The sequence below is a fragment of the Apodemus sylvaticus genome, chromosome 1 (assembly GCF_947179515.1).
Source record: "Apodemus sylvaticus chromosome 1, mApoSyl1.1, whole genome shotgun sequence".
Classification (NCBI taxonomy): Eukaryota; Metazoa; Chordata; class Mammalia; order Rodentia; family Muridae; genus Apodemus; species Apodemus sylvaticus.
This window is the reverse complement of record NC_067472.1, coordinates 161658326-161802504: the sequence shown is the minus strand read 5'-3', so window position 1 is coordinate 161802504 and position 144179 is coordinate 161658326. Positions and strand designations below refer to the sequence as shown.

Here is a 144179-nt window from a genome sequence, read left to right as displayed (position 1 = left end):
AGTCTGCATTCAAGCATGTCATCCATTCTAAGAATTTAGATGTCACCACTCCTTTTTATACCTCTCACACACCAACCCAGTATTCACTCTGCTCTAAAAGTCCCCAGGACTGGGTTTTAAACAGCAACAGATGCTCCATGCCACACAATGCAAAGTTCCTGGGAGGTTTTCCAGTGAGCCCCACACTGTTCACACTGCTGATACCTGTCTTCTGGCAGAAATCCTACTACATACTGTAACTGCAAGGTTTTCTGTACTACATTTTCCACAATGACTTTTTGCCATGATATTCCTCCCATTCTAAGGAAGCATCTGAGAATGTGAGGCTTTCTTAGACAAAATGAGGCTGTCCAGGAAGAGTCCAAAGATAGGATTGCTTATACTATGATCCAGGGTCAAGTAATAAGAAGCATAGGGGAGTTATAGTAAGGATTCACCCCTCTGGAAAGCTATGTTTCTTCTAAGGACTTGGGTTTGTATGTTAAAAAAAAATTAACTTTACAAACCATGTTTTTTTTATTTCTCTAGTTACCAAGTCAAATCTACAACTTTACTTAAAGGATCAGATAGTAAGTATCTTGGTTTCTCATATTTACAGCCTCTGTTTCAGTTACTCAGTAACACTCTAGAAAGAAGTTGTCTGTACACAACCTAGAAATCATCAAGCCACATTCCTGAACAAAAATACACACAGAATATGGGTGGCTAGCTAACTTTGTTCATCAGTGGGACGTATGATGTTAGATCTTACAGAAATTTAAATTCTATGTTTTGACAATCTACTCAAATATACCTACAGATAATACTCACATGTTTATACAAGTGACTAAATCTTCTCATTTCTTTCATTACATTGATAATAAACCATTTTATTGACCAACATTTAAAATTTTACTCGCATATCTGCTCATCTCATTCTTTTCTTATACTTCCAATATGTTGTTTCTATACATAAAATTACATGTCTTTTGTAAACCATAAAATACATTTAAATGCAATAGGATCAGACATTCTTTATATTTGAAGCAGTAGAAAATATGTTCCATTAACGTTTATATAAGAACAGAAGTTTGCATTTAGCATCTCTAATAAACAGATAACCAAGACTTAGCACAGGCAATACTCTCCAAAGATTTGGCAACATTGATAAAATTTGTTCTAAAGCATTTCAGATACTGAAAGATCATATTTTTATACTTAACAATGGAAATCTATATTGCATCCTCTTGTGTCTGAGATGCTCTATGAAAGTATACACAGAAGTGGTCCTGAAGAGGCACCAAGAAGTTAATTTTCCTCCAGCTTCACCAAACAATACAGCAAGTGCTCAGAGGGAAGCAGGTAAGCAAGCTTTAGTCATCACAAAATACTTGATCATACCCTGAAATAGCAGGACTCTCAGATCACATGCTGATGAGATAAGCATGGGACCAAATATCTTTATTACCACATGAAAATATTTTCAGCCATGGCAGTTCTTAGACTCAAACTAAAATGGATATTCAATGATAAAGGTATTAAAATGATCTATGTCTAAGTATAGCCACAGAGGTTACTCACATTTGTAAGTTGTAAGGTTGGGGATATAAACATAGATGACCGACCATTCATGCCTATGTAGCAGTCTGAGAAAATATCTGATGTTTTGCTCTACCATTCTCCACCTTATTGGTTTTGAGATATAATCTCTGACTGAACATGGAGTTTACCTTCTCACCTATAATTGTCTAACAAGATGCCAGATTCCACTGGTCTGTGCTCCCCTAGAGCTGGTGATACAAATGGATGCATCAGAACTCAGCTTTTCTGCTTTCTGTGAGTTCTAGGGATCAGAAATCAGTTTCTCCCCACCTCCTCTCTCTCGATACAGATGGTTCCAGTGTCTAGGTCTTAGTGAATGGGCTTGAAAGTCAATGTGCATAGTTTTGAAACATTAAAATCATTAATTTTCTAACATCTAACACATTGCTAATATTAAAATATTATCAGTTATCTTTATCTTTGTATGTAAAATATTTCATCTGATTTATAAAGTCGGCCACCAGATTAAAGTATTAATAAAACAATTTAATTATATAGATATTTTTATTTTTGAAAAATGTGATAGTGTCACATTTTGGTTCTTCAGTCCAAAGTTCAGTTGAAAGTTCTGATAGTTCTACTGTGCCTAATTACTCCTCAGCTAAAGGAAGCTTTGAGACTGGAAGCACATTCTGTTCTCATTTTTCACAGTATCTCACAAGTTTTGGGAATTTGCTTTCAAGAAAAGAGACTTGGTAATCCTTATATGTTCTCCAACCTTCTCACTTACAATTGGCTACACTTCTGAGCAACTCCAGTTCCTTTCATATATACTGACATCAGTAAATCAATGCTTAAGGTTAAAGTTGCTGGGGAATATAGGAGTCACCATTTTCTGCAGTTATAGATTAAGAGATACTAGATATTTACATATCTGGTTCATTTTTAGGATTTAATCTTAATTTTCTTTCCCTGGTATGATAAAACTGTCCAATCAAAAGCAACTTAAGAGAGAAAAGGATTTATTTGGATTACAGGTTAAAGTCCTTAACCTGGGGAAGACATAGACAGAATTTAAGGCACGAGCCTGGAGGCAGGAACTGAGGAAGAAACAGTAAAGGGGTGACATTTACTGGCTTCTTCTCTGTAGTTTGCTCAACTACTTTCTTTTTTAAAAAATTTATCTTAGTTTAATTTAATTTGATTTAAGAAGCAGATGTGCAGCTTGGTCTTCATGTGGGTCCCGACAACTGGAGTAGGGTACTATCCCCAAAACTGTTGCCTGTTTACGATCAGTCACACATAGACAACTCTGAGCCCAACAAACTCCAGGGAAGGATGTTTCTAAAGGAATGTCTGATGTTCTTGATAACAATATTATAGGATGAACTTAAAGTATTCTTCAAAATCAAGCAAGACCTTTTGAAACCACTTGGATATCTTTGCCTTTCCCCTCTACACTGCAGATACTCAATACATTTCTGCAGTGTTCAGGGCTCTTTGAATGTTGGATCTAAAGATGACTCATGACAAGCTATATGTTATGATCCCACTCTCTCAGCTGCAAGAATGTTCAAGGCCTCCTGTAGCCAGTGCCGCCACTGACCCAACTGGTGCTTACATGGAAAGGATGAGAGAGACACGGGGGGGGGGGGAGGAGAGAGAGAGAGAGGGAAAGAGGGAGGGAGGGAGGAGGGAGGAATGGAGAAAGAAAGGGGAAGGGGTGGAAAGGGGAAGGGGAGAAGGAGGAGGGGAGGGAGTTAATTAAATAGCAAATAGCTTGTTGAGTGGCTACTATCAAATTAGACATAAGATTTTCCTAGGTCTAAAGGCCAGGAGAAATGATGAGATAAGATGGGTGCATTGATTTCGTAGGATGATGAATCTCAGACATGGGCAAACATAGTGGGAATCTAAGTGACTGGAAGGGAACTTTCGGGGATGCTTCTTCATAATGAACACTTCTATGTGTCCACATTCCTTACGTATAGAACTGGTCCTTCAAATCCCATCAGCTCCCAGTATCCATCTCCTCTGCACATAAAATCATGTCCATGCTGGCTTGTCTGGCTCCACCAGCAACTAATTCATATCCTTTATATAAAGAAAAAAAAAAAAACCAGTGTACCTGCCCACTAATTGTTTTATTCACTTTTTTTTTTGGTTCTTTTTTTTTTTTTGTTGCCATTTCAGACTTTATATAACAAATTTTAGTTTCTACCACCATTGCCCCCACCCTCTCTTGTTGAAACCACTATCCCTCCTACTTTGATGTCTTCTGAAGTGTGTGACTTGATGAGTTAGAGTTTTTACCCAAGCATAAGTAGGAAATTATTTATTGGGAGGGAATGTTATTAGGGGCTGCACTATTAAAGTAAGTGATACCCATTCCTGAGCAACCATTAAAATCCTCAAGGAAGGGTGGGCCTCATGGGACTTACCCTATCAATGATGAGGTTGACAAGCCCAGTCCTGTGCAGGTCTTGTACAGGCCATGTCACACTTGCAAGTATTCATGTGTACATGAATATAACCTGTCCATAATTATTTATTGTTACTGATGATCTCTACAGTCTTAGCTCATACATACTTCCTAACCTCTTTGCTGCAATGATTTCTGAATCTCATTTAGAGACATCTGTTTCACTGAGGGTCCAGTTCTCTACCATCAATGAATTTGCATACATTGGATTGTACATTAATCACCACCCACTAGTTTCCTTTTGTGCTGTCTGTATACTGTTAGCCAAATGAATCTATCTTCCTTTTCAGTTTCTTTAGCCATCTGTTTCGTGACAGCAGGGATAAAAAGAGTTAACATACTTGCTTTCCTTTAACCAAGCAACTCCTATTCTACCCTGGTATCAGAGGACTCTCCTTCCACTGAGACCCCTTGATCAAAGGAGGCAGCTTCCACTGAGAAGTACTGGAAGTAAAATTTTCATAGGGGAACACCAAAGTAATAAAATAAGTTTCCATTGAATTATGAAACACATTAAAGTGTTTTTCAGCATTTGAAGCCGCTGTCATTCGTACTTTCTAGTTTTCAAAAATTAATTGTATTTCATTAAAATTGATATATTTAGTTTAAACACAACTTTCAACACAAATGTTCAATGATTGTCTTTAATAGAAAGTGTCATTGTGTCAATACATATTTTGTGGTACTTAATACCTGCAAGACTGAGATGCCTAAGTACAGCTATGGAGAGAGGGTTTTGATTTGGAAAGAAAATGTTGATTAAAAAATTAATTTAGCTCTAATCATAAATCAGTTGATAGCCACTGAGTGGCCGTGTAATAATCTAAATATGAAAAAAATGATGAGAAGGATGTAATTTGCAATTAGAACCTATATCTGAATCTTAACTGTCAAAATATTCAATGTTCTTAATGTATGTACAACTTATGTTTATGTTCGTATTGGATGATACCAGATCAGTTTTCCAAAACCTATCTTTTATTCTATAAAATTACTCTTTCTATGTAATAAGTTAAAATGACTCACACAGTACATAATGATATGGCATAATACCATAATGATCTTTTGTGCTTTAATATTCCTTATAATTATATTTACATTTTTGTAACTCCCATGCAACCCATGGAACAACAGGTGTATTGAAGATGAGATAGAGTTCATCTACTGCTCTAAAGCTTCAAATTACAGTATCTATGTGTTAATCATGGCTTTATTTGATAACAGATATGATAGCAGACCCAGTACTGGTTAACTGTCCATTTGTTCACACTGGAAATCATATTCTCATGGGAAAAAATTCAGCTATGGAAAGATAGTCAATATCAGGTGCCAGATTTCACATTTTTCTCTTATGTCTTAATTTTGTCAGTAATAACTCTCATGCCTACAGTGACAAGCTTAGAGAGGGCAAATGAATCTATGTTTTATTGGAATACTGACTAACGCCAGGGTAGAGTTTTCAGATAATCCATTTTATTAACAGGTTAGGAGGAATGATAACAAGATCAATATACAACCAAAGACTGAATCAAGTTTCAAGTTGGAAAAATTTAAATTTAAAATTGATCTTGTATGGAATATTTACAAACTGTTCATCCTCAGGGCTTGGAAATATTTCAATGGTTTGGAGCAGATAGTGCTCTTGCATAGGGACCTGAGTTCAATTCCCTGAACCTATATTGAGCAACTCACAATTGCCTGTAACTCCAGATCCAAGAGATACATGACCTTCAAAGGCAACATGCAAGACACATAACTAGGAAATAAATCTTTTAAAATATTAAGAACAATTACAGTTACATTTCTTTTTAAAAGATTTACTTATTTATTATATTAAGTACATTGTAGATGTCTTCAGACACTCCAGAAGGGGGAGTAGATCTCCTTACAAATGGTTGTAAGCTTGCCCACCATGTGGTTACTGGTATTTTAACTCAGGACCTTCAGAAGAGCAGTCAATGCTCTTAACCACTGAGCCATCTCTCCAGTTCCTAAAGTTATATTTCTTAATCATAAAGAAAAACCCAATTTTAATGAAGTCATCTGCTTTCTGTGATACTAAGAAAATGTTCCTATATCTGTGCAAGCATCACATTGAGTTGGATAATTACAAAATTCATGGCTTTTTGAAGTCCTAAAAACTGACAAAACACAGTGTACAGAGAATAATTATATACTGAGTGAGAGTAATTGCTAGCATATGATAATAAATCAGAATATATCATAAATTAAGTATAATCAGAAGCACATATAAGTATTTAACTTCAGGTTTCCATGATTACAAAAGAACCAAAGAATACTTTGGTAAGAAGAGGTTTTGGTTCACCCAATAACTTTTTCAGCTGAGTTTCAGCCATAGAAGCTCATTTCTACAGTGAATATCAACAGCTGGTAGTGGGGAATTTGGTCTTACACTTTAGGAAGCTGTTAAATTCATGGACTATTGTCTCTCTTCAGTCAGGTAAGCACTTAGGAAAGAGTGGAGCATAGACACAATAGGCAGTGAACACTGGCAGGTAGTTGAGAACCTGAGTGAACCCATGTGAACAGACAAATTCCCATCTCTCATCCACGATTTTATGGCAGAGTTGTCTCTCAGTAGAAGGTTATATGATCAGCCACAGGGAAAGTGCACCAGCTTCATAGTGTGCAACAGAAATTAGGACTACTGTAGTCTTCTAAGGCTACTGTATTCAGGAACAAAGGGAGCTAGAATGTAAGATGGTACCTGAAAGCTGTGTCAGATCTTGGGTCCTACTTTGAGTTCATGTCCATAGAAAATATGTGGGAAGAGTTTGACTGAGGCCCTTCAGTGTTTGCAAAAACAGTATCTGCTTATGTCTACAGGAATTGTACTAGCAAATAGTTTTCATGGAATGAATTTTATATTTGCAAGTGGACACAAACTGTCCAAGTACAACTCCCTGCTTGCCAATTTCACATTTATGTATATTTTGTACATTAAAACTAATATAATTCTGAAATTGAACTAAAAATGAATTGTAGGGGAGTACCAGGACAGAGAAAAAGGAGGGAGGTGGATTGGAGAATGGGTGGAGAGAAGAAGGCTTATGGGGAGGGGGGAACTGGGAAAGGGGAAATCATTTGGAATGTAAACAAAGAATATAGAAAATAAAAAAGGTGAAATGTAAAATAACTATGACTTGGAGCAACCTTGCTTCCAAAATAAGATTTAACTTCTATCTATCCAATCATCCATACTTCTGAACAAACATATGACCATGAACCCACCCATCTACCCATCTCTGTTTTCCCACCCATTTATATATTCCCATCAATCCACCTATTTAACAATCCACTCAAACCTTTGACCTGACCCTTAGTCAATACACCCATCAAGCTATCTACCAATTACCCAACAACCCATCCCCCCATTCACCCACCCATCCATCTATGCATACACTCATGCACCATCCATTCTTCTATTCACCCATACATAGTCATCCATCCATCCATCCATTCAACCTTCTATTCAACAACTCACCTACTCATCCACCTGTCTAATCACCCATCCAACCACCCACTATCTCATAAAGCCAATAATATAAAACAGTATTTACTGGTGTTAATACTTAGAATGAGTGAAGATAGACAATGCAAGAATGAAAGAAAGCTACTAATCATATGAACAAATGTATATGTCTCAAGGTAAGGAAATATTCTCATAATTATTTCCATGTTCAGTTCTGGAACTGATTAAAGGGTCATCTTTGTATTCATACATCTTTCAAGCTACGCTCTATTTTTCAGCAAACAGTTTGAAAAGCCCAGGATGGTTTCCCCTGTAAGATCACTTTCCTTCCTTCCTTTCTTCCTTCCTTCCTTCCTTCCTTCCTTCCTTCCTTCCTTCCTTCCTTCCTTCCTTCCTTCCTTCCTTCCTTCCTGTGTTATCTTTCATTTCTTTTCTTTTTTGTTTGTTTGTTTCTGTCTGTTTGTCTGTCTTTCATTCTTTCTTTCTTTTCAAGATTACATTAACTACTTTTTTTCTTCATTAATCTTTTTATACAGTCTTCTTCCTGGTCCACACTCTGACCATTCCAAATCTTATACCTCCTTCCCCTGTTTCCAAGAGAATGTGGCCACCCACCACCTCCACCACATCAGATGTCCCTAGGTGCATCGTCTCTGAGTCCAGACTTGACAGTCCTCTCCTGTGTATACTGGAGCCTCATATCAGCTGGTGTATGCTGCCTGGTTGGTGGTCAGTGTCTGAGAGATCTCCGGGGGTGGGGTTCTTTCATTATTTCTTTCTTTTGTTCTTTCTTTCTTTCTTTCTTCTTTCTTTCTTTCTTACATTTTCTATTTCTTTTAGTTAACAGGTGGAAAGACGAAGAAATTCTAAGTGATCAACCATGTTTCTGTGTTCTTTTAAAAACACATTAAAATACAGGTTCCATACATGAGAAAAAACATGGCATTTGTCTTTCTGAATCTAGCTTCTTTTGCTTAACACAATGGGCACCAGAGGCATCTGTTTTCCTGCAAATATTATGATTCCATTTTTTTCTGCTGTATATCATTGGATATGATGATATTCTCAGTATGTATTTATAAATTTATTGACTCCTGGCTTTTCCTCATATTCTGGCTTTTATAAATATCAATAAGTACATATGTATAAAAGTGGTTTTTTTTCCTATAGGACATAGATTCTTTTGGACTGTGACCTCCTCCTTCCCACTGTTCTACAAGAAGAGCAGCCAGCAACCTGCTCTGCCCGCCTCATTGAAGAACAAGAAGAACCAGTTTCCAGCCTTCAGGGGAGGGCCTTGGTCTGCCTTTGTTGCTTGAGAAAGAAAGCATTAAAGATGGAGACTTGAATCAGAAGCCATGTGTTTTTGTGTCTCTCCATGTGTTTTCTCTTGCCCCCTTTCCAATACCCATCTCTCCTTTCAGAGAACCCACTGTTAGAATGTATGAGCTGGACTCTACATATGGCACCCAATGTGGATTATAACTGGAAACAGAGAGGCAAAATGAGGTATGTTGTCTGATTGGAGCTCCATGGAAAAAGGAAAAAAAGTTTATGTAACTGGCACGGTAAGCAACAGGGTATTAATTAAGCGCTAACAATGTCATTTATTTCTAATGGCTGTTGCTAAAGGAGTGTGTACAGATACAGGCTAGACTGATTTAGTGCAGGCCTGGCACTAAGATCAGCTAGGATGTGACAATGATATGGAACAGGGAATTAATTTATTTAGGCATTTGTCCGCAATATAAAAACTCCATCAGGCAAAAGAAATAAGCCATAAATTATATAAAACAAAATAAAAAGAGTAAAAAACAAAAAACAAACAAACAATTTCTAAAAACATGAAGGAAAAGGAAGAGAAGGAAAATGGATTTAATTACATTGCAGCTCGCTTCAATTTCTATGTCTTTGGTACACCAATTGTCTGTCCACGTGTACGTTTATTTGTCTGGGTTTTGTGTGAATGACTGTTTGTTTCATGCTGAAAAAATAAAAATCATTGAAAATTTCGTTTGCTGGCACCTCTTGAGCAGGCCGCAGGCTAATTTAAAGCAGTGCACAGCAGGGAAGCATGCTAAACTTTTTTTTCTTAAAAGGCCTCTAGCCTCCAGTTTGGGAAAACTTTGGTTTAACTTATAAGATTTGTGTAATTGCTTTGTTCTTGTTTTTAATTGGTCTTAACGGTATAATGTTTTACATGTCTTGACTATGGAGTTATAGATATAGAGGCTCGTTTTGGCTGATGGCTTAGAGTTGCAGCCATTTAGAACATGTAGTGACCCGCTAAGTTTGAGCGTTCACTCAAATGAGCAGGGAAGAGGCCGGAGTCGAGTCCCTGCCAAGCGGACCTGGTCCCTTTGATTCAGCACAACGTGATGTGGGGCGCAGGCCAATGGCGGCCCCGGCTGGTGGCCCTGGCTAAAGGGAGCCTGGAACTCTGAGGGCCACTAGCCAGGTGGGTAGCCCAGGTGAGCAGCTGGAGGCAGAGCTCGCGCACCACAAGTTACTTTGTTACTTTGACAATTTGATTCTTTATTATCCTCAAAGACGAGATAATATAAACACTTTTTAAAAGACAAATCAATATCTTCTTAAAAAAGAAAAAGAAAGGGGAAATGGTATCCCCATACATATAATTTGAATTATGCTTATATATTTTTAAATTCACTTATTGGCATGGCTGTTTTCAACAAGACAGATTAATGGTGTTTTTTAGATATGCATGAGGTTGTATTTCCTAATATGATCTTTAGAGCTTCTGCATAATAATACTCTTGATTTTCATAGATGGTTCTTCTGAAGGAAGAGCTTGATATCTTATTTATAATCAACAAGTGGTTATAGAAACACCTGGGGTCAGCTCAGTTAGCAGAGCTGACAGTGGTATTAATTATTTTCAACCTATAAATAATACTTTTAATCCTTTTACAATTAGCTTGTATGTTGCAGAATTTGTCCTTTTATTAGAAACCTATGGCACATTTAATTATAATATGCCATTAGGATCTTTGTTTTCACTATTGTAAAACAATGCCCTAACTGCCTTTCCTTATCTCTAGCTACTCATTTTGGGCTGATCCATGCTGCCTTATGCCCAATCATTTTCACAAATGGATGTAACTCACTATACAAAATTGGAAAATTAAATTTTATACATGTTTGCATTGATACTTGTTCAAGATTTCTTTTCCCTTCTCTACATTTGGGAGAAGCCTCTAAATGTAATCAATCATTGTTCACAAGCTTTTTATACCATGGGATTACCCAAAGTCATTAGGATGGATAATGGACCAGCCTACACTGGCAATAACTTTATCTCGTTTTATAAAGAATTTGGTTTTAAACATAAAATTGGAATTCCTTATAACCCAATGGGTCAAGGAATTGTCAAGCGTGCACATCGCACTCTTAAAAATTGGCTTTTTAAAACAAAGAAGGGGAAATTATACCCCCCCCCCCCCCCGGTCACTCAAAGCACAACTTGCTTTTGTTTTATTCATTTTAAATTTCCTTCAAACTGACGTCAAAGGCCAGTCTGCAGCAGGCTGGCACTGGCACCCTACCACTTCTAATTCTTATGCCATGGTTAAATGACATGACCCTTTAACTAATACATGGAACAGTCCAGATCCTGTTTTAATCTGGCACAGGGGGTCGGTTTGTATCTTTTCTTAAAGAGAAGATGGAGCCTGATGGCTGCTAGAAAGATTGATTTGATAGGTAAATAGAGACCCTGAATCAGCTGGTAAGTATGACTAATTCAATAATGTTCTTAAAGTTGCTTCTCCCATATTGGGAAGGTAGGCTGCTTTCCCCTAACCATTAATTTGCAAGCCAGGTTTTATTCCTGAGCTATTAATTTACAACCAAATTAAATACCATGGGCTCTCCAGAGAAACAGTCCAAACAATTTTTCCTTTTAATCTCTTATTTTGTGTTTCAAGCAGGTATCTTTCAGATACAGCACTCGAAGGTGGGCTGCTACAGCAATGGCTTCCAGGACTTGAAGGTGGGCTGCTATGAAAGCCAGCCAGCTCATATTCATAAGACATTTACTTTACCAGTGGATCTCCACAAATGGAGCTGCATACAACCCAGATCTATGCATGTTTGTTAATTAAACAAACATGGGCACCAGTTATGAGGTGCGAGGCAAGGAACTGCAAGGGAAAAAGGAAATGTCCTGCTTCTGAGTTTCCCTGAAAGTAAGCCTGACTGCATAGGGGTCGACGTTGAGAGACTGTCTTTTAAAATAATAAGGCAGTCTATTTCCCCTTCTCTGAAAAGGACGTCAATATTTTGGTAGCCGAGGCCTATACTTTTCTCTCTGGTCAATGCCCATCATCTTTTGACAAATATACTTATCCACTGGTTTTTCTTAAAATTAATAAAAAGGGAGGAGTTGTGACCACCTCCTGCCCACTGTTCTAAAAAAATAGCAGCCAGCAACCTGATCTGCCTGCCTCTTTGAAGAACAAGAAGAACCAGTTTCCAGCCTTCAGGGGAGGGGCTTGACCTGCCTTTGTTGCTTGAGAAAGAAAGCATTAAAGATGGAGACTTGAACCAGAAGCCATGTGTTTTTGTGTCTCTCCATGTGTTTTCTCTTGCCCCCTTTCCAATACCCATCTCTCCTTTCAGAGAACCCGCTGTTAGAATGTATGAGCTTGAATCTACATTGGACATACACTTAAGAGTATTACAGTGGGTTTTCTTCAGTTTTTAAAATAACCTACATAGTGATTTTCATAACTGCTGTACTGGTTTATATACCCACCTACCAGCAGTGCATAATGTTCCTGTCAAAATCCTTGTCAACATTTAATGTTGTCCCTTTTCTTCATAAGAGTTTTGCTATTGTCAAATATAAATACATACTTTTATCACTCCTGTTTTAGCCCATTACACATCTTGAGAATGTACCTTCCTATGTGACATAGGTAACTTGTGAACTCAAAAAATTCTCTTAATATAGTCTTCTGGAGAACCTAATCTACAGTCATGCATTATGGTACCTGGCTACATACATCACAATCTACATATCTGCGTTAGAACACACAAGTAGATACTATATTTCTTTAAATTTTTCTCTTTTTCCATTAGAATAATAATGTCCTAGAGGTGTGGGATCCTGGTTTATGGCAAATTCTTTGTCTAATATTAAGATATTAATGTGGCTAGAAGTGTGATTAGCATTGAATTTATATGTTACAATCTTCCACTTTACATTTGCTACTCAAGTATTGAATGTTTCTCATCTCTACATTTAAAATTCCCCCTTACACTTCAGTAGAGGCATAAAAACATAAGTAACATAGAATGTTTTTCCTCATTCTACTAAATTATTAGACATGAAACTCCAATCTTTGGAAAACAGCTTATGCAAAATAACTTTGATAAACATTTTATTATACTTCTAGCTACTTTTGTCATGACAACACACTTTTATGTTGAATGGAAATATTCTATGAGGGCTAATTTGAATTAATAATTTGAAGTTATTTTATTTCTAGGAGGGATAGCTTTGTATGGCTAATAAGGAACCAGTGGTACTGATTAACTAGATTTCTCATGAAATTTACACACATATATGTTTTTTGTAAGGACAAATGAGCAATCTGTGATAATTATTGCTAAACAGCTGACAGGTCATAAAATAATATATGTTACATAAAATTTTAATAAAATTTCTACTTGAGTTCCAGAGATCTATTCTCAAGTAGAATGTGTCTGATAAATTGACAGTGTTTGTCATTTAAAAGATTGTATCATCCTGTTCATTTTCAATTTTATGATTAACTCTTGGGAAAGTCTTCTCACAGACATTAAAACTTCATTTGTCTGACATATGGACACCATTATAGATACCGAATCCAAGCAGAAACTCCTTGGTATGTTTCCTGACTTTCTCACACTTAGAATCCAAAGAATATGTGATAGCTGTGACAAACAAGAGATGTAACTAACCCTGAGAACTATTAGAAAACTGGAAGAGTGGACTAATGCCCACTGAAGGATGAAAGCCCTTCTGACTCATTTCAAAACTTGAAAATTTCTCTTTGGGTATATATATATATCCCAAGAAATCATACCTGTCTATGTGGTATCCTGTGATTTGGTACAATTCAAAATAATGTTAATCAAGTCTATATCATTTTTTCTTTTTTAATATATTAAGGTTTACATTCTTTACATTATTTGTGTTATATTTTGTTCTCACATATATTCTGTATGTAAACTGTGTATGTGCTTGTTGTCTGTGAAGTTCAGAAGAGAAATCAGTTCCTCAGACCTTCTAGAACTGGACTCCAAGACATGATCTACCACCCATGTGTATGCTAGGAACTGAATCCTTTCCTCTGTCAAAGCAACAAATGTCTTAACTATGGAGCCATCTCTCCACCCCAGATTTTCTTTTAGTCCATTGAGACACTGTTTGTCATAAAAAAGAGCTTTCAGAAGTAACATCCTAAGATCAAAGCCTCAATCTTCCATTAATGGCAGTGCTCTTGGGTAAGTTACTACTGTCTATTTCCCTTGGGTATATGGCTATTAAGAGGAGGCTGATTACAGTTTGTGGACACACAAATACATGTTATTTAAGTTTTTAAAGGCTCATGTGTTACACTTACTATTCACTGTCACATGGGTATGATATTGTAAATGGTGCTTTCCTTTAATGTTTAATCTCCATCATATGTCAAGGGCCCATTAGACAGGCCTTTCCAATGTGAATTGACGCTCTGATCTAGAAAACATTTTACTAGAATTTTATTTACTGAACTCTGGCTTGCTCAACTTTTCCTACAATGATAATTACCCCCATATTCCATTTATTAAATAAGTTTACATTAATTTCTGTAGTTTTAGTCATCATGGATGTAAGTTTCCCTCTATATGCTTCTGTGTTTTATTATGTTTGTGAATTTTTGTTTCCCCAAAATTCTTTTGGAAACTGTTAGAAAATATCTTGATATTAAATTCCTTCACAAAGTATTCATGTTTCTCTCTAGTAGATAAATTAAATGTTGGGTGTTTGATAATCACTCCTTCAAGATAGTAAATTAAAGAATGTTTGTAGCCTTTAATTTTCATTATTTGCACTAATAAGTCAGCCCATTTAAGCCCAGTTCCTCTAAGAGAGTCTCCACATACTTAATATTATTTAGGAATGATGGAATAGTTTTGAGGATGTAGCTGTTGTTGTAGTGTTTGTTTACTCTACACAAAGACTGAGTTTCTATTGTCAATTAACTACAGTCCTTGTGTTGTCATACATAACTAGAATCTTAGTCCTTGGAAACTGGAAGTGTTTGGTATAGATGACACCATGTCTGTGACAAAAAATTGTTAAAATTTCACTGAGTTTTAATGAAATAATCGGGACTTTTAGTGTCCATATACATGGTACCATGTGTAATCAAGTGTCTTGAGAATGACCTGAGCAGAATTTTCTGAAGACATTTCGGTAAACAACTTGTTGGAAAACAGGTTTCTAAATTTAGTTTGCTTATTTTTCACTTTCACATTATTAAAAAATTACTGCCAGGTACATATGCAATTACATGCAATCCTAATCTACTCAAGAAAACAAAGTAGATACATCAGAATTTTGAGGCCAAACAGGACTTTTTCTTGATGCTGCATATCAACAATAACAAACAAGAATTCTTAGTAAAGACAACAGAATCACAGGTGTTTTCATCATTTGGAGTCTGACTAGTAAACAAAAAGTCTTACATATACTGTGCAAGAACTAATACTAAGCTACATACTAAACTTTATCTTTTATTTCAGAAAAAAGCCCAGAATTATACAGGATGCAATGTGCCAAGGGGACCACAGTGAATATACTATTAACATAAAATGGTAAGAATGAGATTCAAAAAAAAATGATAGTATCCTGCTGTTAAATTATGCTGCAAAGCTGTAATATCAGGAGAGAAAATATCAACTCATAAACCATAATAATACAAAGCTTTGGAAGTTTTATTTCCAAAAGTATATTTATTTATATGGAGCTAAAGATTAATAGCATATTTTCATTTATATAGAGTTCAGGAACTTTGAATTAACCTAAGAATCCATTTTCATAATCATATAGAGAATACCTTTGAAATTGTATGAAAATAAAATGCGGAAAGTACCTGCAGATGGTTTTATAAATTTAAGAAAAATCAATTGCACAATGCAAGATAGCTTAATATTCACTTGATGCATATAAAAGGAATATAAATTACAATTTAAAGGAACATCACAAAAATAACATACAGATGGTTCTCTAATAAGATAAATGTAATGATTTTTATGATTTAAAAGATTTGCTTTTATTCTTATTAATGTGTGTGTGTGTGTGTGTGTGTGTGTGTGTGTGTGTGTAAAGTTCCCCAGAAGCTAGAAGTTGGTGTGGGATTTTCTAGAGCTGGAAAAACATGGTTGTGAGCTACCATGTGGGTGCTGGGAACTGAACTCAGGTTCTCTGCAAGAAAAACAAGTACTTTTAATTTCTGAGAGATCTCTCCAGCCAATACTTAATGCTTTTTCTATTTTTACATCATTCATATTCTCTCTCTCTCATATGTTGATATTGAATTTACTCCATGATTTTCATGATTTTTTTATTTTATGTATATGAGTAGACTGTCACTGTCTTCAGACATACCAGAATAGGGCTTCAGATCCCATTACAGATGGTTGCAAGCCACTGTGTGAATGCTGGGAATTGAACTCAGGACCTATGGAAGAACAGTCCGTGCTCTTTACCACTTAGCTATTTCTCTAGCCTAATAATGAATATTTTTGAAGAAAGAATAATGAGAACAGATTATTTCCTTATGATGTACAGCTAGAGTTTGGCTACTTATAAAAGAGGAGTGCTCAAGTAAAGAAAGTTACTTGGCGTTTAGGGCTTTGTAAAGAGCATTCAAACATACTTTCAGAATTTCACACCAATTGCTAACCTGTTTTCTTCTCTGTGGTGCTGGAGAAGGAGGACAACTCCTCCATTGCTGGTGGGTTTGCAAGCTGGTACAATCACTCTGGAAATCATTCTGGCAGTTCCTCAGAAAACGAGGCATGATATTACCAGAGGACCCCATTATACCACTCCTGGGCATATACCCAGAGGATTCACCAGCGTGTAATAAGGATGCATGCTCCACTATGTTCATAGCAGCCCTATTTATAATAGCAAGAAGCTGGAAAGAACCCAGATGTCCCTCAATGGAGGAATGTGCCACAGTGGCCCAGTGAAATCTGTAAAACAAAATTTTACAGGCTGAGGTGAGAAATGTTTCCTGGGAATTTTCAGAACACCGAAAATCTCAGCTGGCAATTTACTATACTTCTGAAACTCTCCTCCTTCCTAGTAGCCGGGACTAAGAAAATCTGAGCAAAATAAGAAGTAAAAGAATCCATCTTGTAGGCAAAAGATTCTGCAACACTTTGCTTCAATCGTTTATGTAATTAAATTTACCACCCAACAGGATATATATATATATAGTATGGCTCCAAATATGGTAGAAAAATCATTTTTAGCAAGCTGTGGGATTTCCCAGGAATCCTAAAATCACAGGTTCCTTTTGTTATTTGGCCCTCACATTATGTCCTTGCTGAACAGGTGGATGTTGGGCAAATTAGAAAGAATTCACTTTTGAGTTGGTGCAAAGATCAAAGCTACCTCCCCATCCCAGAGGCAAGGATTTCTGTCTTTTGAGTTGCTAATTTACAACTGAATTGGATACCTCAGGGCCATCTACAGACAAGTTAATCCTGTTCCACCTTTAACTATTCACCTTGTTTGTTAAGCAGATAGGTTGTCTCCACACAGGCTCACTTGGATAAAAAGATCCTGTGTCTGTTAAAGACACTTGCAGACTTAGGGAATCTTTAGCCAAACAACATTCCTAACTTATCTAGGTATTATTTGCCACAATGGAAGCTTGTGGGGAACTGCTTTTCTTTTGCAGACTCCACCTAGGGAGTCTTTGACCAAAACAACCTTCTTAGCTTATCCAGATGTGATTCAGGATACAGTTCATACTTAATACTCAAGAAGACTTATTTTTTTAGACTCAGAGAGTTTGGCACAGGGTCTTGCTGATTAGTTCACTGGGCTGGGACTAGGGGCTGCAGCTGGAGCTAATCACCAGGTGCCTAGGGTGGCCAGGGCAAGGCACAGAGAAGAATGCAGCAGGCAGACTAGGCAGAGGTACTCTTGGAGGACAGCGAGGGCCATGCTGCTCTTCAAGCTCTGCAATGCCACCATCATTGCCAAGAAGCTAGGCTCAGGAGCTGTTCTTCCCTAGCTCCCTGGATAGTGTGACAGCGGGGCCAAGATGAAGAAGCAGTATAACCACATGCACCCTGGATGATGGGTACACACCCTGTACTGCCTGAGGAAACTGAAGCTTTGACAAATGAATGTGATGCTTAATTTGAGATGTTAACTTGACTGGACTAGGGGATACCCAGAAAAATACATTCAGATTCAAACTGCCTCTATATGTGGTTGTGTCTGTTTGTCACTCGCTGGAACCTGTTCGTCTCCTGATATCCAGAATTCCCCCTCAGATTTAGTTCCCTGCTGAGACTGTCTGTGGCAGGAATGGATACAGAAAAAGTGGAATATTTACACTATGGAATACTACTCAGCTATTAAAAACAATGAAGTAATGAAATTCTTAGGCAAATGAGTGGAACTGGAGAGTCATCTTGAGTGAAGTGACCCAATCACAAAATAACACACATTGTACACACTCACTGATAAGTAGATATTAGCCCAGAAGCTCAGAATACCCAAGAAACAATTCACATATCAAATGATGCCCAAGAAGAAGGAAGGAGAGGCCCCTGGTCATGGATAGGCTAAATGCAGCATTGTAGAGGAAAACCAGGACAGAGAAGTGGGAAGGGACTGATTGGGGAACAGGGTGAAGAAGAGGGCTTATGGGACTTTTGGAGGGGGGGGGATCCAGGAAAGGGGAAATCATTTGAAATGTAAATAAAGAATGTATCAAAAAATTGAAAATCTACCATTCATGTCTTGTTACAGTAAACAGACAAACATTTTAAGTTTAAGGTGAACACATAGAGTCATTTCAATACATAGTTGTTATGATTTTTTTTTTTAGAACTTGGGTTAAAACTATTATTTAAGTAAACTAAATTTGAAAGGGTAATTAATAAAAATCTCACTTGAAATCATGTAAGGCTAAGAGCATACCAGGCTGAATAAAAGAAAGATCATGGGTCAAACTGTTCCATTCATATGCAGAAGTGATTCACATCTTCCAAATCTGTTCATGATTTACCATAGTAATTCTCATGTCCTTGTCTTCACAGTACTCCATAACTGTGCAACAATCACTCCAGAACACAAAAATATGTGAAGATATGGGCCTTGGAGAATATTATAGAATAATGAGAATAAAGTATATGATGTATTACCTACTGTTTTAACACATAAATGTTTAATAGATTTCTTAGAAACCCATGACTTGTGGGCTGCAGGATTTTTGATCACATTGTGAACACTGAGAGTGTGTTGTTTACTGGAAAAACCTGTTTCTAGTTGTGGTGTGACTTATCCTTATCACATTTATTTAATCCCAAACAACAAAGTTAAGAATTAGTAGCATTAAAAAGGAAACAATTTCAAGCAATTGTAAGACATGAGCTATATGTATATTATTATTAATATATAAATCAAAAGTTTGATTTTTAACATTTTAAGAAGAACAGTAACAGCACCCAATTCAATTATCTGTGCTGAAGCAAGGGGACACTCAAAAGAATAAACATGTGATCTAATTATGAGCTTTACTCCCATAGTAGATGTATTTTTATAAGATGCATGCATAAATCTATAACGATAATTAATATGTATAGAGGCATATCTTTAACAATTTATCTTTTAGATAACAATTATTAATTTAGCCAAAAAAAGCTTGCCATGTAATAAATAAACCATCAATGTTTTGTAATAACCAATTTGATTGCTGTTTGAAGCAAGGAACAAACGGTTTTTTCCCTTGAGAACAGAGGTTTAGGTCTTCCACGGGCAAGCTTAAGATGAGGTTAATATAAGGTAAAGCCAATTAATATATCCTAACAACCTTTAAAAATCATCTATGTAAAAATTCTAAAAGTCCATAGTTAGGAGAAAAGGCCTGTAATGAACATTTCGTGAACATTATACACTGAAGAATTTAAAATCCTAGCTTCTTGTATTGAGATAGAGACAAAATATCTTTTCTCACTTAAGGTAGGGCTACTCGCCATTCCTTAAAGAAAAAACCTTCTAATGAAATTGTTTTATTGCTTCTTTAAAGTTAGAAGCGAATGCTTTTATAATTGTCAGAATGTAAAGCAAAAAACACTCTATACATTTTGTATGGAGTAGACAGGCCAAATGTTAATGCCTTATTGACCTTTTATAAATTTTAACTGCATTTTAAACCACACCTGGATAAGGATGTAAGGAATATCCTTTTAGCCAAACTTTCCCTAGTTGAGGCCTGTAAGGCAAAAATAGTTTTTCACAAGCTTCCACTGAGGCAGCCTCAAGCCTGTCATTAATTCAAATGTAAATTCCTTTTTTTTTTTTTTTTTTTTTTTTTTTTTTTTTTTTTTTGTAGCCCAAGGACCCACCTTGAGTCCTTGGCAAGGACCTTACAAGCAGTTCCTCAGGCTTAACCATCTTCTAATCTGAGCTTTTTATCTAAGACCAGACCCAAACCCACCTGTCCAGTCCAGCAAGGACAATTTGAGGATTGACTAACAAAAGGAACCTGTAATTCCAGGATTCCAGGAAAGATCCCAGTTTCATAGTAGTCAAAGGAGCCTGTTTGATATCAAATATAAATTTCCACTGAGATCTCCCTTTTAATTTGAGGGTTAAATTCTGCTTCTACCATTGTAGCCTATAAACTTGTGGAAAAGTAGCAATAGGTCCATAATGGCCCCAGCAGTATCATTCTTAAAATTATCTTAATTACAAAATATGTTAAGAATCATGAGCCTTTAACCAGGCTGTAAACTTAAAACTGCAGCCAATGACACACTGGCAATTTTTATTGTAACTCAATTTTTTCTTGCAATATTAGAGCACAACTGCAACTTTGGAAGCAAATTCCAATTTTAAACAATCTATTTTCTTTAAAATCAAAGGCAAACGTATTATCTTTACAGCACAAGGTTTGTCTGCCTGTTCTTATGTTCAAGTGTATGACAGTGTAACTTATTAAAGAGACATTATTTTAAATCATATTTCTTATAAATCCAATTTCCAGGCCAAGATTCACATGAAACACCATGCCAATTTAGAAGCATCTTAGAGGCCTGTCTTTCCTAGGTTGCGTCATGCCACGTGTAGCTAGTTAAGACTGTTCTGACACTGAATCACCAGTTTTTAACTAACCTTTTCTTAATAACACTATACCTTTTAAATCATAACCAATTAATTTATAACTCTATAGTCAAGATATGTAAAACCCTATACCATTAAGACCTAATTAAAAACAAGAATAAAGCGATTACACGCATCTTATGAGTTAAACCAGAGTTTTCCCAAACTGGAGGTTATTAGTCCTTTAAGAGAAAAAGTTGAGCAAGTTGCTGCTGCTGGGTCTACCGGCTCGTGGCCCGCAGAGTTCCGGGGTCCCTCCGAGCCGGAGCAAGGCCAAGTAACTTTGAGGCACTAGCACTCAGCCTTTAACCACTCGCCAGGGCCTATTGCCTGTGGCCCTCAGAGTTCCGGGCTCTCTCTGGCGGCCGCCATTATTGCCTGTGCCCTGCGCGCCATGTGCTGTCCTGTGCTCTGCCTCCCAAGTGCTGGGATTAAAGGCGTGTGCCACCATTGCCTGCTGCTGCACATGGCTCTTTTTTTTTTTTTTTTTTTTTGCTTTGTTTTATTCCTACTTATGAATGTGAGGCACCTCAAATTAGCCTCCTCTGTGTAAACTGCAATTGGCAGGACTGCCAGCAAGATAAAGCTTTTTTACCATTTTTTTTCTTTTTAACATAAAACATAAAAACGACCAATCATTCAGCCAAACAAAATAATAGACAACACAAATTGACACACATATAGACAAGTTTTGGTGCACCAAAAGACAAACAACAGACAGCGAGGAAACTTGATGTCCCAAAGAGATCCAAACATCTTAACCTGAACTAAAGAGCTATCCAGTAGGTTTCAGAGAGAAAACAGGACATCTCCCGCTTTCCTGTCCTCACCAGGGGAGTTTTGAAATAGCTTCCAAACATTCTTTTTTTTTTATACCATGTCCTACACATGGAAAAACTGCTTTTCTGAAACCTGCTTTTTCTCTTGTTTAAGATTTAACAAGGTGGAAGGAGGATGCCTAATCGAACACAGACACCTGTGGAGAGGGAAGGAGAGCCCAGGAATTTCTCCAGGTCTTACATTCTGCCTGTGAAAGTCTTTTCTCCGGCTGCCTCATCAGCAGTTTCTGGCTTCTACCTGCATGGGTCTCCCCTGTCCATTTTTGCCTAGTCCCTGTCCAGGGAGATAGCCCTGGGAGAGCATTTGTTGAGCAACAACCTCATTGGGACTACACATAAGGACTTTCATTTGAGAGAGAATGTCTCTTCCCCAGAGGTTAACAGGCAGACCAGGGACCACGAAGGGCTGAGTGGAGCCAGTATTTCCCTCACTGTCCTCCCAAGTCAGCAACTGTGAGCTCTGGAGAGTATTTTTTGATTGTCCAATCCCCTGCAGATGGGTCAGACACTGGTTTACTGGTTTTCAGAATCTTATTAATTTCCTTACCAACCTTATCTCAAGTTAGCGGGTGAATATCAGGCCCACTTAAAACCAACCAAGGGCGTTTTTCATGACAAAACAAAACAACTTAATTAAATCTTTTTTCTTAACTCTTACTCCTCTCTCCCTGAATGATTGCTTGATTTCTCCTATGAAACAAACCTCTTTAGTCTCTTTAGCCTCTTTTTTTTCCCCCAATGACAATCGGATGACAATGTTTGGCCACTTACCTGCCCCTCCAGCGATGCACGAGTGATGCGGTCTGTGGGGTCCTTCAGTCCTTTTCCCGGGTTTCTCCTCCGTCGTCCAGTAGTTGACCGTACTTCAGGTCCCTGGTTCGGGCACCACTATGACCTGTCCAGAAGGTCCAGTTATTCCCGGGTCCTGAAGGGGCACTACCTGAGGGTCAAAAATGGGGGGGGGGGGGAGAGAGAAAGGAAGCCAAGCATGCTAAGAAAGACAAGTCAGTCTGGGTTGTGTCATGGCTTCATTTAAGGTCGTGGAGGTAAGTGGGTTTTAAGACTTACAGAGAAGGAATTAACCTTCACACCAGACAAAGGAGGGAAGGACAGAGACACCCCTAGGGGGTTGAAGCAGGAAGCAAGCGAGGAGGCCATCTGGTCATCTGGAGAGGACACCCGAAGGTAACACCAGCAGGTACATTCCGTGGTTAAGGCAGGAACATCTTGTGGTATTTTCGGAATCTTCTCACACTGATAGCTCAAGGAGAAGGCTCTAGTTAATTGTTCTTTTATTTTAGCAGCCACCACCTTAGGGCCATGAGTAAGCATTATTCCGAATAGCTCAGGATGGCTTCCCACACATAAGAATTTAATAAATTCATTGTTTTTCATTGATGAGTAGCATTCCATTGTGTAAATATACCACATTTTCTGTAGCTATTCCTCCATTGAGGGACAATCTGGGTTCTTTCCAGCTTTGGACTATTATAAGTAAGGCTGCTATGAACATAGTGGAGCATGTGACCTTATTGCATGATGGGGAATCCTCTGGGTATATGACCAGGAGTGGTATAACAGGGTCCTCAGGAAGTGTCATGCCCAGTTTTCTGAGGAACTGCCAGACTGATTTCCAGAGTGATTGTACCAACTTGCATTCCCACCAGCAGTGGAGGAGTGTTCCTCTTTCTCCACATCCTTTCCAAAACCTGCTGTCTCTTGTGTTTTTAATCTTAGCCATTCTGAATGGTGTGAGGTGAAATCTCAGGGTTGATTTGATTTGCATTTCCTTAATGACTAATGATGTTGAACATTTCTTAAGGTGCTTCTCAGCCATTCGAAGTTCTTTGGGTGAAAATTCCTTGTTTAGCTCTGTACCCAATTTTTAATAGGGTTATTTGCTTCTCTGTAGTCTCAGTTCTTGAGTTCTTTGTATATATTGGATATTAGCCCTCTGTTGGATGTAGGGTTGGTGAAGATCTTTTCCCAATTTGTATAGAGACAGGTTTAAGAGAGTCCAAGGTTGACACAGATGAAGACAGACTGTGGTATAATATGAGGAGTCAGAATATTAAAACAGATTGCCAGAATATTAAAACAGATTGCATTGAGACCAAGAAAAACAAGAGGTCAGAGGTTGAGAAAGATTTAATCAGTCAGCTTGGAGAGAATTTTGAGCTAGTACAGCTAAGTTGACAAGCCAGCTAGAGTTCAGAAGGAGCTAGATAGGATAAGCTTATTCTGACGCAAGTTTCTGAGACTGAAAATATTATAGGCTTGAATTAGATTTTATGGAGGTGCGAGGCTTCCAGAACTAGGTCTAGGTTAGCAGACTGAAGCAGTAAGCATCTGAGATGATAATTACATCAGGCAAATAAAAGATTATTTTAAAGATGGGCATTCTTTTTTAAAGATACTTTCCTTATTTACATTTCAAATATTCCCTTTCCTCATCTCCCCTCAAAAAACCCCCTATTTCATCCCCCCTTCCCCTACTCACCAACCCACCCACTCCTGCTTCCCTCTTCTGGCATTCCCCTACACTGGGTCATCTAGCCTTCACAGTACCAAGGCCTTCTCCTCTAACTGATGTCTGACATGGACATCCTCTGCTATATATGTGACTGGAGCCATGGGTTCCTCCATGTGTACTCTTTGATTGGGAGTTTAGTCCTTGGGAGCTCTGGGGGTACTGGTTGGTTCTTGTCATTGTTCTTCCTATGGGAGTGCAAACCCCTTCAGCTCCTTGGGGCCTTTCTCTAGCTCCTCCATTGGGGACCCTGTGCTGTGTCCAATGGTTGTCTGAGAGCATCCACCTCTGTATTTGTCAGGTGTTGGCAGAGCCTCTCAGGAGACAGCTATATCAGGCTCCTGTCAGCAAGCACTTGTTTGCGTCCACAGTACATTATTTTTTCTTCTTCTTCTTCTTTTTTCTTTTTTTAGATATTTTCTTTATTTGCATTTCAAATGTTATCTCCTTTCTTGGTTTCTCCTCCAAAAACCCCCTATCCCATTCCCCCTCCCTCTGCACAATACATTCTTAAGTATCCTTTCCTTCTTTGCTTCCTGAAATGGTGCTCAAATGAATCTCAGTTTATTTTAAAACAAGAGATAAGACTTTCTTCCCATGGACATCTTGCAATAGTAAAGCTCAAAACAGGTTCTCTGTGTCAGTTCCACTTTTACAAAGATCCAATTTCATTTCATACAGGTAAATCTAAAGTCATGGATTCAAAATCTTATATCATGGTTAGCAGCAAAAAACAAATTTATTTGGCCCTATATGAAAGCTCATAAGGAAGCTGGGATCACTTTTTGCTTCCTTTTAATTATGTAGACAAAGATCATTTGCAGGAGAAATCCCCCGGTTTATAGTCTACATGCCCATGCTCACATCTCTGTTTGTGCCAGGAACAGCCATGTGCTTGGATTTATATGTGCCACATTTACACCAGCTTCAGAACTCTATCCCTGTGACAGAGGAAGAATTTTCTCTGTCACTTTTACCCTCTTCCAAATTTACTCTGGCTTTCCCCAATTTGCAAGACATAGAAAATGAACACTTGTTCAATATCAGATAACTCATCCAGAACACTGTGTGACAAGGTTACTTTGGGCATTAAATACAATAAATGTCCTGGCTTGGCCTCTTAACACAGGTTTATTTGCTTCTGTTAACACTCATCACTGTGTAATTAAATGTTTTCTGTGTGTGACTCTTTCATAATTTTTGACTAAAGCATGCAATAAAATAATTAATGCTAAGTTTTATTGACTGCATTTAAATATTTAACATAGTTTCTGGCATGTAAGAAGAGCTCATTGCATGATTTATGAGTATATTTGTCCCTTCATAAATGCATGCATTAGTTAAAAATTGCTTCCAAAAACAATGGCTAGCAATAGTGTAAAGAGTTGTTATCTAAAGATTTATTTACTTTGCATTGTTTCTTCGAACTTTTGGCTGTGCAGATTGAAGGTCTGACATCTTCTTTATTCTAGCTTTGTATTTTCCAGATAAAGACAAACATGCTTTATATGTTTCATGATTTCCTTCTCCACAAAGAAAGGAATAAATCTGCAAGAAATGCCATTTTACCACGTGATCCTGACTGCACTTGTCATGAGGTGATTGACAGGGTAGGTGGACAACTGACCCTTCAACCAAATAGTACATTTTTAAAAATATTTTTATTTTCTATATTCTTTGTTGAGATAATTACTTAGTCTTTGCAGACTACTTGATGAATCTAGCAAATCATAATACCATTTTTTAAAATTATTTTAGGGAAAGCTAGTTCTTAAAGTAATGAACTCAGATGAGATATGAGGGAGAAATAGAAGCTTACAACAGACTGTTGTTAACAAGAGGTTGTTGATAACAGACTCCCAATTTGTGCTTCTTTTTTTTTTTTTTATTTTCTATGTTCTTTGTTTACATTCTGAATGCTTTCCCCTTTCCCGGTCCCCCCTGCCCATCAGTCTCATAAGCCCACTTCCCTCTGTCCATTTCCAAATCACCCCCCCTCCCATTTCCCTGTCCTGGTACTGCCCTACAATGCTGGATCAACCCTTTTTAGAACCAGGGCCCTCTCTTTCCCTCTTCTTGGGTATTATTTGATATGCTAATTGTGTCTTGTGAATTCAGAGCTTCTGGGCTAATTAATATCCACTTATCAGTGATTACATTCCATGTGTATTCTTTTGTGATTGGGTTACCTCACTTAGGATGATATTTTCCAGTTCCACCCATTTGCCTAAGAATTTCATGAATTCATTGTTTTTAATTGCTGAGTAGTATTCCATTGTGTAAATATACCACATTTTCTGTATCCATCCCTCCATTGAGGGACATCTGGATTCTTTCCAGCTTCTAGCTATTATAAATAAGGCTGCTATGAACATAGTGGAGCATGTGTTCTTATTGCATGCCGGGGAGAAAATTTTAACTCTTATGCTCCATGATATTCCTTACATTCTTTAAAAACTATGATAGATCCCTATTCCATCTAGTCTATGTTAAGACTCTGTTTCTAGTCGAAACTAAAACATGTTTACCCTCATTGATTCATCTTCAAAACAATGTATTATATCTGTAAGGGTGATACCACTGCCTCTCAACTCTCACAGTTGAGAGTCTCTCAACTCTGTCAAAACACCAAACAACCATGTGCTTTAATGACATGAATAGAAAACTATCTTCCACAGGATTCTGCATTTTCACCTCTTTGTGATGCTATTTTGGACAGCTATGGAAACTTTATCAACAAGCATTTTTTTGCTGTAAGAACTGGTTGAATGAAGGTAAACATGAAGTTTATAAACACACTGCTGCCTATTCAGTCTGCTTTTTTGTTCCAAAAATGTGCAGCATCTGACATACTCTCATCAAAAACATGGGGTTACAGCTGCTATGCTTTCCTTCCATTATATACCCTCAATGAGCAATAATAAACCTCTGTAAATCGATACTTAGTAGGTTGTAATGAAAGTAGTGAAAAAATAAGAGGTATGTCTATATTTTTGACATTAATGAATAAATGCGCTCTTAAAACACCAAAGATAATTTTCAGCTCTATAGTTCTATCTTGAAATATTATTCATATATGTCATTGACTTAATTAAGACCAATCTAGATAATTTTATTGAATGTAATGAGATTTTTTAAAATTAATACTAATGATATTAATGCTTTCATTATATAAATGACATAAGAAAGTTTAGAAAGCAACTCTTTTAATTTATTCTAAATAGGCAGATGTGAAAGCATGGAGGGATACAGACATTCCATCAACATCATATGCTTTCCACATCATTATTTATATGCCCAGTCTACAAGATCCCCAAGAGTCCACCTGGGATCACAACTCTAATGCTAGCAAACAAAAGTCTTTTATTTGAGTTTGGACTCAGGCCATAACTATCACTGTGGAGTGTGTCACTTAGGTCTAGGTGCTTGGGACTTATATAGGGAAAATTAATAAGTTGGGGCTTTCAAGCCTTGATGATATATGATTGAAAAAAAGGCATAAAGGATTATTAACCTTCAAAGTGATAACATTTTTTCAGACAGCAAGGAGACCATACATGTGGAAAGGGCCATGTTTGACCTGGGATGTTATCACTCATCCTGTTATTGAGACCAGTATTTTTCTGTTAGTGCAAGCTGGCTGGAGCTTTTATGTCTATTTTTGGCTACTGGAAATGCTTGGGACATTTCTTTTCTGGCTCCGAAGGGTAGAGACTTTATCATTCTAAGTACCTTAATTTTCTGCTTCCTCCAAGAACAGGATTCAGCCTCCTTCAGGATATAGGTTAGGAGCTTAAAATAATTTTTAAGACAGGATAGAATCTGTCCTGTTATTGCATTTTCTTTTTACATTATGATTACTTTTTACTTTCTTTGCTGTGTGAATGTTTTTGATATTTATTTTAATGTATTTTGATCAATAATTCTCACAGAAGCTTCTAAAATTCAAGAATAAATGAAAAGCTCTGGAACATGAAGTTGTTGCATTTGACATAAAAATTAATTAAATTTCTCATTATGCAATTGTAGTATTAAATTTCTATCATTAATTTTTATTGTTAAATTGTATTATTAAATTTCTTACTAGATTTTTCAACTAGAATGAAGTCATGGGATCAGAAAGTAGACAGATAATATATAACACAATATTCTCCTGAAGATTCAGATACTAATTATATTTGATGGCTTATTAAGTATCTTCAGGAAGGAAGGTTGCAGGGTATATGCTAAGGACCATCCTCAGATTGAAAAGGGGTTGTGAGGAAGGGGTGTCTGGAAGCAGCTAAAGGAAATGACTCTATGTCAAATCGTTGGTCCAAACTGGTGGCTTAGGTTCTGCTGAGAAGATTTCTAGACTGGTCTCTCTATCTCTGTTTTTCTCTGCTCTAGACAACCTTTTTTTTCTATTTTAAAAACTATCTGATTGAGACAGCTTTCTCTGCCAGTAAAAATTCTAAAATCTTTCTGGATAGCTCATTTTTTTCAAACCAAAGTCAGAAAAGCTGCTATAAAAAATTTCTTTAAAGTTCCAACCATGTCAGAAACATTGTTAGAAAAAAATCATAAAGAGCTACTTTTGCTTTCCAGAGATCTCTCTGGGCAGCAAGCACACATTTCTTCAAACATTGCAAAAGAATTTAGAGTTCTACCTACCTCTGTTAAGCACAGGTACTAAGCTCTCTTGTTGGGACCCCATCCTGAAATTACCATTTCTACTACAGCCTGTCCTGGATTCACTGTGTTCAGGACTGACCTTGAACTCAGGAATCTGCCTGCCTTTCTGTCTGCTGGCTTTGTGTTTGCCAGGTTTCTGACAACCTGGCTCATTGATGCAGTTGCCTTTGTTCCTTTAGATTCACAAGGCTCCTTATACAATTCATATTGCATCCTTATATTTTGGCATAGTTGAGAAATTATATTTTTGAACTTATATTTTTAAAACTTCCTTTCCATAGCCTTACGGGCTATCCTGAAGGTTCCATGTTTAACGTTTTGCTAAGATATTAACCACACCTTTGTCTCTTGGACTCTTGCTTTCTCTGATTATCATGGAGTTGTTAATGTTAACAGGGAGGGCATTCCTTAAAGGAGGAATTTAAAATATGTACATTTTTATACAATGAGGCCTTATGCCCATGTTAGCCATCAACACTCTTGTAGCCATCTGCTGGTCTTGTCCAGGGACAGGAACCTTGTCATTCTGTCCCTACAAAGGCTGTGCTTGACTTGGCAGATACAGTTGGTGGAAAGTTCATGATCAATGAGCTAAGGAAGCTATGATAATCTCTTACAGCACTGAAATGTGAGGAGGAATGACTTGAGGAAGTACTCAGTATTGTATACCTTTGACAAAGTAACAAAAGAAAATTTCCAAGGACCTTGCATAGCCCAAACTTTGTTCATCACTTTAAAATTGTACAGTTTCATTACTTGAGATCCTGTCCTTATTTTTACTCCCAGCAATTATATGTTCACTGAAGCAACATTAAAGTAAAACAAGTGGATAAGTGGATCTTTTATTCACAATTAGTGCAATAATACACCACAATTAAACACTGACACTTTGCCAGTGTGGTTTAGTCTGCTCATTCTTCAGTGTTGACACATCTGTACTTTACCTGGCAGAAGTTTCCTTCCAGAACACCTCTAACTGGAGCAATTGATGTTTAACTTTAAATTCAATTTAGTTTGCACAAGCAGGACTAAAGTAATATAATGTTAATTTCTTTGGGTTTGTATAGTTTCCTTTTACTTAATTAAAGAGTTCAGGCTACTTTGAATGAAATAGCTATAAAATAATTATACTTGTTAAAATTTCACTTATGCAGTTAGACTAAGTTACTTCAGAGACACAATATATTCTATGAGCTGATCGGTTTATACTGAGTTACTATAGATTTTTACTATCTATATAAAAATCACATGAAGCCCTAATTCCAATGACATAAAATTTTGTTAGAAAGCAAAATTGGGTATTCACACAAGATAATATTTTCACATATTATCAGTGTCTTTAGTTTCTCCGAAAACAAAGAAAATAATTGAATAATTTAACTATTTAACCAGGATCAAAATTATAAAATTCCTTTCCCCACAAATATGAGGACCTATGAAGAAGTCCAATTTCCCATGATGGAAGGAGAAAAGTCAATAATCAAAATGTTATCCTCCACATATATACTTCCACATAGTATATATAGGAATACCTGCCCAATGTTTCAAATAATTTTTTGCAGGAAAATTAGACAGTTCAATTAAGTGATAGTGATCTAGTCTCAGTACCCAACACAAAAAACAATGTGTACATGTGTGTCTGTGTGTGTGTGTGTGTGTTTGTGAAACACAGACAAATGAAATTCTTTAAAATATAAAATACTACAGTATTTTCAAGGATCTTCAAGGATCAGGGTGACCATAGCACAATATTTTATACTCAAGCATATTATCTTTCTAATTTACTTCAGTATTATGTGACCCTGGGAATGTATATTAATGTAAAGAAAAAATAATGTGTGTAGAGGGGTATAGTGTAGGTGGGGATGAAGAGAAGGAAATGTGGGATGATCTATGTAAGCAGATACTGGGAAGAGCTGGGGAACTGATATTGGATGCAAAGTGAATATATAATTTTTAAAATATTACATGCAAAATATTTGTCCTTTTAGTTACTATTTCTTAAATTGCAAATTAGAGTATTTAACTACATCAGATACTTTAGGAGATTGTGGTTGTTTTATAATTGATATGTATTTATTGTTCATTTACATATGTATGTGCATGATAAATATGTGTGTATAGGTGTACACATATGTGCATACATTTGTGTGTAACTGGGAATACCTTGGATTTTTACTATTTGACAGAAAAAGTAAATGGCTTAAATTATGCCATTATATGGGATTCTTAACCCTGAACCAATATGAACTGCAGATTTTACTTATTTCCCCTGTCTATCACGTATGATCTATATTTGGAAAATGAAGTACAACTGTAAAGCAAACACACTCTGATAAACATAATGAACTTTGTTACCTTTCTCTGCAAACAAAGCATTTCCCATTAGTAACATTTCCCAACATTTGTATCACAGAAAATATCAAATAATTTATTCCACAGAGATATATATTTATTAATTCCCTATTAGTGTAACTAAAAAAATATATATTGTGGGAATGGAAATGTGTGTATAGAAATATTTTTCCATCCTTCTTTCCTTCCTTCCTTCCTTCCTCCCTTCCTTCCTCCCTCCCTCCCTCCCTCCTTCCCTCCTTCCTCCCTCACTCCTTCCTTCCCTCCCTCCCTCCCTCCCTCCTTCCTTCCTTCCTTCCTTCCTTCCTTCCTTCCTTCCTTTATTTCTTTTTTCTTTTTGACTAGGGAAAACAGTCTTTAGCATCACAATATGATTTTAACCATTTCCTATTTAGCCTCAATTGAAGCTTTTTTAATCACGTAAATGCTCTTTTAGCCACATTTAAGGTATGTAACTATAAGCTGAATATGAGGATTCTGCATAAGATTCAGTGAAAGAACCTCAGGTATGTTATATGAAGACCAACATAAGATACATTTGTAATATACATTGTAAACTTTAAATGATATTGAAGAAGTAGAAGGAATACTACAGGAAACTAGATATGAGAAATTACCCTTAGAGTGGCTTCAGTATGGCTTATGGTATCTACTAAATGTGGCCTACATAACTAATACCTATGACATATTGCCATTGATGGACTTGATTAGAAATGCAAACTGCAAATTTTATGCAGTTCAACCTTAAGTAATAAAAATGAATGTAAAGGTTATGAATGTATTTTCAGAGACTCAAACCTGAACAGTTCATCTTTGCTATATTCAGTTCAATATCAAATCAACTCAATGGTCACTAGAGATAAAAACATTATCACCAATCCTCTTTACACACTAGAATGCCAAAAAAGGGAAATAGACTAAGAATATTACAAGACTTAAAATGAGAACCTCCCTCAATGTACTGCCAAAGCCCACACCACTGGATAAGCTTCCTTCCATAAAGTCTACCAAGATATAGATTCAATATCACAAGTCCCACAGAACTTCAAATAAAGAACGTAAATCAAATGAGGTATTAAAGTCACAATTGGTAACTGTTAGTTTGGTCATCAAAGGTAACCTTAAATACTCATATGTTGACATAAGCATGACAAGAACAAGATCAACATGTAAAAATAAGGAATTAACTCTTCTGTATCACAAGGTCCCCAAAATAGATGTCTGACATACTTCAGGAACATGGAAAGTATCTGCTTCTCTGGAGCAAATTGACAAGTCACAGACTTTAAAACAGGTAAAGATGAAAAGAAGAAGCTTGGCCTTAAAGATTAAAATGAAAACTATCCCTTCATTCTATGTAGTTCTTCTCACTATTTGAGATTGAATAGAATACTGATATGGTAGACTCTGCCACTAGTCTGCATCTCCAGCCCTCTTTTCTTTTGTATTTTGAGGTAGGTCCTACAAAGTTGCCCAGGCTGGCCTTGAACTCACTCTGTATTCTAGAAAGTCTTTGAATTTGCAATCCTCCAGCATCAGCGTCCTTAGTGGTTCTGAAATCATAGGTTTGGGTCTAAATATATCTTTTTTAAAATGCTATAACAGAAACAAAGAAGAAATAGAGAGAGCAGTTACAGTCAGTCACTGAGAATGACGGTACCCAGTGTGTTATACAGTGGAGATAGAAAAATAAAAAAAAGGCATTGGAATCTATTGTCAATATCTGATATGCTGCATACTAGAAATAAGAAGCAGAATGTATAGCAGTCAAGACATATTGAGGATTTAACTTGATCAAAGATCAACATGATTAACTGAAATTCTGAGGGATAATATGTGATTGGACAGAGAATATATTGTTAAAATAAGTTGAAAATGCTAGCTATATATAGCATTTTGCATGTATCTATTGTCTTTTTCAGTTGGTTCTACTTTATTCTGTACATGTTCAAAAATATTCCAACTCAGATAATGTTGCATGCCCTCCCCACACTGTCCATCAGAAGTCCTCCTAAACAACTCTAAATGTGTAGAATTTCATTATCAATGGGCCCAAAAGGTGAAATAGAATGTGAATCCAATAAGACACAGAAGCAAATTGAAAATGTTTTGAAGCACTTTTGTAGGTGTTCAAATAGTATCACAAAGGTGTCTTCTAACTAAGCATATCCCACTGTGCGATTACCTTGTCTGAGTAATTGCAATAAGGACCCGTGACCTAGTGTACATGAATAGAATGGGTGTTTTATTTTGTTCTAACCAGAATATCCAGATAAACATTTTAAGCTCAGTGGAGAGCTCAGGTCTGCAATGAGGCAGAGAAGATGTTAGTTTTTAAAGGATGTGAGGAGAGGGTGAGAATCTAAGATCTAAATGTCCAGTGACAGCAACAAGGATGGTGGAGTGTTCAGGATCAGGAAAAGAGAGAACCCAATGATCTGCCTAAAAGGAGGGGAGAGGTTAGAATATCTCAGAAAAACCTACATTTTTTGAGTATGGGATAAAGTGGATCCAATGTGGGCTTGCTGTGAAACAACCCCAAGAGGAATGCAAGCATGAGTGTCCTGCTTAGAATTCCATTCCCCCTTTGAGCTGCAATGTACTTTAATCTTTATATAAAAATATAAAATATTCTCTTGTTTAGTTTTCCTTGCTTTGTTTTGATGTTTTTTGAAGGAGGCTCTTCTATGTTGGCTAGGACGATATATTAAAATCATGTGATCCTCCTTCCTTAGCATCTTGAGCATGTGCACAGATAAGTGCATGCTTCTGTATACAAAAAATGACATTTTAAAAATGTCCTCCATTTTTCAGAAAAAAAAAATAGAACTAGTGACCCTCACAGTTAACGTTTTCTTTTAAACTTAGAAATATTCTTATTCTTAATTCTCCTTGGAAACTTGTTGAACTTGGTGGTATGGTTAAAATATTAGCCTGACAGAATTTGTCTATGAATTTTAGCTAGTACATGAAAGCAAAGCAAATTGAAAGTAACCTAGAACAGAAATTAAAAGTAATTAGTCTGTTTGATGCTTATTCATTGTAAGGGCTCTCTGTGTTTGACTTAACATCAAATGCCATTAAATAAAAACAGATAACCTTAAAATAATTGATTTACATGGAAGATTGGCCCTATAATTTACCTGAAAAGCTAGGCTAAAATAAATTACTTTGGCTTTCAGTCAGCACTGATATAAATGCGAAGTAGGTATCTTAAATCTTGATTGACCTCAATATCTATCACTAAATGTTGAGGTAGCAATTGTCCTTACCTTTATTCCTCTTGCCTAGGGGATATGGTATTAAATTTTTACTATGTCATTTTTCATATTTATATACTTAGATTTTACATTTTCTCCTGCATGTATATTTAATACAAATGTGCTTTGAGTGTAAACTTTATGACATTTTAAAATATATTTCAAAAAGTTCCTAAAATTAAATACATATTTGGGAACAATCAAAAGAAATTTTCCTAAGTATTGCCAATTTTTTCCAAAGTACTATGACTGTTCCTAACCACACCTCCTGTTATTTGTCTTTTGCTCACCCAAAGATTTTGTCTGTTCTTTACCATAGCTTCCATTATACACTTATGCTCATTCTGTGAACCTCCCCAAGCCACCCAGGAACCAGCTCTGATACAATCACACTACGGTCTCTTTATTTTCATTTTGACCTTAGGCTTACTCACTGCCTCCACTGACATGCAGGACAAGATGGTGAAGCAGTTCTGACCATCAACTGGACAAGGATTTTTAGGAAAGTAATCATGAAAGGGGATTTCCAGCCTAAAGCATCTAATTGCATGACTATTGTAAGCTGACAGGTGGGTGAATAATGAATAATCACAAACATCTGAAAGTACATCTGAAACCAACAATCAGACTAGTATTTGATTTACTGTTGCTATGAAGTAGCTCGGAATTAACTCTGGGTTATGGGTCAAGGAAAAGCTATGGGCTCCTTCCTGGTACTTAGGTGCTGCTTGGGATCAGCTCCAGGTCAAGTTTTCAGGCTTTTTTTTCTTTTAAAATGGAGCTAGGTCACAAGGTGGCACAGGTTTGGCTGCTCAGTCAATCCCTTGCTCCCTAAAACACAATAACTAGACCTATCTACAAAAGAAATTGATTTGATTGGTTGGACTGTAAAAACTACATTCTGCAATGGTTGACATAAATTAGCAACATAAGGAAAACCCTTATCCATAAATCCTGATTGGTGGGAAAATGTAACAATAACTTGACACAGGCATTTGTGATTTGGAAACTTAAATATTCTGTGATATTCTGCCTTGGGATAGCAGTTTAGTTCCTGAATCTTTTCTGGTGCCCTCATTGGTCAGTAGTGGCTTGATTACAATAAATTCTTGTCATCTGCATTAACTTGATATTTGAGTTGTTCTAGATCTAAACAGACTCCATAAGAATAAATTTTAATTGCTACACAACAGCGGTGACATGTGTCGGCAATAGAAAGGGCAATATGTAATTGGAGAAATAAATATAGAGGCAAGTTGAAGCTGCAGAACATAAGCAGGAGGGTACACTTCATATTTTCCTGTTCTCTGGTTATGCTTGTGTGTTCATGCCTAATTCAAGATCAACAAATGATTTTTCTTAATTATTGATGCTTTTACCTTTATTGTTTTCTTCTTCAGAAAAATAAATAAGGCATCAGAATTGCCCTTGATATACCCAAAATGTGAAAAAATATCACCAAGCATTAATAGCTTTTTTTAAATTAATCTACATTCCATCACAGAGGGAATCTCATTAAATCTTAAGATGTTCTGAGAGGAGCTGAAACATCCAATTCCTGCATCGAAGCTCATTGAATTCAGGAAACAAACAGCTCAAAGCTCTTGAAAGTTCTTTAAACTCACCAACTTCCCCAGGACTCTCCGTCCACAATGATACATAAGCAGAGAGGATAGAGAGCTGAGAGTGCCTGTCTATCCAGGCTTGTGGCCTGGAAGAGGCAAAGATCAGTCAAGCTACCTGGTAGATGCTCATAAGACTCACAGCCCAGTTGCCAGGAATATACTCTACAACCTGTAGACCTGTTTTAAGTTGTGCAGTATGCTACAGATGCCCAGTTTTGTGAGCTGTCATCTAGTTGAATTGGGCTTTTGTCATCTAGTTGTCATATCTGCTCCCAAGACCCCCCATGCCTGTTATCTTTTTTTTTTACTAGATATATTCCTTATTTACACTTCAAATGTTGTAAGATTTCCTGATTTCCCCCTGAAAATCACCTAGCCCATCGCTCCTACTACTGTTCACCAATCCTCCCATTCCTGCTTCCCTGTCCTGGTATTCCCCAATACTGCAGCATAGAGCCTTCTCAGCACTTAGGGCCTCCCCTACCTTTGATGTCCAACAAGGTCATCTTCTGCTGCATATGCATTTGGAGCCATGGGTCCCTCCATGTCTACTCTTTGGTTGATGTTTAGTCCCTGGGAGCTTTGGGGGTACTGGGTGGCTCACTGCAAACCCGTTCAGCTCCCTGGGTTCTTTCTCTAGCTCCTCCTTTGGGGACCCAGTGCTCAGTTCAATGGCTGGCTGAGAGTGTCCCCCTCTGTATTTGTCATGCACTGGCAGAGCATCCCAAGTGACAGCTATCTCAGTCTCCTGTCAGCAAGCTCTTGATGGCATCCAGAATAGAGCTGGGTTTTGTAACTGTTTATGGAATGGATCTCTAGATGGGGCAGTCTCTGATGGAAAGACAGGTGGTCTTTCCCTCAGGCTCTGCTCCACACTTTGTCTCTGTATTTCCTCCTGTGGGTATTGCATTTCCCTTCTAAGAAGGACCAGAGTATCCTGCTTTGTTCTTTCTTCTTCTTGAACTTTATTTGATCTGTGAATTGTGTCTTGACTATTCCACACTTCTGGGTTAATAGACACTTATCAGTAATCACATACTATGTGTGTTTTTTTGTGATTGGGTTACCTCATTCAGGATGATATTTTCTAGTTCCATGCATTTGCCTAAGAATTTCATGAATTCATTGTTTTTAATAGCTGAGTAGTAATCTATTGTATAAATGTATCACATTTTCTGTATCCATTCCTCTGTCAAGGGACAGCTGGATTCTTTCCAGCCTCTGGCTATTATAAATAAGGTTGCTATGAACATAGTGGAGCAATTTTCTGAGGAACCACCAAACTGATTTGATGACTGATTCCAGAGTCATTGTACCAGCTTGCAGTCACTCCAGCAGTGGAGGAGTGTTCCTCTTTCTCCACATCCTTGTCAGCACCTCCTGTCACCTGAGTTTTTCTGTCAGTCCCTGTTGTGGTCTAAGTAAGAAGTTTCCCCTCCAAAATATCCAAATGTGAGAGGCTTGGAGATCAGAAATGGTGCTGTGAAAAGTGGTGATTAAACCATGCTGGCATTAATTCATCAATGGTTAATTAATCCATTGATGAAATCATAATGATTTGTTTTTAAGGGTTCTTGTTTTAAGTAAGGTTTGAGAACCTATATGCAAAGAATTTATCTTGTTGCAGTCCCTTTCCTATATCTTTGTTTCTTAACCACTACAAAATGAGCAGTTTGACTGTCACATGCCTCAGACCATGGTCTTCTGCTCACAATGACCAAGTAACAGCAAAACCATGCAATCACTTACTGACACTCTGAATCATTGAGCCAAAAAATTCAGCTCTCCTCCTTGAAGCTATTCCTTAGGAGACATTTTGTCAGAATAATGCATATCTGACTATCACAATGACCTTCACTGTCCAAAACTACTTTACAGTACTATTGCTTATTCTCAAACATGAGTTACTGATCTCACAGCTTCCTATACTTCCTTCTCTTCTTGATGGCTTTTGCACATTGGAGGAAGACAAGAATTTTGCTAAAAAACCCCAAAACAAACAAACAAACAAACAAACAAACACTCTTCAAATTAGAAATATATGAACCAGGTATATGTGTTTGGAGAAAGATCAATTAAGAGTGCTATTCCTTAGGGTAACTGTTACAGGACACATTATTACCACATATATTACCCATGATATTAACCATTTCCACTTAGCTAAATTGTGTTCACCCAGTTTATTCACAATAAAGGGTTTTTAATATAATTATCAATGTACATAGTGAACACATTAGTGTGTGTGTATGTGTATGCATGTGTACATATATGTGTGCTTGTGTGTGTGTGTGTGTGTGTGTGTGTGTGTGTGTGTGCATATGTGCATGTTGGCCTACGGAAGTCAGAGAATGTTGAGTGCCTTCCTCTATAGCGCTCCATCTAATTTTTGAAATAACCTTTCTCATTAAAACTAGAATTTACTGATTCAAATAAATAGCCTGTCTATTAAACACATGGGACCCTCCTGTTTCCACTGACCTCCAGTGATGGGTACTCACAGTTATATACTACCATGCCTGGCTTGGATAGCAAGTACTTTACAAACTGAGCCATCTTTCAGCCCTGAACCAATTACTTTTTAGTATTTTCTTGTAATCATTTTGTTGGGTTATTGAGTGGAAATATGTATGAATGTGAAATTCCGTATTTTATATCACCTTTCCCATCTAACAGTGATTCAAGGTAAGAGGATACTAAGAATTCTCATGAAACTGCAAAATATTGTGAGCTATATCCTACAAATATACTCTATATTCAGAGTGAGCAAATATTAGAACCTAGGCTTGTTCTCTTTTCATGCAATATTCATATTTTCAGAATTGCAAATCACAATATTTAAGTAAAAATGCATGCTAAATGCATTCCCTTTAATTAGAGAGTGTAAAAGCATTTTTAAAAGTGATACTTTTTCTTTCCCCCAGCTAACTCTAAAAAAAATTGAGACTGAGACTACAAGATTTATTGAAATTGGTTTTACACAGTAGTTAAGCAATCACTGATCTATTCTAATCCTCTAAAGCTAATCTGGCTCCATCCCAGCCAGAACACCCATTTTTCTGCTTCAGATGAGTTCTCCCATGGTGTCTCACTTGATTCCTCCTTTGTAGCAAATTCTCTCTCTCTCTCTCTCTCTCTCTCTCTCTCTCTCTCTCTCTCCCATTCCCTCCCTCCTTCACCTCTACTGGCTGACAGAAGCTCTTCCCTATTCTCTCTTTTACCCAGCCACTGGCTGTTCAGCTTTTATTGTCAAATTGCAGAATAAATGGGAAACAGTGTTGAGATGGGAGATACTTAGAATAAGCATCAAAATGTCATGTCTAGATTGCAATAAGATATGGGATCAGTGAAATTAGCATTTGAAAAACATAAGTATAATCTTCATAAGATGCGCAAAAACATTATGCCTACAAGACAGCTTTACTCACAAATATGACTTTGCGTTAGACAACATCCTTCTATTTTAGCCATAGAAATATCAAAGAACAACATTTGTTGTCTAGCCATGAGTAACTTTGTGATGTCTTCAGTATTTGTAAGACTTTCATACTGTATTTTATTTTCTGAGTAAAGAAAACCCACAGAGGCTTTATTCAGTCTTTTCTTTAGTTTCCAAGTTGTAAGAATGTGTAATGGAAATGAAATAGGTTAAAAAGATTCCACTAAAACCAGAGAGGCAAATATGAGGAAGATTTATTTAAACTAAAAGGATTCAAGGATCTCAGTGAAATTTTTGTTGAGAGTAGAATTTAATCAATACATTGTCAGAAGCAAGCAAGGATAGGTTTTTACAACACAACAGAAAAGATGTGATGTACTATTCAGAATTTACTATTGATTAAAAATATCTATTGCCCAAGCTGTGGAAAACCAATGTTGGGCAAAAATCAATGAAAACAAGATAATTGTTTATTTTTAGCAATGCAAACTGTAGTCTAAATGAGAAAAGTATCCCTGAAAAACAATGTACTTTGAGAATCAGAATGTACTTCAAATTGGTCTCTTGGATTTAACTTGGTGCATTCAATAGTTTGTGCAGTCAGGGCTCCAGATCCCTGATACTTTGTGATTAGAAAATATTCATAAAAAATAGAAATCAGTGTGCTCAATCTTGGGTGAACATTATTCCCTTTTTTCTTTTTAGTTTTGTTTTTATTTTATTTTTGGGTTAACATTAATTTACAAACATCTCAATTTTCTTTTCTTTTAAATTAGATATTGTACATATTTACATTTTCAAATGTTCCCAGTTTCCCTTCTGCAAACCCGCTATCCCATGCCCCTGCTTCTATGAGGGTTCTCCCTCACTTACCACACACTCCCGTCCTCCCTGCATTGGCAGTCCTCTACACTGAGGCATCAAGCCTTTATACTACCAAGAGGCTCCCCTCCTATTAATACCAGATAAGGCCCCCTTCAACTCCTTCAGGACTTCCCCTAACTCCTACATTGGGGTCCCTATGCAGTGTGATGGTTGGCTGTGAGCCTCCGCATCTGTATTGGTCAGGATGTACCAAGCCTCTCAGGAGACAGCTGTATCAAGCTCCTGTCAGCAAGCACTTCTTGGCATCCACAATAGTGTCTGGGTTTGATGTCTGCATGTGGGATAGATCTCCAGGTGGGGCAATCTCTGGATGGCCTTTCCTTCAGTCTATGCTCTACTATTTGTCCCTATATTTAATTTAGATAGAAATTCTGGGTTAAAATTTTAGAGACAGGTGGGTGGACCACATTTCTGAACCTGGCAGCCATGCCTAACCTCTGGATATGATCTTGACAAGTTTATCCTCCCCTTTGTGGGGAATTTTAGTTAATGTCATCCTCATGGGGACATTGGGAGGCTCTTGCCTTCCTGGCATCTGGGACTTTCTAGTTGCTACCCCCAGTTCCCTATCCTCTGTTGCTACATACCTCAATTTCCCCACCCTCTGTAAAGCTCCATCTCCCATACCTGATTCTTCCCCTCTTTTTCATCTCCACCTCTTCTCTTCCTTCCCAGTTCCTCCCACCCTCTACTTCCCTTGATTACATTGCTCCCCCTTCTAGGTAGAACTGAAGCATCCACTCTTTGGTCTTCCTTCCTCTTGAGCTTCATGTGGTCCAGGAGTTGTATTGTGGGTATTCCACACTCTTTGCTTAATATCTACTTATCAGTGAGTACATACCATGTGTGGTCTTTCGTGACTAAATTACCTCATTTAGGATATTTTCTAGATCCATCCATTTGTCTGCAAAGTTCATGAAGTCATTATTTTTAATAGCTTAGTAGTATTCATTTGTATAAATGTACCACATTTTCTGTATCCATTCCTCTCGTGAGGGACATCTTGATTTTTTTCAGCTTCTGCCTATTATAAATATGGCTGCTATGACCATAGTGGAGTAGGTGTCCTTATTACATGGAGGAGCAACTTCTGGGTATATGCCCAAGAGTGGTATAGTTGGATCCTCAGGTAGTACTATATCCAATACTCTGAGGAACCAACAGACTGATTTCCAGAATGGTTGAACCAGTTTACAATCCCACCAGCAACAGAGAAAAGTAGCTCTTTCACCACATCCTCACCAGCATCTGCTGCCACCTGAGCTTTTGATCTTAGCCATTCTCACTGATTGAGGTGGATTCTCAGGGTTGTTTTGATTTGCATTTCCCTGTTGACTAAGGATGTTGACTGAACATTTCTGTAGATGTTTCTGGGCCATTTCAGATTCCTCAGTTGAGAATTCTCTTTTGGGGCTGTGTTCCCTAATTTTAATAGGGTTATTTTATTCTTTAGAGTATACCTTCTTGAGTTCTTTGTATATATTGGATTTTAGCCTTCTGGAAGATAAAGGATTTGTAAAGGTCTTTTCCTAATCTGTTGGTAGCTGTTTTGTCCTATTGACAGTGCCCTTCGCCTTATAGAAATTTTGCAATTTTGGAGGTCCCATTTGTCTTTTGTTAATCTTAGAGCATAAGTGTTCTATTGAGGAAATTTTCCCCTCTGCCCATGTGTCGGAAGCTTTTCCTCACTTTATCTTCTATTAGATTCAGTGTATCTGGTTTAATGTGGAGGTCCTTGATCCCCTTACACTTGAACTTTGTACAGGGAGATACCAAAGGATCAATTTGCATTCTTCTACATGTTGACCTCCAGTCAAACAAGCACCATTCATTGAAAATGTTGTCTTTTTCCCACTGGATGGTTTTTAACATCCTTTTCAAATATCAGTTGACCTTGGTGTGTGAGTTAATTTCAGGGTCTTCAATTCTATTTCATTGACCTACCTGCCTGTGACTGTACCAATCCCATGCAGTTTTAATCACTATTGCGCTGTAGTACAGCTCAATGTTAGGGATGGTGATTTCCCTAGATGTTCTTTCATTGTGAGAATAGGTTTTGCTATACTGGGTTTTTGTTATTCCAAAGGAATATATGAACTGCTCTTTCTAACTATAAAGAATTGAGTTGGAATTTTGGTGCGGATTGCATTAAACCTGTAGATTACTCTCAGAAAGATGGTCATGTTTACAATATCAATCCTGCCAATCAGTGGGCACTGGAGTTATTTCCATCTGCTGAGGTCTTCGAATTTTTCTTCAGAGACTTGAAGTTCTTGTCATAGAGATCTTTCACTTGTTTTGGTTAGTTTCACTTGGTTGGTTAGTTTCACTGGTTTTGGTTAAGTTGCACCTAACCTTTGAATATAGGAAAGCTACTGATTTGTTTGAATTAATTTTATATCTAGCCACTTTGCTGAATTTGTTTATCAAGTTTGGGAGGTATCTGGTGGAATTTTTGGGCTCACTAAATCTACTAACATATCATCTGCAAATAGTGATAATTTGACTTCTTCCTTTCCAGTTTGTATCCCTATGACCTCCCTTTTTTCTCTATTTGCTAGCTAGAACTTCAAGTACTATATTGAATAGATAGGGAGAGAGGGGCAGCCTGGTCTAGTCCCTGATTTTGTGGGATTGCTTCAAGTTTCTCTCCATTTATTGGCTAGTGATTTGTTGTATATTCCTTTTGCTATGTTTACGTATGGTCGTTGATTTCCTTATCTTTCTAAGACTTTTACAATGAAGGGGCATTGAATTTTGTCAAATGTCTTTTCAGCTACTAATGAAATAATCATGTGGGTTTATTCTTTGTTTTTGTAGTGGATTTTGTTGATGGATTTCCATATATTGAACCATTCCTGCATCCCTGGGATGAAACCTACTTGATTGTTGTGAATGTTAGTTTTGATGTGTTCTTGGATTTGGTTTGTGATAATTTTATTGAGTATTTTCACATCAATAATCATAAGGGAATTTGGTCGGCAGTTCTCTTTGTTTTTTTTTTTTTTCCTTTGTTTTGCTTTGTTTTGTTTTGTTTGTGGTTTTGCTATCAGCATAACTGTTCCTTCATAGACCAAGTTTGGTAGCATTCCTTCTGTTTCTATTTTATGAAATAGTTTGAAGAGGTTTGGTATTAGGTCTTCTTTGAAGGTCTGATAGAATTCTGCACTAAACCCATCTGATCCTGATCTTTTTGGTTGGGAACATTTAAATGACTGCATCTATTTCTTTAGGGGTTATGGGACTCTTTAGATGGTTTATTTTATCCTGATTTAACTTTGGGTTTTGGTATCTGTCTAGAAAATTGTGCATTTCATCCAGACATTCCAGTTTTGTTTACTATAGACTTTTTTTTAGTAGGATCTTATGATTATTTGAATTTCCTCAGTTTCTGTTGTGATATCTCCCTTTACATTTCTGATTTTATTAATTTGGATACTGCCACCCTGCACTCTGTTTGTATATTATGTGTTTTGATTATTATGTGATGGGAGGAATTTCATTTCTGGTCTAATTTATTTGGCATTCTATAGGCTTCTTGTATGCTCATAGGCATCTCTTTCTTTAGGTTAGGGAAGTTTTCTTCTATAATTTTGTTGAAGATATTTCCTTGCCCTTTAAGTTGGGAATCTTCACTCTCTTCTATACCAATTATCCTTGGGTTTGGTCTTCTTATTGTGTCCTGGATTTCCTGGATGTTTTCAATTAGGAGCTTTTTGCATTTTGTGTTTTCTGTGACCAGTTGTCATTGTTTTTTATAGTAATTTTTGCACCTGAGATTGCATACTGAGATCGAATCCTGATCTCTTTCCTAGGTTTTCTATATCCAGGGTTCTCTCTCTCTCTCTCTCTCTCTCTCTCTCTCTCTCTCAATCCAAATACTTTAATTTTTCTTCTGCAACTGTTACTGATTTTTCTTTCATTTTGCTAATCTTTTTAACAATTACAATTGATTTTATATTGTTTCTATTTCCATTTTTCAGTCCTGGATGCTTTTGTTTAATTCCTTCACTTGTTTGGATGTGGGTTTTTTTGTATTTCTTTATGGAAGTTATTTATGTCCTTCTTAAAGTCCTTTATTGCTATCACAAGATGTTTTTTAAGTCAGAGACTTGATTTTTCCAGTGTGTTGTTGTATGTAGGGCTTGATCTGGAGGGAGAACTGGATTCTGATGATGCTAAGTAGCCTTTTTTTCTATTGCCTATATCCATGTGCTTGACTTTCAACATCTGGATATCTCTGGTGTTATCTGGTCTTGCTGTCACTGACTTTTGATTATCCCTCCTGTTAGCCTGTGTGTCAGTTCTCCTGGGATACCAGTTCTTTCTGGGAGGAATTTTGGTATGGACAGCTATAACATAGGGTCAGTTCCAGGCACAGATGGAAACTAAAAGATCCTGTCCTAGGCTGTTCCTAGTTCTTGTGTCCTGAGAGCTCCAGGCAGGTTCCTCTTGGGTCAGGAATCTGAGTGTAAGTGGTGGTCTTACTTTTGTTCACACGTGTGTTAGCACTCCTGGGAGACCAGCTTTTTCCTGGTGGGATTTGTGTATGTCAACATTATTCCTATGGACAAGATATGAGTCCATATGTTTGTTTATGAAAATGTCATTTTATCAATAATGTATTGTACGAAATACAATGGGATGAAACTACTAATTTTAAGAACTTTGTACCTAATAGCATCTGACTCAAGGTCTAGAAGAAGAGAAGAAGTACAGATATCATTTGATCTCCAGGTTTATTCACTACAATGACAAGCATCAATTCATAACACACATGTTGCACCTGACTCAGAAGCAAGCACCAGAGATGATCGCAGTGAAGGCTCATGATCTGTCCATCACTTAGCATTTTCTGTGGTGGCTCCTTTCTCTGGGACATGTAATCCCAGAGGAATGTGGTAACAGTTCTATGTTTCTGGTCTCTGGATAAGATTTTTGGTGTTTGAAGATGCCTCAATCTCAGTCTTCCTTCAGATGGGTTTCCCCAGTCACTTGGCTTTCTAGCCCCCTTCACAAATGCTACTGTTAATTGGTTTAAAAAGTAACTACTGGTGGTAAATCTAATAGATCATATGTATGGAGATTTGCTCACAACTTCCAGATAGTAATGAGAAATCAGGCTTAATATACAGAAGAGCTCATCATTTCATTGTGTTTAAGACAAAACTGTGATGTGTTTCTTCTTAAGTCTATACAAGCTGAATTCATAAAAATACATAACAAGATGTGTTTATGTAGAATTATATAGGCTATAGAATTTTACGTACTTTCTACATAGAATTTCTATCAAAAGAGAAGACACAGAAAACTAGCATATATTAAATGAAGAATAAAAGTGTGAAGAATCAATTAACTCAATTTTGATTCTGTCTATGTATGAATGATAATAAAATATGGTACTAACAAACAGAGAAACAGACAGGGAAATAGAGTGAAATATACAAATCAGAAGTGAACTCATACAAATGAATAAACATGACTTGACACAGGTGCAAAAGATATTCAGAATGAATTTAGTAAATAGCGCTCTAGCAAGCAAGCATGTAGAAATTGAGTAACGAATACATAAATGAGAATTAGGTCTTATCTATATATTTCACAGACATAAGAAATTGATAGGCTCTCAGGTCCAATCCCTAATGTGTTATCCTCTATAGATCAAGTCCCCATCCTTCCTTTCAAACAATAGAACTTCTTCCTTATGCTCTTACTCTTATCACAGGGGCAACAGTACTCAGGTATGGAGTGTTGTCATTCTGTCTCCAAGAACAAACATTTATGAGGATCTGATAGAAGGAATCTTTTAAAACACAAGGAGGATTTCACAAAAACACTGCTGAGCAAATGAAAATAATTGTATCTTCCAATCTATTTAGAAAATACCCCCTCTGTAGAAGGAAGCAGACTGATTCATCTGTCCATCTGTGCAGATCCCTGCACACTACAATCTTACTCTTCATACCAGTGTTTTTAAGGTGACTCCATTACCCAAAGCTTCCAGACTGTGCCTCTTTTCATTTCATCCTTCACGTATAACTTACATGTCTGGTATCAAATACCACTGGCATATATAATCCACTTCAAAAATAAATGGACACCCAAGGCTCTTCCTTCTATGCAAAATAAAACCCAGAATAGTTTTTATCTTAGACAATAAAAGGCAAAACCACTATTAGGTCTGGACAGGCAGTAGAGGTGAGAGAAAGGAAGCAAAACAATTAAATCCAGTCATGTTGTACTGGCTGAAACCAACATTCATAAGCAGAACCTTAAAAGCAAAAAGCTGTCTTGATTGACAAAGAAACCTTTTTTTTTATTCGATATATTTTTTATTTACATTTCAAATGATTTCCCCCTTTCTAGCCCGCCACTCCCCGAAAGTCCTGCAAGCCCCCTTCTCTCCCCCGTCCTCCCACCCACCCTTTCCCACTTCCCCGTTCTGGTTTTGCCGAATACTGCTTCACTGAGTCTTTCCAGAACAGGGGGCCACTCTTCCTTTTTTCTTGTACCTCATTTGATGTGTGGATTATGTTTTCGGTATTCCAGTTTTCTAGGTTAATATCCACTTATTAGTGAGTGCATAACATGATTCACCTTTTGAGTCTGGGTTACCTCACTTAGTATGATGTTCTCTAGCTCCATCCATTTGCCTAAGAATTTCATGAATTCATTGTTTCTAATGGCTGAATAGTACTCCATTGTGTAGATATACCACATTTTTTGCATCCACTCTTCTATTGAGGGATACCTGGGTTCTTTCCAGCATCTGGCAATTATAAATAGGGCTGCTATGAACATAGTAGAGCATGTATCCTTATTACATGGTGGGGAATCCTCTGGGTATATGCCCAGGAGTGGTATAGCAGGATCTTCTGGAAGTGAGGTGCCCAGTTTTCAGAGGAACCGCCAGACTGCTTTCCAGAGTGGTTGTACCAATTTGCAACCCCACCAACAGTGAAGGAGTGTTCCTCTTTCTCCACACCCTCTCCAACACCTGCTGTCTCCTGAATTTTTAATCTTAGCCATTCTGACTGGTGTAAGGTGAAATCTCAGGGTTGTTTTGATTTGCATTTCCCTAATGACTAATGAAGTTGAGCATTTTTTAAGATGCTTCTCCGCCATCTGAAGTTCTTCAGGTGAGAATTCTTTGTTTAACTCTGTACCCCATTTTTTAATAGGGTTGTTCGGTTTTCTGGAGTCTAACTTCTTGAGTTCTTTATATATATTGGATATTAGCCCTCTATCTGATGTAGGATTGGTGAAGATCTTTTCCCAATTTGTTGGTTGCCGATCTGTCCTCTTGATGGTGTCCTTTGCCTTACAGAAACTCTGTAACCTTATGAGGTCCCATTTGTCAATTCTTGCTCTTAGAGCATACGCTATTGGTGTTCTGTTCAGAAACTTTCTCCCTGTACCGATGTCCTCAAGGGTCTTCCCCAGTTTCTTTTCTATTAGCTTCAGAGTGTCTGGCTTTATGTGGAGGTCCTTGATCCATTTGGATTTGAGCTTAGTACAAGGAGACAAGAATGGATTAATTCCCATTCTTCTGCATGCTGACCTCCAGTTGAACCAGCACCCTTTGTTGAAAAGGCTATCTTTTTTCCATTGGATGTTTTCAGCCTCTTTGTCGAGGATCAAGTGGCCATAGGTGTGTGGGTTCATTTCTGGATCTTCAATCCTGTTCCATTGATCCTCCTGCCTGTCACTGTACCAATACCATGCAGTTTTTAACACTATTGCTCTGTAGTATTGCTTGAGGTCAGGGATACTGATTCCCCCAGATTTTCTTTTGTTGCTGAGAATAGTTTTAGCTATCCTGGGTTTTTTGTTATTCCAGATGAATTTGATAATTGCTCTTTCTATGTCTGTGAAGAATTGAGTTGGGATTTTGATGGGTATTGCATTGAATCTGTATATTGCTTTTGGCAAAATGGCTATTTTAACTATATTGATCCTGCTGATCCATGAGCATGGGAGGTTTTCCCCTTTTTTGAGGTCTTCTTCCATTTCCTTCTTCAGAGTCTTGAAGTTCTTGTCATACAGGTCTTTCACATGTTTTGTAAGAGTCACCCCAAGCTACTTTATACTGTTTGTGGCTATTGTAAAGGGGGTCATTTCCCTAATTTCTTTCTCAGCCTGCTTATCCTTTGAGTATAGGAAGGCCACTGATTTGCTTGAGTTGATTTTATAACCTGCCACTTTGCTGAAGTTGTTTATCAGCTGTAGGAGCTCTCTAGTGGAGTTTTTTGGGTCACTTAGGTAGACTATCATGTCATCTGCAAATAATGATAGTTTGACTTCTTCCTTTCCCATTTTTATCCCTTTGACCTCCTTATGTTATCTAATTGCCCGAGCTAGTACCTCAAGTAAAATATTGAAAAGGTAAGGAGAAAGTGGGCAGCCCTGTCTAGTCCCTGATTTTAGTGGAATTGCTTCAAGTTTCTCTCCATTTAGTTTGATGCTGGCTACCGGTTTGCTGTATATTGCTTTAATGATGTTTAGGTATGGGCCTTGAAATCCTGTTCTTTCCAAGACTTTAAGCATGAAAGGATGCTGAATTTTGTCAAATGCTTTTTCAGCATCCAATGAAATGACCATGTGGTTTTTTTTCATTGAGTTTTTTATGTAGTGGATTGCATTGATGGATTTCCATATATTGAACCAACCGTGCATCCCTGGGATAAAGACTACTTGTTCATGGTGGATGATCGTTTTGATGTGTTCTTGGATTCAGTTGGCAAGAATTTTATTGAGTATTTTTGCATTGATGTTCATAAGGGAGAGTGGTCTGAAGTTTTCTTTCTTTGTTGGATCTTTGTGTGGTTTAGGTATCAGCGTAATTGTGGCTTCGTAGAAGGAATTGGGTAGGGTTCCTTCTGTTTCTATTTTGTGGAATAGTTTGAAGAGTATTGGTGTTATGTCTTCTTTGAAGGTCTGATAGAATTCTGCACTGAAACCATCTGGTCCTGTGCTTTTTTTGGTTGGAAGACTTTCTATGACCCCGTCTATTTCTTTAGGGGTTATTGGACTGTTTAGATGATCTATTTGGTCCTGATTTAATTTTGGTATTTGGTATCTGTCTAGGAAATTGTCCATTTCCTCCAGATTCTCCAGTTGTGTTGAGTATAGGCTTTTGTAGTAGGATCTGATGATTTTTTGGATTTCCTCAGTTTCTGTTGTAATATCTCCCTTTTCATTTCTAATTTTGTTAATTTGGATACTTTCTCTGTGCCCTTCGGTCAGTCTGGCTAAGGGTTTATCTAGTTGATTTTCTCAAAGAAACAGCTCCTGGACTTGTTGATTCTTTGTATGGTTCTCTTTGTTTCCACTTGATTGATTTCAGCCCTGAGTTTGGTGATTTCCTGCCTTCTATTCCTCCTGGGTGAAATAGCCTCTTTTTGTTCCAGGCCTTTCAGGTGTGTCATTAAGCTGCTAGTATATGCTCTCTCCATTTTCTTTTTGGAGGCACTCAGGGCTATGAGTTTTCCGCTTAGCACTGCTTTCATTGTACCAAAGAATTGGGTATGTTGTGCCTTCATTTTCATTAAATTCTAAAAAGTCTCTGATTTCTTTCTTTATTTCTTCTTTGGTCAAGGTGTCATTGAGTAGAGTATTGTTCAGCCTCCATGTGTATGTGGGCTTTCTGTTGTTTTTGTTGCTATTGAAAACCACTTTTACACCATAGTGATCTGATCGGAGGCATGGGATTAGTTCGATCTTCTTGTATTTGTTGAGGTCTGTCTTGTGACCAATTATATGGTCGATTTTGGAGAAGGTACCATGAGGTGCTGAGAAAAAGGTATATTCTTTTGTTTTAGGGTGAAATATTCTATAAATATCAGTCAAATCCAATTGGTCCAAAGCTTCAGTTAGTTTTACTGTGTCCCTGTTTAGTTTCTGTTTTCCTGATCGGTCCATTGAAGAGAGTGGAGTGTTGACGTCCTCCACAATTATTGTGTTAGGTGCAATGTGTGCTTTGAGCTTTAGTAAAGTTTCTTTCACGAATGAGGGTGCCCTTGCATTTGGCGCATAGATGTTCAGAATTGAAAGTTCTTCTTGGTGGATTTTTCCTTTGACCAGCAAGAAGTGTCCCTCAGTGTCTCTTTTGATGACTTTAGGTTGAAAGTCAATTTTATCTGATATTAGACTGGCTACTCCGGCTCGTTTCCTGAGACCATTGTTTTGTAAAATTGTCTTCCAGCCTTTTACTCTATGGTAGTTTTTGTCTTTGACATTTAGGTGTGTTTCCTGTATGCAGCAAAATGTAGGGTCCTGTTTCCTTATCCAGTCTGTTAGTTTATGTGTTTTTATTGGGGAATTGAGTCCATTGATGTTAAGAGATATTAAGGAATATAGATTATTACTTCCTGTCATTTTTGATTTTTTTTTTTTTTTTATATTTGAGTGAGTATCTTCTTTTGGGTTTGATGAAGGAAGGTTACTATCTTACTTTTTCCAAGGTGTAGTTTCCCTCCTTGTTTTGGAGTTTTCCTCCTATTATTCTTTGTAAAGCTGGGTTTGTGGAAAGATATTGTGTAAATTTGGTTTTGTCATGGAATGTCTTGGTTTCTCCATCTATTGTGATTGAGAGTTTTGCTGGTTATAGTAGTCTTGGCTGACATTTGTGTTCTCTTAGAGTCTGCATGAGGTCTGCCCAGGATCTTCTAGCTTTCATGGTCTCTGGTGAAAAGTTTGGTGTGATTCTGATAGGTCTTCCTTTATATGTTACTTGGCCTTTTTCTCTTACTGCCTTTAATATTCTTTGTTTAGTGCATTTGGGGTTTTAATTATTATGTGGTGAGAGGTATTTCTGCTCAGATCCAGTCTGTTTGGAGTTCTGTAGGCTTCTTGTATATTCATAGGCATCTCTCTCTTTAAGTTGGGAAAGATTTCTTCCATAATTTTGTTGAAGATATTTGCTGGCCCTTTTAATTGTAAATCTTCACTCTTATCTATACCTATAATCCTTAGGTTTGGTCTTCTCATTGTATCCTGGATTTCCTGGATGTTCTGGGATACAAGCTTTTTGCATTTTGCATTTTCTTTGACTGTTGAGTCAATGGTTTCTATGGTATCTTCGGAATCTGAAATTCTTTCTTCCATCTCTTTTATTCTGTTGATTATATTTGCTTCTATGGCTCCTGATTTCTTCTCAAGGCTTTCTATCTCCAAAGTTGTCTCCCTTTGTGATTTCTTAGTTGTTTCTACTTCTGTTTTTAGATCCTGGATGGTTTTGCTCAGTTTCATCTTTTGTTTGTTTGTGTTTTCCTGTAATTCTTTAAGAGATTTTTCTGTTTCCTCTTTCATGACTTCTGCCTCTTGACTCAAGTTCTCCTCCATTTCTTTAAGTTTTTTTGGCGTTTCTTCTTTATTGACTTCTATCTCTTGAGCCTTATTCTCCTGCATTTCTTTAAGTGATTTTTGTGTTTCCATTATACGGGTTTCTAGCTTATTCATGTTCCCCTGTATTTCTTTAAGAGATTCATTCATGTCCTTTTTGTGTTCTTCTAGCAGCATCATGAACAGTGATTTTAAATCCAAATCTTGTTTCTCTGGTGTGTTGGCATAACCATGACTTGCTGATGTTGGAAAGTTTGGTTCAGATGCTGCCATATTGCCTAGATTTCTGTTAGTAGCATTCCTGCGTTTGCCCTTTGCCATCTTGTTCTCTGGAGTTAGTTGGTCTTGTCCCTGGCTGGTGTTTGGGCCTCCTGAGTGGCTCTGGGGTTATTACTGCAACACTATATGGCTGGGTTTCCCCTATAGCAGATTGCTGATGTGCTGTCCTCCTCTTGGGTGCCCTTTCAGCTCTAGTGTGCTTTGCCCCAGATTGTGTCTGTGAACCAGATGGAGCCCGTTTGCACCTTCAGGGAGTGCTGATGGTGTATGCTGCTGGGACCTTTTCTGCATGCTGATTACTGTGCTGGGCAGCCGATCTCCCAACCGGGTTGGTGCACACAAGGCTAGCCTGGCTGCTCAGGCTCTGGGTCCAGGTAAAAGCCTGGGAGGCCAAGGTCTGAGCAAAGTTCCCTTGGGGCTATGACTGCTAATTGGGTCTGTCAGGTGGCTAGGATGGGGGGCGTGTGCGCTCGTGCTCCCTGAAAGTGCCAGGAGAGTCTGCTGGGCTAACAACCTCTCGGGCGGGTTGACACACAGATGGCCCACCAAGCAGCCCAGTTCTTGGGGTCAGTCCAGGTCCTGTTGGGGCCTAGATCCCCGCTTTGTTAGCCTCAGGCTATGCCTGTTAGCCGGCTTTGCCTGCTAGAGCTTTCTGGCGTCCTGTAGGCAAAATGGCGGCGCATGCGCAGGCCCAGGCAAAAAAACCTCCTGGCTGGGTTGGCACCCCGATGGCCCCCGAACAGCCGAGGGCCTGGGTACAGGCCAATACCCGTTGGGTTTAGACCCCCCGCTATGTTGGCCTCGGGTTATTTTTGTGTACCTCAGTCTGTCAGATCTCTCTGGAGTCCGAAACCAAGATGGAGGTGAGTCTCTCATGACTGGCAGGAGGCAGAGTTCTGAAGTGGCTTCTGTGCGGTGAAAGGTACCGTAAATCTGCCGCTGCTTGCAGCCTGGCTAGCCAGCAAAGGTCAGTGGTCGTGGGTGCAGGGCCTAACTGGACCCTGTGTCGCCTTGGTTCCACTGCTGATGGCCCTTCAGCTGGACCAGCCACTGCTGCACTGCTGCCACCGCCACTGACACCTGTATTTCCTATTATTATTATTATTATTATTATTATAAATTCCAGATTTTATTTCCCTCCTGGTCTACCCTCTGACTTTTCCACATCCCATATGTCCTCTCTGCCCCCTGTCTTCACAAGGATGTCCCCACCCCTGACCCCACCTGAACTATAAATTCTCTGGGGTCTCCAATTTCTTGGGGGTTAGGTGCATCATCTCTAACTAAACCCAGACCTAATAGTCCTCTGCTGTATATGTGTTGTGGGCCTCATAGCAGATGGTATATGTTGGCTAGCTGGTTGGTGTTCCAGTGTCTGAGAGATCTCAGGGATTTAGATTAATTGAGACTGCTGGTTCTCCTACAGGGATGCCCTCCTCTTTAGCTTCTTCCAGCTTTTCTCTATTTTAACCACAGGGGTCAGGAGCTTCTGTCCATTGGTTGGGTGCAAATATCTGCATCTGACTCTTTCAGCTGCTTGTGGGGTCTTTCAGATGGCAGTTGTAAACCTTTTCTATACCGTTAAATATTTATCTCCCTGCTTACCAATAATTTTATTTTTTAAAACGATCTGAATGGAGGATGCACTAGCTATTAGGTTTCTCAAAACTCAGATGAGAAATTTCTGTGTTTAGTTGCCTGAAATATCTTAACAACTGTGAAATATCTTATACTGTGCCCCAATTCATTACCTTTATGCATAAGATGTAGCACCTTTTAGGATTTTAGCATAGGGATGAATGCAAATTCTTAATCTCTTATCTCTGTGGAAATAGAATTAGCTATTTTAGAATACTCAGACTATTATCATCATCTTCTCATTAAATTTCTGAGATCCTCCAGAAATAAATCTGCACTTGACTGAGCACTTTGTACATTTTACGTTAATAGTCATTTTATTTCTGTGTGACAGTCTTTAACAGCTTGAAGCTCTCTAATGAGAATAGTACAGACTGAAGCACTTACAGGGTAAACATATTCCGACATCTGAAGAAGGCGGGAAGCCTAAGCTGTCCCTGCTGGCACTTCTGCTTTCACAGGACAGTTGCCATCTTAGAGCTTCAAAGCAACATGAGAGAAAGTGTGCACCAAACGGAGGGAACTCTTTCTGTGAATACTTTTCCCATAATAATTCCACCACCATGACCTGGTGATTCAACTCCATATGTCTCTACTCCTAGGATTGTGATGCAATATTTATTATGTAATAGTAGAATTAGAGAAATGCAGACAGTACTCTCCTAGTAGGGCTAAGAGACCTGAAGAAGCACAGGGCCTCAGGTCATTGCAAGACTGGTTCCACCTCCTGAGGATCTAAAACCGCATTTTATTTGTCTTCTTAATGATCTAAAATCTAGACATGTGTCCTCTATTTACACAAGTCACGTCTTCAAACTTATACAGGTGTCAGAAATATCAACTTAATTTTATATTATTTTGCCTCAACAATTATATTTTGTGCATTTTCATCTATAATCTCTGTAATGTTATGGATAATATCTTGAAGGAGTTTTGCAGGCATGTGAGTACTTATGGAGGACAAATATCGACCTCAGCTGAGCTCCTCTCTACTTCTATACCTTGTATTTTGAGACAAGGTCTCTCAGTGGGCCTGGAATTCTTCATTTCAGCTGCTGTGGCTGGCAGGGGTCATTGTGAACATCTTGTTTCCACCCCATAACATTATAGGTACAGACATATACTGCCACCTGACTTTATATGATATTCTTTGAATCTGAACTCAGGTCCTCAGACTTTTGCTACAAATGGTTTATTCACAAAGCCAGTCTTCTGTCCCTGCCATGTCCTATTTCTTTCTTACTTAATATAAATTTCACTTCATATGCTTAATATTCATTAAAATTTCTAATTTCCATGATCAAGATCTCTCATCAATTACAATAAGTTGTAAACATTTTCTATGAGTAGAAATCCTTCATAATAAATGTGGTCTACATAAAAGAGTTCATAAAGTTAATAAAGGTAATAAGAGTTCAAAGGTAATGAAGTTTTTGGGACCCATAGAGAAGGCTTGCTCATGTCTCTTGTGGTTTATATTTCATTTCTCTTAATTCTTATTCATTACTAGGTTTGTGAAAATTGAGTATGTAATCAGTTTCTTCTTTTTTATTAGATATATTCTTTATTTACATTTCAAATGTTATCCCCTTTCTTGGTTACCTCCCCTGAAAACCCCCTAATCTATTTTCCCTCCCCCTGCTCACCAATCTACCCATTCCTGCTTATCTGTCCTGACTTATCTATACTGGGGTATCTAACCTTTTCAGGAACAAGGGCCTCTTCTCCCTTTGATGTCCAATGAGGCCATCCTCTGCTGAATATGCACCTAGAGATATGGGTCTCTCCAATGTACCCTTTGGTTGGTGATTTAGTCCCTGGGAGGCCTGGGGGTACTGGGTAGTTCATATTGTTGTTCTTCCTATGGCACTGCAAACCCCTTCAGCTCCTTGCTGTTCTATCTTAGACAACAGCATAATCTCAGATGAAAGTTAAAATTCGTTGGAAGTCACATAATGAACATGTGCCATGATCATGTAATCTGTTATATTTTTTGATGCTCTTTAAGCCCCTTCCCTTTGAGGGGCTGTTAAAATATTAGGGAAAGAGTGAATTCCAGGCTTCTATTCAAGTGAGATAGCATGTCTTTTTATATTGTTGAACTTAACTTCATATTAAAATATGATAATATTCCATCATGGTTTGAAGAAGGCATTGTCCACCACCATATTGGTTGCTGGACAGCTGACTCAACTGTCATGCATATGCTCCTGCAGAGAACCTGTTTTCCGTTCCCATCCACATGGTGGCTCACTCATAGCCATCTGTAACTACAGATTCAGAAGATACAGTACTGACACGCGTGTTTGTTTCCTGTGAGCATTGCACCCAAATAATGCAAATACACGCAGGCTAAACATATAACAGAAAAATAAATCATTTTAAATGTTTTTTTAAAAATATGTAAGCACATACAAAGGGGCACTTGGGTAGTCAAGTATAGATCTATGATACTACTGAAGCCAGGAAAAGAAAGGTCAAGATTTTCACCGATTAGAGATTCTTCTTTTGTTATAAAAGGTCACAGCTGGGATTTCTGGTTGCAGACACATAAGAAAAGCTGGTGGTCTGTCACTTAGATGTTTGCAAGTAGAAACAAAGGAAAATTAAAAGTACATGACTTTTCCTGAACCAGGAGAGCACTGAGTTCACAGCACAAACTCCCACACTGAGGACCAGGGAGATGAAGAACAAGAGTTAAACTCTGCTTTTGCAACAGGAGCCCTGGGGAGCAATACAATTGAGACCAGGACCTGATCAATGATGAGTTCAGCACAGCTGAGAGTGAAAGGCTTCTGGGTCACAATTAGGAACTCCTAGCTGTAGCATTTACCTATCACTGCATAGGGTTCTCTAAATGAGAATATAGGAAAAGTCTTTTTAAGATTTAATAATGAGAGAAAGAGAGTTTGGTCCTCTTGACACATGCTCAGAATGCTGACATGGTGAAGACAGCCATGTCTTCATCAAAAGGATGTACACATCAAAAGGATTGCATCATGATCAAGAGTTATAATCAGTTTCAAAGGGTAAAGCTTTAAGAAAGAAATCAGATAAGGGAATTCTCTAAGACTTACAGCAACTATTAAGAATTGTTTATCTGTTAGCCTGCTTAATAGAAATCTGGGAGCTGTAGTGGCTGAAACTCTGATTGTTCACTCCTTTCCACATAAAATGCTCGTAAGACCTACAGACATTGACAGGACATGGAGGAAGGAGAGGAGAAGATTTGGAAGTATAAGCATATAAAGAGGAACAGCTAAGGAGGAATGGAAGGAACAAGAGGAGGTGAAGGAAGAAGAGATAAAAGCACAAACAAGGAAAATGAGAAGGTAGATGGAAAGAAGAGAGAGAAAAACAATGAAGTGGCTGGGTGCCATCAAAATGTACTTTACTAGACATGTAGATCACTGGCATTCTAGGTGGAGCAAACAGCTTCATCAAGGAAAAAGAGCTAGAGATGTCGAAGGAGAGTTGTAAGTCTTTAATGATTTCATTGTAGAAAGCAGAGCTGGAGGCACAGAATGATGGAGAACAGATTGAGTTTCTGATCTCCACCATTTGTCCAGAGGTTTCTCTTGTCTGTTTTTGAAAACCCAGCGAGATAACATAAAGCAGGCATTTTAATTACCTGAAAGGTGTTGCATTGTATCAGATAGTTATTATTGACTAGAACCTCCAAACCCAGAATTGCATGAGAAGAAACTGATCAAGAATTCACACTGTTGTTAAATCTGAATTTGCTCAGTGAAAATCTCTGAGAAGTCAGATTGTGACAGAAATATCATTAAAACATCCTTCATGGAACGAGTCTTTTAATACAAAAATTTGTGTTCCCCTTGCCCTCCAAGAGCCACAACTCAGAATGACCTTGAGAGGACATCTAATAAAAACATACACGTAAAAATATTCAGGAACAGTTGTATATTTCTTGATCTTTTCTCCCTTTCTCCTTTTAGTATTTTAGTTTTAAACAATTTCATCTCTGAATGAACAACTTCAATTAATTCAAAACTCATTTCTCTTTGTAGTGTCTCGATCCTGATTGACTTCCAGTGGGTGAAAGCAACTATATCTAGAAGAGAAACACAGGACACCTTCTAAAACACAGTGACCTAGCAAATGTGTTCCCTCCTTTATTATAAAATTGGCAGAGAGACAGACAGAAAGATGATAGATGGAAGATAGACAGAAGATAAAAGGTGAAACATGACAGGAAAAAATAGATGACAAAGGGATAGATGATAAGCACAAATTGATGATAGTTGCCTAATGACAAATTTAAGTTAGTTGATAAAGAGAAAGATGATGGTGATGATGAAGATATACATAGATATATAAGTTATATATAAATAGGTAATTAATACATGGTATTTATAGTGTATCCCAGACTCAAACTCACAGCAATCTTCCTATCTCCACCTCTGAGCACAGAGATAACAAACATGAAAAAGCACATGAAGGTAGACTAAGAGATTTAAATGTCACGTCTAAGAGGTCAGATGAATTTTGTGTCCTGTAGCACTATTGAAGACTATCTTGTGGTTATTACAAAGATAATCCTATACTGATTCATATATTCTAAGTGAGTGTGAGGTACAGATAGACAAACTTTCTTCTTAAGGGAGTGAAAAGGCCTAGATAAGCTTGTAATAATCTTGGAAAGACCTCACATTATTAGGGAATAGCCTAATCAATAGAGTTGGCAAGTGGTAAATCCTATTTAACAGTTTTATACTTTCTTATTTAAAAACACTCTTTTTATCTTGATTTTTTTAATTAGGTATTTTCTTTATTTACATTTCAAATGTTTTCCCCTTTCCTGGTTTCCCCTCCAAACACCCTATCCCATCCACCCTCCCCCTTCTCACCAACCCACCCACCCCCACTGCTTCCCTCTCCTAGTATTCTTCTATTCTGGGGAATCAAGTCTTCTCAGGACTAAGGGTCTCTCCAGTCTTTGATGAATAAAAAGAAACCTCTGCAACACATGTAGCTGGAGCCATGGGTCCCTCCATGTGTACCCTTTGGTTGGTAGTTTAGTCCCTGGAAGCTCTGGGGGTACTGGTTGGTTCATATTGTTGTTCCTTCTATGGGGCTGCAAGGTCTTTTAGCTCCTTGGGTCCTTTCTCTAGCTCCTTCATTGTGGACCTTGTGCTCAGTCCAATGATTGGCTGAGAGCACCCAGTTCAGTATTTGTCAGATACTGGCAGAACCTCTCAGGAGACAGTTATATCAGGCTCCTGTCAGCAAGTTCTTGTTGGCATCCACAATAGTGTATGGGTTTGGTGAATGTATATTGGATGGATCCCCAGGTGGGGCAGTCACTAGATGGTCTTTCCTTCAGTCTCTGCTCCACATTTTGTATCTCCTCCCATGGTTATTTTGTTCCCCCTTCTAAGAAGGTCCAAAGTATCCATTCTTTGGTTTTCTTTTTCTTGAGCTTTGGTTGGTTTGTGAATTGTATTTTGGGTATGCCAAGCTTCTGGGCTAATATCCACTTATCAGTGAGTGCATACCATGTGAGTTCTTTCATGATTGGATTACCTCACTAAGAATGATGTATTCTAGTTCAATCCATTTGCCTAAGAATTTTATGAATTCATTGTTTTTAACAGCTGAGTAGTGTTCCATTGTGTAAATGTACCACATTTTCTGTATCCATTCGTTTGTTAAGGGACATCTGGTTCTTTCCAGCATCTGGCTATTATAAATAAGACTGCTGCGAACATAGTGGAGCATATGTCCTTATTACATGTTGGAGAGTATTCTGGGTATATGCCTAGGAGTGGTATAGCTGGGTCCTCAGGTAGTAATATGCCTAATTTTCTGAGAAATTGCTAAACTGATTTCTAGAGTGGTTGTATCAGCTTTCAATCCAACCAGTAGTGGAGGAGTGTTTCTCTTTCTCTACATTCTTGCCAGAACCTGCTGTCCCCTGAGTATTTGATCTTAATCATTCTGACTGGTGTGAGGGGGAAGCTCAGGGTTGTTTTGGTTTACATTTCCCTGATGACCAAGGATGTTGAACATTTTTTTAGGTGCTTCTCAACCATTCAGTATTCCTCAGCTAAGAATTCTTTGTTTAGCTCTGTACCCCATTTTTAATATGGTTATTTGGTTCTCTGGAGTTTAACTTTAAAAGTACTCCTGGTGGCAATATATGACTGTAGAATTAATAACTACTGTGTTTATGCTGAACAATGGAGTTAGAACTTTCTGCAGAAAAGAAGTGTAAATGTCAAGACTGGGTTCCAGACAGATCCAGAGAAAGGATGTATTGAGATGAAGACAAAATATGCACACTTAAGAGTTGAGTCCAACAGGCTTCTTCACAGACATGTCAATCTAATGTTCCTTTATTTCTCATTTGTGCAAATTAAGACTATCTAGAAACTCTGGAAATTCTTTTGTTCAAAATTAAAAGGCATGAAAGAGTGCTTCTGAGATGTAGAAAGTACCAGAAAGAGCCCAAAGCACTGAAATAAAAGGCTTCCATCTTTAGCCTCTTTGGAATGGAAAGGCTTTCACCACAGCCTAGAGTAGAGACAGAATCTTTCTTTGAGAATTTATTTTTTAAATAATTAGTCTGCCAGTATCATGTGCCCTTTACAGAAGAAGACAAACATTTTTACACAGGTTGAGTCTGCGGATGTCACTGCATGGCGGGCATTCTCCACATCAAAACTGCCTCTGCACAGTCCAGATGTACAGTATACGCAGTCCTGTCTCCAATACTTCCACTGCAATGAGATGATTTTACACAAAACCATTAAAATTCTCCACACATATTTTGTCTCAAAATTTGCTTCCAGAGGAAACACCAGAAACACACACACAACTCATTACCTTGGTAAAATCTTATGTCAAGAAACAAGGGGTAAGCTCAAATTTAAAGATTGTGTGAGAAGCCAGTATCTTCACCTGGTCCATCACACTACAGTTTTGTAGTTAATTCTTTAGAGATTTCTTGATTCTAGACCAAAAGGCTGTTATTCTTCTGCTCTCTTAGACAGCCCCATGAGAAATAGTGTTTATAAGTGCTGTCTATTCCTGTGTTACCTATGATATCTTTATGAAGTCTGTGCAGCTCCTTGGGACAATCCAGGATTGTTTCTTTAACACACTATCGTAAATCAAATATCAAAGAAGCTAGCACACCTGTCTCCTTGTCCTCAGACTTGACACCTAAACTTGCTCAGATCTCTATCCACCTGCTTGTCATGAAGATGCTGAAGTTTTACCATCATCAACTAAAAGCACTTAGCTAGTCCAGGTGGCTTCCTTTCTTTCCAGGATAATACGGGGCAAATGCAGCACAGTAAGCCAAACTGTCATGCCTCCTTCCAAGAAGGGAAGCTTTCTAGGTCTCTCTTTAATTGAAACATAGCACATGGTGTTTATTGAGTACATTTCTTAGCCAAATACCCAGGTGTATCAGGTACATGGGTTAAGCATCCCAACTTTATAGGTACTCAGGATTTTATGTTTTGGAAATCCTACATGCTTCTACTTATTTTAAGATACATAATATGTTGGTTGATAAAGTGGTTGCCCTATGGTGCTGTAGAAAACTGGAAATCACTCTTCACATGCTTCTTACCTAACCATCCCCAGCCTTCTTCCTCAGGATCCTTCCCTGTCTCAACTGACCATTCCTCAATTCCACTCTTATGTGGCACTAATGTTTGCATTCAGAATCTGTCTTGTGTGGTCAGCTTATATAATCCTCCAAAGTACCATTGTTATTTTTGCAAATGACAGAAATCATTCTTTATGACTGAATAGTATTCCAGTGTGTATGTGACTCAAACTTTTAATTCATTTATGAGCTTTTAGGATTTTTTTTTAATCTTAAAATTGTAATTAATAAAGAAACAACCTCTGGAATCAATTATTTCTGCTTCTCTCCTGACATTTCTTACTATTTTAGTAATTGAGATAAGAGTGATCTGACTTGCTGAAGTGTTATCTTTAAGAAAAATATTTCCCATAAAAATAGTTAAAGCTGGAACTTGAAAATATCATCCTGAGTGAGGCAACTAAGACCCAAAAGGACATGAATGGTATGTACTCACTAATTAGTGGATCTTAGTCAAAAAATACAGAATACCCAGGACACAATCCACAACTCAAGACAGTTAAAAAGCCAAAGGGTAGAAGAGAGAATGTGTCAATCCCACTTGGGAGGGAGAAGAAAGCAATGATGTTGGGCAGAGGGAGGGAGGGAGGGACCTGTGTGGGAGAGAGGACAGAGGAGGGAAATGGGTGACATGGTCAGGTATTGGGGTGGGGGCAGGAATGACACCCTGAAGGTCAGCAGAAAGGATGGAACAAGGCAACCTCGGAAGATAGGAGTTAAGAGTACCCGCTAGAATGTACTAGAGACCTGGGAGGTTAGAGACTCTCAGGACTCAAAGGGAGGGACCTTGGATGAAATGCTCTACAGTGGAGATGGGGAACTTGTACAGTAAACCTCCAGTAGAGGGACAGAACATCAATAGGTGGGATGGGCTTACCATCTTAGTCAAAAGCTCTGACCCAGAGTTGTTCTTGTCTGAAGGAACTGCAGGGATAAAAGGGAGAAGGGCATGAGAGAAAGGAGGTCCAGTGACAGGCCCAAATTGGGATTCAGCTCAAGGGGAGGCCCTGGGGCCTGGACACTATTTCTGATGCTATGCTGTGCTTACAAACAAAAGCCTAGCGTGGTTGCTCTTTGAGAAGCCCAACAAGCAGCTGAAAGAGTCAGATACAGACACTAGTACCAAACCAGTGGACAGAAGCTGGGGTCCCTTTGGTTGAAATGGGGAAAAGCTGGAAGAAGCTGAGGAGGAGGGAGACTCTGTGCAGTCTCAACTAACTCGGATACCTGAAATCTCTCAGATATTGAGCCACCAACCAGACAGCACACACTATCTGATATGAAGCCCCTTACACATATAAAGCAAAAGACTACCTGGTCTGGCCCCAGTGGGAGAAGATGCACCTAACCCTGGAGAGAGTGGAAGCCCCAGGGAGTGGGGAGTTCTGGAAAGGTATTGGGTGGTGGGGGCATCATCTTGTAGACTGGGGGTAAGAGATATGGGATAGCGAGTGGTCACAGGGATAACAGATTGTGAGGTACCCCTGAAGACTAGACAGTAAAAAAGGATTAAAGAATAAAAAAAAAATACAAATGATGGCATAACGGGAGGGTCTTGCAAGGTTGGGTTGGGGAGGAAATGAGTGACAGGGTCCTTTGATGAGTATGTAAAGTAAATAAATAAAATTTTTAAAGCTAGTTTGGTGGCTCTAAATTCTTGTCTTGGATTCATCAGGACTTAAGTTCCCAAACTAAGACACATGTACAATTTTGCCTGGCACCACAGTATGCATTTGTAATCACAGCACCAAGGAAACAGGTGCTGGCAGATCTATGGGGCTCACTGACCACCCAATCTTACCTCTTTGGTGATCAACACGTCATTAAGAGGCCCAATGTCAGAAGAAAAGATGGATGACATCTAAGGGATGATGGCTTAGATCATCACTCTGATCCCCACTGGCATGTTTACTGATCTTCAAACAGACACATATAAGCATATGTGAAAATCTGTACTTTCACAGATAAAATGACTGATGTTACTGTAATGCAATTGTACTGAAAATGAAAATTTATATTTCTCATTTTATAATTTATGAATTATGTGAAAATTCACAAAATGAGTGAAGGTAGCTACAGGCTTTCTTTTGAACTTTCACTTCATTTCCATTATAGGCCCTGAAAGGGGTGTGTGGAATTGTCTTTCTTTTGTGGGATGTCCTAGGGAATTACAACTATAAATCCTGCTCTTCTCAGCAGTAAAAACTAAACCATTGCCCAAGTAGCCAAGGTTGATTTATTATAGGGAAACACAATTTGTACCTTTTTCTTCTTCTTCGATGAATTCAATTTGTTAGATTGATGCTCTAGAAAGGAAGCCATTCATATTTAGTTTTTATTTTTACCTGTAGATAAAAGTTTAATGACCTTTATTTCATTGTATGGTTGTAGGTTGTAGAATGCCTCACAGACCTTCTCTTTTATGTTGTTACTTTTATGACTTCCAGGAAGTGTTTGTAATTGCCTTGAAAGAATTAGATTTTGTTACAGTGTCTGACCATTATTTTATTATACTTATTGAATTTAATCTTACATTACCTGTCTATCACATTTAGAAACTTTTTTCCTATGTACATTTATGAACATTATACTTGCTGCTATAGATTTTATTAAAATTCTGTCTTCCCAAACACCCTTTGGGTCTACTTAGACTTTAATGTTTCAGTCTTTCCTGATACAGCAGCACCGAGTTATGCCACATGAGACACAACATGGGTTACTTTCTGTGCATGTTGACACAGTGTCATTCAGAGAACCTCATCATCTCTCCAGAAGCAGGATTCTTCCTTGAACTTCGGGTGTTTCCTATGGTATAGGAATTGGCCATGTTTTATATCTGCCTTAAAGACCATACAGGAAGTTTCACAATGTATCTAAAGATGTTTTAACTTTGGGGTCCCTCACATTCTAAGTCTTCTTCTCTCTTCTGCTCTGAACACTCTCAGTTTCTGACAAGGAGAAGGTAAGGCATGGGCAAAGGCTGAAGAATAAGGAATTACCCCAGACAGGGTCCTTCATTGCTGTTATGCAAATTCTGGTGCCACACAAAATGATAGCCATGAACCTTTTCATACACTTTACATGCCCCTACACACACAGAAATGTCCTTCTTCCTTCTTGTTACATCTAGACTCTTTGTTCCCAAAGGAACTGAATGAGGGAGTCTTCTCTTTACCCATGAGTATGCAAACAGCATTGCATCAAGTCAGTGGGTTTGAAACAAGAATGTTTTAAATTTGAAAAGAGCCCACACATCTCAAAATTTTTAACCCAAAATGTTACTGTCCAAAGGAAATACAGGGACAAAAATGGAACAGAGACTGAAGGAAAGACCATTCAGAGACTACCCCACCTAGGCATCCTTCCCATCTGGCGGCACCAAACCCTAACACTATGGCTGATGCCAAGAAGAGCTTGCTGACAGTAGCCTGATACGGCTATTGCCTGAGAGGTTCTACTAGCACCTGGCCAATACAGATGCAGACACTCAAATCCAGCCATTGGGCTGAGCTTGGGGACTCAAAGAGCTCAGGAAGAGCTAGGGGAAGGACTGAAGGAGCTAAAGGAGGTTGCAATCCCATAAGAAGAACAATAGCACTAACTGGACCAACTAGAGCTCCCAGAGACTAAACCACCAACTAAAGAGTACACATGGAAGGACTCATGGCTCCAGAAACACATGTAACAGAGGATGGACTTATCTGACATCAGTGGGAGGGGAGGTAAAGAAAAATAAAGAGGTAAAATACATAAAGAAGAATTGGAATAGAGGAAATGAAAAGTACTTTTGATCAAAACACACCATGTGTATGAACAAAATAAACAATAATATAAAAGTATTATTGAAAAACAAAATAAAAGTAAGTTGACACAAAGAGGTTTGGTATTTCAAGGAAAAATGTCCAAAGTGAAGTGGAAGCACACCATGCTGGTGAGGTCAGCGTGGCATAGAAGTTCATGACAATGTCTTCTAAAGATATCGTCTCTATGCAAATCTTGGAGAGCAAGTACAACATGCTTTTGCTGATCACACATACTTGAAAAGGAACAAAAGTTCTAAAAGCAGTCCTACAAATACATTGTTGGATTACCTCAGAGCAAAGGAGTGGAGTTGAGGCCCTTTCAAAACTCACCTTTTCATCACAGGGAATTTAATGAACAGGAGTGAAGGCATCATTGATTTTCTGAGACAACCTTGGATTTGCATTTAACTCGTACTTTCCAGAAAGCTATTCTTTCCTTTAAAAATATTTTTATTATTTGCAATGAAAACAACATCTGCAGTTTCTTAATAACACAGCATATGACTTCTATAGAGCGTTATTGCTTAGTGTTATCACTTTGTTTTCTCACCTGGACAGAGGATTCCCTTTCCCCTTTGTCTCTGTTTCAGTATCACAGTTCCATGATTTCAGTCTTGTGTACATTGTTCGAACATACATATTATTCAGTTATGAAATGTTGTCTTTCCCATAGCTGTGAACCATCTTGGACATTACTTGATGAGAGTGGAAGGTTAGAGGTATAAGCTTGAAGTCTTATGCTCTCACCTGCCAGTCTTGTAATGTGAAGATAAAGATCATTGTCAGCAAATATACAAGTCTATAGCACACATGTCAGTTTTTCTTTTGAAAACATCACCATCCCCTTAAATTTCCATAGAAAATTACTGAAGATAATGTATATTCAGTACCTGAGAAATAGTCATCACAAAAATAAAAATATTTTCTTCTCTGTCTTATCATACCTCCATTTTAAATCTCTCCCTGAGATTGCTTAAGTTGGTAAAGATGAATATTTGATGAACAGCAGCTATTTAAGGCAGGAAACTGTCAGAAAGGTTTCTCTGAAGCTTGAGTCCAAATGGGACAATGGAATCTGCACAAAAGACATAAGCAGGTTTGTTAAATACAGGGGTGCAGGGTTAACAAGCTTTGATTGAAGGCAGACAGGAACTTCAATGAGAGAATCCAGCAGAAAAGCCAACTGTATGAATGGCGACAGTTGTTGGGTGGTAATTTTGTTTATTGATTTGGTTTTCTACATTTTTCTGTTGAAAATCTTCTTCTTTAATATAGATTGGAAGTTTCTTAGCCTCACAGAAAGGTATAGAATCATTTAAATGCAAAATCTAACAATATTAGAAAAAGAAAAGAAAACGGTGCTGAGTAAATTTTTAGTGAAAGAGTAAATGCTTGCAGAACATCCAGCAAGGGCTGAGATTTTCCTTGCTAATAGCCAATTATCTCAATCTCATTAAGCAATACCAAGCCTTGAGTACAAAATCCAAATTGTACCTAGAATTACTTTAGCAATATTTGGAAGGCCTGCATCTCTTTATTTTAACTAATCATAATTCCATCTCCTAGAGTGTTACTAAGCCAGACAAATGAGTGGTGTGGATTTTTCAGTATTTTCATCAATAAGGCAATGTGGTGGGGTGGGTAAAAGAAAAAAAAGAACAAAAACTAAAAATGTGGGCAGATAATAGGATATTATTAAAAGAAATTTAAAAAGATGTCTTCAGCCGGGCGGTGCTGGCACACGCCTGTAACCCCAGCACTCTGGGTGGCAGAGGCAGGCAGATTTCTGAGTTTGAGGGCAGCCTGGTCTACAGAGTGAGTTCTAGGACAGCCAGGGCTATACAGAGAAACTCTGTCTCGAAAAAACAAATAAAAAAAAATTAATGTGTTAGGGAGATTGCCTTTCTCAATAAAAACAAAAATAATGGGATGATGAAAGCAATACTGTATTTTACTTTGGGAATTTGCTCTTAATTTTTTTCTGGGTGATGTGAATGATTTGATGGTCTCTGATTTGCTGCTTTGGACTTTTTTTTGAATAAAGGGAAATATTATTAATGCCAAGTTATTGTGAAATAGATTGTAGCTTTCACGATAATAGAAATACGTCCTGCAGAGAAATTATGTGAGAACAGGTGAAAATATATCTGAATGCGCACTTCCTCCAAAGTCTGATTAAGTGATAATTGGTACTCTGTGTTTTTCTAACTTTTTTTTATAGGAAAACTATATAAAATGTTATTTTGCCCAAATAATAACTTTGCATAAGAGAACACAACATATGAATTTTGTTTATTGAAATCCAGAATGAAAGCAGTGTATATAGAGGAAGAGTCAGTGGGACAAGGAGAGAAGTGAGCTGTCAAGAGTGTTTGCTGACTCTAGCGCCAGTGGATCAGATCCCTTGTCTAGCTACCATGGACATCTATACATGCACACACACAAATACACAAACACACACACACACACACCACTCATGCACACATACACAAACTGAAAACATAGAGCATTCAGTATAGGTGAAACTACACACTAAAAAAAATAATAAAATAAATGTGAAAACAGGAAGAAATGGACCTTGGGGCATCAGGAATCCACCCAGCACCTGTTGCTGAGGAAGACTGATGGACAAATATTGCAAGATATTTTAAATGTGAGATTGTGTTACTTACAGAAAGGAAGAAAAAAAAATTTCAAGTAGTGATGTTGCTTGGCATTAGAACATTCTTAGTACACATCTTTCATCCCAAACAAGGAAGGTAAAGTTTGTAAAAGGAAGTACCCATTTATGAAAGTGATATCCCATTGAACAGCAGACAAAGTGAAAACTCAGAGAAAGATTTGACACAAGAGGGTATGCCCAACTCCCAGAGGAAGAAAGAAGAAAGGGACTCTCCCTAGGAGAAATGGACAGTCAAAGAATTGGGGAGGTTGCTTTTCTGGGACCAATGTAGAGACACATCACTGAGAGAGAACAAGCTAGACAAGGGGAAGACAGAACAAACAAGAGAATGAGAAGGATCCAGAAGCTTAGTCCAGATTTCCAGAGTTATTTTGAGACCAAGCTGATGGAAATGTCAGAGGTCAAGAGAGAAGCCAAACTGAATCAGTCTGCTTGAAGAGTTTTGGCCATACAGCTGAGTAGAACCAGCCTGCCAGAGATCAGAAAGAATTAGGAAGGGATGATTTATTAAGCAGTAAGTCTCAGAGACTGAAAGCATTCTAGGCATAGATAAGATTGAACATAGTGAGAAGCCTCCAGAAATTGGTTGGCAGAGGGAGGCAATAAACCTCTCAGATGACAATTGCATCTGTGAATGAAAGATACTTTTAAAGCCAAGATTAGTACTGCTGGGTCTTTTAAGTACTTCCACCTATTGGGTGTGATTTAATATGTATCCTCAAAGATTAAATCTGCTAATATAAGAAGACTGATACTCTGATGCCTAAGAAAACATTAGCTATTGCTGCCATATGGACATTGTAGTCTAGGGTTAAATCATTTTCTAAAAATGAAAATGTATCACTCTAGTGTTTTGGTCTGTGACCATGGTAATAACACCTTCAGTCAGATGTCTTTATTTTCTCTGCATTATTTTATACAGTGTCTTCACTGGACCATGTGTGTGGGAGGCAGGCGCCATTATGTATTAAGTCATCCATCCTGTTACTCTGGTTGCTAATGTATAGGACGTCTTACTTAGACTTAATAGTACAACTTCTCTCTTATTTTGCTTTTGATATTTTTCTTCTATGTCCCTTGAGTATCAGTGTTAAGTATCTCTATCATCTATTTTCTGAGGATTTGATCAAATATTAAGGTAGTAATTTGCCACAATCTTATGAACTTATATACTCCTATGAATCAAATAAATATTCCCCACAAATCTTTGCTAAACACCTAATTTTTTTGTTTCCACTCAAATAATATGCATTCCAAGCACATGCATTGATTAAAATTATACAGAGATTTACAGATTCATTGGTGAATTCTTGTTATTGCATTATATCTACTGTTCACAATTTTCTAGGCTCTGGAAAAAGACAATATATCGACTCTCAAATTTTCTTTTTGAAAAAAAGTAGAGCTAGAATAGAAAAAATAGATTTTATTCCCAAGTAAATGCCTGAGTTTCAAAAGGGTGGTTGAAGAAGAATGGCTTCTCTAGAAAGTCTGGATAGTCATGAGTTTCCTATGAGGAATTTACAGTGAAACATTTCAGTAGAATAATAATTGAATTATCATGCAGGAGTTCTGAATTTGCTTTTGTTTTGTTTGTTCTTTGACAACAGCACACTTATTCAGATACACAAACTGGAAGTTCTGAAGAGGAGCACACCCTACAGGTGGTTTTATGTCTGCTCAGGACATAAGTTAAGTTCTTAAAACTATAAAAGAGAAATCTTTCAAGCATAAGTGTAACAGGTTGGTTAATTTATTAGATGTCAATAATATGTGTAATTTTACATGACTGAATTGATTAGAGAGCCTTAAATTGCAATTTTTTACTCACTTAAAAAGTTTCCATTAAAAAGCTAAAACTAACTGGGCAGCGGTGACATATACCTTTAATCCCAGCACTAGGGAAGCAAACGCAGTCATATCTCTCATGTTTGAGTCTAGCCAGGTTGACACAGCAAGTTCCAAGGACAGCCAAGTTTACATAGAGAAACTCTGTCTTGAAAATCCACAAATTCACAAAAATAATTAAAACCACTTTGTTTTTTCTTTTTTGTTATGGACAGCAAAGCAGAGACAGGCATACCACAGAGGATCCTTTCTGAAGAACATACCTACTGAAGTGCCTATTCAAGGAGCTTAATGACCTGCTCAGATTGATTTCCTCTGTAAGCAAAAGGGTTTGGTATGGATGGATCAATTTCAGAACTCTTTCAGCTGCCTGGCTTTGTGTTGCTTAAAAATGCATGAAATTGCTTAGTGAGAATTGATCTCTTTCCACTCTGTATTAGAATATTTGGTGTGTTAGTGTTATGTAAAAGTGAAGTTTTCAAATCAGAGTGTGAGAGAAAGAATGCAGGAGATTTTTCTTAGCTATTTCAAATACCTCAAAGAATTATATAATTCTTTTTTGGTAGTGTCATGTTGGGAACACCTAAGCAGAACATTTATGCATCTATTTATGTGTATGTATACATATGTGTTCATGCTTATATATGTTTGTATGTATATGAGCATAAAGCATGTATCTGCAGTCATGTATATGTGTATGAATATGTGGGCATGTATATGTGGATGTATTTGCATGTATATAAGTGATATTTTTAATGTTCAGTAGAAAAGATACAATAAACCTTTCTCAGAATCACTGTCTTACTTTGTCTTATTTGTGATTATGCTGCAAAACTCTTTTCTACAATACATCTTGATTATAAAGAGAAGTTATTGCTTTTCTGAGTCTCCTTGATATTCTCCATCCTGAACTGGGGAGCTGATGATTTTCATGTGACTTTCTCTTTACCCAGTCACTCCATACACCACTTTATCCTCAGTGTAAAGTGAAAGCCACAACTTAGGCACATCATATGTACAAATGACAAAAGCTGATATTGGGATCCAACTAATCATCTTTGATTCAGAGGTGCAACTATACATAAGAACAGGACTGTGAAAGGTCACGGCATTTATTTTTGTCATAAAAAAAATTTATTTAGCTGTTAGCTTCCGGGGTTATGTAACAGTATAAACTTTTCATTGAGCTGTCAGAAATATCTAATGAACTGCTATTATCTGAAATTTGAGAGCATATTTTCTGGCAATATGCAAAGTGTGAACTTACTTAATCAATATCTTGGGCAGTAGGCAAAATCCTGACTGGATAAATATGCACTAATTAAGACCCTGCCCAAGTCATATACAACAGACTGTAAGCCTCCCTTTAACTGTTTTTATATTTTTTAAAAAATGCATGAAAGAAGCAGTATCTGCAGATCTCTAGCTTCAGAGGAAATGATGCTGGAATCCTTGATAGACATTACCAGTGATCCCATAATTTCCCCTGCCATTCTATCCTGGCATTGTAATGCAATTCTTTAATTAATAAAATGAATTCAAAAGAAAGGCATCTCATTAGGCAAATGGAATATGGAAGCTGTGTGAAGAAACCTGAGACAATGTGATGCTCTCCAGGGGAAACTGAGGAATAGGGCATGGGAAAAATCCACTCTTGATCTTAATGTTGTTTGGCTGAGAGATTTGTAATGAGCTCTCTGCCTAATTTGATAGTTTCCTTGTGGAAAGGTGCCTCCTGGATCATGGATTCAGGTATTCCACTCAGAGAGAATTAACATTGTATGGACAGCAATGTGAAGTTAAGGTTCATGTGTATCTCCTATGCTTGTAAACTTGCATCCAGGAGATAGAGAACTCCAGAGGGATAAAAGAGGCCCTGTGTGAGTGGCTAAGGTTGACTTTAAACCTGTAGTCCTTCTCCTTCTCAAGTGCTGGGATTACAGATAAGTGTCACTCTTTCACAACTGAGATGTCATTCATTCACAACTGAGGTAACTTGAATTTGAGTTGCAAGGTCACTGTGCTGATAGGAGTTATGATACAACTTTACTGGTATTTCTCAAAAACAAGATACTGAGATTGGGAAAAACTGCTTTGATTCAGAAAAACTACTTTTTTCATTAAAAAGCCACATAACAGCCAGTGAACCACACAGCAGGAACCCTCAGAATCATAGGCCTAAAATTCTTTGATTTTAATATTGTTATTTCAGTTTATCCACTATTGAGTAAAAAGTAAAAGCTCAATTATAGCCACAAACGTAATGGTTATTTTGATTCACTAATTTGTTTTCCTCCTATATCCTGAGTAGCCAACTATAGGAAGGAAAATATGGAAACTGACACTGCTTTTAACTCTTCAAAACTACTTCATACTATTTAAAACAGCTTTCTAGCAGTAGAGAAAAAAAAAAACAGGGTACAATGGCAATTTGGGAATTTGAATTCCTTTAGAAAAACATAGAAATATTATAAGAATACATTTTCCTTTAAACCCCAGGTGTAGGCTATAGGGCTGCTTCAGATTGTCCACAGCGGCTGATTATGATTTGCATTTTCCTTGCTACCCAATATGACACTAAAAGTGGTGTGATGAGATACAGTGGTTCCAAAAGGAGGTTAAAAGAACTCAGAGAGAAGCTACAAGAAAGGTGGTTTCCTATGGTTTTCCCACCTAAGAGTGAATCATCTGAAAGATTAGAAGAGAAAACATAATGTGTCACCTCTGGGCATTCTCATTTGGTCACTTTATCTGTGATATGTTGTCCTATAACTTGTGAGCATCACAAAAGCGATCATTGCTTCTTTACCTATTTTGAACTTTGATGGAATTGAACACCTTTTTTAAAAAAAAAAAGAAATACATTTCTTAATAGGTAAAATTTTGATATTTTTGTAACTCCTGTTTATTTTCATAGTTCAGATAAAGAGTTAAATCTTCTTAAAGGAAGTCAGAAGTCCTAGTATGAACTAACCAGACAAGGAAATGGAAAAGAATAGCAGTTTTGAAGAAATTTCACTACAAAATGTTGGAACTGTCAGTGAAGATTTCTTTCTTTCTGGTTTCATGAATAACAATGCACATTCACATTATCTAGTCAGGTGTCTAGTGCATGAATGAAGGAAATGAAAGGCATTCAAAAGTCAAATATGTGAGATACAGTCACAAACTTCAGAATATTCAGGATATTTATTTTGGAAATATATTGGTTTTCTTTCATTGTGTAACTGACAAAAGACTCACTCTGTTATGTTTGAAGCACAGAAGTAGATGCAGTGTGAAACATTTCATATTTTTGTTCATAATTGCTAATGAAGCATGAGTGAGAAGCCACAGGCTTGGATGTATCCTGTAGAAACCAAAATGCATTCTCACCATTACCTCAGAACAACTGAAGGCTTAATTAATAATCTTATTGTGGTCATACGATTCTAGGTTCTACTGCCATATCTATATATCTACCACTCTATCATTTATGTATCTGTCATAGTCTGAATAAAAATGGAGCCCACACACCCATAGGTGGGTTCCACTATTAGGAAGTGTGACCTTGTTGAGGTAGGTATGGCTTTGTTGGAAGAGGTGCACTACTAGAGTAGAGTTTGAGGTCTCAGAATCTCATGTCAGTTAACTTCCTGCTCTCTGCTGATCTAGACATAGAAGTCTCAGCTCCTTCTCAAACACTATGTCTGCCATCATGCCACCATGACAATAATGGACTACACTTCTGAAACTGTAAGCCAGCCCCAAATAAATATAAATGTCTTCCTTTCTAAGAGTTTTCATGGTCATGGTGTCTCTTCAAGGACAATAGAAAACTTTACTAAAATAGTATCTATCTATCTCTCTATCTATCTATCATCTATCTATCTATCATCTATTTATCTATCTATCTATCTATCATCTATCTACCTAATAATTTTTAGTCTAAATATTATGTATTTTATCTATAGTCAATATATCATCTATTGTCTGTCCTATATCTCTGTCAAAAATCATCATTATCTGTCTGTATCTATGTCTCTTTGTCTTTCTACTGTCAAACATCATTATTATCTGTCTGTATTCATGTCTCTCTTTGTCTATCTAATCTGTCATCTATCAGTCTGCATTTATCTATCTCTATCTATCTATCTATCTATCTATCTCCATCTTCACCTCCATCTCTATCTCTATCTCTATCTATATATCACATTTCTATCATCTATCTGACATCTATATCTACCATTTATGTATCTATTATTATTACTATCATTCTTTTCGGACTCAAAGTGAATTTGGCAGGTTCTGTAACTAAGTTGAATTTTTATGCTTTTGAAATGGAAAGAAAAAGTAAAGGATCAGAGTTCCCAATGATAATTAATGACTATTTTCACTGTCTATTTTAGGATTGGTTCATGACTATCTGAGTGGAAAATCAGAGAATTGAAGGCATCTTCCCCTATCTTCATCATCTCACTGGGGGATAGTGACCCAGCTGACTAAAGTCTCAGATCCATCACCACTTCCTAATGCTTTGTGCCAGTGACTCAGTCATTCCCACAATGCCACAGCTCCTGCTTTGCATGTCTGGAAACTTTAAGGAGCATGATGCTGAAGACACAGTCACAGGAGCCATAGATTAAGGGTGTTTCATTGTCACCTGCAGCAATGACTGGCAAGGAGAAGAAAACAACAGTTGAGCTGGCTCACCTGTGGTATTGACACTACTCAGATGTTCCTTGTGAAGCTGTACAGATATTTAATAGGCTTTCAACCTTCTGTATTTTATGCTTTGTTTTTCAGAAAACTCAGGTGAATGTTGGCTATTATATTTTACTTCTGTCTATAAAAAAGTACACCCAAAAGTTTTAGAAAGCACAAATTTTCTGTATCTCTTGTATTTTTTTTAAAAAAATTCTAAAGTCTAGATTAAATTAGTTAACATTTCTTTTCTAATATGTAGCCAATATATCATAGAGGTACTTTTCTAATTGGTAGTGGGGGATAAGATTGTTTGTATGATTAATTCTTTACAGATACTCTTTGTCTTCACTTTTTTATTTTTCTATTAATCTTAAGCTAATATCATACTGATTTTTCTAATAATGTTGACTTTAACATGTAGATGCACCTTTCAAATCAAATGATGAATTCATTTTTAATAATAAGAGATTATGGATTATTATTATATAACATATAAACATATAATACAATGTTGTATTAAAGGAAATGCATATAAAGGATGTCAAAAATCCCAGATCTAAAACTTATAATTTAAAGTGCAAATAAGAAATAGTAAGATAGCTTATTAAGAATTTAGAAGTTTCTTTGTTGCTATGATGCAGTTTATGCTGATCCAGCGTTCTTATCAATTACCAGATTTTGTTCTCAGTGACAAATAAAAAATCAAAACAAAAATCAGAGATTTTAACATCAAGGATCTTCTTCCATAAGCAAGGAAACCCATGTCAGTCAGCAGCCACAACACGTACAGGTAGAGACACAGTCACAGCACTTGAGCTAGTGATGCTGTAGGAATCTCAGGATGCTCCCCAGAACCCCCTAATTCTCCAACGTGAATCAATTGCTCTTGAATCACCTGCTACCACAACTGCATTTGTGCATTACTTCATTGGACTGCCAGGGTCTTCCTTCTTCAGGGAGAAAGTACAATAATCCTTCAATGTATTTACAACATCTCCCTCATCATTCCTAGGAAGTACACTGTGCCAGTGAAGTGGACTGAAGCTAGAGTCAATATTCTGGACCCTCTTAACTGAAACCCTCAGAATTAATTCCAGTTTTACTATGTTCTTTCTATTCATACTGGAACCATCTCCAAGAGTATCATATATTCTTTAAGTACAGTAGCCACAGTCACTTCTCTTCTTGTTGGACTTGGTGTTTTCCTAGATGAACTGAACCTTTGAGGTAGTTTATGCCTGTAGGTCAAACATAGTATGTGTAGCACATGGTTTGTGAGTCCACTCCATCATGGGGTACTAAAAGTAGAGTTCTCTGTAGAGCAGAACAAAAGAAATTCAAATAATATTTCCATAGAAATGCTTCTTCACTAGAGTTTTTCAAGAGTATTTTAATATTTTTGTATGAACATTAGAGAACATTATTTTGATATTAATTTCTATGTACCATAGAACATTGAATTTCAACTTTCTAGATGTGTTCATTAGGATAATTTATATATTTGTGGTTTTCCATTTGAGAAGGAGAAAAAATGAAAAGTGGATTAAAATTACTGATGACAAGAAAATGAACTGTATGTTGGCATTCCAAAGATAATTTTAAATTATTTTAACAAAACTAATAATGCCTACTACGAATAAGTTAAAAAATACATCTTGAGATTTAAAATTTCTTTAAAACTTTACTGTGTGAGACAACATAAACTGTCGCCTTTTCTTTCTTTTTTTTTTTTTATTATTCGATATAATTTATTTACATTTCAAATGATTTCCCCTTTTCTAGCCCCCCCCACTCCCCGAAAGTCCCGCAAGCCCCCTTCTCTTCCCCTGTCCTCCCACCCACCCCTTCCCACTTCCCCGTTCTGGTTTTGCTGAATACTGTTTCACTGAGTCTTTCCAGAACCAGGGACCACTCCTCCTTTCTTCTTGTACCTCATTTGATGTGTGGATTATGTTTTGGGTATTCCAGTTTTCTAGGTTAATATCCACTTATTAGTGAGTGCATACCATCATTCACCTTTTGAGTCTGGGTTACCTCACTTAGTATGATATTCTCTAGCTCCATCCATTTGCCTAAGAATTTCATGAATTCATTGTTTCTAATGGCTGAATAGTACTCCATTGTGTAGATATACCACATTTTTTGCATCCACTCTTCTGTTGAGGGATACCTGGGTTCTTTCCAGCATCTGGCAATTACAAATAGGGCTGCTATGAACATAGTAGAACATGTATCCTTATTACATGGTGGGGAGTCTTCTGGGTATATGCCCAGGAGTGGTATAGCAGGATCTTCTGGAAGTAAGGTGCCCAGTTTTCGGAGGAACCGCCAGACTGATTTCCAGAGTGGTTGTACCAATTTGCAACCCCACCAGCAGCTTTTGTAAACTAAGCCTTTGCTTTTCAGGCTCTCAATAAGAGCAGAAATAAAATATACACCATGAAACGAAACACTACAAACTGCATTATAGCTACAGATTTATTTGCTGGATCTAATTTGTTCCTTAAATAGTTTTGAATTTGTAACACATGCTCAAATACTTGTGATTCAAGCTAACTAGTGAAATGATTCCATACTGTGACTGATAAGCATAGTTCTTGATGATTCTGAACAAGGTGTTTGGAAGCAGTTGAGCAGCTGCTGGCCTCCTTCACAGCTCACTTGACCAGTGAGCCTGCGAAGCTTAATGGCCTAGAAGCAGAAAGAATGACTGATGAAGCTTCTACATTGCTCCTAGCTTATAAAATAATAGAGTTTTCTCAGAGCTACTGACCTTCTGAAGTAAGGTAGACCAAATATTCTAAACAACCACTAACCAAAGATGCAGAAACTACATTGCTCAAAGCCATTTACAGATGTCAGAGAAGTACAACAGGTGGGACCTCATTAGGAAAACAGCCATGACAATTTGAAAAATAACATTTTCATTATTTTTAAATTGCTAGAAACAGTATGTTCACAAGCAATTATAAACCTGTCATCTCAGTAGAAAACCAGTAAAAAGTATTTATTCCTCTTGCAGCTTCCATACCTTTCATGTGTATTTCTATTTGTCAGTTTTGATATTACATATATATTTTATAAAAATATGTTATAAATACATGTAATATATGCACATATATGTATAGTATATGCCTACATGTAAATATATACATAATATATGTGTGTATGCATATATATATATATATATATATATATATGTGTGTGTGTGTGTGTGTGTGTGTGTGTGTGTGTGTGTCTGTCTGTATGCAGATTAGTACATGTTAGAAGAGGATATTGATTTCCTGGAGCCAGAGTTGTAGGCATCTATAAGTGTTGGAAAATGAGTTTGGGTCTTTTGCAAGAGTAGACAAGTTCTCAAAAGTATTGAGGCCTTCTTAGCTCTTTGGTTCATACCTGCGTGCTGGGTTACCTCCCTCTTAGTCCATCTCCCTTATCTTTCACAATAACTTGTTCACTATCCCTGCTCCTGTGAGAACTTTCCCTTCCTAAACCAAAGTCTTCCCTTGTTTCTGGCTTCCATGTACTTCCAATTAAATGCAGCAATCTAAGGCTTCAATGCTGCATCCCACATATGAGTAAGAATATAAGTTTTTTTTTTGGTCACATTTGGGTTACCTCACTTAGTATAATGTTTTTCAGTTCTAATCATTTACCTCTGAATTTTCTAATTTCCTTTTTGTTTTCCAGCTGAACAAAATTTCATGATATCACATTTTTTTATCCATTTTCTGTTGATGGCCATCTTGGCTGTTCCCATGCCCTAGCCATTGTAGAGTAGATATGAACATGAATAAGCATGTGTTTTTCTGGTTGAAAACAGATTCCTTGGGTATATTCAGGAAGGCCACAACTGGGTCCTATGCTAGGGAAAGCTATGTCTAGTTTACTCTAGAACTACTGTATTGACTTTGACCTGCTGTCCCAATGCTTTCTCCCAACCATATGTATATGAAGAGCTTCACTTCCCACAGCTTCTCCAACAAATCATAGGGAAAGAGACCAGAATAGCAACCACTGTATAGTGGTTATATAGCTGGATCTAAGAAACAATTACATGTTGGCTGCCTATGCTGCTAAGGACAAATTTGAAGGTATGAAGGGAACCAAACACAAGATTCTGTCCCATTGAAAAGATAACAATTTTTACTTAAAGGTTTGTGGATATGCGTTAAGTGCATGGGGAATAGGTCCATCTTGCTAGGGAGAGTGTGAATGCTCTGATATGAGTCCAAGAATTTGTAGATAAACACTTCCCTCAGTAATCTCTTTTCCAGAACACTTACCTATCTTCTGTATTTGAAACTGTATTTTGATGAAAACTGCCTGGATTTAAAGAGTCACAGATATGTTGGTGATAAAATTTAAAATTTTTGGTGTGTGCCTGAATTTTCAATATGGTCTTAAAATAGAGAAAACCTCTACCTATTCCTTATAGGACCAGAATATTAAAAAAGAACTGCTCACAATGTGAGTAGTTAACAGTTTTTCTTGATTTGGAATAGTTGTGCTGGATATAAAACATACCTGCACATGCTTCCTGCTTAAGAACAGCATGAAAATTAGGGAGGCAGCATGGTGGGGACAAAGCACAGCTTTGCTTTTCAACCATCTTGGATCTGGGAAGCAACATATTCTCTTTGCTTCTTTATTATTCTGGCCCTATAAGGAATGCGTAGAGTTTGTCTCTATTTTAAGACTGTATAAAAATACAGGCATACATCCTACACAACAAACAATTTTAAATTTCATCACCAACATATCTATGACTCTCTAAATCAAGGTAGTCTTATGTTCTTTTTTCTCCTTCTGTGAATGATCATGTTCACTGGATTAACTCAGGACTATAAATCTCTCTCTCTCTCTCTCTCTCTCTCTCTCTCTCTCTCTCTCTCTCTCTCTGCAAATTCATTTGGGAATAAAAAACAGAATAATGAAAACTATTCTCAGCAATAAAAGAACTTCTGGAGAAATCACCAGCCCTGATCTCAAGCTGTATTATAATTATAGATCAATAGTGATAAAAACTGCATGATATTGGTATAGAGACTAACATTTTGATCAATGGAATAGAATTGAAGACCCAGAAATGAACACACAGACCTATTTCTACTTGATCTTTGATAAAGGAGCTAGAACTATCCAGTGAAAAAAAGACAGCATTTTCAAAAAATGGTCCTGGTTCAACTGGAGCGAAGCATGTTCAAGAATGCAAATCCATCAATTCTTATCCCCTTGTAGAAAGCTTAAGTCCATATGGATCAAGAACCTTCACTGACCCTTATTCTTGTTTTCCCTTTATAGTCATTTTTAACAGAAGCAATGACTTTGAATTCTCCTAACACAACAATATTGAAAAGAAGGATGTAGCATTTCTTTGCAAAACCACATTCTTCACTTTATATTTTTCTAACAGGGCAAAGATGGCAATTGATTAGGCATCAGGCTCTGTGACAGAAATAGAGACACTCATGTGAGTGGTGTCCAATGTGGTCTAAGTTTTCCATAAAGCTTTTCAGAGACTTGTTCTATCCTGTATATAGAAGCTTTACTAGAGTGATATTATCATGAGAATTTAGAGCTTTAGAAGCAGGATAATAAGAAATTAATGTTAATATCCAGAAAATAGCAGAGCAGGGTTTGAATTCAAGCAATTGGTGTCACTGAATGTAGGCACTGACCAGCAACTCCAGGAGAGTGGTCCATGAGGAATTCTTACACATTGCATGCCTGGAGTGTATGATGTGTTAGGCATACTCTTGCCCTCTGACAGATCACAGTAAACAAGGAAAATTGACATTTAATAAGAAAAATAAAGTAAAAATAAATGATTGTCTCTACAAAAAATATTGTTACTTTTTAAAAGGTAAACCGTGTCATAGAAAGATTTTTTTTTGTATTTCTCATGTTGTTTTTTTCACATCAAAGTACACTTGAGTAATGGCTATAGCACAGTTGTGACATTCGTTAGAGAGAGAAAATGTGCTGTCTGAAAGTTATAGAGACAGAAACAAGCAGTGCATGATAAATGAGTCAGTAATGCAAAAAGATATGATGGTTCTCCCTGTGTATACACCAAATAGGTCAGCACCAACATTCATGAGTCAGACACTGCCAGAAACCCATGAGATGCATAGGCACTCCTGTTAATGCTGGAGACTTGACCACCACTCCAATAAGGATGACAGGTCCTTCAGCTAGAAAACAGTGACTTCTTAGTTAATCTCAAAAGTGTTCCCAGGGCCTGCATCCAAGCAGCAGCTGTGGACAATTTCTACAGCAGCATTCTCATGAGCAAGAGTGGTTTCACAGTTTGCCAACTCATATTTTACAAATTGAAATATGAGAAATCACACAATAGCTGCCGTAGCCTCTATGGACACTAAAGTAGAAATGACATCTGGAAAGACAAGCAGAAATCTGAAATTACTGGGGAGTCAACAGCACAATGTATGCATACACCAAATGATACACACACCTGGGAGTACTTAATACTGATATAACTAATGGAAGGGAAAGACAACCTGTCATCATTTTGGTTAACTTTGTAGATGCATTAGTAAGCACGAGATATGGTGTTATCTCCTATATGTTTAGGATAAAAAAGAAAAAATACATTTATTTTATTGTTATCATTTTTTATTTTCATCTTCAGCTATTGCATCTAATTTTAATCTTTCAATTTTTTGTTTTCTCAATGTCTGGTGAGCAACGGACCCTGCTGTAGATTTGGAAATTATGTTAGGAAGAATTTCCTAGTGTGACTGTTAAGATACTTTGTAAAAAATAAAAAAAAAAAAAGAAATTAAGAAAGAACTTAAGTCATTGGGGAGAATAATTAGTGTTTCACAGTGGGAAGCTTCTTTAGAGGACGGACCATGTGATTGAGCAATATTATTACTTTTTTAATTATACTGAAACCTGACAGTGAAATTCGAGAAAAGGCATAAAAGGAGCAATGGCACTTTTCTCTTAAAGACTTATTCTTATTTTTAATTATGTGTATGTGGTGTGTGTGTGCATGTATGTTTGCATGCCTGTGTTGGTATGTGCATACAGATACCTGGGTGCAGGTGCTCACTCAGTCCAGAAGAGGGCATCAGATGAATTACAAGAAACTTGAGAACTCCTGAAAGTAGGGACTGGCAACCTCTGGAATAGTACTGCAAATTCTGAAACCCAGAGACATGTACAGCTTGCCAATGATGATGATTCCTATAGACCATGATTCCTATAGAAATGAATTACAGAAAAATATCAGGTGTGCAGGAAAGGGCCCGTCACAATTTGTTGCAGATATTAAGGTGCATGCTGCCTGTACCCCATTTTTAATAGGGTTATTTGGTTCCCTGGGGTATAACTTCTTGAGTTTTTGTATATATTGGATATTAGCCCTCTATTGGATGTAAGATTGGTGAAGATCTTTTCCCAATTTGTTGGTTGCGTTTTGTCCTTTTGACGGTTTCCTTTGCCTTACAGAAACTTTGTAATTTTATGAGATCCCATTTGTCAATTCTTGATCTTAGAGCATAAGCTATTGGTGTTCTGTTCAGGAACTTTGCCCATGTGCCTATGTCCTCAAGGGTTTTCTCCAGTTTCTTTTCTATTGGTTTCAGTGTGACTGGTAAATGGGGTACAGACCTAAACAAAGAACTTTCACCTGAAGAAATCTGGATGGCCGAGAAGCACCTTAAGAAATGCTCAACATCATTAGCTATTAGGGAAATGCAAATCAAAACACCCCGAGATTTCACCTCACACCAGTCAGAATGGCTAAGGTAAAAAACTCAGGAGATAGCAGGTGTTGGCAAGGATGTGGAGAAAGAGGAACACTTCTTCACTGCTGGTGGGATTGTAAGATGGTACAACCACTATGGAAATCAGTCTGGCGGTTCCTAAGAAAACTGGCCATGACACTTCTGGAGGACCCTGCTATACCTCTCCTGGACATATACCCAGAGGATTCCCCAGCATGCAATAAAGACACATGCTCCACTATGTTCATAGCAGCCTTATTTATAATAGCCAGAAGCTGGAAAGAACCCAGATATCCCTCAATGGAGGAATGGATACAGAAAATGTGGTATATATACACAATGGAGTACTACTCAGCAATTAAAAACAATGAATTCATGAAATTTTTTAGGCAAGTGGATGGAACTGGAAAATATCATCATAAGAGAGGTAACACAATCAAAAAAGCATACACATGGAATGCAATAATTGATAAGTGGATATTAATTAGCTCTGAAGCTCTGATAAGTGGATATTAATTAGCCCTGAAGCTCTGAATACTGAAGATACAATTAGCATATCAAATGATTCCCATGAAGAAGGAAAAAGAGGGCCCTAATCCTGGAAAGGCTTGATCCAGCATTGTAGGGGAGTACCAGGACAGAGAAAAGGGAGGGGGAAAGATAGGAGAATGGATGGAGAGAAGAGGAATTATGGGACATATGGGGAGGGAGGAAATGGGAAAGAGGAAAGCTTTTGGATTGTAAACAAAGAATATAAAAAATAAAAATATATATTAAAAGAAAAGGTGCGTGCTGCCAAGTGAGGCCATGGAGATACCAGGGTCTGTACTGCCACTGACCCATGACTGGGCCCATGGCCCTGTCTCCTCTCTTTCTGTCCTCTGCTGGGTTTATGTGCATAGATCTATGCTTTCTTAGTTTCATTAAAAAGAGGATAATGGGGAGACCAGCACAGGGAGAGAATCCCCACGGCCATATTCTCTGCCTGCCAGAGCAAAAGAGCTTCATTAGGTACTGTATCACTCTGAGCTTTAGATCTCTGGGGGTGCAAGCCACCAGGGGTCTGCCTGCACTCAGGAACTGAGCACATAGGTGGTTCATCTGCCAGTCCGCCGGGCGTGGGGCCTGTGTCCTGCCTGGAGACCAGCAGAGGGAGAGAATTCCTGCGGCCATATTCTCTGCCTGTTGGAGCAGAAGAGCCTCACTAGGTACTATATCACCCCAAACTTTAAATCTCTGGGGGTGCAAACAGCCAGAGTTCTGCCTGCGCCCAGGATCTGAGCACACAGGTGGTTCATCTCCCAGCTGGTAGGTCATGGGGCCTGTATCCTTTGCAGAGAACACCAGAGGGGGCTACTTCCGTGGCCATCTTTGTGGCCTGCCAGGACAGAAAAACACTAGGTACTGTATTATCCTGAGCTTAAGATCTCTGGGGGTGCAAATCTCCAGGGGTCTGCCTGCGCTCAGGATCTGAGAACATAGGCGGTTTATCTGCCTGTATCCTACGTGAGAATCAACAGAGGGAGTGACCCCACACACACCTTCTTTGCTCCATAACAGAGCAGTCTGATAACACCTGGTTCACCTTGACAACCCAAGTATAACATTCTTGAGGCAAGACTGAGCAGGGCTCCAAAGGCACAAAAGAGAAAGGCAGCATATCAGTAATCTGTGCCAGACGAAACCCAGTCATCCAGCACCCTAAAGGTCCACAATAGGTTGTGGCACCAGCCAGTGACAAAAAGATCATCTAATACAAGTGAGAACTAGATGGCTAAAGGCAAGCGTAGGACCATTGCTAACAGAAACCAAGGCATTATGGGAGCATCTGAACCCAATTCTCTAACAATAGCAAGTCCTGGATACTCCAACACACCGGAAAAACAAGAGTTGGATTTAAAAGCACTGGTAAGGATGCTGTTAGAGGAACACATGAAGGACATAAATAAATCTCTTAAAGAAATTCAGGAGAAAAATGATCAAAAGCTAGAAGCCCTTACAAGGGAAACACAAAAATCACTTAAAGAAATACAGGACAATATGGGTCAGAAATTTGTAGCCAATAAGGAGGAAATGCAAAATTCACTTAAAAAAATACAGGAGAAGTTTGATCAACAGGCAGAAGTCATGAAAGAGGAAACACAAAAATCTCTTAAAGTATTAGAGGAAAACACAAACAAGCAAATGACGGAACTGAGCAAAAACTTCCAGGATCTGAAAACAGAAGTTGAAACAACTAAGAAAGCACAAAGGGAGACATCTTTGGAGATAGAAAACCTTGGGAAGAAATCAGGGACCATAGATGCAAATAACAACAGAATACAAGAGATAGAAGAAAGAATCTCAGATGCTGAAGATACCATAGAAACCATGGACTCAACAGTCAAAGAAAATGCAAAATGCAAAAAGCTTGTAACCCAAAACATCCAGGATATCCAGGACACAATGAGAAAGCCAAACCTAAGGGTTATAGGCATTGATGAGAGTGAAGATTTACAACTGAAAGGGGCAGCAAATATCTCAACAAAATTATGGAAGAAAACTTCCCTAACCTAAAGTGAGAGATGCCCATGTATACACAAGAAGCCTACAGAACTCCAAAAAGACTGGCCCAGAACAGAAATACCTCCTGTCACATAATAATCAAAACCCCATATGTACTAAACAAAGAGAGAATACTTAGGGCAGTAAGAGAAAAAGGGCAAGTAACCTATAAAGGAAGACCTATCAGAATCACACCAGACTTCTCACCAGAGACCATGAAAGCTAAAAGATCCTGAGCAGATCTCATGCAGACTCTATGAGAACACAAATGTCAGCCAAGACTACTATGCCCAGCAAAACTCTCAATCACTATAGATGGAGAAACCAAGATATTCCATGACAAAAGCAAATTTATACAATATCTTTCCACAAACCAAGCCCTACAAAGGATAATAGGGGGAAAACACCATTACAACAAGGGAAACTATACCCTGGGAAAAGCAGGATATTAAGCTTCTTTCATCAAACCCAGAAGAAGATAACCACACTAGTATAAAATTAACATCAAAAATGATGGGAAGCAATAACCACTACTCCTTAATATCTCTTAACATCAATGGACTCAATTCCCCAATAAAAAGACATAGACAAACAGACTTGTTACTTAAACAGGACCCTGCATTTTGCTGCATACAGGAAACACACCTCAGTGTCAAAGACAAAAACTACCTTAGAGTAAAAGGCTGGAAGACAATTCTACAAGCAAATGGTCTCAGGAAACAAGCCGGAGTTGCCATTCTAATATCAGATAAAATTGACTTTCAACCTAATGTCATCAAAAGAGACATGGAAGGTCACTTTTTGCTGGTCAAAGGAAAAATCCAACCAGAAGAACTCTCAGTCCTGAACATCTATGCTCCAAATACAAGGGCACCCTCATTCATAAAAGAAACTTTACTAAAGCTCAAAGCACACATTGCACCTAACACAATAATTGTGGGTGACTTCAACACTCCACTATCATCAATGGACCGATCAGGAAAACAGAAACTAAACAGGGAGACAGTGAACCTAATTGTAGCTTTGGACCAATTGGATTTAACAGATATATATAGAACTTTTCATCCCAAAGCAAAAGAATATACCTTTTTCTCAGCACCTCATGGTATCTTCTCCAAAATCGATCATATAGTTGGTCACAAGACAGACCTCAACAAATATAAGAAGATTGAAATAATCCCATGCCTCCTATCTGATCACTATGGAGGAAAAGTGGTATTTAATAACAATAAAAACAACAGAAAGCCCACATACACATGGAAACTGAACAATACTCTACTAAATGATACCTTGGTCAAGGAAGAAATAAAGAAAGAAATCAAAGATTTCTTAGAATTTAATGAAAATCAAGGCACAACATACACAAATCTATGGGACACAAATGAAAGCAGTGCTAAGAGGAAAACTCATAGCTTTGAGTGCCTCCAAAAAGAAATTCGAGAGAGCATACACTAGAAGATTAACAGAACAACTGAAAGCCCTTGAACAAGAAGAAGCTAATTCACCCAGGAGGAGAAGAAGACAGGAAATCATCAAACTCAGGGCTGAAATCAATCAAGTAGAAACCAAGAGAACCATACACAGAATCAACAAGACCAAAAGCTGGTTCTTTGAAAAAATCAACAAGATAGATAAACCCTTAGCCAGACTAATCAAAGGGCACAGAGAAAGTATCCAAATTAACAAAATTAAAAATGAAAAAGGAGACATTACAACAGAAACTGAGGAAATTCAAATAATCATCAGATCCTACTACAAAAGCCTGTACTCAACACAACTGGAGAATCTGGAGGAAATGGACAATTTCTTAGACAGATACCAAATACCAAGATTAGACCAGGATCAAATAGATCATCTAAACAGACCCATAACTCTTAAAGAAATTGAAGGGGTCATAGATAGCCTTCCGACCAAAAAAAGCACAGGACCAGATGGTTTCAGTGCAGAATTCTATCAGACCTTCAAAGAAGACTTAACACCAATACTCTTCAAACTATTCCACCAAATAGAAACAGAAGGGACACTACCCAACTCCTTCTATGAAGCCACAATTGTGCTGATACCAAAATGACACAAAGATCCAACTAAGAAAGAGAATTTCAGACCAATTTCCCTTATGAATAACGATGCAAAATTACTCAATAAAATTCTTGCCCACCGAATCCAAGAACACATCAAAACGATCATCCACCAGGATCAAGTAGGCTTCATCCCAGGGATGCAGGGATGGTTCAATATAAGGAAATCCATCAATGCAACCCACTACATAAACAAATTCAAAGAAACAAACCACATGATCATTTCATTAGATGCTGAAAAGGCATTTGACAAAATTCAGCATCCTTTCATGCTAAAAGTCTTGGAAAGGACAGGAATTCAAGGCGGATATGTAAACATAGTAAAAGCAATATACAGCAAACCAGTAGCCAACATCAAACTAAATGGTGAGAAACTTGAAGCAATCCCACTAAAATCAGGGACTAGACAAGGCTGCCCCCTCTCTCCATATCTTTTCAATATAGTTCTTGAAGTCCTAGCTAGAGCAATTAGACAACATAAGGAGGTCAAAGGGATATAAATTGGAAAGGAAGAAGTCAAACTATCACTATTTGCAGATGATATGATAGTATACTTAAGTGACCCAAAAAACTCTACTAGAGAACTCCTACAGCTGATAAACAACTACAGCAAAGTGGCTGGCTACAAAATCAACTCACGCAAATCAGTTGCCTTTATATACTCAAAGGATAAACAGACTGAGAAAGAAATTAGGGAAATGATACCCTTCACAATAGCCACAAACAGCATAAAGTATCTTGGGGTGACTCTAACCAAACAAGTGAAAGACCTATATGACAAGGACTTCAGATCTCTGAAGAAGGAATTCGAAGAAGATCTCAGAAAATGGAAAAATCTTCCATGCTCATGGACTGGCAGGATTAATATAGTTAAAATGGCCATATTGCCAAAGGCAATCTACAGATTCAATGCAATCCCCATCAAAATCCCAAGCCAGTTCTTCAAAGAGCTAGAAAGAGCAATGCTCAAATTCATCTGGAATAACAAAAAACCAAGGATAGCTAAAACTATTCTCAACAGTAAAAGAACTTCAGGGGGATTCAGTATCCCAGACCTCAAACTTTACTACAGAGCAATAGTGATAAAAACTGCATGGTATTGGTACAATGTCAGGCAAGCCAATCAATGGAATAGGATTGAAGACCCAGAAATGAACCCACTCACCTATGGTCACTTGATCTTTGACAAAGGAGCTGAAAGCATCCGGTGGAAAAAACATACTCTTTTCAACAAATGGTGCTGGTTCAATTGGAGGTCAGCATGCAGAAGAATGCGAATCAATCCATTCTTATCTCCTTGTACTAAGCTCAACTCCAAATGGATCAAGGACCTCCACATAAAACCTGACACACTGAAAGTAATAGAAAAGAGACTGGGGAAGACCCTTGAGGACATAGGAACAGGGGAAAACTTCCTGAATAGAACACCAATAGCTTATGCTCTAAGATAAAGAATTGACAAATGGGACCTCATAAAACTACAAAGTTTCTGTAAGGCAAAGGACAATGTCAATAGGACAAAACATCAACCAACAGATTCGGAAAGGATATTCATCAACCCTAAATCTGACAGAGGGCTAATATCTAATATATACAGAGAACTCAAGAAGGGGGAACCTAGAGAACCAAATAACCCCATTAAAAAGTGGGGTACCGAACTAAACAAAGAATTTTCACATGAAGAACTTCAGAGGGCTGAGAAACACCTTAAGAAATGTTCAACATCATTAATCATCAGGGAAATGCAAATCAAAACAACCCTGAGATTTCACCTCACACCAGTCAGAATGGCTAAGTTCAAAAATTCAGGAGACAGCAGGTGCTGGCCAGGATGTGGAGAAAGAGGAACACTCCTCCACTGCTGGTGGAATTGCAAGATGGTGCAACCACTTTGGAAATCAGTCTGGGGGCTCCTCACAAAACTGGGCAGGGCACTTCTGGAGGACCCTGTTATACCACTCCTGGGCATATACCCAGAGGATTCCCCAGCATGTAATAAGTACACATGCTCCACTATGTTCATAGCAGCACTATTTTTAGTAGCCAGGAGCTGGAAACAACCCAGGTGTCCCTCAACAGAGGAATGGATACAAAAGATGTGGTATAATTACACAATGGAGTACTATTCAGCCATTAGAAACAATGAATTCATGAAATTCGTAGACAAATCGATGGAGCTGGAGAACATCATACTACGTGAGGTAACCCAGTCTCAAAAGATCAGTCATGGTATGCATTCACTGATAAGTGGATAATAACCTAGAAACTTGGAATCCCAAGAAATAATCCACATATTAAATGATACCCAAAAAGAACAGAGGAGTGGCCCCTGGTTCTGGAAAGACTCAATGCAACAGTATAGGGGAATACCAGAACAGGGAAGTGGGAAGGAGTTGATGGAGGAACAGGGGGAGGGAAGAGGGCTTATGGGACTTGCAGGGAGTGGAGACCCAGAAAATGGGAAATCATTTGAAATGTAAATAAAGAATACATCAAAGAAAAAAAGAAGAGGATAATGTGGGAACTTCAGGCGATTCTGCTGCTGTGTCAAAACACTTGACAAGAAATGAGTAATCTAAAGAAGTGTTTACTTTCATAGGGAGTCAGAGCAGTAGGAGGCTGAAGCAGCTGCTTACATTACATGAACAGTTTGGATGTTGTTGTTGTGAGTGAGATGGCCATAGCCAGTGTGAACACAGATGTTAAAAAATATGCTCCAGAAACACAGAGTAAATCCCTGGTATGAAATCCCAGAGCGCATAAGGGATAAAGTAATATTAAATTGCAAAGGGGGTCCATTTTACAGTCACATTGTGTTGGCTGATTTAGTCATCAATTTGACTGATCTAAAATCACTTAAGAGGAAGCCTTTGGGCACACCTGTGAAGGATTATCTTAACAATTAGATTAAATTGTTATGGGAAGTCCAGGAACTGTGGGCAGTACCATTTCATGGGCTGATTGCCAGACTTAAAAAAATAAAAGAAATTCCTACTTTGCACAAGAATTAATCTCTCTCTGCTTCCTGACCGTGGATATTCTCTTCTAATAAAAGATCTAATGAAACTGAGATAGAGTATAGATCTATATACATCAACCCAGAAAAAGTCAGCCAGAGAGACTACTGGGGCACAGACCCAGATGTGGCCTCATTGGCAGCAGAACCTAACATGTCCATGGCTTCACCCATCAGGCTGTTCTTCACCACCATCCCACCTTCCCCTTCTACCTCTCCTCACAGCACACAAACTACATCTCTTCTCTCTTATCTCTCTACCACACCCTTGCTCTTCATAGTGATACCACAAGGCAGCTGGTGGGCTTTTTTCTAAGCATTAAATTCTGAACTAATCAATGTTAATGTTTTGAGGTATAAAGTGACTCAGAAGTGCTGTGGCTGTGTGGAGAAGAAGCCCTGTTTGAGAGATTTTCTAATACTTTCAATCACTATGGAAATCTTGATGACTCAGCATCATAGTGATAAGGAATAGCTGAACAAATTGCTAGGGAATCACATATCTTCCCACACTCTTAACTCCTTAACATTGCACAATATTTACAATTTTCTTTACTAATAATAGCAATTCTAGTATAAATGTAAAAGCATATAATTAGATAAGGAAGAATGATAAAACGGCTAGTTTACATACCTCAAAGATAGTCAACAATGAATTTTAAAATTGTATAGTGTGAAACATAGTTTTATATAGCCATACTTGATTCTTTGAAAAATAATGTGTAATTTCTTCAAAAGAGACAACCAGTCATTAATTTATTGATGACATGAAAATTGGAAATTTCTGTAATTTAAAAAATATTGGAATTAAAATATTTATAGAATAAGTAAAGCAGACAGAATGTTCAAAACAAGTGCTTCCTTAAATAACTACATAGGTAATTAAAATTAACAATATATTTGTTTAAAAATTTAGTATTATGTTAAATATCAATTCATCTCATGGCTCTCTGGATGAATATGTCCAGAATAGCTACTCAGTGGAAAGGGTTTGAAGTGGAATGCAGTTATCCACATAGAGATATTTTACCTACCATAGGAGAAAATCAACGTTTTTGGTTCTTTGCCTCCAGTCACTTAGCAATGTGCTATTAAATTCACAGAGTAGGACACAATATGTGCCTGCTCTGTGTTTTTATATTAAGAGTAAAAACTACAGTTCCTCCTCTAAAACAGACCCTACTTGGTCAATGGGTAGTTAAACAATTAATGTTTAGTCTAGCATCACATCCAGGATGGGTTAATGTGACCTAATCTTGTTTCTTTGTTCATTTCATTTTGCTGGGCAATTGTTCTTTTCATAGAAGATCTAGAGGGATCTCACAGTCCCTAGAGACCCCATATTCCATGAATCTCCACTCTAGAATTCAATGACTGCATACAAGTGTGTGCTGAACTCTAGGTACCAATGTGGATGTGATCTTACTGTATATAGGAGTATCACTGTTTTTAACAGCTGAATAGTACTCAACTGTGTAAATGTGTAAGCATATTCTTTATCCACTCCTTGGCTAAGGGACATCTGCGTTGCTTCCACATTCTGGTTGTTATGAATAAAGCCTCTATGAACATAGTTGAGCAAGTGTTCTTGTTATAGCATAGACTATCTTTTGGATATATGCCCAGAAGTGCTATAGCTGAGTTTTGAGGTAGATTAATTTCCAGTTTTCTGTGAGGCCACCATATTGATTTTCAAAGTGACTGTAAAAGTTTGTATGCCTATTAGCAATAGAGTATTGTTTGCCATGCTTCATATCCTCACTATCATAAATTATCACTTCTTGATTTTATCTAGATGTGAGATGGAATATCAAAGTCATTTTGATATGCATTCCCCTGATGGCTAAGTATGTTGACCATTTCTTTTTTCTCAGCCAGTTGAGATTCTTCGCTTGAGAATTGTTTAGATCTGTACACCAGTTATAATTGTATTATTTAGTTTGTTGATATCTAGTTTCTTGAGTTCTCTATGTATTTTGGATATTAGCCCTGTGTCAAATGTGGAATTATGGTACATGTTTTTAATCCCAGCAGTTACATAGGCAGATCTCTGGTTTTTAGGCCTGTCTGGTCTACATAGGTTTTTCCAGAAACCCTGCCTCAAATAGCAAACAAGCAAAAGGACAGTTTTGTAAAAAAATATTTTTAGTCTTGATTTTCTGTCTTGTGAAATTCTTGTAGTTGAAGTCCTTAGACCAATAAAACAGCCTAAATGCCAATTTCTGAAGATAGGTCTTTTGCATATATGATACCTTTCTTTGTAGGTGAAGGATTTATTCTAATCAAGTCTGTGTCCATGTGATTAGTGATGCAGCTACTAGCTTTTCTGTTGTATTTTATGTCATTTCACACACACCCCAACTCCAGGAGTGAATAAGGATTTCTCCACTCCATTTGTACTACAGAGCTCATAATACCCTCCTCTATTCCCTTACAAACATCTTCAGATGTGAAAAATCCAGAAAATATGCTTACATTTCATTAAGATGAATTAATGGAAGTACTGAACTAGCACCAGGGAATTCATACTGCTTGTGTCCAGGAAGGTGGGAAGTGTGTGTTATATGGATAGAGCTCAGACACAGATTAGTTTGATGATGCTCAGGGACAGTTGAGCTCCTGTCTATGCAAATGTGTCACCCTTTGCTCCTGTTTATTTTATTATTGAAAACATCTTTATATCCCAAGTCATTGAATTACTTTACTTTTTTGAGCACAAAAACATGCAGTCCTGAGTATAAAAATCATCTTAAAAATGAGACAATGTAGTGTGTCAATCAGTTGAAGGAAAAACATCTGGGCTACATAAGACACTCAGCAACTTCTCTTCATTGTTTGAATAAGAAACTCATGATACCTGGACTCCATTTTTCCCCCACATGCTACAACCCTGATGGATTCATGCTCCATTAGCAAATCAGTTGTTAGAAAGAAACTTGTTTGTTTACTGCCTTTAGCAACACACCATACCCTTGATTAAAAAATTAATCTAGATGAGTAATTTCCAAATGCCTGTGTACCAGGCATATCAGAATCCTAAGGGGAAGGTTATAGCCTCCCATTAGAGTTTTCTCCCATTATAAGGTACCTAGGTATAATCATAATTTGTGACATTCCAAGAAACCTTTTTTTAAAGAAATGAAGATATTTTTTGCATATTACTTTAAATGGAATTTTGGAAGGTATTTATCCACTTATTACAAATTTGATATTGTAATTTATTTCAACAGTTCACTACAGCAATTTTGTATCTATTCAAAATATGTTTGTTAACTCAGAAACTAGAAGATATTGTTTTAGTTGAAAGTAATGTTTAGTTTATGGTTTTAAAAATCAGTAAATTGTACAGGACAAGTTTTTCTCTCTCTCTTGCTTTCTCTGTTATATTACTTTGACTACAAATTGTTTTTAAAACTCAGTTTGTATGATCTAATCAGACGGACAGTTTTCTCCGTCTCACTTAGCAGGTAGCAGCAGCAGGTGAGAAGCTCAGAAGAAGCTCAGATACATTTTCTGAATCAGTGTCTGAACAGACAAAATAAGTTCTAAGTCACACTGGTGTTCATTTCCTCACAGTATTTGTGAATTTCTTTACTCTGTTTGCATTTTGCAAATGTATTATACTGTTTAACTCCCTAATTAACCTGCATATGTGCAGTGGTAGTTTGAACTTTCAATCTTCATCAAAGGATGGATATGCTAACTTTATGAGACTGAAGTTTTAAACATAGTTTAAGTACTGGATGTACATTTTATGTTGTATTAAAAATGTGTCCTCTAATGAACAAAGATATTCATGAAAATCACACATCAATAAGGAAAAAAATTAAAATGGAGCAATTCACTGATTTTCTTAGTCCCATGACTGAATTTTTTTTAAAAAAATAAATAGGGTCTTGTGTGGTGTCAAATTGATTATAAAAGCTGAGGATGAGTTTAAACTTCTGAGTTTTTCTACTTCATCCTCCCTAGTGTGCTGCCATGCTGGATATGTGCCATATTGGTGACCAAGACCATGACTTTGTAAATGTTTGGCCAAAACTCTACCAACAGTGCCACATTCTCAGCTTATAGATACAGTTTTTAAAAGAATTTTTTTTAACCAAATCATTAATTCCAAGTATTCTCACAAATATGTTACAAATGACAACATGAAAATAAAATTGCACAGTAACCAAAAAGTTCAGCTCTACAATGTAGCTTTAAACTGATAGGGCACTGTTAGTTGTCTGAGTTTTACATTTCCAAATAAAGATGCTATAGCCTCTCTGCATCCACATACAGGAACCAGGAAGGAGCCTCTTTGAAAACCTTCCTAGTCTGGTTCCTACCCTTTCCCTGTTGCCTTGTTTTACAGCAGCTTTTTTTTTCTGTAGTTAAATTAAAAAATTAATTAAATTCAACAAATCCAAGCATCTTAATAATCCTTTCAAGAGAGCAATGTTTGAAGATGGCTTTTATTTATTTTATTTTTTATTAGATATTTGCTTTATTTACATTTCAAATGTGTTTCCTTTCCTTGTTACCCCTCTGAAAACCTCCTATTGCATACCCCCTCCCCCTGCTTACCAACCTCCCTCCCACTTTCCTGATCTTGTATCCCCCTACACTGGGAAGTCTTCACAGGACCAGCTTTTAAAGACTGTTCATCATTTCACCTCAGTGCCACACTGTGTCTCAGCTACTGGATGAACTACAGCTTTAATCAGTCTCCTCCAGAAGTTTCTACATCATTAGGACATCACTTTTTTTTTAATTAAGTGAATGACTAAAACTTAAATTTTATTTTAAATTAATTTTGCTTTTTTCTTGGATATTTTCTTTATTTACATTTCAAATGTTATCCCCTTTCCAAGTTCACCCACCCAGACCTTTCCAATGCCCCTCCCCCTGATTCTATGAGCATGTTCCCCCACCCACTCCTGCCTTCCCACCATGGCATTCTCCTATACTGGGGGACTGAGTCTTCAAAGGACGAAGGGCCTCTCCTCCCATTGATATACAACAAGGTCATCCTCTGCTACATATGTGGCTGGAGCCCTGTGTCCCTCTGTGTGTGCACCCTTGGTAGTTGGTGGTTTAGTCCTTGGGAGCTCTAGGGGGTCTTGTTGCTTGATATTGTTGTTCTTCCTATGAGCTTTCTTATTGCACACTAACTGCTCAGGATCTAGGTTTATTTCAGTCATCAAACACTAAATTCAAATAAAATTCAATCTTACTTAAAAGACATTATAAAGTAACAATTCTGGATGGCACATGCCTCATATGATCCATTTGAAAGCATAGAGAATTATATTGTTTTGTGTGTCACTGTTTCAAGAGACAAAACAAATTAGAGCAGCAAAAACAACAGCTAAAAGTTTTTAAAATGCATAAAGCTTGTGAAGTCTCAAATAAAACCTTAATTTCCTGTATAAATGAAGTTATTTCCTGTATACCACTTTTGCAAACTGGTCTTTTTTCCTTTCATCAGACCTAGATGGTCAATGAGCCCTAGAGAAGGATCAAGATGACTTGTGATTTCTCTCATGAGACAGAGAGGTTTCTCTTCTCCTATTTCTAGAAAATGATTTGCTCTGGATTTGAGGGATGCTTCCTTTTGGGAATCTGTGGCGAGGTGGAGGACTCCTCCTGAGGTAATCATTTGGAGGACGAAAGCACCATGAGAGAGGCAGGCCCCTATTTCAACTTCTTTTTTCGCCATTTGACAGTTCCACTCTTTTTTTTTTTTAATTTTTTTTATTCGATATAATTTATTTACATTTCAAATGATTTCCCCTTTTCTAGCCCCCCCCCACTCCCCGAAAGTCCCGTAAGCCCCCTTCTCTTCCCCTGTCCTCCCTCCCACCCCTTCCCACTTCCCCGTTCTGGTTTTGCCGAATACGGCAGCCACATAATGTTCTTCCATCTAACCTGTAGACAGCATCGGCAGCATCTTGTGGATCCTCAAACTCAACGAAAGCAAAGCCAAGAACATTTCAAGCAGCCCACACACTGTGGAGTGATCCATAACAGCCAAAAGCCCATTCTAATCCAGTCTTGTTCCCATTGTTTCCAAGATTATCTACATAAACCTTACAGTCCAAGGAACAGGAATCCTGATGCATTTTGATATCCTGAGTTCAAAAGGCCCAAGCTCAAATCCTAAGGCTCTGGACAGGCCCACCTGCTCTCCTCTAGCTCTGTTCCCACAGATGCTCTCCCTCCGGCAATTTGTTGTTATCATGTATAAAGTATGTGTATATGTATGGTCTGTGTGGAAATATGTGCATTTGAGTGCAGTGCGCATAGAGTTCAAAGACGGGCATCAGATTCCAGTGGATCTGCATGATGTGGACACTAGGCATAAAAGAAGAATCAGCCCTGAATCATGAAGCCCTCTCTCCAGCCGAGGGCTGCCCCTTTCAGTGCTGAATTTAGACATGTAAGTGATACTAAGGCATGTGAGAGCTATGATTCACAGAGTTCAAGGGTGCCCTGGATTTTATTTCTCCAGGAAATGTGAGTGAGCCTTTGATGTCGGAAAGGAAATATTTTGCAAGCTATCATCTTTTTACTTGAAGTTAGATTAACTTTACAAATTCATTCCCTTGACCTAAATATTTCAAAATTTCTGTGCATTTTTCCTATTCATGCTGACTCAATGGGTTTCATTAAATGAACAAGTCTGTTTGAATCCAGATAAAAATCTATTATATCCCTTTAGTGCAAATTCACATTTCATTCGAGTTCTGGAGATGATTAGATTTTTTTAAAAAAAATCTATTCCAGTTTTTTCGAGAAGTTGAAAAAAATGAAGAAGCCCAACATTCTTGAATCAGAAATTAAAATGAAATGCTTAGTGGATTGTACAACCCTTCCATAGACATTTATAAACCAGAAATACATCCATTTTGTCATGTAATGAATAAACACTAGCTTGGTAATGTTTTATAATTGTTTAAAAACACTAGTTGTTACAGGAAATACCAGAGCAATTGTACCACAATCCTCCTCTTTAAATATTGTTTGAAATCTGTATGCTATTGTTACATAATAAGTAGAAGATTGTTTTCATTCTAGAATGACTATAAAGAAGAAATTAAATGCTTCAAATAAGTGCACGGAAGATATTGTTTCTATTTCTCTTCATCACTCACAATACTTTCAATATTAGACAATGAGCCCATGAGAGAAGTTACCAGTCTGAGTATTCAGCTTCACTGCACACTGTTCACTCAGATGCTGTGTCCATGCTGAGGCATTGGCTGTCATCAGTGAGAGGACACTCAGAGGTAATGGCTCCAAACTAAGGCATTTTGTTGTTCTTGTCAAATACTAATCTAGTTTTCCTTAGGCACATACTCTCAGACTGTTATAACCATCTGACAGGGTACAGCATGATAGTATTATGATGATAGGAGTTGGATATTATTTATATATAAGGAAGTAGAGATTTAAATAAGAATCTCAGAACATCAGAAGTGAGAAGGACCTGTCTACAAGCTTCCCTTTTATGCCTTATCGTCCAGGCCACACTGGCAATGCTCCTGTCTCACATGGATCTGCTTCTTTTGTGTTAAATTTAGTTTTCGTATTGCTTCTGCTTTTTTCCCTTTGTAAAAATTTTATGGGATATTTTTCTTATTTATATTTCAATATCCCATAAAATTTCCAGTTCCCTCACACATATCTGCAAACTCCCCCCATCCCATTCCCCCCACCTGCTTCTATGAGGGTGTTCCCCCACCTACCCATCAACCCACTCCATCCTCCCTGCACTCAAATTCCCCTACAGTGGGTCATTAAGTCTTCACAGGACCAATTGATGCCCAACAAGGCCATCTTCTGCTACATATGAGGATGGAGCCATGGGTCCCTCCATTTGTATGCCTTGCTTGGTGGTTTAGTCCCTGGGGTCTCTGTAGTGTTTTATTGGTTGATATTGTTGGTCTTTCTATGGGGTTGCAAACCACTTCAGTTCCTTCAGACCTTTACCTAACACCTTCATTGGGGACCCCATTGGAGACCCAGTGCTCAGTCCAACAGTTGGCTGTGAGCATCTGCTTCTATTTTTGTCAGGCTCTGGCAGAGCCTCTTATGAGGCAGCTATAGCAGGCTCCTGTCAGAATGCTCTTCTTGGCAACCACAATAGTGTCTGGGTTTGGTGACTCTATATGGGATGTATCCCTAGGTGGGGCAGTCTCTAAATCACATTTACTTCAGTCTCTGCTGCACACTTTGTCTTCGTATTTACTCCCATGAGTATTCTGTTCCCCTTTCTAAGAAAGACCAAAACACCCCCACTTTGGTTTTCATTTTTCTTGAGCTTCATGTGGTCTGTGAATTATATCTCGGGTATTCCTATCATTTGGGCTAATATCCACTTATCAGTTAGTGCATATCCTGTGTGTGTGTGTGTGTGTTCTTTTGTGATTGGCTTACCTCATCACTCAGGATGATATTTTCTAGTTTCATATATTTGCCTAAGAATTTCATGTGTTCATTGATTTTAGTAGCTGAGAAATACTCCATTGTGTAAATGTACAGCATTTTGTGTATCCAATCCTCTGTTGAAGGACATTTGGGTTCTGTCAAGCTTTAAAGATTTTTGGGTTTTCTTGCCTTATTTACCATCTTTAGAAAAGTGCATTTATCCCATAGGAATTTTTTGCTGTAGGAAGAAGAAGGTGTGTTTACTAGTAGTATGGCACAAGGGCAACCCATACCCTAGGGACCACAGTCTTACTGTGACTTTCATGGGTTTTCTCCAGTACTTTAAAGTGCTCTTATGGGAAACACATTTTCAAAGATTCTCAAATGGAGAATAGAAATATCTGAGTTTTAGAAAAGTCATTCTGAATGTATATTTGTTTAATAAATAAAGGGAATTATCTGGAGATGAAAGAAAAAGGAAATTAATAAATTACAGTATATTAATCAAGTGTGATTATTAACATCTTGTAACCAATCATGATTTTTAACATGCATGGTCTGGAAAATGACAGTTTGCTTCCAATGTGTATTCATTTTAATACATCATAAAATAGTTTCTAATATTTCAGGGACACAAATATCACAAAGTTACAAAGAAGATAAATGGAATAAATTGAACTTAAGGGATATTATTTATGCAAGACAAGAAAAATGATTTTAAATGTTTTTTTCCTCTAGAATGTCAATAGTAGAAGTGAGATAAACCATTTTTTTTATTTCTATCCACATCTCTGACTAGAAAAAACACTAACGTCTTTGATGTGCAAAATTAATCTTCCCAAAATGTATGCTCAGAAAACAAATGTGGATGTGGTATAGAATCTGACCTTGGGGCAGTCTCTAAATCACATTTACTTCAGTCTCTGCTGCACACTTTGTCTTCATATTTACTCCCATGAGTATTCTGTTCCCCTTTCTAAGAAAGACCAAAGCATCCACACTTTGGTTTTCGTTTTTCTTGAGCTTCTGTGGTATAGAATCAAGTTGAGAAAATTTTATATGAATGTTTCCCACAGATGGACTTGGGTCTTAGTCATATTTTCTTCTTGTGCATTTCTAACTGCCTACAGATAAGATACATTCTCTGGGAAGACTATATTCCTCTACTTTTGTTACAGTCTAGCATGAAAATAAAGTTATTTATTATAAGTATGAAAATTCTCAGCCATTTAATGTATTTCATAGCATGCCCATTATCCTAAATTCATCAGCAAAAGCCTTGTTCAATCTTTATATTACAAACATCGGGGCAGAAGGATAAAAACCTGAAAGCACTCACCAACACCCTGCTACCAAGCATACACATATAATCTGACAGTTTCAAGTTTTTATAGAAATTGTAGCAGGAAGGTTTCATTATGTTGATCATTAACTGAGGCATCTGCATGAGTAGACATTTGATATCTGCTCTTTTGTCTCTCATTTTGCTCCATTATCATAAGTAGTACTTGCTGCAAGGATCATCAGTAAATAAAGACAGGTTCTCCTGGCTCATAAGTACAGATGGTAATCCAGGAAGGGCAACAAAGAATATAGAAAATTAAAAAAAAAATTAACAAATATCCTGCAGATTTACAAAACATTGCAAACTATATTCTGCAGTACAATTTAACATTTGTATTCTTTTTAATAAAAGAAAATTGGATAAAAAAAGAAAAAAGTTAAGCTATATGTGGGGAAGAAGAAAATAACTCTGGTAATACACATATATTATCAGTGTGCATTAAGTAGTAAAGCCTGAGAACAGAAGTGGCATGTATAAAAAAAACCAATTAGGGCGGCGGCGGCAGCAGCGGCAGCAGTGGCTGCTCCAGCTGAAGGGCCATCAGCAGTGGAACCAAGGCGTCACAGGGACCAGTTAGGCCCTGCGCCCACGACCACTGACCTTCGCTGACCAGCCGGACAGCAAGCAGCTGCAGTTGTGCGGCGCCTCTCCTGCACGGAGGCCACTTCAGAACTCGGCCTCCCACCAGTCAGGAGAGGAGGATCCATCTTGGTTCCGTACTCCAGGAATCGGACAGACTGAGGTACACAAACATAATCCGAGGCCAACACCGCGGTGGTCTGAGCTCGACGGGCGTTGGCCTGCACCCAGGCCCTGGGCGGGTCGGGGGGCCATCGGGGTGCCAACCCAACCAGGAGGTTTTTTGCCCAGGCCTGCGAGCGCGCCGCCGCCATTTTGCCTGCAGGACGACAGAGAGCTCAGGCGGGCAGACCTGTAACAGGCATAGCCTAAGGCTAACAAAGCGGGGGTCCAGGCCCCAAAAGGCACAGGACTGACCCCAAGAACTGGGCGGCTTGGTGGGCCATCTGTGAGTCAACCCGCCCAGGTGATTGTTAGCAAAGCAGACTCTCCCGGCGCTTTCAGGGAGCGCGGGCGCACACGCCCGCCATCCTAGTCACCTGGCAAACCCAATTAACAGTCAAAGCCGTAGGGGAACTTTGCTCGGACCTTGGCCTCCCAGGCTTTTGCCTGGACTCAGGGACTGGGCGGCCAGGCTAACCTTGTGTGCGATAGCCCGGTTGGCAGATCGGCTGCCCAGCTGAGTGAGCGGAACTCAGGGGAGGTCACAGTAGCATACACCTTCGGCACTCCCTGGGAGTGCACACGGGCTCCATCTGCTCCACAGACACAATCTGGGGCAAGGCCTCAGGCAGAAGCCCTTAGCTCTACTCTCTCCGCTTCCAGATCCAGATCAGTCTGGGCGGCAGCATTACATCTCCAAGTCCTGCAAGTGGCTAGCTGGGCTTCCGGGCGGCCAGCTGGGAGAAGTCAGTGTGCTCCAGTGAATCCAGCGGGCCCCAGCGGGAGCCTTCGGGTGCCTGCTTTGGGATCTGAACAGCCTGGGCAGCAGCACACTGTCTACAAGCAGTGCAGGAGGTAAGCTGTGCACCAGAGGCCAACTGGGAAGGGGCAGCTTGCACTGGTGAGTCCAGCACTGACAAGATAAACTAACACCAGTGAGATCTAGATGGCAAAAGGCAAACGCAGGAACGTCACTAACAGAAATCAAGGCAATATGGCAACATCTGAACCCAATTCTCCTCTACCAACATGTCCTGGATACCCCATCACACCAGTAAAACAAGATTTGGATTTAAAATCACTGGTCATGATGCTGGTACAGGAACACATGAAGGTCATACATAAAGAAATTCAGGAGACAATGGATCAAAAGGTAGAAGCCCTTGCAAGGGAAACACAAAAATCATTGAAAGAAATCCAGGAGAATACAAAAGACAACAAGGAGGAAATGCAAAAAACACTTAAAGAAATACAGGAGAACTTTGCTCAACAGGCTGAGGTCATGAAAGACGAAACACAAAAATCTCTTAAAGAAATACAGGAGAACTTTGGTCAACAGGCTGAGCTCATGAAAGAGAAAACACAAAAATCTCTTAAAGAATTACAGGAAAACACAAACATGCAAGTGAAGGAGCTAAGCAAAACCATCCAGGATCTAAAATCAGAAGTAGAAACAACTAAGAAAACTCAAAGGGAGACAACTTTGGAGATAGAAAGCCTTGGGAAGAAATCAGGGGACAGAGATACAAATATCAACAACAGAATACAAGAGATAGAAGAAAGAATCTCAGATGCTGAAGATTCCATAGAAACCATGGACTCAACAGTTAAAGAAAATGCAAAATGCAAAAAGCTTGTAACCCAAAATATCCAGGAAATCCAGGACACAATGAGAAGACCAAACCTAAGGATTATAGGCATAGATGAGAGTGAAGATTTACAACTTAAAGGGCCAGCAAATATCTTCAATAAAATTATGGAAGAAAACTTCCCTAACCTAAAGAGAGAGATGCCCATGAATATACAAGAAGCCTACAGAACTCCAAACAGACTGGACCAGAACAGAAATACTTCCTGTCACATAATAATCAAAACACCAAATGTTCTAAACAAAGAAAGAATACTAAAGGCAGTAAGAGAAAAAGGCCAAGTAACATATAAAGGAAGACCTATCAGAATCACAGCAGACTTTTCACCTGAGACTATGAAGGCTAGAAGGTCCTGGGCAGATCTCATGCAGACTCTAAGAGAACACAAATGCCAACCAAAACTACTATATCCAGCAAAACTCTCAATCACCATAGATGGAGAAACTAAGATATTTCATGACAAAACCAAGTTTACCCAATATCTATCCACAAACCCGGCCCTAAAAAGGATAATAGGAGGACAACACCAATACAAGGAGGGAAACTTCACCCTGGAAAAAGCAAGATAGTAACCTTTCATCAAACCCAAAAGAAGTTAAGCATTCAAATTTAAAAAATAACGTCAAAAATGATAGGAAGTAACAATCACTATTCCTTAATATCTCTTAACATCAATGGACTTAATGCCCCAATAAAAAGACACAGACTAACTGAATGGATACGTAAACAGGACCCTACATTTTGCTGCTTACAGGAAACACACCTCAGGGTCAAAGACAAACACTACCTTAGAGTAAAAGGCTGGAAGACAATTTTACAAGCAAATGGTCTCAGGAAACAAGCTGGAGTAGCCATTTTAATATCAGATAAAATTGACTTTCAACCCAAAGTCATCAAAAGAGACCCTGAGGGACACTTCTTGCTGGTCAAAGGAAAAATACAAAAAGAAGAACTGACAATCCTGAACATCTATGCCCCAAATGTAAGGGCACCCTCTTTTGTAAAAGAAACTTTATTAAAACTAAAAGCACACATTGCACCTAACACAATAATTGTGGGTGACTTCAACACTGCACTTTCCTCAATGGACCGATCAGGAAAACAGAAACTAAACAGGGACACAATGAAACTAATTGAAGCTTTGGACCAATTAGATTTAACAGATATATATAGAACATTCTATCCTAAAACAAAAGAATATACCTTTTTCTCAGCACCTCATGGTACCTTCTCCAAAATCGACCATATAATTGGTCACAAGACAGACCTCAACAAATATAAGAAGATAGAACTAATCCCATGCCTCCTATCTGATCACTATGGAGTAAAAGTGGTCTTCAATAGCAACAGAAACAACAGAAAACCCACATACACGTGGAAACTGAACAATACTCTACTCAATGATACCTTGGTCAAGGAAGAAATAAAGAAAGAAATTAAAGACTTTCTAGAACACAATGAAAATGAAAACACAACATACCCAAATCTATGGGACACATTGAAAGCAGTGCTAAGAGGAAAACTCATAGCCCTGAGTGCCTCCAAAAAGAAAATGGAGAGAGCATACATTACCAGCTTAATGACACACCTGAAAGCCCTGGAACAAAAAGAAGCTATTTCGCCCAGGAGGAGTAGAAGGCAGGAAATCATCAAACTCAGGGCCGAAATCAATCAAGTAGAAACAAAGAGAACCATACAAAAAATCAACAATACCAGGAGCTGGTTCTTTGAGAAAATCAACAAGATAGATAAACCCTTAGCCAGAATGACCAAAGGGCACAGAGAAAGTATCCAAATTAACAAACTTAGAAATGAAAAGGGAGATATAACAACGGAAACTGAGGAAATCCAAAAAATCATCAGATCCTACTACAAGAGCCTATACTCAACACAACTGGAGAATCTGGAGGAAATGGACAATTTCCTTGACAGATACCAAATACCAAAATTAAATCAGGACCAACTAGACCATCTAAACAGTCCCATAATGCCTAAAGAAATAGAAGGAGTCATAGAAAGTCTTCCAACCAAAAAAAGCACAGGACCAGATGGCTTCAGTGCAGAATTCTACCAGACCTTCAAAGAAGAGTTAACACCAATACTCTTCAAACTATTCCACAAAATAGAAACAGAAGGAACACTACCCAATTCCTTCTACGAAGCCACAATTACGCTGATACCAAAGCCACACAAAGATCCAACAAAGAAAGAGAACTTCAGACCAATTTCCCTTATGAACATCGATGCAAAAATACTCAATAAAATTCTTGCCAACCGAATCCAAGAACACATCAAAATGATCATCCACCATGATCAAGTAGGCTTTATCCCAGGAATGCAGGGTTGGTTCAATATACGGAAATCCATCAATACAATCCACTACATAAACAAACTCAAAGAACAAAACCACATGGTCATTTCATTGGATGCTGAAAAAGCATTTGACAAAATTCAGCATCCCTTCATGCTTAAAGTCTTGGAGAGAACAGGAATTCAAGGCCCATACCTAAACATAGTAAAAGCAATATACAGCAAACCGGTAGCCAGCATCAAACTAAATGGAGAGAAACTTGAAGCAATCCCACTGAAATCAGGGACCAGACAAGGCTGCCCCCTTTCTCCTTATCTTTTCAATATTGTACTAGAGGTACTAGCTCGGGCAATTCGACAACATAAGGAGGTCAAAGGGATACAAATTGGAAAGGAAGAAGTCAAACTATCATTATTTGCAGACGACATGATCGTCTACCTAAGTGACCCAAAGAACTCCACTAGAGAGCTCCTACAGCTGATAAACAACTTCAGCAAAGTGGCAGGTTATAAAGTCAACTCAAGCAAATCAGTGGCCTTCCTATACTCAAAGGATAAGCAGGCTGAGAAAGAAATTAGGGAAATGACCCCCTTCACAATAGCCACAAACAGTATAAAGTATCTTGGGGTGACTCTTACCAAACATGTGAAAGATCTGTATGACAAGAACTTCAAGACTCTGAAGAAGGAAATGGAAGAAGACCTCAAAAAATGGGAAAACCTCCCATGCTCATGGATCGGCAGAATCAATATAGTTAAAATGGCCATTTTGCCTAAAGCACTATACAGATTCAATGCAATACCCATCAAAATCCCAACTCAATTCTTCACAGAGCTAGAAAGAGCAATTATCAAATTCATCTGGAACAACAAAAAACCCAGGATAGCTAAAACTATTCTCAGCAACAAAAGGAAATCTGGGGGAATCAGTATCCCTGACCTCAAGCAATACTACAGAGCAATAGTGTTAAAAACTGCATGGTATTGGTACAGTGACAGACAGGAGGATCAATGGAACAGGATTGAAGATCCAGAAATGAACCCACACACCTATGGCCACTTGATCCTCGACAAAGAGGCTGAAAACATCCAATGGAAAAAAGATAGCCTTTTCAACAAATGGTGCTGGTTCAACTGGAGGTCAGCATGCAGAAGAATGCGAATTGATCCATCCTTGTCTCCTTGTACTAAGCTCAAATCCAAATGGATCAAGGACCTCCACATAAAGCCAGACACTCTGAAGCTAATAGAAAAAAAACTGGGGAAGACCCTTGAGGACATCGGTACAGGGAGAAAGTTTCTGAACAGAACACCAATAGCGTATGCTCTAAGAGCAAGAATTGACAAATGGGACCTCATAAAATTACAAAGTTTCTGTAAGGCAAAGGACACCATCAAGAGGACAAATCGGCTACCAACAAATTGGGAAAAGATCTTCACCAATCCTACATCAGATAGAGGGCTAATATCCAATATATATAAAGAACTCAAGAAGTTAGACTCCAGAAAACCAAACAACCCTATTAAAAAATGGGGTACAGAGTTAAACAAAGAATTCTCACCTGAAGAACTTCGGATGGCGGAGAAGCATCTTAAAAAATGCTCAACTTCATTAGTCATTAGGGAAATGCAAATCAAAACAACCCTAAGATTTCATCTTACACCAGTCAGAATGGCTAAGATTAAAAATTCAGGAGACAGCAGGTGTTGGAGAGGGTGTGGAGAAAGAGGAACACTCCTCCACTGCTGGTGGGGTTGCAAATTGGTACAACCACTCTGGAAATCAGTCTGGCGGTTCCTCCGAAAACTGGGCACATTACTTCCAGAAGATCCTGCTATACCACTCCTGGGCATATACCCAGAAGACTCCCCACCATGTAATAAGGATACATGTTCTACTATGTTCATAGCAGCCCTATTTGTAATTGCCAGATGCTGGAAAGAACCCAGGTATCCCTCAACAGAAGAGTGGAAGCAAAAAATGTGGTATATCTACACAATGGAGTACTATTCAGCCATTAGAAACAATGAATTCATGAAATTCTTAGGCAAATGGATGGAGCTAGAGAATATCATACTAAGTGAGGTAACCCAGACTCAAAAGGTGAATCATGGTATGCACTCACTAATAAGTGGATATTAACCTAGAAAACTGGAATACCCAAAACATAATCCACACATCAAATGAGGTACAAGAAGAAAGGAGGAGTGGCCCCTGGTTCTGGAAAGACTCAGTGAAACAGTATTCAGCAAAACCAGAACGGGGAAGTGGGAAGGGGTGGGTGGGAGGACAGGGGAAGAGAAGGGGGCTTGCGGGACTTTCGGGGAGTGGGGGGGCTAGAAAAGGGGAAATCATTTGAAATGTAAATAAATTATATCGAATAATAAAAAAAAAAAAACCAATTAAAGACAAATAGGAGTTAGTTTCTATACCACAGTGAAAATGATTAAAATAGTTACATATGTTGCCAAGAGAACCAGAGAGCTGTTAATTACTCTGTTGAAAGGCTGTGTGTTCATTAAAGAAAGGGCAGTGCAAAATTTCATAGCTAATTTGGAATTGCCAATTATATTTGTAATAGACTCCGTTCTAGATTATTTTGTGCCTTCATGTTTACTAAAGTAAAAGAGATAAATCACATCTTGAACATTAAGCAAAAGTACATTTAATTTATTCTAGTTCATCACTGATATTATTTCAATCTGGATATCTTTAAAACACTAAAATAAATATGCAAATTTTAAATGAGGAAATTCTTGCAGACTTCTTTAAGTCCCATAAGCCCTCTTGCATCCACCCATTCCCCAATCAACCCCTCCAACTTCTCTTTCTTGGCAATCTCCTACAATGCTGCATCAAGCCTTTCCAGGACCAGGGTTCTCTCCTTCCTTCTCCTTGGGAAAGATTTGATATGTGAATTGTGTCTTGAGTATTCAGAACTTCTGGGCTAATATTTACTTATCAGTGACTTCATTCCATGTGTGTTCTTTTGTGAATGAGTTACCTCACTTACTATGATATTTTCCACTTTCAACCATTTTCCTAAGAATTTCATGAATTTATTGTTTTTAATTGCTGAGTGGTATTCCATTGTGTAAATAAACCACATTTTCTATATCCATTGCTCCAGTGAGGGACATCTGGGTTCTTTGCCACTTCTGGCTGTTATAAATAAGGCTGCTATCAACATATTGGAGCATGTATCCTTATTGCATACTGGGAAATCCTATGGGTATATACCTATGAGTGGTACAGCAGGGTCCTCCAGAAGGTCATGGTCAGTTTTCTGAGGAACCACTAGACTGATTTCCAGAGTGGTTGTACCATCTTAAAGTCCCACCAGTAGTGGAGGAGTGTTTCTCGTTCTCCATGTCCTTGCCAACACCTGCTGTCTCCTGAGTTTTTAATCTTAGCCATTCTGACTGGTGTGAGGTAAAATCTCAGGGTTGTTTTGATTTGCATTTCACTAATGACTAATGATGTTGAACATTTCTTAAGGTGCTTCTCAGCCATTCGAAGTTCTTCAGGTAAAAATCTTTGTTTAGCTCTGTACCCCATTTTTAATAGGGTCCTTGGGTTCTCTGGAGTCTAACTTCTTCAGTTCTTTGTATATATTGGATATTAGCCCTCTGTCGGATGTAGGGTTGATGATGAACTTTTCCCAATTTGTTGGTTGCCATTTTGTTTGCTTGACAGTGTCCTTTGCCTTACAGAAACTTTGTAATTTTATGAGGTCCCATTTGTCAATTCTTGATCTTAGAGCATAAGCTATTGGTGTTTTGTTCAGGAACTTTTCCCTGTGCCCATGTCCTCAAGGGTTTTCCCCAGTTTCTTTTCTATTAGTTTCAGTGTGTCTGGTTTTATGTGGAGGTACTTGATCCACTTGGAGTTGTGCTTAGTACAAGGAGAAAAGAATGGATCAATTCACATTCTTCCTCATGCTGACCTCCAATTGAGCCAGCACCATTTGTTGGAAAGGCTATCTTTTTTCCCCAAGAAGTTTTCAGCTCCTTTGTCAAAGATCAAGTGACCATAGGTGTGAAGTTTCATTTCTGGGTCTTCAATACTATTCCATTGATCTATGTGCCTGTCACTGTATCAATACCATGCAGTTTTTAACACTATGGCTCTGTATTATTGCTTGAGTTCCAGTATACTGATTCCCCCAGAAGTTCTCTTACTGTTGAGAATAGTTTTAGCTATTCTGGGTTTTTTGTTATTCCAGATGAATTTGAGAATTCCTCTTTCTAACTCTATAAAGAATTGAGTTGGGATTTGGATGGGGATTGAGTTGAATCTGTATATTGTTTTTGGCAAGCTGGCCATTTTAACTATATTAATCCTGCCAATCCATGAGCATGGAAGATATTTCCATTTTCTAAGGTCTTCTTCAATTTACTTCTTCAGAGATCCTAAGTTCTTGTCATATAGATCTTTCACTTGTTTGTTTAGAATCATACCGAGATACTTTATATTGTATGTGGCTATTGTGAAGGGTGTCATTTCCATAATTTCTTTCTCAGCCTGCTTATCTTTTGAGAATAAGAAGGCTACTAATTTGCCTGAGTTGATTTTATAACCAGCCACTTTGCTGAAGTTGCTTCTCAGTTGTAGGATTTCTCTGGTGGAGTTTTGTGGGTCACTTAAGTAGACTATCATATCATCTACAAATAGTGATAGTTTGAATTCTTCCTTTCTAATTTGTATCCTTTTGACCTTATTATGTTGTCTAATAGACCTAGCTACTATATTGAAAAGATATGGAGAAAGGGGGCAGCCTTGTCTAGTCCCTGATTTTAGTGGGATTGCTTTAAGTTTCTTTCCAGTTATTTTGATGTTTGCCACTGATATTGCTTTTATTAAGTTTTGATATGGGCCTTGAATGCCTGTTCTTTCCAAGACTTTTAGCATGAAAGGATGCTGAATTTTGTCAAATGCTTTTTCATCATCTAATGAAATGACCATGTGTTTTTTTTTCTTCGAGTTTTTTTTATATAGTGGATTATATTGATGGATTTCTGAATATTGAACAACCTCTGCATCCCTGGGATGAAGCCTACTTGATCAAGGTTACAGATCGCTTTGATATATTCTTGGGTTTGTTTGGCAAGAATTTTATTGAGTATTTTTGCATCGATATTCATAAGGGAAATTGGCCTGGAATTTTCTTTCTTTGTTGGATCTTTGTGTGGTTTTGGTATCAGCATAATTGTGGCTTCTTGGAATGAGTTGGGTAGTGTTCCTTCTGTTTCTATTGTTTTGAATAATTTGAAGAGTATTGGTATTAGAATTTCTTGGAAGGTCTGATAGAATTCTGCACTAAAACCATCTGGTCCTGTGCATTTTTTGGTTGGAAGACTTTCTATGACCCCTTCTTTTTTTAGGGGTTATGTGATTGTTTAGATGATCTATTTGATCCTGATTTAACTTTGGTATTTGGTATCTGTCTAGGAAATTGTCCATCTCCTCCAATTTTTCCAGTTGTGTTGATTATAGGCTTTTGTAGTAGGATCTGATGATTTTTTTAATTTCCTCAGTTTCTGTTGTTATATCTCCCTTTTCATTTCTAATTTTGTTAATTTTGATACTGTCTCTGTGCCCTTTTGTTAGACTGGCTAAGGATTTATCTATCTTGTTGATTTTCTCAAACAACTGGCCCCTGGTTTTGTTGATTCTTTGTATGGTTCTCTTTGTTTCTACTAGATTGATTTCAGTCCTGAGTTAGATGATTTCCTGTCTTCTATTCCTCCTGGATGAATTAGCTTCTTTTTGTTCCAGGGCTTTCAGGTGTGCCATTAATCTGCTAGTATATGCTCTCTCCAGTTTCTTTTTGGAGGCACTCAGCACTATGAGTTTTCCTCTTAGCCCTGCTTTCATTGTGTCCCATAAATTTGTGTATATTGTGCCTTCATTTTCATTAAATTATAAAAAGTCTTTCATTTCTTTTTTCATTTCTTCCTTGACTAAAGTATCATTGAGTATTGTTTATTTTCCATGTGTCTGTTGGCTTTCTGTTGTTTTTGTTGCTATTGAAGACCACTCTTACTCCATAGTGATCTGATTGGAGACATGGGATTAGTTCGATCTTCCTGCATTTGTTGAGGTCTGTCGTGTGACCAATTATATGGTCAGTTTTGGAGAAGGTACCATGAGGTGCTGAGAAAAAGGTATATTCTTTCTTTATGATGAAATGTTTTATATATATAAATGTTATATATATATATATATATACATATATATATATATATATATACATATATATATATGTATATATATATATATATATATATATATATATATATATATATATATATATATATGTTAAATCCAATTTGTCTAAAGCTTCAATTAATTTTACTGTGTCCCTGTTTAATTTCTGTTTTCCTGATCAGTCCATTGATGAGAGTGGAATGTTGACATCACCCACAATTATTGTGTTAGGTGCTATGTGTGCTTTGAGCTTTATTAAAGTTTCTTTTACAAATAAGGGTGCCCTTCATTTGGAGCATAGATGTTCAGAATTGAGAGTTCTTCTTGGTGGTTTTTCCTTTGACCAGCAATAAGTTCTCTTTTGTGTCTATTTTGATGCCTTTAGGTTGAAAGTCAATTTTTTCTGATATTAGAATTCCTATTCCAGCTTGTTTCCTGAGACCATTTTCTTATAAAATTGTTTTCTAGCCTTTTACTCTGAGGTAGTGTTTGTCTTTGACACTGAGGTGTGTTTCCTGTATGCACCAAAATGTAAGGTCCTGCTTACATATCCAGTCTGTTAGTCTATATCTTTTTATTGGGGAATTGAGTCCATTGATGTTAAGAGATATTAAGGAATAGTGATTATTACTTCCTGTTATTTTTGATGTAATTTTTTATATTTGAGTGGTTATGTTCTTTTGGGTTTGATGCAAGGTTACTATCTTGCTTTTTCTAGGGTGTAGTTTCCCTCCTTGTTTTGGAGTTTTTCACCTATTATCCTTTGTTAGGCTGGGTTTGTGGAAGATATTGTGTAATTTGGTTTTATCATGAAATATCTTGGTTTCTCTATCTATGGCAATTGAGAGTTTTGCTGGGTATAGTAGTCTTGGCTGGCATTTGCATTCTCTTAGAGTCTGGATGAGATCTGCCCAGAATCTTTTCATTTTCATGGTCTCTGGTGAGAAGTCTGGTGTAATTATGATAGGTCTTCCTTTATATGTTAATTGCCCTTTTCCTCTTACTGTTTTTAATATTCTTTGTTTAGTACATTTGGGGTTTTGATTATTATGTAACAGGATGTATTTCTCTTCTGGTCAAGTCTGTTTGGTATTCTGTAGGTTTCTTGTGTATTCATGAATCTCTCTCTCTTTAGTTTAGGGAAGTTTTCTTCCATAATTTTGTTGAAGATATTTGTTGGCCTCTTTTGTTGTAAATCTTCACTCTCATCTATACCTATAATTCTTAGGTTTGGTCTTCTCATTGTATCCTGGATTTGCTGGATGTTTGGGGTTACAAGATTTTTGCATTTTGCATTTTCTTTGAATGTTGAGTCAATGGTTTCTATGGTATCTTCAGCATCTGAGATTCTTCTATCTCTTGTATTCTGTTGTTGATATTTGCATCTATGACCCCTGATTTCTTCCCAAGGTTTTCTATCTCCAATGTTGTTTCAGTTTGTTATTTCTTACTTGTTTCTACTTCTGTTTTTAGATCCTGGATGATTTTGCTCAGTTCCTTCACTTGTTTGTATGTGTTTTCCTGTAATTCTTTAAAAGATTTTTGTGTTTCCTCTTTCATGCCTTCTCCCTGTTGACCCAAGTTCTCCTGTATTTCTTTAAGTGATTTTTGCATTTCCTCCTTATTGGTTTCTATCTTTTGACCCATATACTACTGCATATGATTTTTGTGTTTCCCTTCTAAGGGCTTTTACCTTTTGATTAATTTTCTCCTGTATTTCTTTAAAAGATTTATTTATGTCCTTCTTGTGTTCCTCTAACAGCATCATGACCAGTGATTTTTAAATCCAAATCTTGTTTTTCTTGTGTGTTGGAGTATCCAAGACTTGCTGTTTATTGAGAATTGGGTTCAGATGCTGCCATATTTTCTTGATTTCTGTTAGTAATATTCCTATATTTGCCTTTTGCCATCTGGCTATCTCTGGCATTAGTTGGTCCTGTTGTCACTGGCTGGTGCTTGAACCTCCTGCGAGCCTGTAAGGCGATTTCTGTACCTCTGGATGACTTGGTTTCCCCTGGCACACAGATTGCTGTTGTGCTGCCATACTCTTGGATGATGTTGGAGCCCTGGTGTGTCTTGCCCCAAGCAATGTTATACTTGGGTTGTCTCTGTGAACCTGGTGTTGCCTGTCTGCTCCATCAGGGAGCAATGATGGCAGTTGCTACGGGGAGCTTTTCCAAGTGCTGATTAGTCTGCAGGGCAAATGTTCCCTCACAAGGCTGGCACACAGACCACCTGTAGAGTTGCCCAGGCCCTGGATGCTGTCAGAAGCCTGATGGGCTAAGATCCCAGTTATGGTAGACTCAGGAAATCTCGGTGCACCTGGAGCTGCCTTTCAGGTCTGTCTGGTGTCTGGGAGCCAAGATGGTGGAGAACCCTCCAAATGCATTATGTGATATTGAGATAAACAATTCCTCACAGATTTCTTCTCTAAATAATAATTTGAATAAAATTTTTTAATAGTTTATCACATCAATAAGAAATAAATCTCATGTATTCTATTAGATAATGTGTAATATTAAATAATATCCATTACTATTTCTAGAGATAAAAATTACATTCCATCCTAACTTAGATGTAATAGTATAAATAATAAAAATATTAATTAAAAATAGAATAATATATTTTTGAAGTTAAACAAAGAGATTCAAATAACATGACTCATTACAATTATATTTTGTTTCTTATTCCATCTCATCCATAATAATTTATGTATTTTTACATTTCTGCAGAAGCTTTTTATCTTTTTTTTTCAGCTTCTTTTTTTTTATTCGATATAATTTATTTACATTTCAAATGATTTCCCCTTTTCTAGGCCCCCCACTCCCCGAAAGTCCCGTAAGCCCCCTTCTCTTCCCCTGTCCTCCCACCCACCCCTTCCCACTTCCCCGTTCTGGTTTTGCTGAATACTGTTTCACTGAGTCTTTCCAGAACCAGGGGCCACTCCTCCTTTCTTCTTGTACCTCATTTGATGTGAGGATTATGTTTTGGGTATTCCAGTTTTCTAGGTTAATATCCACTTATTAGTGAGTGCATACCATGATTCACCTTTTGAGTCTGGGTTACCTCACTGAGTATGATATTCTCTAGCTCCATCCATTTGCCTAAGAATTTCATGAATTCGTTGTTTCTAATGGCTGAATAGTACTCCATTGTGTAGATATACCACATTTTTTGCATCCACTCTTCTGTTGAGGGATACCTGGGTTCTTTCCAACATCTGGCAATTATAAATAGGGCTGCTATGAACATAGTAGAACATGTATCCTTATTACATGGTGGGGAGTCTTCTGGGTATATGCCCAGGAGTGGTATAGCAGGATCTTCTGGAAGTGAGGTGCCCAGTTTTCGGAGGAACCGCCAGACTGATTTCCAGAGTGGTTGTACCAATTTGCAACCCCACCAGCAGTGGAGGAGTGTTCCTCTTTCTCCACACCCTCTCCAACACCTGCTGTCTCCTGAATTTTTAATCTTAGCCATTCTGACTGGTGTAAGATGAAATCTTAGTGTTGTTTTGATTTGCATTTCCCTAATGACTAATGAAGTTGAGCATTTTTTAAGATGCTTCTCCGCCATCCGAAGTTCTTCAGGTGAGAATTCTTTGTTTAACTCTGTACCCCATTTTTTAATAGGGTTGTTTGGTTTTCTGGAGTCTAACTTCTTGAGTTCTTTATATATATATATATTGGATATTAGCCCTCTATCTGATGTAGGATTGGTGAAGATCTTTTCCCAATTTGTTGGTTGCCGATCTGTCTTCTTGATGGTGTCCTTTGCCTTACAGAAACTCTGTAACCTTATGAGGTCCCATTTGTCAATTCTTGCTCTTAGAGCATACGCTATTGGTGTTCTGTTCAGAAACTTTCTCCCTGTACCGATGTCCTCAAGGGTCTTCCCCAGTTTCTTTTCTATTAGCTTCAGAGTGTCTGGCTTTATGTGGAGGTCCTTGATCCATTTGGATTTGAGCTTAGTACAAGGAGACAAGGATGGATCAATTCGCATTCTTCTGCATGCTGACCTCCAGTTGAACCAGCACCATTTGTTGAAAAGGCTATCTTTTTTCCATTGGATGTTTTCAGCCTCTTTGTCGAGGATCAAGTGGCCATAGGTGTGTGGGTTCATTTCTGGATCTTCAATCCTGTTCCATTGATCCTCCTGTCTGTCACTGTACCAATACCATGCAGTTTTTAACACTATTGCTCTGTAGTATTGCTTGAGGTCAGGGATACTGATTCCCCCAGATTTTCTTTTGTTGCTGAGAATAGTTTTAGCTATCCTGGGTTTTTTGTTGTTCCAGATGAATTTGATAATTGCTCTTTCTAACTCTGTGAAGAATTGAGTTGGGATTTTGATGGGTATTGCATTGAATCTGTATAGTGCTTTAGGCAAAATGGCCATTTTAACTATATTGATTCTACCGATCCATGAGCATGGGAGGTTTTCCCATTTTTTGAGGTCTTCTTCCATTTCCTTCTTCAGAGTCTTGAAGTTCTTGTCATACAGATCTTTCACATGTTTGGTAAGAGTCACCCCAAGATACTTTATACTGTTTGAGGCTATTGTGAAGGGGATCATTTCCCTAATTTCTTTCTCAGCCTGCTTATCCTTTGAGTACAGGAAGGCCACTGATTTGCTTGAGTTGATTTTATAACCTGCCACTTTGCTGAAGTTGTTTATCAGCTGTAGGAGCTCTCTAGTGGAGTTCTTTGGGTCACTTAGGTAGACGATCATGTCGTCTGCAAATAATGATAGTTTGACTTCTTCATTTCCAATTTGTATCCCTTTGACCTCCTTATGTTGTTGAATTGCCCGAGCTAGTACCTCAAGTACAATATTGAAAAGATAAGGAGAAAGGGGGCAGCCTTGTCTGGTCCTTGATTTCAGTGGGATTGCTTCAAGTTTCTCTCCATTTAGTTTGATGCTGGCTACCAGTTTGCTGTATATTGCTTTTACTATGTTTAGGTATGGGCCTTGAATTCCTGTTCTCTCCAAGACTTTAAGCATGAAGGGATGCTGAATTTTGTCAAATGCTTTTTCAGCATCCAATGAAATGACCATGTGGTTTTGTTCTTTGAGTTTGTTTATGTAGTGGATTGTATTGATGGATTTCCGTATATTGAACCAACCCTGCATTCCCGGGATAAAGCCTACTTGATCATGGTGGATGATCGTTTTGATGTGTTCTTGGATTCGGTTGGCAAGAATTTTATTGAGTATTTTTGCATCGATGTTCATAAGGGAAATTGGTCTGAAGTTCTCTTTCTTTGTTGGATCTTTGTGTGGCTTTGGTATCAGCGTAATTGTGGCTTCATAGAAGGAATTGGGTAGTGTTCCTTCTGTTTCTATTTTGTGGAATAGTTTGAAGAGTATTGGTGTTAACTCTTCTTTGAAGGTCTGGTAGAATTCTGCACTGAAGCCATCTGGTCCTGTGCTTTTTTTGGTTGGAAGACTTTCTATGACTCCTTCTATTTCTTTAGGCATTATGGGACTGTTTAGATGGTCTAGTTGGTCCTGATTTAATTTTGGTATCTGGTATCTGTCAAGGAAATTGTCCATTTCCTCCAGATTCTCCAGTTGTGTTGAGTACAGGCTCTTGTAGTAGGATCTGATGATTTTTTGGATTTCCTCAGTTTCCGTTGTTATCTCTCCCTTTTCATTTCTAAGTTTGTTAATTTGGATACTTTCTCTGTGCCCTTTGGTCAGTCTGGCTAAGGGTTTATCTATCTTGTTGATTTTCTCAAAGAACCAGCTCCTGGTTTTGTTGATTTTTTGTATGGTTCTCTTTGTTTCTACTTGATTGATTTCGGCCCTGAGTTTGATGATTTCCTGCCTTCTACTCCTCCTGGGCGAAGTAGCTTCTTTTTGTTCTAGGGCTTTCAGGTGTGTCATTAAGCTGGTAATGTATGCTCTCTCCATTTTCTTTTTGGAGGCACTCAGGGCTATGAGTTTTCCTCTTAGCACTGCTTTCATTGTGTCCCATAGATTTGGGTATGTTGTGTTTTCATTTTCATTGTGTTCTAAAAAGTCTTTAATTTCTTTCTTTATTTCTTCCTTGACCAAGGTATCATTGAGTAGAGTATTGTTAAGTTTCCACGTGTATGTGGGTTTTCTGTTGTTTCTGTTGCTATTGAAGACCACTTTTACTCCATAGTGATCAGATAGGAGGCATGGGATTAGTTCTATCTTCTTATATTTGTTGAGGTCTGTCTTGTGACCAATTATATGGTCGATTTTGGAGAAGGTACCATGAGGTGCTGAGAAAAAGGTATATTCTTTTGTTTTAGGATAGAATGTTCTATATATATCTGTTAAATCTAATTGGTCCAAAGCTTCAATTAGTTTCATTGTGTCCCTGTTTAGTTTCTGTTTTCCTGATCGGTCCATTGAGGAAAGTGCAGTGTTGAAGTCACCCACAATTATTGTGTTAGGTGCAATGTGTGCTTTTAGTTTTTTTTTTTTTTTTTTTAGTTTCTTTTTTTTTATTCGATATAATTTATTTACATTTCAAATGATTTCCCCTTTTCTAGCCCCCCCCACTCCCCAAAAGTCCCCTATGCCCCCTTCTCTTCCCCTGTCTTCCCTCCCACCCCTTCCCAGTTCCCCGTTCTGGTTTTGCCAAATACTGTTTCACTGAGTCTTTCCAGAACCAGGGACCACTCCTGCTTTCTTCTTGTATCTCATTTGATGTGTGGATTATGTTTTGGGTATTCCAGTTTTCTAGGTTAATAACCACTTATTAGTGAGTGCATACCATGATTCACCTTTTGAGTCTGGGTTACCTCACTTAGTATGATGTTCTCTAGCTCCATCCATTTGCCTAAGAATTTCATGAATTCGTTGTTTCTAATGGCTGAATAGTCCTCCATTGTGTAGATATACCACATTTTTTGTATCCACTCTTCTGTTGAGGGATACCTGGGTTCTTTCCACCATCTGGCAATTATAAATAGGGCTGCTATGAACATAGTAGAACATGTATCCTTATTACATGGTGGGGAATCCTCTGGGTATATGCCCAGGAGTGGTATAGCAGGATCTTCTGGAAGTGAGGTGCCCAGTTTTCAAGGAACCGCCAGACTGATTTCCAGAGTGGTTGTACCAATTTGCAACCCCACCAGCAGTGGAGGAGTGTTCCTCTTTCTCCGCACCCTCTCCAACACCTGCTGTCTCCTGAATTTTTAATCTTAGCCATTCTGACTGATGTAAGATGAAATCTTAGGGTTGTTTTGATTTGCATTTCCCTAATGACTAATGAAGTTGAGCATTTTTTAAGTTGTTTTTCCACCATCCGAAGTTCTTCAGGTGAGAATTCTTTGTTTAACTCTGTACCCCATTTTTTAATAGGGTTGTTCGGTTTTCTGGAGTCTAACTTCTTGAGTTCTTTATATGTATTGGATATTAGCCCTCTATCTGATGTAGGATTGGTGAAGATCTTTTCCCAATTTGTTGGTTGCCGATCTGTCCTCTTGATGGTGTCCTTTGCCTTACAGAAACTCTGTAACCTTATGAGGTCCCATTTGTCAATTCTTGCTCTTAGAGCATACGCTATTGGTGTTCTGTTCAGAAACTTTCTCCCTGTACCGATGTCCTCAAGGGTCTTCCCCAGTTTCTTTTCTATTAGCTTCAGAGTGTCTGGCTTTATGTGGAGGTCCTTGATCCATTTGGATTTGAGCTTAGTACATGGAGACAAGGATGGATCAATTCGCATTCTTCTGCATGCTGACCTCCAGTTGAACCAGCACCATTTGTTGAAAAGGCTATCTTTTTTCCATTGGATGTTTTCAGCCTCTTTGTCGAGGATCAAGTGGCCATAGGTGTGTGGGTTCATTTCTGGATCTTCAATCCTGTTCCATTGATCCTCCTGTCTGTCACTGTACCAATACCATGCAGTTTTTAACACTATTGCTCTGTAGTATTTCTTGAGGTCAGGGATATTGATTCCCCCAGATTTTCTTTTGTTGCTGAGAATAGTTTTAGCTATCCTGGGTTTTTTGTTGTTCCAGATGAATTTGATAATTGCTCTTTCTAACTCTGTGAAGAATTGAGTTGGGATTTTGATGGGTATTGCATTGAATCTGTATAGTGCTTTAGGCAAAATGGCCATTTTAACTATATTGATTCTACCGATCCATGAGCATGGGAGGTTTTCCCATTTTTTGAGGTCTTCTTCCATTTCCTTCTTCAGAGTCTTGAAGTTCTTGTCATACAGATCTTTCACATGTTTGGTAAGAGTCACCCCAAGATACTTTATACTGTTTGTGGCTATTGTGAAGGGGGTCATTTCCCTAATTTCTTTCTCAGCCTGCTTATCCTTTGAGTATAGGAAGGCCACTGATTTGCTTGAGTTGATTTTATAACCTGCCACTTTGCTGAAGTTGTTTATCAGCTGTAGGAGCTCTCTAGTGGAGTTCTTTGGGTCGCTTAGGTAGACGATCATGTCGTCTGCAAATAATGATAGTTTGACTTCCTCCTTTCCAATTTGTATCCCTTTGACCTCCTTATGTTGTCGAATTGCCCGAGCTAGTACCTCAAGTACAATATTGAAAAGATAAGGAGAAAGGGGGCAGCCTTGTCTGGTCCCTGATTTCAGTGGGATTGCTTCAAGTTTCTCTCCGTTTAGTTTGATGCTGGCTACCGGTTTGCTGTATATTGCTTTTACTATGTTTAGGTATGGGCCTTGAATTCCTGTTCTCTCCAAGACTTTAAGCATGAAAGGATGCTGAATTTTGTCAAATGCTTTTTCAGCATCCAATGAAATGACCATGTGGTTTTGTTCTTTGAGTTTGTTTATGTAGTGGATTGTATTGATGGATTTCCGTATATTGAACCAACCCTGCATTCCCGGGATAAAGCCTACTTGATCATGGTGGATGATCGTTTTGATGTGTTCTTGGATTCGGTTGGCAAGAATTTTATTGAGTATTTTTGCATCGATGTTCATAAGGGAAATTGGTCTGAAGTTCTCTTTCTTTGTTGGATCTTTGTGTGGCTTTGGTATCAGCGTAATTGTGGCTTCGTAGAAGGAATTGGGTAGTGTTCCTTCTGTTTCTATTTTGTGGAATAGTTTGAAGAGTATTGGTGTTAACTCTTCTTTGAAGGTCTGGTAGAATTCTGCACTGAAACCATCTGGTCCTGTGCTTTTTTTGGTTGGAAGACTTTCTATGACTCCTATTTCTTTAGGCATTATGGGACTGTTTAGATGGTCTAGTTGGTCCTGATTTAATATTGGTATTTGGTATCTGTCAAGAAAATTGTCCATTTCCTCCAGATTCTCCAGCTGTGTTGAGTACAGGCTCTTGTAGTAGGATCTGATGATTTTTTGGATTTCCTCAGTTTCCGTTGTTATATCTCCCTTTTCATTTCTAAGTTTGTTAATTTGGATACTTTCTCTGTGCCCTTTGTTCAGTCTGGCTAAGGGTTTATCTATCTTGTTGATTTTCTCAAAGAACCAGCTCCTGGTTTTGTTGATTTTTTGTATGGTTCTCTTTGTTTCTACTTGATTGATTTCGGCCCTGAGTTTGATGATTTCCTGCCTTCTCCTCCTCCTGGGTGAAATAGCTTCTTTTTGTTCTAGGGCTTTCAGGTGTGTCATTAAGCTGGTAATGTATGCCCTCTCCATTTTCTTTTTGGAGGCACTCAGGGCTATGAGTTTTCCTCTTAGCACTGCTTTCATTGTGTCCCATAGATTTGGGTATGTTGTGTTTTCATTTTCATTGTGTTCTAAAAAGTCTTTAATTTCTTTCTTTATTTCTTCCTTGACCAAGGTATCATTGAGTAGAGTATTGTTCAATTTCCACGTGTATGTGGGTTTTCTATTTTTTCTGTTGCTATTGAAGACCACTTTTACTCCATAGTGATCAGATAGGAGGCATGGGATTAGTTCAATCTTCTTATATTTGTTGAGGTCTGTCTTGTGACCAATTATATGGTCGATTTTGGAGAAGGTACCATGGGGTGCTGAGAAAAAGGTATATTCTTTTGTTTTAGGATAGAATGTTCTATATATATCAGTTAAATCTAATTGGTCCAAAGCTTCAATTAGTTTCATTGTGTCCTTGTTTTGTTTATGTTTTCCTGATCGGTCCATTGAGGAAAGTGCAGTGTTGAAGTCACCCACAATTATTGTGTTAGGTGCAATGTGTGCTTTGAATTTTAATAAAGTTTCTTTTATGAAAGAGGGTGCCCTTGCATTTGGAGCATAGATGTTCAGGATTGAGAGTTCTTCTTGTTGTATTTTTCCTTTGACCAGCAAGAAGTGTCCCTCAGAGTCTCTTTTGATGACTTTGGGATGAAAGTCAATTTTATCTGATATTAAAATGGCTACTCCAGCTTGTTTCCTGAGACCATTTGCTTGTAAAATTGTCTTCCAGCCTTTTACTCTAAGGTAGTATTTGTCTTTGACACTGAGGTGTGTTTCCTGTAAGCAGCAAAATGTAGGGTCCTGTTTACGTATCCAGTCAGTTAGTCTGTGTCTTTTTATTGGGGCATTAAGTCCATTGATGTTAAGAGATATTAAGGAATAGTGATTGTTACTTCCTATCATTTTTGACGTTATTTTTTAAATTTGAGTGCTTAATTTCTTTTGGGTTTGATGAAAGGTTACTATCTTGCTTTTTCCAGGGTGAAGTTTCCCTCCTTGTATTGGTGTTGTCCTCCTATTATCCTTTTTAGGGCTGGGTTTGTGGATAGATATTGAGTAAACTTGGTTTTGTCATGAAATATCTTAGTTTCTCCATCTATGGTGATTGAGAGTTTTGCTGGGTATTGTAGTTTTGGTTGGCATTTGTGTTCTCTTAGAGTCTGCATGAGATCTGCCCAGGACCTTCTAGCCTTCATAGTCTCAGGTGAAAAGTCTGCTGTGATTCTGATAGGTCTTCCTTTATATGTTACTATATAAAGGTTTGTCATGAAATATCTAACAAAAATACTTTGCCTATTTCTTTTACTGCCTTTAATATTCTTTCTTTGTTTAGAACATTTGGTGTTTTGATTATTATGTGACGGGAAGTATTTCTGTTCTGGTCCAGTCTGTTTGGAGTTCTGTAGGCTTCTTGTATATTCATGGGTATCTCTCTCTTTAGGTTAGGGAAGTTTTCTTCCATAATTTTATTGAAGATATTTGCTGGCCCTTTAAGTTGTAAATCTTCACTCTCATCTATGCCTATAATCCTTAGGTTTGGTCTTCTCATTGTGTCCTGGATTTCCTGGATATTTTGGGTTACAAGCTTTTTGCATTTTGCATTTTCTTTAACTGTTGAGTCCATGATTTCTATGGAATCTTCAGCATCTGAGATTCTTTCTTCTATTTCTTGTATTCTGTTGTTGATATTTGCATCTCTGTCCCCTGATTTCTTCCCAAGGCTTTCTATCTCCAAAGTTGTCTCCTTTTGAGTTTTCTTAGTTGTTTCTACTTCTGATTTTAGATCCTGGATGGTTTTGCTTAGCTCCTTCACTTGCTTGTTTGTGCTTTCCTGTAATTCTTTAAGAGATTTTTGTGTTTTTTCTTTCATGACCTCAGCCTGTTGACCAAAGTTCTCCTGTATTTCTTTAAGAGATTTTTGTGTTTCGTCTTTCATGAGCTCAGCCTGTTGACCAAAGTTCTCCTGTATTTCTTTAAGTGTTTTTTGCATTTCCTCCTTGTTGGCTTTTGTATTCTCCTGGATTTCTTTCAATGATTTTTGTGTTTCCCTTGCAAGGGCTTCTAATTTTTGATCCATTTTCTCCTGAATGTCCTTCATGTGTTCCTGTACCAGCATCATGACCAGTGATTTTAAATCCAAATCTTGTTTTACTGGTGTGATGGGGTATCCAGGACATGCTGGTAGAGGAGAATTGGGTTCAGATGTTGCCATATTGCCTTGATTTCTGTTAGTGACGTTCCTGCGTTTGCCTTTTGCCATCTAGCTCTCACTGGTGTTACTTGGTCTTGTCAGTGCTGGACTCACCAGTGCAAGCTGCCCCTTCCCCGTTGGCCTCTGGTGCACAGCTTACACTCTGCACTGCCTGTAGACAGGGTGCTGTTGTCCAGGCTGTTCAGATCCCGAAGCAGGCACCTGAAGGCTCCCGCTGGGGCCCGCAGGATTTATTGGAGCACACCGACTTCTCCCAGCTGGCTGCCCGGAAGCCCCCACTAGCCTCTTGAGGGACCTGGAGATGTGGTGCGGCCACCCAGGCTGATCTGAAGCGGAGAGAGTTGACCTGAGGGCTTCTGCCTGAGGCCTTGCCCCAGATTGTGTCTGTGGGCCAGATGGAACCTGTGTGCACCCCCAGGGAGCTCCGAAGGTGTATATTGCTGTGACCTCCCCTGTGTTCCGCTCACTCCGCTGGGCAGCCGATTTCCCCAACCGGGCTGGCGCACACTAGGTTAGCCTTGTCGCCCAGGCCCTGAGTCCAGGCAAAAGCCTGGGAGGCCAAGGTCCGAGCAAAGTTCCCCTAGGGCTATGGCTGTTATTTGGGTCCGCCAGGTGACCCGGATGGCGGGCGTGCACGTCCGCGCTCCCCGAAAGCACCGGGAGAGTCTGTTGTGGTAATAACCTCCTGGGCGGGTTGACACACAGATGGCCCTCCAAGCCGCCCAGTTCTTGGGGTCAGTCCTGTGCCTTTTGGGGCCTAGACCCCCGTTTTGTTAGCCTCAGGCTACGCTTGTTAGCAGTCTCTGCCCTCCCGAGCACTCTGGCTCCTGTAGGCAAAATGGCGGCGCGTGCGCTGGCCGGGGCAAAAAAAACTCCTGGCTGGGTTGGCGCCCCGATGGCCACTCGAACAGCCCAGGGCCTGGGTGCAGGCCAACGCCCGTCAGGCTCAGACCCCTGCGGTGTTGGGCCAAGGATTATGTTTGTGTACCTCAGTCTGACCGATCTCTGGAGCCCGGAATTAAGATGGAGGTGAGTCTCTCCTGACTGGCGGGAAGCCGAGTTCTGAAGTGGCTTCCGTGCAGCGAAAGGCTCCGCAGAACCGCAGCTGCTTGCTGCCCGGCTGGTCAGCGAAGGTCAGTGGTCGTGGGCGCAGGGCCTAACTGGACCCTGTGTCGCCTTGGTTCCACCGCTGATGGCCCTTCAGCTGGACCAGCTACTGCTACCGCCGCCACTGCCCTCAGCTGCTCGCTTTTAGTTTTAATAAAGTTTCTTTTACGAAAGAGGGTGCCCTTGCATTTGGGGCATAGATGTTCAGGATGGACAGTTCTTCTTTTTGTATTTTTCCTTTGACCAGCAAGAAGTGTGCCTCAGGGTCTCTTTTGATGACTTTGGGTTGAAAGTCAATTTTATCTGATATTAAAATGGCTACTCCAGCTTGTTTCCTGAGACCATTTGCTTGTAAAATTGTCTTCCAGCCTTTTACTCTAAGGTAGTGTTTGTCTTTGACCCTGAGGTATGTTTCATGTAAGCAGCAAAATGTAGGGTCCTGTTTACGTATCCATTCAGTTAGTCTGTGTCTTTTTATTGGGGCATTAAGTCCATTGATGTTAAGAGATATTAAGGAATAGTGATTGTTACTTCCTATCATTTTTGACGTTATTTTTTAAATTTGAATGCTTAACTCCTTTTGCGTTTGATGAAAGGTTACTATCTTGCTTTTTCCAGGGTGAAGTTTCCCTCCTTGTATTGGTGTTGTCCTCCTATTATCCTTTTTAGGGCCGGGTTTGTGGATAGATATTGGGTAAACTTGGTTTTGTCATGAAATATCTTAGTTTCTCCATCTATGGTGATTGAGAGTTTTGCTGGATATAGTAGTTTTGGTTGGCATTTGTGTTCTCTTAGAGTCTGCATGAGATCTGCCCAGGACCTTCTAGCCTTCATAGTCTCAGGTGAAAAGTCTGCTGTGATTCTGATAGGTCTTCCTTTATATGTTACGTGGCCTTTTTCTCTTACTGCCTTTAGTATTCTTTCTTTGTTTAGAACATTTGGTGTTTTGATTATTATGTGACGGGAAGTATTTCTGTTCTGGTCCAGTCTGTTTGGAGTTCTGTAGGCTTCTTGTATATTCATGGGCATCTCTCTCTTTAGGTTAGGGAAGTTTTCTTCCACAATTTTATTGAAGATATTTGCTGGCCCTTTAAGTTGTAAATCTTCACTCTCATCTATGCCTATAATCCTTAGGTTTGGTCTTCTCATTGTGTCCTGGATTTCCTGGATATTTTGGGTTACAAGCTTTTTGCATTTTGCATTTTCTTTAACTGTTGAGTCCATGGTTTCTATGGAATCTTCAGCATCTGAGATTCTTTCTTCTATCTCTTGTATTCTGTTGTTGATATTTGTATCTCTGTCCCCTGATTTCTTCCCAAGGCTTTCTATCTCCAAAGTTGTCTCCCTTTGAGTTTTCTTAGTTGTTTCTTCTTCTGATTTTAGATCCTGGATGGTTTTGCTTAGCTCCTTCACTTGCATGTTTGTGTTTTCCTGTAATTCTTTAAGAGATTTTTGTGTTTCCTCTTTCATGAGCTCAGCCTGTTGACCAAAGTTCTCCTGTATTTCTTTAAGAGATTTTTGTGTTTCGTCTTTCATGACCTCAGCCTGTTGACCAAAGTTCTCCTGTATTTCTTTAAGTGTTTTTTGCATTTCCTCCTTGTTGGCTTTTGTATTCTCCTGGATTTCTTTCAATGATTTTTGTGTTTCCCTTGCAAGGGCTTCTAACTTTTGATCCATTTTCTCCTGAAATTCTTTAAGTATGTCCTTCATGTGTTCCTGTACCAGCATCATGACCAGTGATTTTAAATCCAAATCTTGTTTTACTGGTGTGATGGGGTATCCAGGACATGATGGTAAAGGAGAATTGGGTTCAGATGTTGCCATATTGCCTTGATTTCTGTTAGTGACGTTCCTGCGTCTGCCTTTTGCCATCTGGTTCTTACTGGTGTTAGTTGGTGTTGTCAATGCTGGACTCACCAGTGCAAGCTGCCCCTTCCCAGGTGGCCTCTGGTGCACAGCTTACCTCCTGCACTGCCTGGAGACAGAGTGTTGTTGTCCAGGCTGTTTAGACCCCGAAGCAGATACCTGAAGGCTCCTGCTGGGGCCTGCTGGATTCACTGGAGCACACCAACTTCTCCCTGCTGGCCGCCTGGAAGCCCCACCTGCCTCTTTCAGGACTTAGGAGATGTGGTTTTGCCGCTCAGGCTGATCTGGATCTGGAAGCGTAGAGGCTACTGCCAGAGGCCTCAGGACTGAAATCTAGGCTCTCTCCCGGTGGCCGCCCGGAAGCACCACCTGCCTCCTTCAGGACCTGGAGATGTGGCACTGCTCCTCAGGCCGATTTGGATCCGGAAGTGGAGTGGTCGGAGGGCTACCACCAGAGGCCTCAGGACCGAAGCCCAAGCTCTCCCGCTGGCTGCCAGGGAGCACCACCTGCCTCCTTCCGGACCTGGAGATGTGGCACTGCTGCTCAGGCTGATCTGGATCCGGAAGAGGAGAAGTCGGAGGGCTACCACCAGAGGCCTCAGGACAGAAGCCCAAGCTGGAACGAGCTGTGCTGTGAGCTCCCAGACTGCCTCTGGGCGCACACCGGGTCCCCCGCACCTCCTGGAGACTGAGCGCTGCGGCCCAGGCTGTTCAGATCCCAAAGCAGGTGCCTGAAGGCTCCCGCTGGGGCCTGCTGGATTCCGCTTTTTATCATTATTTTTATTATTTTGTTTCTGTTAGAACACATGTCAGCAACAAAACCAGTAATTGAGAAGCTGTAAATCCATCATGCCAGCATCCTTTGAAATAGCCCCATATGAATCATAAAATGTTTGATGAGTAGTCTTAAGCAAATATTTATATGCTTGTGTATGCAGCAATGCTGAAGAAGACAAAAAGAAAGCCTAATAAAATCCAAAGGCATAGGGAAAGTAATATAATTGTAATTTTTATAGTTGTCTTTGCATTATTGGTATTTCAAAATTAAAAACTTCTTCTCCAAAGAATTCTGTCATTTTTTTCAAGTCAGAAAGAGCTTTTAGAATGGGAATATATATTTCTTACGTTAAAAGAGGAAGCTGTATTTAACAACTGAAAGCAAATGGTTGAAAGAACACTTTTCTATCAGGGATGGATGTAAAAAGCTTACCAATTGCAATCATTTTCAATTGTGTAGAGAAGGGCATTCTCTGCAGAAACTGAGGTCAGTCAAACTGCAAAGCAAATCGATACATTCTTATCTCTTCATACAAGTGGATCAAGGACCTCTACATAAAACTAGATACCCTGAAACTAATAGAAAAGAAAGTGGGGAAAAGCCTCAAGTATATGGACATAGCAGAAAACTTCCTGAATACAACACCAAGGGTTTATGCTCTAAAATCAACAAATGAGACCTCTTAAAATTGGGAAGCTTCTGTTGTGCAAAAGACACTATCAATAGGACAAAATGGCAACCAACAGATTGGGAAAAGATCTTTACCAACCCTATATCTGATACAGGGCTAATATCCGGTATATACAAAGAACTCAAGAAGTTAGACTACAGAGAACCAAATAACCCTAGTAAAAATGGGGTACAAAGCTAAACAAAGAATTCTCAACTGAGAAATACCAGATGGCCAAGAAAAGATTTTAATGCAAAATAAAAACAATCCTGAGACCTCACACCAGACAGAATGGCTAAGATTAAAACTCAGGTGACAAGAGATCCTGGCAAGAATGTGAATGCAGAGGAACACCCCTCCATTGCTGATGGTATTGCAAACTGGTACAACCACTCTGAAAATCAGTGTGGCAGTTCCTCAGATCATTGGACATAGTACCACCTGAGGACCCAACTTTACCACTCCTGGGCATATACCCACAAGGTACTTCAACATATAATAAGGGCATATTCTCCATTATGTTCATAGCAGCCATATATATAATAGCCAGAAGCTGGAAACAACCTAGATGTCCCTCAACAGAGGAATGGATACAGAAATGTGGTACATTAACATAATGGATTACTACTCTGCTATTAAAAATAATGACTTCATGAAATTCTTAGACAAATAGATGGACCTAGAAAATGTCATTCTGAGTGAGGTATCCCAGTCATAAAAGAACACACATTGTGTGCACTCACTGATAAGTGGATATTAGCCCAACACTCAGAAAACCCAAGATACAATTCACAGACCACATGGAGCTCAAGGAGAAGGAAGACCAAAGTGTGGATACTGCTGTCTTTCTTAGAAGGGGGACCCTTCTAAGGAAATACCATGGAAACTTCCAATGTTATACTAGGGAACTTCCAAGGAAATACCCATGGGAGGAGACACAGAAACAAAGGTGGAGCAGAGACTGTAGAAAAGGTGATCCACCTGGGTATCCATCCCATATACAGTTACCAAACCCAGACATTATTGTGGTTGCCAAGGAGTGCTTGCTGACAGAAGCCTGATATAATTGTCTCCTGAGAGGCTGTGCTAGTTCCTGAACAATACAGACATGGATGCTCACAGCCAACTTTTGGACTGAGCACAAGGAACCCAGTGGAGGAGCTAGAGAAAGGAATGAAGGAGCTAAAGCGGCATGCAGTCCCATAGGAGGACCCTCAATATGAACTAACCAGTAGCCCCAGAGCTCCCAGAGACTAAACCACCAACCTAAGAGTACACATGGAGAGACCCATGGCTCTACCTGCATATGTAGCAGAAGAGAGCCTTGTTGTACAGCAATTGGAGGAGAGTCTCTTGGTCCTGTGAAGGCTTGATGTCCCAGTATAGGGGAATTCAGGACAGGGAATTGGGAATGGGTGGTTGGTGAGCAGGGAGAGAAGGGATAGGATAGGGGGATTTGGAAGGGAAATCAGGAAAGGGGATAACATTTGAAATGTAAATAAAGAAAATATCTAATAAAAAGGAAAAAAAAAGTAAGAGAAAATTCCGAGTGTTGAATTTGAGTCTCATATTCTAGGCACTATGGCATCTTGGTCCTGAGCTCAGACACACTTCCATTCTTTCTTTCTTTCTTTCTTTCTTTCTTTCTTTTTTTTTTTTTTTTTGAGGCAGGGTTTCACTGTGTAGCCTTGGCTGTCCTGGAACTCACTTTGTAGACATGGCTGGCCTTAAACTCAGAAATCCACCTGACTCTGCCTCCCAAGTGCTGGGATTAAAGGCATGCACCACCACCACCCAGCCCTTTCTTTTGTTTCTTTTGTGAGGTTACATGATTTTGTTCCCATCATGTTCAGAGTTTTTGAGACCACAGTCTGTGATTTGTGGTACGTGCACACAATCAGAATTTCCCTGCATTTCTCAGAATTTATTCTGAGTCTCTGGTAGTCAGACCAATAATATGACAAGAAACATAGCACATGAGTATGGAACAGGGGCACATCAGTGAATTTTCTACACTAGAACACATGTTACTTATGAAAGCAACTTTTGTTTCTCTCTTAGCTATTAAAATATTATTTGTTCAAACTGAACGTGAGTATCAAGTTCACAGTGGGCAATGTGTGCCCTTGGTGCTTGAGCTAGAATTCTGTGCTGTGACCTGCATGAGATGAAAGCAAGGACACTGAACCACCTGTTTTATTTGAAACACTTGTCTAATGGGCTCCACCTCATAAGGATCACACTGACAACTGATTCAGTATAAAATTATGAAAAGTAAATCAACATCTCACCCACTCTAAAGCAAAGTTAATGGCATCTATTGCTTATCACTGTTCTTGGCAATCAGCAATGCCAATGTGCAGTTCCTTTCATTGATTATTTATAATCATGGTGCTTAACTTGATATTGTTGGGTACAGATGAATCCTATTATCTTTAGTTCTTAAGCATCTTCCTAATACAGGGAGTAGGCTGTCCTTCTTTATGTGAATGAGCCATCTATCTCCATAAGGATAAATTCTTCCTGACCATGCACAAAATTGGTCAGTGTTTCTTGAAAACCTTATGTTGCAAACCATGGTGAATATCAAGAACCAAAGGTAAAATGTTGCAATGTCTGGGATTGCAAGCTGGTAAAAGCACTCTGGAAATCAGTCAGGCGGTTCCTCAGAAAACTAGGCATAATACTACTGGAGGAACCGCTATACCACTCCTGGACATATACCCAGAGGATTCTCCCCTATGTAATAAGGACACATGCTCCACTGTGTTCATAGCAGCCCTATTTATAATAGTAAGAAGCTGGAAAGAACCCATATGTCCCTCAATAGAGGAACAGATACAGAAAATGTGGTATATATACACAATGGAGTACTATTCAGCCATTAAAAACAATAAATTCATGAAATTCTTAGACAAATGGGTGGAACTAGAGAATATCATCCTGAGTGAGGTAATCCACTCACAAAAGAACACTCATGGTATGCACTCACTGATAAGTGGATATTAGCCTGAAGCTTGGAATACCCAAAACACAATTCACATATCAAATGATGCCTAAGAAGGAGGAAGAACAAAGTATGGATACTCTAGTCCTTCTTATAAGTAGGAACAAAATACCTAGAGAAGGAGATACAGAGACAAAGTATGGAGCAGAGTCTGAAGGAAAGACCACCCAGAGAATACCACACCTAGGAATCCATCCCATATACAGTTGCAAAACCCAGACACTATTGTGGATGCCCACAAATGCTTGCTGACAGGAACCAGATATAGCTGTCACCTGGAAGGCTCTGCTAGTATATGACAAATACAGAGGGCGAAACTCTCAGCCAGCCATTCAACTGAGCACAGGGTTCCCAATGGATGAGATAAAGGACCAAAGGAGCTGAAGGGGTTTGCAGCACCATAGGAGGAGCAACAATATGAGTGACCAAGTACTCCCAGAGCCCACAGGGACAAAACCATCAACCAAAGAGTACACTTGGAGTTACCCATGGCCCCAGACACATCGGCAGTAGAGGATGATCATGTTGGACACCAAATGGGGGAGAAGCCATTGTTCCTGAAAACTGATACTGTAGTATAGAGAAATACCAGTACAGGGAAATGGGGGTGGGTTGATTGGGGAAAGGGAGATAACTTACAGGATTTTTGGTGGAGGGGAGAACTAGGAAAGGGGACAACATTTGAAGTGTAAATAAAGAATATACCTAATTTAAAAAAAGGAAAAAATGATGAAATGTTTGCCATAATCTTAACTATGTGGGGACAGTCTGTAAATAAGCAGGACACATTCAAAATTATTCAAATAGTAAGTTAAAATCCAAGTTGTGCATGTGTGTTTCAGGAAAAAAAAATAGAAGTGTGTCAGGTTTGAGAGAAATGAGATTGAAGGATTTTGACTATAGAAATTATTGAATTGGCGTTAGATCCTTTGCATACAGGGGAGGTCAGTGATGTTGACCACAGTTTCTCTGACATTGGTGCCCTACTTTTTGTAGTTTGTCTTGTGTCTCAGTTACCATTTTTTTATAGTTTTGCACCAAGGATTTTCTATTAAACATAATCTCTTTTTATCAAAATTCTGTTTTTTCCTCCTAGAGATGTTTTTATTACTTTTCATTTGTTGGCTCAAATTCTTATAGGTAATAAAATATGTCCACCCTTTAGTTAGCAGCTGTTGCCTTCATTCTGCTTGGAGTCATCTATAGTATAATTCCTATGAGCACTCATTAAATCTTGTATGGCACTTACAGTGATGTTAATTCAATGACTATATTTTCCAAATCTTCATTACATTACTGTTTGGATATAAAAGAAAGTGATTACATTCTTATTAAATCATAGGATAAATAAATAAGAATAAACTCCCTGGAGGCCATACAGGTAAATCCCAGCATTCATTGTTCTGAAACTCACAGCTTGTGAATTTCTAATCTCAGGAGCAATTATAACAAGAATTAAGAACAAGATGCAATCTATTGGTTACTCATGAAAGTTGTTCTAAGAGATGCAAGGCCAGCCATAGCAGCATATGTACAGAGCACTAATTACTCCATGCTGCTTATTCTATCATGGACCCTTCCTTACCTTTAGACATTATTTAACCAATCCATCAGCACTGGGAGAGCTGTCTGATTCCTGATTCATCATTTTCACCCTTGATCTTCAAACAAATAAATAAATACACCCCTCTTTGTCCAAGTCTCAAACTGTCCTATTAGTACTATAACATGTTTCTTTTCTCTGTGAAAAAAAAATTCACTTAATATCCCCACCCCCACTTTAATACACACAAACAGACTGGGTGTAGACAACTCAGCAGCATCTAGCTCTCAAATATACTTCTCTGGATTAAAACTTCTCAACACAATTAATCTCAGCCTGATTACACTGGAACCTGGATTGTCTCTGGAAACAGGTCTTTTTCATTGAAAACTAATGGTTTTTTTTCCTGTCATACTACCCATTAAGATATCTAGAGGTGTACAGATTCAATGCAATACCCATCAAAATCCCAACTCAATTCTTCACAGAGTTAGAAAGAGCAATTATCAAATTCATCTGGAACAACAAAAAACCCAGGATAGCTAAAACTATTCTCAGCAACAAAAGAAATTCTGGGGGAATCAGTATCCCTGACCTCAAGCAATACTACAGAGCAATAGTGTTAAAAACTGCATGGTATTGGTACAGTGACAGGCAGGAGGATCAATGGAACAGGACTGAAGATCCAGAAATGAACCCACACACCTATGGCCACTTGATCCTCGACAAAGAGGCTGAAAACATCCAATGGAAAAAAGATAGCCTTTTCAACAAATGGTGCTGGTTCAACTGGAGGTCAGCATGCAGAAGAATGCGAATTGATCCATCCTTGTCTCCTTGTACTAAGCTCAAATCCAAATGGATCAAGGACCTCCACATAAAGCCAGACACTCTGAAGCTAATAGAAAAGAAATTGGGGAAGACCCTTGAGGACATCGGTACAGGGAGAAAGTTTCTGAACAGAACACCAATAGCGTATGCTCTAAGAGCAAGAATTGACAAATGGGACCTCATAAAATTACAAAGTTTCTGTAAGGCAAAGGACACCATCAAGAGGACAAATCGGCAACCAACAAATTGGGAAAAGATCTTCACCAATCCTACATGAGATAGAGGGCTAATATCCAATATATATAAAGAACTCAAGAAGTTAGACTCCAGAAAACCGAACAACCCTATTAAAAAATGGGGTACAGAGTTAAACAAAGAATTCTCACCTGAAGAACTTCGGATGGCGGAGAAACATCTTAAAAAATGCTCAACTTCATTAGTCATTAGGGAAATGCAAATCAAAACAACCCTAAGATTTCATCTTACACCAATCAGAATGGCTAAGATTAAAAATTCAGGAGACAGCAGGTGTTGGAGAGGGTGTGGAGAAAGAGGAACACTCCTCCACTGCTGGTGGGGTTGCAAGTTGGTAGAACCACTCTGGAAATCAGTCTGGCGGTTCCTCCGAAAACTGGGTACCTCACTTCCAGAAGATCCTGCTATACCACTCCTGGGCATATACCCAGAAGACTCCCCACCATGTAATAAGGATACATGTTCTACTATGTTCATAGCAGCCCTATTTGTAATTGCCAGATGCTGGAAAGAACCCAGGTATCCCTCAACAGAAGAGTGGATGCAAAAAATGTGGTATATCTACACAATGGAGTACTATTCAGCCATTAGAAACAATGAATTTATGAAATTCTTAGGCAAATGGATGGAGCTAGAGAATATCATACTAAGTGAGATAACCCAGACTCAAAAGGTGAATCATGGTATGCACTCACTAATAAGTGGATATTAACCTAGAAAACTGGAATACCCAAAACATAATCCACACATCAAATGAGGTACAAGAAGAAAGGAGGAGTGGCCCCTGGTTCTGGAAAGACTCAGTGAAACAGTATTCAGCAAAACCAGACCGGGGAAGTGGGAAGGGGTGGGTGGGAGGACAGGGGAAGAGAAGGGGGTTTGCGGGACTTTCGGGGAGTGGGGGGGCTAGAAAAGGGGAAATCATTTGAAATGTAAATAAATTATATCGAATAAAAAAATGGAAGAAAAAAAAGATATCTAGAGGTGTAGTAATAATAGCAATTGTTAAGTGTTTTCACTACTTTATTAAAATCCAAACCAACCAACCAAAGACCAATGTTTATTTTCTATCTCCACGCTTTTCTCTCCTTTAGTACCCTCTAGTGGCACAAATTACTGTCCACTCAGGTAAACTACTGACCATCCAAACTCAACAATTCTTTGTGTTATTCCTACTACACATGCTGACTATTTTTCACCCTCATTATTTTGAATTTAAAATCTCCCATTTCTGTACCCAGGAATTTTTTATTCATACATTGTTGTGAGACAATGTTAATACACATACATAGGATTGTTATATAAATAGAGTAGAAAATTAATAAAGACTGAAAAGCTCAGATCCAGCCTCTTTAATTGTCTCATGTAAATCTGGGTGGCGAGATCTCTCCTCAGTGAAAGTATGTCTTGAAATCTGCCATTCAGTGTCTTCTCTGGATGATATAACATTGGGTGTCAATCTATGTTCAACATCTGTTAAAAATCACCAAGTGACCCCAGAAATTCTAGAGTAAAAATCACACTGAGTGAATGGTACACTGAGTTACTTATTTTGGAAAAACATCAAATTTCTCACATTCTGAAAGATAACTGAAAAGGTGCTTCCATGGCCTTCTATACACTAAAGGCTCCAATCAGTAAGTTGATCTATATCAGAGGCAAAAGATGTGCATGTGTGTGCACCTGTATGATTGTTTGAATTTGTATCAGCTTCTATATGTCTATAAATATTGGAGAACATTTATGTGAATTTACATATACATATGGTGTGGGCGTAAATATGTGTATGTTCTTAGGTCTGCATAAACATGTGAATACCTCTGTGTGTGTGCGAGCATGTGTGTGTGTGTGTGTGTGTGTGTGTGTGTGTGTGTGTGTGTCTTGTGAATGCATGTATGTGGATGGGTTTATATATCAGAATACGTGCTCTCTGTGGTTTATGTGTATATGGCTTTAAGTATTTGTTTGTACATATTTGCCAGTGTCTCTATTCCTTTGAAGATAAGTTAAAATATGGTTTGATCTAAAGCTGTAAAATGTGAAAATAATGAGTGTTGTGTCCAAATGAGAAACATGCAGAATGTTTATAATTTGCTATGCTCTTTTCTTTCGGCCTACGTGAGATTGTGTAGATCAAGATGGATTCCAGATCAAGAGGGCTAGAGGGAGGAAAAGGAAAGGGGAAATAATGCCATTATAATTTAATTTCTTGAATTAAAATATTTTTATCAAAAATGGATTTTTCTTTTATTGAAAATTAATTTTAAAAATCATATATCCTGTCTATGGTTTCCCCTCATCTAAGCAGTTCCTCACTTCCTTCCTTCTTACAGAGGTCCACCCACTTTCTGATATTAGAAAATGAACAGGCTCCTAGAAGATAATTGAAAGAAGGTAAAACAGAAATACACTTTAGAATAAAACAAAAGAAACAGGAAAAGAGCCCATGAAATGCCATAAGAAATATATGCAGACCCAGAGTCTCACTCCTTTTCACACCCCAGGATTCCATAAAAGCTCATAATCAATGCTTTCTACATATAATTAATATTGACTGGATTTAGCATCATCTAGGAGATTCATATCTCATGTAGTGTATTTCCAGAAAAGGCTTTCTAAGGAGTTAACCTACATAAAATCTGGGCAGCATGGCATGGTGTCTTGAAGTGAATAAAAAGGAGAAATCACACTGAGATTTCATTTCTCTCTGTGCCTCCTAACTGGACAAATTTAAAAGAGTATTGAAACTGGCTACATACTGTTCTCTTCTGCCAACCTTTCAAGCCTCAATGGCCTAGATAAAAGCCATTAGCAACTTTCAAGAGGGCAGAGTAATGGCTTCCAAACAGTCTTCCAGGAAATCAATGGGAATATTGGAGGATTTGATAAAACAAAACTTTCAAAATTGTAAAAATTAATCAGACACAAAAAATACTCTAAAAATGATCAAGATATGGGGAAAATAAGACTTATGGTGTTTGAATGTAAACAACAGCCTTCAGTTCCTCTCCAACTACTGGGTTATCTGGAAGCTGACAGTCTCAGACCCAAATTAAGAAAACTGCAATTGCTTTGCCACAGAAAAGTGGGGAGTCCTCTTGTGAGGAACTCCCTAGATTATTTTATTATATGGCGTGGCTTTCAGTTCCCTAAACTCTATATTCACAAAGTATTTTCTTTGACCACTTTAAACTACTATCTCTATGAAAAAATAACTTACTGATAGCTTAATAATCTGTGCTTTTTTCACAACACAGCTGATGGTGCTGAAATACTGACTGAAACCAACTCAATTCCAGACAGAAAGTGAAAAGAAAAACACAGTTTGAAGGTTTCCACTGTGTTCTGCAGAGCAGTGGCATGTTCTAGAGACACTAGAGATCAGTGTGTACCAGCACATCATTTGTGGATAAACATTTTAGAGTGTTTGGATCGCCCTTGCAGATTTGGTGTCCTCAGGCCAGAAATCAACCAAAGAGAAAGGAGGAGCCATAGAAGACAACAGATAAGAGATTTACAAGGCATCCATGACTTATATCCATGAACACAGAAGCCCTTACTCCAGTGTCTGATTCTTACTGATTAAAATGTTTGTAATGATAAACTGGCTTCTGTAACACTGTGGACACTTCAGTATCACAGTTTGGGAAGACATACATGGTCCTTCTGCTCTCCTAAACTTATCAATGTCACACTGAGAGAGAACACAGGAACAGTGTCAGGAATAGTAATCAACTGTAGCTCAGAGAGCAAGGGTCTACTCTCCTTAGAGAGCATATTATTTTATATTCCCAACACTTCATATTCATTAAGAGGAAAATCCACTAAGAGAAAGTCTCAGTTCTGAACGTCTATGCCCCAAATGCAAGAGCACCCATTCACAAAAGAAACTTTACAAAAGCTCAAAGCACACATTGAACCCCACCCAATAATAGTGGGAGACTTCAAACCCCACTCTTACCAATGTACAAGTCGCCAAAACAGAAAATAAAGAGAGACACAGTGAAACTAATAGAAGTATGAACCAAGTGGATTTAGCAGATATCTATAGAACATTTTATCCTAAAACAAAAGAATATACCTTCTTATCAGCACCTCATGGTAGCTTCTCCAAAACTGGATAGATCTTATATTAACAACTTAACAGCACACCTGAGAGCTCTAGAACAAAAAGAAGCAAACTCACCCAAGAGGAACAGAAGGCGAGAAATAGTTAAACTCAGGTGAGAAATCAACCAAAGAGAAATAAAGAAAACAATTCAAAGAATCAACAAAACCAGAAGTTGGATCTTTGAGAGAATCAACAAGATAGATAAACCCCTAGCCAAATTAAATGGCAGAGAGGCAGTATCCAAATTAGCAAAATCAGAAATGTAAGGGGAGGTATAACAGAAATGGAAGAAATTAAAAAAATCAGGTCCTGTGCTTTTTTTGGTTGGGAGACTTTCTATGACCCTTTTTATTTCTTCAGGTGTTATGGGACTGTTTAGCTGATCAATATGATCCTGATTTAGTTTTGGTGTCGGATATCTTTCTAGGAAAATGTCCATTTCCTCCAGATTCTACAGTTGTGTTGAGTATAGGCTTTTGTAGTAGGAACTAATGATTTTTTTTTAATTTTTTTTATTCAATATAATTTATTTACATTTCCAATGATTTCCCCTTTTCTAGCTCCCCCCTCCCCGAAAGTCCCGTAAGCCCCCTTCTCTTCCCCTGTCCTCCCTCCCACCCCTTCCCAGTTCCCCGTTATGGTTTTGCCGAATACTGTTTCACTGAGTCTTTCCAGAACCAGGGACCACTCCTCCTTTCTTCTTGTATCTCATTTGATGTGTGGATTATGTTTTGGGTATTCCAGTTTTCTAGGTTAATAACCACTTATTAGTGAGTGCATACCATGATTCACCTTTTGAGTCTGGGTTACTTCACTTAGTATGATGTTCTCTAGCTCCATCCATTTGCCTAAGAATTTCATGAATTCATTGTTTCTAATGGCTGAATAGTACTCCATTGTGTAGATATACCACATTTTTTGCATCCACTCTTCTGTTGAGGGATACCTGGGTTCTTTCCAGCATCTGGCAATTATAAATAGGGCTGCTATGAACATAGTAGAACATGTATCCTTATTACATGGTGGGGAGTCTTCTGGGTATATGCCCAGGAGTGGTATAGCAGGATCTTCTGGAAGTGAGGTGCCCAGTTTTCGGAGGAACCGCCAGACTGATTTCCAGAGTGGTTGAACCAATTTGCAACCCCACCAGCAGTGCAGGAGTGTTCCTCTTTCTCCACACCCTCTCCAACTCCTGCTGTCTCCTGAATTTTTAATCTTTGCCATTCTGACTGGTGTAAGATGAAATCTTAGGGTTGTTTTGATTTGCATTTCCCTAATGACTAATGAAGTTGAGCATTTTTTAAGATGCTTCTCGGCCATCTGAAGTTCTTCAGGTGAGAATTCTTTGTTTAACTCTGTACCCCATTTTTAATAGGGTTGTTCGGTTTTCTGGAGTCTAACTTCTTGAGTTCTTTATATATATTGGATATTAGCCCTCTATCTGATGTAGGATTGGTGAAGATCTTTTCCCAATTTGTTGGTTGCCGATCTGTCCTCTTGATGGTGTCCTTTGCCTTACAGAAAGTTGGTAATTTTATGAGGTCCCATTTGTCAATTCTTGCTCTTAGAGCATACGCTATTGGTGTTCTGTTCAGAAACTTTCTCCCTGTACCGATGTCCTCAAGGGTCTTCCCCAGTTTCTTTTCTATTAGCTTCAGCGTGTCTGGCTTTATGTGGAGGTCCTTGATCCATTTGGATTTGAGCTTAGTACAAGGAGACAAGGATGGATCAATTCGCATTCTTCTGCATGCTGACCTCCAGTTGAACCAGCACCATTTGTTGAAAAGGCTATCTTTTTTCCATTGGATGTTTTCAGCCTCTTTGTCGAGGATCAAGTGGCCATAGGTGTGTGGGTTCATTTCTGGATCTTCAATCCTGTTCCATTGATCCTCCTGCCTGTCACTGTACCAATACCATGCAGTTTTTAACACTATTGCTCTGTAGTATTGCTTGAGGTCAGGGATACTGATTCCCCCAGATTTTCTTTTGTTGCTGAGAATAGTTTTAGCTATCCTGGGTTTTTTGTTGTTCCAGATGAATTTGATAATTGCTCTTTCTAACTCTGTGAAGAATTGAGTTGGGATTTTGATGGGTATTGCATTGAATCTGTATAGTGCTTTAGGCAAAATGGCCATTTTAACTATATTGATTCTACCGATCCATGAGCATGGGAGGTTTTCCCATTTTTTGAGGTCTTCTTCCATTTCTTTCTTTAGAGTCTTGAAGTTCTTGTCATACAGATCTTTCACATGTTTGGTAAGAGTCACCCCAAGATACTTTATACTGTTTGTGGCTATAGTGAAGGGGGTCATTTCCCTAATTTCTTTCTCAGCCTGCTTATCCTTTGAGTATAGGAAGGCCACTGATTTGCTTGAGTTGATTTTATAACCTTCCACTTTTCTGAAGTTGTTTATCAGCTGTAGGAGCTCTCTAGTGGAGTTCTTTGGGTCACTTAGGTAGACGATCATGTCGTCTGCAAATAATGATAGTTTGACTTCTTCCTTTCCAATTTGTATCCCTTTCACTTCCTTATGTTGTCAAATTGCCCGAACTAGTACCTCAAGTACAGTATTGAAAAGATAAGGAGAAAGGGGGCAGCCTTGTCTGGTCCCTGATTTCAGTGGGATTGCTTCAAGTTTCTCTCCATTTAGTTTGATGCTGGCTACCGGTGTGCTGTATATTGCTTTTACTATGTTTAGGTATGGGCCTTGAATTCCTGTTCTCTCCAAGACTTTAAGCATGAAGGGATGCTGAATTTTGTCAAATGCTTTTTCAGCATCCAATGAAATGACCATGTGGTTTTGTTCTTTGAGTTTGTTTATGTAGCGGATTGTATTGATGGATTTCCGTATATTGAACCAACCCTGCATTCCCGGGATAAAGCCTACTTGATCATGGTGGATGATCGTTTTGATGTGTTCTTGGATTCGGTTGGCAAGAATTTTATTGAGTATTTTTGCATCGATGTTCATAAGGGAAAATGGTCTGAAGTTCTCTTTCTTTGTTGGATCTTTGTGTGGCCTTGGTATCAGCGTAATTGTGGCTTCGTAGAAGGAATTGGGTAGTGTTCCTTCTGTTTCTATTTTGTGGAATAGTTTGAAGAGTATTGGTGTTAACTCTTCTTTGAAGGTCTGGTAGAATTCTGCACTGAAACCATCTGGTCCTGTGCTTTTTTTGGTTGGAAGACTTTCTATGACTCCTTCTATTTCTTTAGGCTTTATGGGACTGTTTAGATGGTCTAGTTGGTCCTGATTTAATTTTGGTATTTGGTATCTGTCAAGGAAATTGTCCATTTCCCCCAGAGTCTCCAGTTGTGTTGAGTACAGGCTCTTGTAGTAGGATCTGATGATTTTTTGGATTTCCTCAGTTTCCGTTGTTATGTCTCCCTTTTCATTTCTAAGTTTGTTAATTTGGATACTTTCTCTGTGCCCTTTGGTCAGTCTGGCTAAGGGTTTATCTATCTTGTTGATTTTCTCAAAGAACCAGCTCCTGGTTTTGTTGATTTTTTGTGTGGTTCTCTTTGTTTCTACTTGATTGATTTCGGCCCTGAGTTTGATGATTTCCTGACTTCTACTCCTCCTGGGTGAAAAAGCTTCTTTTTGTTCTAGGGCTTTCAGATGTGTCATTAAGCTGGTAATGTATGCTCTCTCCATTTTCTTTTTGGAGGCACTCAGGGCTATGAGTTTTCCTCTTAGAACTGCTTTCATTGTGTCCCATAGATTTGGGTATGTTGTGTTTTCATTTTCATTGTGTTCTAAAAAGTCTTTAATTTCTTTCTTTATTTCTTCCTTGACCAAGGTATCATTGAGTAGAGTATTGTTCAATTTCCACGTGTATGTGGGTTTTCTATTGTTTCTGTTGCTATTGAAGACTACTTTTACTCCATAGTGATCATAGGAGGCATGGGATTAGTTCGATCTTCTTATATTTGTTGAGGTTTGTCTTGTGACCAATTATATGGTCGATTTTGGAGAAGGTACAATGAGGTGCTGAAAAAAAGGTATATTCTTTTGTTTTAGGATATAATGCTCTCTAAATATCTGTTAAATCTAATTGGTCCAAAGCTTCAATTAGTTTCATTGTGTCCTTGTTTAGTTTCTGTTTTCCTGATCGGTCCATTGAGGAGAGTGCCGTGTTGAAGTCACCCACAATTATTGTGTTAGGTGCAATGTGTGCTTTGAGTTTTAATAAAGTTTCTTTTATGAAAGAGGGTGCCCTTGCATTTGGAGCATAGATGTTCAGGATTGAGAGTTCTTCTTGTTGTATTTTTCCTTCGACCAGCAAGAAGTATCCCTCAGAGTCTCTTTTGATGACTTTGGGTTGAAAGTCAATTTTATCTGATATTAAAATGGCTACTCCAGCTTGTTTCCTGAGACCATTTGCTTGTAAAATTGTCTTCCAGCCTTTTACTCTAAGGTAGTGTTTGTCTTTGACCCTGAGGTGTGTTTCCTGTAAGCAGCAAAATGTAGGGTCCTGTTTACTTATCCAGTCAGTTAGTCTGTGTCTTTTTATTGGGGCATTAAGTCCATTGATGTTAAGACATATTAAGGAAGAGTGATTGTTACTTCCTATCATTTTTGACGTTATTTTTTAAATTTGATTGCTTAACTTCTTTTGGGTTTGATGAAAGGTTACTATCTGGCTTTTTCCAGTGTGAAGTTTCCCTCCTTGTATTGGTGTTGTCCTCCTATTATCCTTTTTAGGGCTGGGTTTGTGGATAGATATTGGGTAAACTTGGTTTTGTCGTGAAATATCTTAGTTTCTCCATCTATGGTGATTGAGAGTTTTGCTGGATATAGTAGTTTTGGTTGGCATTTGTGTTCTCTTAGAGTCTGCATGAGATCTGCCCAGGACCTTCTAGCCTTCATAGTCTCAGGTGAAAAGTCTGCTATGATTCTGATAGGTCTTCCTTTATATGTTACTTGGCCTTTTTCTCTTACTGCCTTTAATATTCTTTCTTTGTTTAGAACATTTGGTGTTTTGATTATTATGTGACGGGAAGTATTTCTGTTCTGGTCCAGTCTGTTTGGAGTTCTGTAGGCTTCTTGTATATTCATGGGCATCTCTCTCTTTAGGTTAGGGAAGTTTTCTTCCATAATTTTATTGAAGATATTTGCTGGCCCTTTAAGTTGTAAATCTTCACTCTCATCTATGCCTATAATCCTTAGGTGTGGTCTTCTCATTGTGTCCTGGATTTCCTGGATATTTTGGGTTACAAGCTTTTTGCATTTTGCATTTTCTTTAACTGTTGAGTCCATGGTTTCTATGGAATCTTCAGCATCTGAGATTCTTTCTTCTATTTCTTGTTTTCTGTTGTTGATATTTGCTTCTCTGTCCCCTGATTTCTTCCCAAGGCTTTCTATCTCCAAAGTTGTCTCCTTTTGAGTTTTCTTAGTTGTTTCTACTTCTGATTTTAGATCCTGGATGGTTTTGCTTAGCTCCTTCACTTGCATGTTTGTGTTTTCCTGTAATTCTTTAAGAGATTTTTGTGTTTCGTCTTTCATGACCTCAGCCTGTTGACCAAAGTTCTCCTGTATTTCTTTAAGAGATTTTTGTGTTTCGTCTTTCATGACCTCAGCCTGTTGACCAAAGTTCTCCTGTATTTCTTTAAGTGTTTTTTGCATTTCCTCCTTGTTGGCTTTTGTATTCTCCTGGATTTCTTTCAATGATTTTTGTGTTTCCCTTGCAAGGGCTTCTAACTTTTGATCCATTTTCTCCTGAATTTCTTTAAGTATGTCCTTCATGTGTTCCTGTACCAGCATCATGACCAGTGATTTTAAATCCAAATCTTGTTTTACTGGTGTGATGGGGTATCCAGGACATGCTGGTAGAGGAGAATTGGGTTCAGATGTTGCCATATTGCCTTGATTTCTGTTAGTGACATTCCTGCGTTTGCCTTTTGCCATCTAGCTCTCACTGGTGTTACTTGGTCTTGTCAGTGCTGGACTCACCAGTGCAAGCTGCCCCTTTCCCATTGGCCTCTGGTGCACAGCTTACACCCTGCACTGCCTGTAGACTGGGTGCTGCTGTCCAGGCTGTTCTGATCCCGAAGCAGGCACCTGAAGGCTCCCGCTGGGGCCCACAGGATTTACTGGAGCTCACTGACTTCTCCCAGCTGGCCGCCCGGAAGCCCCCCGCTAGCCTCTTGTGGGACCTGGAGATGTGGTGCGGCCGCCCAGGCTGATTGAAGCGGAGAGAGTTGAGCTGAGGGCTTCTGCCTGAGGCCTTGCCCCAGATTGTGTCTGTGGACCAGATGGAGCCCGTGTGCACCCCCAGGGAGCGCCGAAGGCGTATGCTGCTGTGACCTCACCTGTGTTCTGCTCACTCCGCTGGGCAGCCGATTCCCCAACCGGGCTAGTGCACACAAGGTTAGCCTGGTCACCCAGGCCCTGAGTCCAGGCAAAAGCCTGGGAGGCCAAGGTCCGAGCAAAGTTCCCCTAGGGCTATGACTGTTAATTGGGTCCGCCAGGTGACCCTGATGGCCTGCGTGCGTGTCCGTGCTCCCTGAAAGCACCGGGAGAGTCTCTTGTGCTAACAACCTCCTGGGCGGGTTGACACACAGATGGCCCACCAAGCCGCCCAGTTCTTGGGGTCAGTCCTGTGCCTTTTGGAGCCTAGACCCCCGTTTTGTTAGCCTCAGGCTATGCTTGTTAGCCGTCTCTGCCCTCCCGAGCACTCTGGGTCCTGTAGGCAAAATGGCGGCACGTGCGCTGGCCAGGGCAAAAAAACCTCCTGGCTGGGAAAACCTCCTGGCTGGGAAAACCTCCTGGCTGGGTTGGCACCCCGATGGCCATCCGAACAGCCCAGGGCCTGGGTGCAGGCCAACGCCCGTCGGGCTCAGACCCCTGCGGTGTTGGCCTCGGATTATGTTTGTGTACCTCAGTCTGTCCGATCTCTGGAGTCCGAAATCAAGATGGAGGTGAGTCTCTCCTGACTGGCGGGAAGCCGAGTTCTGAAGTGGCTTCCGTGCAGTGAAAGGCGCCGCAGAACCGCAGCTGCTTGCCGCCCGGCTGGTCAGCGAAGGTCAGTGGTTGTGGGCGCAGGGCCTAACTGGACCCTGTGTCGCCTTGGTTCCACCGCTGATGGCCCTTCAGCTGGACCAGCCACTGCTGCCGCCACCACCGCCACCGCCGCAGACCTCTATCTCCCCTGTGTCGGAACTAATGATTTTTTGAATTTCCTCAGTTTCTGTTGTTATATCTCCCTTTTCATTTCTAAGTTTGCTAATCTGGATACTGTCTCTGTGTCCTTTTGTTAGTCTGGCTAAGGGTTTATCTATCTTGTTGATTTTCTCAAAGAACCAGCTCCTGGTTTTGTTGATTCTTTGTATGGTTCACTTTGTTTCTACTTGATTGATTTTGACACTGAGTTTGTATTTCCTGCCTTCTACCCCTCCTGGGTGAAATAGCTTCTTTTTGTTCCAGGGCTTTCAGGTGTGTCATTAAGCTGTTAGTGTATCAGATCTTCGTAGAAGACCTAACACCAATACTCTTCAAACTATTCCACAAAAAAGAAACAGAAGGAACTCTACCCAACTAGTTCTATGAAGCCACAATTATGATGATACCAAAACCACACAAAGATCCAACAAAGAAAGAGAACTTGAGGCCAATTTCTCTTATGAATATTGATGCAAAAATACTTAATAAAATTCGTGCCAATC

The 144179-nt window shown here is 38.5% G+C and overlaps 1 pseudogene; it reads right to left on the bottom strand.

Annotated features, from left to right (window-relative positions):
• Window positions 1–95248: 95248 nt before the first annotated feature.
• Window positions 95249–95932, bottom strand: LOC127689626 (serine/arginine-rich splicing factor 3-like; annotated as a pseudogene).
• Between the last annotated feature and the right edge of the window lie 48247 nt (window positions 95933–144179).